Source organism: Engystomops pustulosus, chromosome 2, assembly GCF_040894005.1.
Source record: "Engystomops pustulosus chromosome 2, aEngPut4.maternal, whole genome shotgun sequence".
Taxonomy (NCBI): domain Eukaryota; kingdom Metazoa; phylum Chordata; class Amphibia; order Anura; family Leptodactylidae; genus Engystomops; species Engystomops pustulosus.
In genome coordinates, this window is record NC_092412.1 from 102462871 (window position 1) to 102597626 (window position 134756).

At 41.3% G+C, this 134756-nt stretch overlaps 4 protein-coding genes across 5 annotated transcripts; all 4 read left to right on the top strand.

Moving 5' to 3' along the window:
• The first annotated feature begins 7399 nt into the window (after positions 1–7399).
• Positions 7400–32603, top strand: PRRG1 (proline rich and Gla domain 1). The gene is made up of 4 exons (XM_072135800.1): positions 7400–7584; positions 10896–10935; positions 24046–24206; positions 31691–32603. The coding sequence occupies exons 2-4, from the start codon at positions 10926–10928 to the stop codon at positions 32198–32200; spliced, it is 681 nt and encodes a 226-aa protein (XP_071991901.1). The 5' UTR covers positions 7400–7584; positions 10896–10925; the 3' UTR covers positions 32201–32603.
• On the top strand, positions 26148–29757 carry LOC140118201 (uncharacterized). Its single transcript, XM_072135798.1, has 2 exons — positions 26148–28773; positions 28852–29757. Exons 1-2 carry the CDS (start codon positions 26278–26280, stop codon positions 29146–29148), a joined length of 2793 nt encoding a protein of 930 aa, XP_071991899.1. The 5' UTR covers positions 26148–26277; the 3' UTR covers positions 29149–29757.
• Positions 32604–42179: 9576 nt separating the features above from the next.
• LANCL3 (LanC like family member 3) lies at positions 42180–80782 on the top strand. The gene is made up of 5 exons (XM_072135801.1): positions 42180–42848; positions 62230–62353; positions 63947–64144; positions 71268–71475; positions 72762–80782. Exons 1-5 carry the CDS (start codon positions 42318–42320, stop codon positions 72919–72921), a joined length of 1221 nt encoding a protein of 406 aa, XP_071991902.1. The 5' UTR covers positions 42180–42317; the 3' UTR covers positions 72922–80782.
• Positions 80783–93483: 12701 nt separating this feature from the next.
• On the top strand, positions 93484–118957 carry XK (X-linked Kx blood group antigen, Kell and VPS13A binding protein). 2 transcript variants are annotated; one of them, XM_072135803.1, is made up of 3 exons: positions 93484–94397; positions 116322–116584; positions 117620–118957. In XM_072135803.1, exons 1-3 carry the CDS (start codon positions 94063–94065, stop codon positions 118441–118443), a joined length of 1422 nt encoding a protein of 473 aa, XP_071991904.1. In that variant the 5' UTR covers positions 93484–94062; the 3' UTR covers positions 118444–118957. The 2 variants fall into 2 exon arrangements, with proteins under 2 accessions (XP_071991904.1, XP_071991905.1); XM_072135804.1 differs by lacking the exon at positions 93484–94397 and adding an exon at positions 94496–95035.
• The last annotated feature ends 15799 nt before the right edge of the window (positions 118958–134756 follow it).

Here is a 134756-nt window from a genome sequence, read left to right on the forward strand (position 1 = left end):
TGTCCATCAGGGTTGAACACCTCCAGCACGACACCTATCGGGCGGATGCCTCGGTACCCATGGGGCTGTCACGGACATTCCGAATCCCCTCGGTAATAGTGCAACAACAGGCATTGTGGTCTCAATTATATGAAAAAAATAGAAAATGAAATGAAAACGTGAGAAGAGGGAGGGGTAGATTTCTGCCGGGTGGTGGGTGTCACTTGCAGTGAGAACCAAGATCTGTGAAAGAACAAAAAAAGCATAAATATTCCAAACTTAATCATAAAAAAACATTTCTTGTAACATTTAGGACTAACCTAACTCTGAAGTATGACGGTTATGCATGATTGGCTGGTACATCGGGCAAACTCACAATAGAGTGCTAAGATTAAATTCAATATTAAGACCAGAGGGATGGAGGGAGTTTTAGTAGGGAAATTATCGCCAAGTGTTGCTCTTATTCAACAGCCGCCACCCTGCCCCGATCACTGTGTCTACAGACATGGTGACCGGTATTACTGACGTCATAAGTAAATTCGCTGCTATTGGCTCGTCTGAATTGATGAGCCAATAGCAGTGATAATAAACTGGGGGTGTGTGGGGGGGACGTAACCCTTCTGGTCCATGGGGCAGGATGGATGGCTGTCAGGATCACGATCACTGTGTCTGACCGGTGTTGGAAAGTCACTACCCGCCGCACCGTTCTATAACAATGCGCGTTGGGAATAGGCTATACAATCTTTATTTATTTTTTAAGCAATTTAGACAAATAAGGGCTTATTTTTTGCAAGACGAGATGCACTGTAAAAAAAACCTTAATTTTAGTGGGTTTTTAGCTTATTGAAGCAATTTTATTAACTTTTTACGTGTGGAGGAAAATAAAATCATCAATTCTTGTTTTGTATTTTTAGCATTTTTTTGGGGGGGTTGTTCACTGTAGCATAACAATAATATATTATCTTTATTCTATGGATCACTACGATTACGGTGATACCTCATTTATATACCATATTTTCCGGGCCATTAGGCGCACCGGAATATAAGGCGCATCAGTCTGATGTGCCTTATATATGGAATTCCATATATAAGGCGCATCGGACTATAAGGCGCAGGGTCCGGGGGCGTGGCGGAGGTCCGGAGGCGGAGCGGAGACCTGACGGGACGAGACGCGATGCGACGCCGAGACGAGACGCGGAACGCGGGGAAGGTGAGCGGGGAAGGTGAGGGGGAGGTGGAGAATGGCATACTTACATAGGTCCCCGCTACCAGAGACAGCAGATCTCCAGCGGGAACTGCAGACCGACGCAGCAGAAGTTGTTCGTGCCGCGTGGTCTGCAGTTCGCGCTGGAGATCTGCTGTCTCCGGTAGCGGGGACCTATGTAAGTAGGGTCCGCTGCCCTCCTATAGGGCGCACCGGACTATAAGGCGCACTTTGGATTTCCAAGGAAATCCAAGGCTTTTATGTGCGCCTTATAGTCCGGAAAATACGGTAGTTTTATTTTTATTTGTCCAATTTTATTGAAGGAAAACTAGAATAGAAAAAATTGCATTTGTTTTAGTATTGCCATTTTTAAAGCGGCATAACTATAGTATTTTTTGGTTTACGAAGCTGGTTATATTTTGCGTGACAAGTTGATCTTTTTATTGGTATCATTTTGGTGCTTGTAACTTTTTCGGATCACTTTTTAGAACATTTTTTGTAAAGCAATTTGATAAAAAGTTTAAATTTTTGGCAAGTTTTTGGGGTTTTTTTTTACCACGTTCACCGAGAGGGTCCAATTATGATTAGGATTTATTGTACAGATTGTTACGGACGCAGCAATACCAAATAAGTGGGGTTTTTTCGTGATTTAGTGTTTTTTATACTTTATTACTTGTGTAAAGGGAAATGTGGTGTTTGGGGGGACTTTCACATTCTTTTATTATTTATTTTTATTGTAAAAAACCTTTATTTTTATTTTTTTTACTTTTTTTTACAGTTACTGACATCTTAGCTTGAACAAGTGATCTTCTGATCACTTGTTCAAGCTTTTTTACAAGTTACACAGTGCAATACAGATGTATTGCACTGTGTAATGTAAGATGTAATGCTGCGCATGCCCAGTGTCTTACAGCCGGGTCCTGCCAGAAGACAGGGACCCGGCTTCCGGAGGAAGATCTCGCAGCCCCGGGCACTGGCAGTCCCGGGGCTGCGATCGGAGCAGCAGACCCCCGCGGGGGGGGGGTCCGATTCACCTTAAATTAGCTTTAAATGCCTCTAACACGCCACGGTCAGCGCGAGAGAAATCTCCGATCGCGGGTGTTAGAGGCGGGTGTCAGCTATAATATATAGCCGACACCCGCAGCTTCTGGCGCCGGCTCCGTTCTTTTGTCCTATCTTTCTACAAAATACAGCACCAGCGCCTGTGTATTCTTACGGAGAGGGGTGGGGGTGAGCAGCGGTACGGCGGACATACATTGTGTGAATGTAGCCTTAATGGCAGAATTATCTATTCCTGCAACTTATCACATCCTGCATTTTCTATTCCTGCTATTATAGTAGTTACATAGGAATAAGTTGCAAGGTATAACATATAACATCTTACTTCCTTATTTCATATATTCGCAAAAAATGAATTATCTTCAAGCATAGGAAAAATAGCATACATATAGCATGCATCTACCACAGGTTATCAATAAAATGACGATAAAAATAAATGTAAGGTCTATATAAATGGTTTGATAAAATATAGTGAGTTTCAAAGAGACCCATAAATAGGTTGGCATAAGCAAGGGCCACACAAGTTCCCATCTCTGTACCAGATTGATGATGGTACAGTGTTGATCTATAATAATAATAATAATAATGATGAGAAATTCGGAGAGTAAATTTTTACATTTATAACCTTTAGCAACAGCTGCCTGGCTCTGGTCACTAAAATTAAGTTTACCATCCACCAATACCCCCAAGTCATACAACCGTGATATTTTTGCTCTCTGCAATGGTATCCAGGCCTTCATATAGTCTCAATGCTATTACAGTTAAGAATTCCTTTTTCTATGGCAATGGTAGAACCGCCTCTTATCTAGGCACAGAGGATGGCCCCTTGTCATGGACACGGGCCTAGGTATAAAAAGATCTTTGGAGTGATCCCTGTACCGACCCTTTAGGTATTTGTACATTGAAAAGAGTTCTCTCCTCAGCCGCCTTTTTAAAACCTGAATAATCTCAAATTTTGTCATCTATGGAGGAACCCAATGGATGACAGGAAGATATCCGGCACTCGGTGAATCATCAAGAAACCAGCATTGGTATTTCAAAGCAAATGGATTTTATTCTTAAAAATGTTGATGGTTAAAAAACAGTCTGTAAGCTGTATGATATGGTGTGTGTTTTTCACAGGCCTTTTTTTAATTTTTTTTTTGAGAAAAGTTGCCTACTTAAGTTTAGAGTGTTCCTTGCCCTTCTACTGACCATCTTTGTAAAACATAATATAAAATCAATGATATTGTGGTCACTGTTACTCAGGTTCCTCGCAACTCCTTAATCCTTCTAATCATTTTTCCCCCAAAACAGCTGCACCCTCCCCATTGAGGTGCAGCCCATCCCTACTGTAGAGCCTGTAGCTGACAGTAAAGTCAGGCCAGTTCTCCACAAACCCAAACCCCTTCTTACTTCTCCACTTATCTACCTCCCTAATCTCCTGCTGCCTTTCTGATGTGGCACGTGGTCCTGGTAGTATTTAAGAGAAAACTAGCTTTGAGGTCCCTCACCTAAGCTTATGCCATGAAGACCCTGAAATCAGTTTTACACACATACCTCTTACTTTGTCATTGGAGCAAATGTGGACCATGACCACTGGATCCTCACCAGCCCCACTCAGTAATCAGTCAACCCGATCTACGACATGCCGAACCCAAGCACTTGCTTTCACTGTAACAAAGATCTGTCCATTTGGCAGTATATGGTAGGATCAATCAGACAACCTAGCGTTAAAGGACCCTAGGGCAGTGATGGCGAACCTTTTAGAGACTGAGTGCCCAAACTACAACAAAGACCCGCTTATTTATCGCAAAGTGCCAACACAGAAATTTAATTTGTGAGTTATACTTCCTTGTCTGTCACAGCTTTCATTTATACCGGCACCTGAGGCACCAATATAGCAGAAAATAGTCCCAGGTACAGCTGTCACTTTAAAATAGCTCTGTGCACAGCAAGTCCTGGGCTGTCTGGGACTGCAGGAAGATACCGGGAGTCATCTCTGGTGATGGCCTGGGTGCCCACAGAAAGGACTCAGAGTGCCACCTCTGGCACCAGTGCCATAGGTTCGCCATCACTGCCCTAGGGGGTCTGAAAAATAAATTTAAAAACAAATAAATAAATAAAAATTCAAATCACCCTCCTTTCCTTAGAACTGATATTTCTATAGCTCTACGGTGCAGAGTTGCAGGGAATGTATGAAGAGGGCTCACAAAGAGTCCTCTACATACAAGGGTGGGGGTTGTTGCATATAGCAGCAAACCCCCACCGCTTGCACCGATCGCGGCTATTAACCTTTCCGTTGCCGCCGGCGGCATTTAAAAGACGGCGGCGGCTACATGGCTTCTGCAGATTCGTTACAATGAGCCAGTGGCTCATTCTAATGAATGACCTGCAAAAATGCCATATATTGCAATACAGAAGTATTGCAGTATATGGTAGGAACGATCTAACCCTTAATGTACCCTAGATGGTCAAAAAAATAGTGAAAAAAAAATAAAAAAAAAAGTTTAAAAAATAAACAAAATAATAGAATATTAAAAATTCAAATCACCCCCCTTTCCCTAGAACTAATATAAAACATAATAAATAGTAAAAATCACAAAAATATTAGGTATCGCCGCGTCCCAAAATGCCCGATCTATCAAAATATAAAAACGGTTACGGCCGGCGGTGACCTCCGAGATGGGAAATGGCGCCCAAATGTCCGAAATGCGACGTTTCCACCTTTTTACATCACATAAAAAATTGAATAAAAAGTGATCAAAATGTCGCACAGACCTCAAAATGGTAGCAATGAAAACGTCGGCTCATTTCGCAAAAAATGACACCCCCCAGCTCCGTACCCCAGTATGGAAGTAGGTATGAAAAAGTTATTAGCGTCAGAAGATGGCAAAAAATGTTTTGGTATCACAGCGATCGTACCGTACCAAAGAATAAAGCTGAGGTGTTATTTGGAGTGCACAAAGTCGTAAAAACTGAGCCCACAAGTACGTGAGGTACTTTTTAAAAAATTTTTCCTCATTTGGATTTTTTTTTTCAGCTTCGCAGTACGCGGCATGTTAAAATAAATAACATTAGGGGAAAGTAAAATTTGTTACGCACAAAATAAGCCCTCACACAAGTCTGTACATGTAAAAATGAAAAAATTTTTGAAGGTGGAGAGCGAGAAACGAGCGAAAAAACCCTGCGTCCTTAAGGGGTTAATAAACAGTAAAGATCATAAATCTGTTAGGTATTGCCGTGTCCCAAAATGGCCAATCTATCAAATTATAATAACATTATTCCCATAGTTTAACCGTAAATCGAAAATAGCGCTGAAAGTTGAAAATGACACTTTTTTGCCATTTTGAAAACATCATCTCATCTCACAAAAAAAGACCACACACAGCTCCGTACACTAGTGAGAAAAAGTTATTAGTGCAAGAAGAGGGCAAAATGAAGATTTTTTTGTACAGAAGGTTTTAATTTTTGTAAATGTATGAAAACATGATCGTACCGACCCAAAGAATAAAGCAGAGGTCTTTTGGAGGCGCACAGAGAAAGCCGTAACATCCTATCCCACAAGAATAATGTGCAAATGCATTTTTTCACCAATTTCACTGCATTTGGAATTTTTTTTCCCGCTTCCCAGTACACGGCATGAAATATTAAATACCATCACTATGAAGTGAAATTTGTTACAAAGAAAACAAGCTGTCCGACAACCGTTTCCATGGAAAAATAAAAAAGTTATAGATTTTTGAAGGTGGGGAGTGAGAAATGGAATATGCAATGTCTATTTTTATAAGTGTTCTAGGGAAAGGGGGGAATTTAAACTTTTACTTTTTTTTTCACTATTAGGTTTTTAACCCTGTTGAGTCTGAACGCTCATACAATATACTGCCATCGGCAGGCTATTAGAGATCACTATCCGTGTAAGGTCCAAGAGACTCTATGAGACTGTAGGCTTCCATTGCGGCAATTACCGGCTGCTCTGTTGGGTGACACAGTCAGGTTCAACTTGTTAATGATATATTCCTCTACAGTGGCCATCTTGGACCAAGAGAACAAAACAGAAGCCATTTTGAAAATCAAGCGGACATTTTAGTATTAGCCGGGGGTCATGCTGACCACGGTCCAGCTAATGCCTTAATTCAGCTATTTTTATGTAAATTGTTGTTTGCCTTTCCGCTTCTCTCCTTGACATTTTACTAGAGACAATTGTTGTATGCTTTCGTCTTATCATGTTTTGGTTAGCAAGGAGCTGTTGGAGCCATTCTCAGTAAATTCTGTTGCTGGGATAATATCAGGTAGGTGAACAAGGCCTATTAACCTTTTCAGAGGATGTCCTGGTAAAATTCATTATGGCCAATAGCATTGCAGTATTCTATCTCCTTGTCACGCCCACCAATACTGATTTTTCTGTCTTTGATATATGCAACTGCGGACTAATAAACTGGGAGAAGATTTCTACATACATTAAGAGACTGATCTGTCTTGGTTTTTGATCTCTCATCCTGGTACCAGGCAGCCATGAAAGGGTTAATTGAAAGCCAGCTTTACAACTGAAGTAAGGGGGGTTTAAGCCCTAGATAAAAATCTCTATCAAACTGCAGCACTTAACAGGTTGACTTTCGGGATTGGTGCCAGCTGATACCTGCGGTGTATGGAGAGAGCTCAGCCCGTGAGTGCTGTCCATGTTATGGTGGTGCTGTGAGTATATGTCGTTGTAGCATATATATGTATTTTCAAATGCAACGTGTGAGACGGGTCGTTTTAGGTATATAGGAGCACTCCCATCCAAGTTCCATTGGCGGCCCACAGGTGTTTTGTTAGTGCTGGTAACTCTATAATTAACTACACTATTATGGATAGATACAAGTAAATGCACCCCCAGTGATATAGGACTTTGGACGGTCTGACCACAGATGATTGTGAAACCACCTTAATAAAAGTGGTACACTACTTTTTCAGTGTAAAGTATGACACAATTTTGTCACACACAATTTGATATATCTCCCCCTATGCACCAGGGTTGTGGCGCTTTTCTTTAGTTGGAAACTTAAACTACAGACAACTGAGACAACAAATGAATGTACTGTATCATGTAAAATAGCACACGCGCGCAGCCGTTACTCATTCACCTCACACACACACACTGTGACCGCACTAATTCATTCAGCAGCTCCAATACAATGGTCGCGCCCACAGCCCTCCCCTTCCTACAAGCACGGTCACATGACCCTGACGTCACGCCTACTCTAAGCCGCTCCGTCCCATTCCAGCGTACGTCTCCCTGGGGGTATAGCGGCTGCTGCAGCGGAGTATAGAGCCAGGAGTGAAGTGTATCCGCTACTTCTCGGGATACCGGGCCCGCTCAGGTACTGTGAGAGGATGTCTAACAATAACGCGCGGTGTAGACAGGCACCTAGTTACGCATCTCTGTAGTATATATTTATGGTTTGGATTCATAGGATGATGAATGTGTTGTGTTTATGTAAACATGGCTTGCTTTTGGTTTGGGCGGCAGCCATATATTCGCTCGCAAAACCTCCGGACTCGGGATGTAAATATTGTATATATTTATATTTATATATTTGGGTATTTGATAGATATATATAACGCAAAGCACCATGGGAAACAAACGCAGTAATTCCCAAAGTTTTGTCCTCCATCGGCTGGGAGGATGTCCTGTGTCTGGTGGTAAACATTACTCACATATTGTGGATAATGATGACAGCACAGGGTGGATACAGGACTATTCCAGAGCTGGATTCTGGGCTGACTGTACATCCCTACTGGAGAGTGGATCTGCATACATTAAAAACCAGTTGGGTGATGAGTGTAAAATGTAAATCGCTTTAACCAGTTGTCATTAAGTGACATATTTTACATTCCGGCCGGGATGTGATTTTACTCGTGTGTCATGGTTACACGTGCACAAATATGACTGACTTTCTCCAGATTATTATACTTTACCAGTTTTCCATCCCTGTAAATTGTTCAAAATAAACCATGGGTCCTGGTCCTGAGCTGCTCTATTGTTCGTAAGATACAATGTAATCGCAGTAGAAAGTCTAAGGCTCAAGCAGTGGCATGGTAAGCGTGTCCCGTCTCCACTATGCCCATTGATTCTGGCAACAGGGGAGTGGAAAGCTGACTGCTCTTCACTTTACATATTTGAATATCTGAAATGCTGGAAAACCTCTTTTAATCAGCATATTATGCACCACAGTATGGTTTTAGAATCCGTACATCTTAAAATACCAGAGCCCTCTCCTTACACGGCAGTTGTCACCATGTGACAGTTCTGCTGTGGGTGTTGCCGTATTTCAGTGCCAAAGTCTACGACTGTAATATTGAACGCTTAAAGAAATAATCCTAAACATTTTGGGTGATGCTGCGTCCCAAAATGTCTGTTTTATCAAAATATAAAAACTATTATTCGGCATTGTAACGCTGTTAAAGGAAAAAAAAAACATTCTAATTCCCACCGTTTTTCCATTTTGCCTCCCATAAAAATTTAAATAAAAAGTGATCAAAGGGTCATTTAGTTGTCTTTTTGGCATAATGAAAACGTCATTCCATCCTGAGAAAAAATGACACCATGACCAGCTCCGTATACCAAAGTGTGAAAAAGCTTTTTTTTTCAAATGAAGACCTAAAAATATCACAAATTTGGTATCTCTGTGATTCTACTGAGCCAAAGAATAAAGGGGTATTGTCATCCAGACCGGGCAGTGAAAGCTGTAAAAATGAACCTATAAATAGTGTAGTTGCACTATTCTCTTAAAGGGAACCTGTCATCAGGAGCCCTTTTTCTGGCTCCCCATGTCCCCATATAGAATAGTGTGTACATTGCTAAAGAGTTTTTATAGTAAACCCTGTCTTTTTCCAAACAAAAAGATAAGTTGGATCAAAGTTTACCTTTCTGTATGCAGAGCTGTGTCCCTTGTCCCATGGGAGTGGCCAGTGAGGAGCGGCCCTCAGGAAACTTCTCTGACATGAATAGACTTCAAATAAAAAAATAAAAAAAAAAACTATTGCCACCTTCCCCCGTCACTTCTGTCCTCAGGAGATCATACATGTCTTCCCGGTCTCTGCATCCATCTGCACATGCGCTTCACTTCGCTTGTGTTGCTAGACAGTGAGGCGCAAAACTGTTCTAGTTGCTTATGGGAACCAATCAGAGCCCAGCTGTTAATTTTTCCACAACACCTTATAAAATGAAATTTTAGCTCTAATTGGTTTCCCTGAGCAACTACAGCAGTTTGAGGCAAAGTGTGTCCGAAACTAATTTCCCCCTCCTATGTCCCTTCCCCTTTGATAATAGCATTATTGTTTGAACTGTGTCTGGCATGTTACAGTCTGTATCTCTTGTTTAACTGACCTGGACTATTCAAATGACTCCTTGACTCCTCAACACCTTACAGGTTGTAACATCACCCATAAGTATGTGCTACACCTATGGCTGAAAATGCGTACGGTAAAGTTGTTATCACTTTTCCATTTTAGCCTACTTTCTCAAGATTTTTTATCTGGTTACTTCAGATGTGGTAGACCTATTAGTGCATCCCTTCAAAAAGTCACAAATTTAGACACCAATCCACTCCAATTCCCTCCTAAAACTATGCATGTGGTCCAAGACAAAGAAAAGCACTTCTAACAAGAAATAGAATTGGCTGCAGTGATGTGTCATTTATATTCAGATAATTCTGAAAACATCAGTTTACCAACCGGTGCAAGTAACAAAGGGACAGTCGTCTCTATGTCCCATAATAATAGATGAAGAACACCTTAGAAGAAAGTTCGGCACTCCAACGTCTTTACGTCACATACACAGAATTAAAAGCAGTACATAACAATCTAATTCCTAATTCATCAGTTCTGTGCTGGTGCATGTGTACTGCCAATGGGCTTAGATTATCTGTGTAAAGGGATTAGTTAGACTTTCATTTAGCTTCTAAACATTCTACTAATATCTCATCCATTAAGTATTTTATGAGGAATGGTTATGGATTTTCATCTGTATTCAGTTGTGAATTGAGTGTGGACTCCCTATGTGCATCTACCTGTGATTTCTGCTGCACTCATTTGATCCCTGGTACACGTTGGTCTCATTTTGTTTACAACCTACAGATCCAAAATTCAGCTTCAACTTTGGCACCTACAAGTTTTGGTTTGTTAAATCTTTCACATGATTGTACAGATAAACCATGGTTTTCCATGAACTGTAAACTCAACTGGTGAACCTGACAATACTGTAATTATAAACAAACGCATGAATCGGTGCCAAGTGTAATAAGTTACTGTGTTGGTGGGCTCAGTTGTTTGTGAAAAGTGACATAGGGGAAGGCTTCCTTCTTGCACGTGATTGGCTGTCAGATTAAAAGCATCAGAGGAATGTGAGAACAATAGTCATAGTTTAGTTATGAAGTATATGCATTTAGCTTCTAGGGAACCGGAAATGTGGCTTTCAATTTATGACCTGTGTAAGTATGAATTCTGACGACAGATATACTCATTGCCCAAAGCTTTGCGATCCAGCTAATGTTATTAAATGGAAGGAAGTGAAGTTCAATTGAGGGAAACTACCTTTTTTTTCTTTTTACCTGCTTGACTGTGTGAATGCAGAATTGGGAAGAATTTGCCATTCTAAACATTATTTGAATTTTTTTTAACTTTTCTTTAGGCTTTTCTTCTTACTGGAATCGGTAGAATCATGGCCAGTGGTAAGTAACGTGTGACTATTCTGTAATACAAAATAAATAAGTGTTAAAAAAAGTGCTGATTTTATATTTATCCTGTATGCATATTTGATATTGATTTAAATTTTCGAAGAAATTAACTTTTATTATCTCCTTGCGAAAGGTGATTTCCTGAACAAAATAACAGCAAATTTTCTTTGTATCCATTGTTTTGGATGATGACCATATATACTTGAGTATAAGCCGAGTTTTTCAGCACGAATTTTTGTGATGCAAAAGCCCCATTTGTCTTTTATCCGAGTATATAAAAATAATAAACTTATATACTTACCCTCTGGCACTCCCTACAGCATCTCTTCTCCTTGCGGTAGTGTGGGCAGAGGTACGTCTATGCCCTCTGCCCCTGCACACACGATGACATCAGCAAGTGGCTTCATCACCGTGTCCTAATGTGTGTGCAGGCAAAAGGCATAGAATTGTCTCTGCCCGCACTGCCATGAGAAGAAGAGAAGCTGCGGGGAATGCCGGAGGGCAAGTATATAAGTTTTAAAGGGAACCTGTCACCAGGGACCTAATTTTCACTAAAGACAGATTACAGAAGCATTGCAAATATGTCTTTATGCTGCCTTTAAGCATTTGCATTACAATATAATTGTATATTACAACTTACCTTCCCCTCTGACAAAATCATCTGTGTAGGCCTAGGGGTTGTACTTTGGTTTAGATGCATTTAAAAAAACATGTGACTTGTCTGTGCTGCAGACTGCTCAGTTCTTGGCCCCCACCTTTGTGCTCCTGTCCTCTCCCACTGATGTCAGCTCACCAGGCTGTGAGCTCTGTGAAGGAGCAGGAGGGAGGAGCAGTACAGGTGCACAAAGTTGGGGACTGAGAGCTGAGGAGTCTGCATCACAGACAAGTTACATGTTGTTTTTTTGAAATGCATCCAAACCAAAGCCCGACCCCTGGGACTAAACAGAGGATTCTGTCAGGAAGCAAGGTAAGTTATAACACACAATAATATTGTAATGCAAATGCTTAGAAAAGGCAGAAATACATGTTTGCATTGCAGCTGTAGTGGGCTGTTGCAACCTGTCTTTAGTGAAAATGGGGTCCTGGTGACCAGTTCTCTTTAAGGGTGCAGGACATTTAATTATTAAAGAGGCCATGCTAGGAATTTTAGTAAAGGGTAGCTGCTGCATTTCCTACCCTAGGTTTCTTCTTGAGGCGGTAAGTTTTCCCAGTTTTTTTTGTGGTAAAATTTAGGTGTTATACTTGGGTAGGCTTTTACTCGAGTATATACAGTAACCGTTTTTCTGTCTGTAAAGTAGCCTAATATGGAAATTCTATATATTGGCCCAGTGTACAAACTTCATCAACACACAACTTATCGTGTAACTTTATGTATGTTTTAAGCCTTAGACGTGTCCTATTTTTCCATCATGTAGCAACACTAAACATCTATTAGATCTAATAAAAATCTAAATTAGTGTGAAATAACACAATGCTGTGCAGGACATAGATGAAGGGACACTTGGGGCCGATTTAATGCCGAGGGTGGTATTTTTCTGTGTAATTATGTAGCAGAAGCAAGGAGCTGTGGAGACTTGTCCAAGCAGTTGCTTGTTGGATGCTCTCATAGAAGCAATTGCTAGTTTCTAGTATTGGTATGATTATATTGTCATTATAATTATCCTTGGCAACGTTAACAGTCCTTGCATAAAATTTTATAAATATGATGCACTTTATTTGTTTTTAAGCAAAATCCTAATATATTCTCCCAGGGAATTTTAACCATTTGATTTCAGCTTTAATGTAGTTTTCCTCTTGAGCTGTTAGTAATTTTTTTAGGATGTGAGTTTTCTAAGGCTGGGTTCACACCTTGTTTTTGTGTATATGTTGTAAGGACACTTCAGAAGGATTCTGACGTGTCCTTGCAACATATTGCACAGACGTATCCGACTGTATATACAGTGCCTATCTAGTGGGATACGTCACCCGGAGACTCCAGCCCCCCTGAATGCGATGGGGAGGAGTGTACATTAGCAGCAGCCGATGAACGGGGTGTTCCCCCAGTGATGTTACTGTCCTAATATGGACAATGACATCACCGGTTCCTCCCTCCTGCTGAGTAACGTATGTGTTCAGCGGGGCTGAATGCAATATGCTGCATCCACTCCACAAAGCAACAACTGTGCCTCCTTCTGCCACTTTTTGTTAATGTAAATGTCACATGCTTTCTTGACACAAATGCTTGGTGTATGCAGAGAACATGATGTGAATCCATATATATCACATAGTCACAAGTATCCAAACAATTTGTTCGGTATGGAGTAGAAGCACGATTTGAGCTAGTACAGCCATGAGTCTTCTTGGAAATAATGCATTAAGGTTTTCACACGTGGATCTGGGGATTCTCTCCCATTCTTCCTCTTCAGCTCCCCAGATTGTATGGTGAACATTGGTGGAAGCCATTTTTAAGTTTCTCCAGAGATGCTCAATTGGGTTTAAGTCAGGGCCCTGACTCAACCATTCAAGAATGGTCACAGAGTAGTTCTGAAGCGGCTGCTATATAACATATATATAGCTGTGTTCTTAAGGTCGTTTGTCTTGTTGGAAAGTGAACCAGTCTAAGGTCCAGAGCACTCTGGAAGAGGTTTTCATCCGGGATAGCTCTGTACTTGGCTGCATTCATCTTTCCTTCAATTTCAACTAGTCGCCCTGTCAGTGGTTCTGAAAAACACCACCATAGCATGATGCTGCCTCCACTATTTTTCACTATTGGGATAGTAATTGGCAGGTGATGAGCAGTGCCTGGTTTTCTCCCCACATACTGAGCCACTCAGGTCTTTGGGTTTGTATTGCGGCCGTGCGAAATGAAGATACTGGGGCTTATTTACTAATGGTCCCGCTGCCTCGTTTCTGTCAGGTTTTCTGATGTCTTCGGGGATCGCACCCCTGGTACAGGGATTTAGGAGGCGATTGGATTTTGCTGCATCGGCGCCGGCTTTCATGCCAGAAGATCCGACTGATCTGGACAGAGCACGGGATTTAACTTTGAAATTGTGTCGCACACCATGCACTTACATGCATCGGGAAGAGGAAGGTGAACTCTGGCGGACCAGGGAAGTGACACATGCAGGATATTGGGCGCACGATCTTGGTGAATCGCGGCAGAGTGCAGGATTGCCGGGAAACGCGCAGGACCGGGTAAGTAAATGTGTACCAAAGTGTCCGTGCGCCAGTGCTTTCCAAGAGCTCAATTACGTACTAGCTCTCGGGAGCAAGGAAGGGGGGAGAATTTTCTCGCATGCAAGGCATGTGCGTTGTTATGATCGTGACCGAGCGCCCTGTGTCAGGGGCCCAGGAGCGCCAAATGGGGTCATTTGCTTAATGTTATGTAACAACAACACTTTTTGATATGTTTATATGATATATTTTTATAGATTTCACTCAGTACATTTCCCCTCCATTTTGAGGGTGAGGTGCGTCTTTGTTTAGGGCCCCTTCAGTACACATTAATATCTACTGTACACGGAGTACTCCTGAAGCTGCTGAACACCGAAAAGCTGTTTTGGATTTTTTAATCTTGGTTTGCTTTCAATAAGAGGTTGATAAATTTTTGCAGTACAATTTTCCATTAGCAGAACACTATTATGCATTTATTACTTGATACTGTTGTTTACAAAAATCAATAATAGTAACAATAAGTGTTTTTATGTTGTTTTGGTTACTCTAATGCTTATACTTTTTAGCATGTAGGTTTGCAGTCATTAAGGCCCATGAACTAGGCTGTTACAGATCCATTAATAAGTGTCTATACTGTACCTCCTTGTTTAGCCTCCATAATCCATCAATTAGTGAAGTGTAATTGGATTTGCATTATAGGTTCCTACAATGTATCAATACAGTTGGTTCTTTTTGATAAAAAACACAAACCTTGCAACCCTTGAAACGAGAAATGGAGCATCAATCAAGTATAAATGCTCCCCATTCTGTGTCATGAGTGCATTCTTCCAAACGTTTTGGTGTGTGCCTTTGTTCAGCATAAACTTAGCAAACTTTGTGGTTTGTGTTTCTGCCCTATAGTTAGATTAAATATTCTGTTAATGCATAAAGCTGTGCAAGAATGTAATCTTGGGTTTCTCATAGCTGGTTCCTTGCCTGTATTGGGTGTCGCGATTGGGTTCCCACAATATCTTAATTTTAACTCTGCTGCCTACATTTCCTCAAAGTATGAACATTTATGATACATCCATGCATGTGGATGAGCATATTCCACCTTTCACAATTCAGTAAAAATCTGTAACTTATTAGGAGATGCTGCAGATTTTACATTCCACTACATGCCCGTGATCCATGAACATTTGTTTATTTCCTCTATGTGAATGGGATTTTCTGCTCATGTGTAAGAGTAAATAAATTGTTCTGGATAAGCTCTTTGTTAATATGGCATTCTTTATTCGGTTGCAACTGTTTATCCTTATTCACAGAAGTGCAGTACTGGTGTGGGCATTGGGGCCCCATTCCTGCGACTAGGGGATAACTGTCATTAGTGACAGCCTTTTTCAGATTTTATCTATTTATTAATACTTTAAATAAATTTTTCATTGACAAATGACATTCATAGGTGTTAAACCTTTTGTCGGTTTATTAAAATCACATTTGCCCACAGAGATTGAATACTTTCAGATGATGAGCCTGAGCACCGGTATGATAATTCTTTGTAGAGAATGTGATTTAGCTCTCAATCTTATTGGACGTGTAACTGATTAGCTCAGCATATTCCTGCTTGGCTTGAGATGCTTGCTTATGTATTAAATCCTCTCAAAGCTACCCATGAGATCTTGCTGCTCACAGTAATGCAATATGACAACTTAGCCACTCATATCTTCAAGCATTAAGAGATATCAAAACCTCTATAATGATACATTCTAAGAGAGCACATGCCAGTCTTTTTCATCCTTTTAGGGGTTTTTGTTTCCTTTCTCATTAACCTTGCAGAAATTTTATTGAACCTTTTTGAATCAAAGTCAATGAAGTGATTGCTTACACCTGCTATCACTTCAACAATTTTTCCAAAAAATCCTTTGATTCCTTTGACTCAGAAATCAAAGGTGCGCCTTATAGTCCAGTGCGCCTTATATATGAACCGCACTTACAGACTGAGCTGTGCACAGGTCTGCTACCTGCTGGTCATTCATCCTTATAATCAGGTGCGCCTTACAATCAGGTGCGCCTTATATATGAACCTAGACGTTTTAGCAGGCATTTATTGAAGTTGCGCCTTATAATCCGGTGCGCCTTATAGTCCCAAAAATACGGTAATGTGGTATATAAAGTGTAGGGAGTTTAACAGGGTTATACCAAAAAATTACTTATGAACTGCTGTATCTACAAGACAGTCAATTTGATCTACAGTTTAAAAGGAGTAGTGGTCATGCATATACTGTATATTTCCATTCAAACACAAATGAGGACAAAGGCAGAGCAGTAATCTGATATTTGTGTTTTAGACTTTGTTGGAATGATCCTTTTTATTGCTGGAAATTATTATACAACCAAATATAAACTGAGCCAACTTTTATCGCTAAGGTGACAAGAGTATTTTTCTCTGGAATACCTAAATATTTGTCATCGTTCCAGAAAATGGACTAGATCAGTAAATAGACTTCTAAACTGGCTCTCGGAGCTGGCACACAGACTGCTGTATCACTTTGAGCAGATGTGATTTGATAAGCCCGGGGGATCGTTCTACCAAAGAGAATGCAATTCATCAGAAGAAGGCACGTGTCAGCCATGAATGTCAGTGTTGTAGTGACCACCTCTTTTGACAACTGTTGAGTGTCAAATCCTCTTTTCAGTTCTATTTAACAAAACGTCTGAGTTTATTCAGCAATGAAAGAACCAGCAATTGCTTGTTAGCTGTGATAAAGGCAGTTTGTGGTGAAGATTGTATAGCTGACACTATTATATGGTAAATAGCAATGTGAGCAAAACATTCTTGTCCTAGAGATCCTGGAGACTAAGCATCAGCATATATTTATAACATGAGCTGAGCATATTTAATGCTCTCATTCAATACAGGCCCAGTACCTCACACCACATACATACTTTACAGCAGAGGCGCACACGGTTTTTCAGTACAAGGGCCCCATTGTCATACTGCTACCCTTCAGGGGAGCCACACTATTAACTAAAACCCTAGATGCTCCAAGAACCATAGTACAGAGTAAATGCCCCCCAGAAACTACTAATTCAGTGGTGGCGAACCTATGGCACGGGCGCCAGAGACGGCACTCCGAGCTCATTCTGTGGGCACCCGGGCCATCGCCCCAGCACACCAGACAGGACTCAAAGAATTTTCCTGTAGTTCCAAGCAAAGATGCTGTTTTCAGTGATATTTTAAATTGACTTGCTTGGCTACTTGGGACTGTAGGAAGGAGACAGGACCTAATTATCTCTGAAGGACTTCCTGCTGGCCCCATGATTCTTTGTGTACAGAGGGACACTAGAAAGAAGCTACAATGATGCAAATTTTCCCTCCTCCTTTCTACTGTGTTGGTGTCCTCAGGAGGCCAGTAAGTTTGAACGTTGTTGAAGAACAGGGAGCAATAAGATACTTCTCTAATTTTGCTTGGCACCTCGCGATAAATGAAGGGGATTTGGGTTTGCAGTTTGGGCACTCGGCCACTGAAAGGTTCGCCATCACTGCACTATTGCATAATACTGGATTTGTACAATAAATAACATAGAGCAGACTACAATACAGTGAAGTTGTAAGTCGAAACTGTATATTTTATAATTGTAAATCCAGACAAAAATTTTTTTGCCCCAGTGACAATTGGAGTTTAAACATTTTCTGCTGTAATGGGACCAAGAATTATCAATAAAGCTTCATTACAGACACCTTACACCTGATCATTGCTGTCTGGGACTATAGTAAAGCATTCAGAAAATTTCATCAGAGGTCAGAAGGGTCTGTCTTTAACTATGGGTTGTCTGTAAGTCGGGTGTCCTTAAGTACGGGACTGCCTGTACAAGCATATAATTGCTATAATACTGCCTATGTATTGGACTTGTGCAGTGTGACCTTGAATGTTGTATTTATTTTTTTGCTGCAAAATTACAGGAAAAACCTAGTACAGTCGCAGCACTTGAAGCTGCAGGCAGGGGCCGCAACCTGAGGCTCTATGGGCTGCCATGCCTACAAATGCCTTTTACACAACCTGTTTTTCCCCAGGAGAAAGCCACCGTAGAGCCCAAGAACTTCCTGAGTGCGAGCCACTACAATTTGGAGCTAAATTGCTTTTCTTGTAGCTACTCTGCCACAAAAATATTTACTGTAGGTGAAATAAAGAGTGAACATTCTATTTTTGCTAATCTTTGTTGCTAATCTTCTAAATAAATATAAAGGTGGTATTGCCATGAAATTCACCTGCCGTCATGGTAACCCACATCCAGTCCCCACAATGAAATAATGAAAAACATGTTACTTTTTTCCAGTGTAGTTTTTTTTTTGTTTTTTTTTTTAATGTAACAAATGCCTAAAGAAAGTGAGACGCAAAAAAACCTGGAAACACCAGCTGAAATCTATCAGTAATAAGAAAGCAATCCTGACAAGTATCAGCTTGTTCAACTGATGGTCTATTAAAAAAAGAAGTCTCATTACCAAAGTGCCACACAAAAAACTTTGCATGGTGGGTAAAGCCAGTGAGTTCTTTCAAGACCTTCTCAATTTTGGGACCATTGTGTACGGACATCGTTTTGGACCATGTCCTATCCATTGTTTTAAATTGTAGAAAATGGGAGACTCCTAGCACTCAGACTCGCATAGCAACATTATCAAAAAGACATTATTAGTTGGTACTCCAGTGTAATGATGTTACTCCATATTATCTGCTGCTGGAGATCCTTTTCCTTACCTTGTTGGGGGATGTATGTACAGCCGACATATATACGTTGCATGTACCGGACGTGGCAATGGGGGCAGGTAGCCGTATGGAGCGCTTTATACCCGGGGAAAAGATTGTACATATGCCTTGTTTCTCTACTAGGAGGGGCGGTGGTGAGAAGCGCTCGCCCCCTCCTCCTTTTTTAAGCGTCAACATGTGCCCGCCTTGCTACAGTACGGCAGGCAAACATTCGTGTGAATTTATAAAATATCAGCTTTATCAAAATATAAAAAACTTATCCCATGTTATGAACACTCTATTGGAAGTGATCCAAATGAACACTTTTTGGTAACTTTTGATCAAAAGGTCGTACAGATGTCCACATGTTTTCTTGATCTCTGTTTGTTTGTCATTTTATAGGAAGCTACATTATTTACTTCCTTTTGATTTAAACAGTTTCCTGGTCATGTGATTTCACACATCTCTGATTACTCTCTGTGATGTAATGAATCGTGTATTGGTGTGATATCACATGATCATGGACCAGTTTTTTTCCACAGGAAGTAAACAAGAAAACTTCCTGTTGAATGTCAGCAGGCCGACATCTAAAAATGGTGAGACATTGATGCATAAAGTATATTGGAGAAGTGTGTAACTTTTCCTTTACACAAATAATGTCAATTATTTGCTGAGTGGACAACCCCTGTCAAGTTCACCTGCAAAGGTTATAGTGTATTTTAGTTTTATCCTATAATTTCACCCACATATCCTGTTTAGTGGGTGGTGTTTTTAAAGCTGCATGTTTATTTGAGGATATACATGTAGATTTTTCTGAATGTCTTGAAACATTTCCTGATTTTAGCAGAGGGGTAATGTGATGCTTTTTAGAATAGCTTGTTTAGAGAAATTTGAGTGCATTCCTTTTAGAAATATAACTCCTGTTAGTTGCAAAACAGTTATATATAGACCAAAGCAAATCTGATGTTTGTTAAATGACAAATGGTTAAGCAGGGTGAAGTGTTTCCTATTCCAAATGTATTCAAAATATTTTGTCTAATGATAGACTGTTTGTCATATATAGACTAAAGTGTGTAGTGCTAAAGTTCCCATGTTATTTGCACTTTGTATTAGAGGTCTAAGGGTGGGTGGGTTTACATGTTTAGGTTTTGTTTGCCTCTTAAAAAAAAAAAAAAAAAAAAAAAAGGTGTGGACCATAGAGTGGGACAAATATTATATGCAGACAGAGCGTCAATCTAAACAACTGTCTACAATTCCTGACACCATATTTATTAAGGATTTTAGACATGCCACTTAGGGGCGTGGCCTTGGAAAAGGGGAGCATGACTTTGCGAGGAAAAGTCTGTATGACAAAGAAAAAATAAATTACAAATGCGACAACCTATTGGTGCAATTTCCTAGAGTCAACTAGGTCAACTAATAGATGGTGCAAAGTATGACTAGACAGTTTAAATTATGCCAGATTTATCATCCAGCATCAGACACTGTGATGAATCTTACCTCTACACTGCTTTAATGGTTGGATTTAAAAATATGAAGTTTTTTAGATAGATTTATCCATTGCAGCCAGACCACGGCTTCAATAGCATTCTATGGCTACTGGTCAAACTGCGGTGAACACACGCCGCATGTCCTATATTTTGGTAGATTTTTGGCACGGCCACTTGTCTGCCTATGGAGGGAGGAGGGGGTAAAGAGCAATTAACCCTCCCAGCACCTCCTCCTGGCCCTGTGCTTACCTGGGACCCAGTCTGAGCGAGCATCGGCCTTCTGAATCCACGCTTATTCCAAGTATAAAACTTGTGATGACTGCTTGTACTAAATATAACCGTCACATTTAAAGGCTGAACTTGTTCCCCCTGGTTTCTAGTGGTTCTAGCATTGCTATGCTATTACTACTGAGTAAATTCTGCATCCCTTCCATAAATGAGGGCGTTTTTTCCACTGGTAATTAAGAAATTTAAATTCCTTATTTCTCCAGAAAATTGCAGTTTTTCATGCGGAGTAAACAATTTTCATCAAGGTAAATGTTTACCTGGCTTTAATTTAGTTAATCTTAAACTTCATATTATTATATCTGCATTGTCTTCCTCTTGTGCCTCCGTATCTTGCCAAGAAACATCCATGTTGTTATTTTTAGCTGTAGAGTTTCCTCCGGTTTGTTCATTGTGCCGCTGGTGATAAACCTCACTGCAGTGGAATCTACAATCTAATACACTGGGAATAGAAGCCTTTGTCCTTAGGAATTAGAGTTGCCTCTGTGACGTGAACTTTTCATATGCTATGTTTGTATCATGCTCATATATATAAAATATATATATATATATATATATATATATATATATATATATATATATATATATATATATATATATATATATATATATATATATATATATATATATATATATTCTCTTTAAAGGGGTTTCTCATGAAGGAAAGTTCACAAATTTTAATCCCCTTGTAATGTTTGTACAATAAAGATAATATTTGGCCCCTTACTTTACAATTTTACTGAAATTTATGGCTGTTTTAGCTCCTATAACTCTTTGATGGTCAGTGTAATATTCCAGTGTGTGTGGGCAGGGGCTCTCTAAGTAGACACTTTATGATCCCTCTGTGCTATTAGATGCTGTGTGCTGACAATGTGTCTAGATTATCATGGTACAGAAAAATAACAAAAGAAGCACAGTGTAACAGTTGTAGAATCTAGTGACAGTGATATCGACCAATGTAGCCAAAGGAAGGCCTCTTACTGATAAACTACAAAATACCAAATAAATAAAAACAAGAGGAAAGGACAAGGCTTCAATGCAACAACATAAAAGGGAAAATCTTTATTTAGTAAATAACAATGGGAATGCATAAAATAGACTGAGAAGCATCTCAGAAAAGATACAAAAAAGCACGCCAGGTAATATGTCCTAAAATACATAAAGAAATGTAAAATGTACAATATAAGGGACCCAAACATGTAATGAACGACAATGGGTGTAAAGTAATAATGAGGTAGAGCCCTTATATAGCTAGCAGGTATACTGTAATAATAACAGAGGTCACAGACGCCAAATGATAAACATGGATAAACACATACAAATAGTGCAAAATGAGTGGAAGCTAGTGTGACCAAGAGGAGGACATGATATTACCTAGCGTGCACCCCGACGCGCGCTTCAATCGCAGCAGGTCTTTGTCAAGTGCTGCTCACCCCCGCCAATTTCCATAGGGATGTATGGCGCACAAGGGCCCATCTTTTCCTAGGGCAGTGATGGCGAACCTTTTAGAGACCGAGTGCCCAAACTGCAACCCAAAACCTAATTACTTATCGCAAAGTGCCAGTACGGCAATTTAACCAGAAAACTGACGGTTTAGTTTAGAATCAATTTACACAGGACTGTCTGAGCTCGGATTCCAGCAGTCCTATACACACTGAAACGCCACTTTTACACCATTTTACATCACATAAAAGAGTAATAAAAAGTTATCAAAAGGTTACGCAGTCCTCAAAATGGTAGCAATGAAAACAACGGCTCATTAAGCAAAAAACCACCCCTCCCCAGCTCCGTGCACTAAAGTTATCAGCGTCAGAAGATGGCGAAACTATTTTCTTTTTTGTACACTGTTTTAATTATTGAAAAAGCATTAAAACACAATAAAACCTACACATCACTGTGAGTTTACCGAACCAAAGAATAAAGGAGACAAATGATTTGGAGCGCACAGCGAAAGTATTAATATCCAGCTTCCCAGTACACGAATGGAATAATAAATGAGAAGTAAAATATGTTACGCAAAAAATAAGCCCTCACACAGGTATAAATATATAAATGCGCATATAAATATATAATATAATATGCATATACATAAATACATACATAGAAATACATGTTACTTACTCTTTGGTTGTCCAAGGTGGCGGCCTTGCTGGCGGGCAGAAGTTCAGGTGTCTGTTGTTCCGGGGGGGTCAGTAGGGTAGATGGGCAGAGGGTGGGCGGCCAGAGTTAGGGCCAGGGGGGGGGGGGTAATGCAACATCTGGAGTTCGGGGCAATGGGGTTATGAGGCATGAGTTCCAGGGGAGGGGGTGATGCAGGGCAGTGACCGGAATTGAGGGGGGGGGGTAGTGAGAGCGGCCGGAGTTCGGGCAGGCAAATTGCAGTAGTGGGCGGAGTTTGGGTGGGGGGGTAGGGTTGCGATAGCGGGCTGGGTTTCGGGCGCGGGGGCTTGTGGTAGCGGCGCAGTGAGTTTCGGGCCGGTTGCTTAGGGGAGGGGAGGGGCGGGAGCGGGCAGGAAATCAGCCTCCTGCTGATCTATGCCCCGTGGATGCGCTGAGATAAAAAAAAAAAAACTCACCTCAGACTCGGCGTTCCTCCGGCTGATCACTGCAGCGCACACTGAGTAAGGTGCCCAGCGCTGGCAGCGTAATGACATCATTTCGCTGCCAGCGCTGGGACGCTTACCGTCTTGTGCGCTGCTGTGATTGGAATGACAGAGCAGGAAGTGTCAGCACCCTGCTCTGTCATGGCTGCTAGCAGTATCGGAGCGCAGCTCCGATACTGCTAGCAGCCATGACAACCAGGTGTGGACAGTGGTTGTCCGCACCTGGCAGTGGTTAGGAGGATGGGGCGCGTGCCAGCAGTGAGGGCTCTGCGTGCCCTCTTTGGCACGCGTGCCATAGGTTCGCCATCGCTGTCCTAGGGTATGGAGCGGTACGGCGTTAGGGCGTATATATATACGTCCCCCACGCGGCAGTGTGAATGTAGCCCTATCTTGTACGTAACCCTGTACTCTGTTCACTGTACTGTTTTAGAAATCTAATTAGAAACATTATTTTGTAGCCTAGTGCAATTAGGAACACTGCTTAAAAAAAAAAACACCTTTCTACAAAATCTTATTTTTTAAATGTGGCCACATTGTGAAAGCCATAACCTTTTTTCACCAGTCAAAAGAGCATTATTAGAGCTTTTCTTTACAGGATAAAATTAATATTTTAATTGGTATCATTTTGAGTTTTGCCTTTTTATTAAATTTATATTTTTTTTATTGTTCTCCAATTTTATTTCCAAATATTGCACCCAGAATATTCTGGTATCAAAGGAAGATCTGGGAATCTGATATAATACCAAAATCTGAACTACTACTAGAAAGTGTGTATTTTTTTTGTGGGGAAGGGGTTAGATTATACTACATAGTTCATATAAATTAACAATCTTTATTTTTTTAAAGTGTTTCTGTCTGAAAATCAAGCAAACTCCATATTAAAGCGATTCCCAAGAGCAAACAGTTTCTTGGAGGAAATAAAGCAAGGGAACATTGAAAGGGAATGCAGAGAGGAGCTATGCAGCTATGAAGAGGCCAGAGAAGCATTTGAAAATGATGAGCGCACGGTAAGATATATATATATTTATATTATATTATATGATGCACCCCAGATTTAGATCAGAAAAATATATTTGACATTTTCCCTGGTGGTCACACAAACACTTCTACATTTGCATTCCCTGGGCCCACTGTTTTGTTTTTCAAGATTTTCCCGTATATATGCACGGTTTTTATTTTGTTTTGTTAGGTGCTTTTAGAAAAGGAAATATTTCCACTTCGTCCCCCATGACGGCCCACCTGGAGGATGCCCCTTGACCTCTGTAGGGACAGGAAGAAGAGAGGTTAAATTCCCCTCCCCGCATCCTCCCGCCAGTGTTCTTCCTGTCCCTACCGAGGCAGGTCATAGAGAGGTGCCCTCTCTCCTCCAGGTGGGGGGGGGGGGGATGAAGATTTACTCACGGGTGATGCCGTCCACGGCGAAATCCCGGCGGCCCCGGCTCTCGGTCGATCCAGGGTCCTCCTTGTAGCCGTCCAGGGGTCCGTTGACTGGCCGCCGCGCCGCAATTCTGATTACACGCGCGCGCGGCCGAAGAAAACTACATTTCCCAGCAGCCCGTAGTCTAGTGACGACTTCCGGCCGCGACCGGAAGTGACGGGGGGAAAACCGCGCAGCATCACTGGGAGCCGTGGGACGCGGACCAGCAGCCGCTTCTAAGGGGGATGGGCTCCCCATTAAGGTATTTAAAGCAGGTAGATCACTATGATCTGAGGTCTAGTTGATCAAGTGACTACGGCTCCAGTATCTGCATCTAAATCTTCCGCTGTCTACTATGACTGACGAAGTTAACCCAATCTTCCTGCACCCTCCAGTATCCGTAAGTGGGGCTAATTGCAGGGGATATTGCCACTGTGTATGCAATGTTTGTGGGTTATTAGTCTCCTATATTTGCCTTTTAGGAAAAAGACCTGGGGTCTAAGGGGAAAGGCAAGGAGGAGAAGGGGGATAAGGCTAACAGGCCTGAAAGACCCGAGAAATCGGATAAAACCAGGACCAGGAAATGTAACATGTGTAACCACTCTATGCCAGATTCATATAAGAAACCAATCTGTAAAGTGTGTATTGATAACTTCATGCGAGAGGAGAAATCATCCTTCCTAGACGAGCTCAAAGGGTTCATAGAAGAGAAGGTGGTCTCATCTATTGCCGCTGCTACATCTAGGGCTCCCCCGTGTAAAAAGCCCAGATTGGAACTGGGGTCGTCACCACTATTTGGTGGGTTAAAAGCAAAGCGCCAGAGGGTGTTTCCCTTAAATGACACCCTCAAAGAGTTAGTGTATGAAGAATGGAAGGAACCTGAGAAGAGGATCCTTATATCAAAAAACTTTAGGAAGAGATTGGTTTTTGAGCCTGAAGACTCTAAACTATGGGATTCCTGTCCCAAAGTGGACGTGCAGGTTACTAAAATAGTAAGGAAGACAGACCTGCCGTTTGAGGACGCAGCGCAGCTTAGAGACCCCATGGACAGGAAATCTGACTCTCTGCTGAAAAAAGCCTGGGAAACATCCATGTGGGGTCTGAAATCAAATTTAACGGCCACCTCAGTCGCGAGAAATCTCCTGTATTGGCTGAACGAGCTCGAATGCCATATTAAAGAAGGAACTCCCAGAACTACAATTTTAGAGAATTTCCCTCTATTGAAATCAGCAACGTCCTTCTTAGCAGACGCGGCAGCCGAAGGTGTACGGTTCTCTTCAAAAGAAGGAGCCCTGACAAATGCTTCAAGAAGGGCGCTGTGGCTGAAGCAGTGGAATGGGGATATCCGCTCAAAAACAAAGCTATGTGGTCTTCCCTTTTCAGGCGAATTTGTCTTTGGCCCTGAACTTGATACCATCTTGGAAAGGGCATCAGATAAGAGAAAGGGTTTCCCGGAGAATAAGCCAATACCCAGGAAGCAGCCCTTTCGGGACTTTAAAGGCCAAAGAGAGGAATACAAAGATAAGGGGAAAAGGGGTCGCTGGAGCTACCCGAAAGGAGGAAAAGGTAAAGGGTTTCTCTTTTCAACATCATCCGATCCCAACAGAAACAAGAAACAGTGACGCCATAGTAGGAGGAAGATTATTGAAGTTCAGAGAGGAATGGTTAAAAATCACCTCAAATCCTTGGGTTCTAGACATCCTTCTTCAAGGATACAAGATAGACTTCAAGAAGCTTCCTCCTACAAGTTACCTACCACCCTCTCCCCATACATCAGAAATGTCCCACTATCTAATCTGGCAAGAAATATCATCTTTATTGTCTTCTGGAGTTATTACCCAGGTTCCTCAGGAACAAGAAAAGCAAGGATTTTATTCTTCTCTTTTTCTTGTAAAGAAGCCGAACGGATCGAACAGGCTGATAATCAACCTGAAACGACTCAACGACTTCATCGTCTACAACAAGTTCAGGATGGAGTCGGTAAGGTCTGCCACCCACATTATCCACAAAAATGCTGTAATGTGCACTATAGACCTAAAGGACGCATATTATCACATCCCCATTCACCAGTCTTCACAAAAGTTCCTAAGGTTCTCTGTTTTTTCTCCGGGGGGTTCCACGTTACATTTCCAATTTCGTGCACTCCCCTTTGGCATATCTTCAGCCCCCAGAACCTTCACCAAGGTGATGATAGAGGTGGTGGCGTTCCTAAGACAGCAGGACATACTGATTATCCCATATCTAGACGACCTACTGGTTATTGGACAAAACAAACAGAACCTAATTTCCTCAAGGGACATCACAATAGGAACTTTAGAAAGACTAGGCTGGATCATAAATTACCCAAAATCAGATTTATCACCAGCCACAGTAAAGAAATTCCTGGGAGTGAATTTAAATTCTTGCTTACAGATGTCATTCCTTCCACAGGAAAAGAGGGCTCATATCAAGGAGGAGTTAAGAAGGTTCCGGAGAAGGTCCCTTATCTCCATCAGGGGCGCTATGAAGGTCCTAGGACTATTAACAGCATGCATCTCCTCAGTGGCCTGGTGCCAAGCCCATACTCGAGTTCTCCAGAAATGGGTCCTAAGGTCCTGGAACAGGAGTTCGGAGGGACTGGACAAAAAGGTATCAATCCCCGCGTCAGTCAAGGAAGATCTCAAGTGGTGGCTGATGGACACAAATCTACACAGGGGAATCTTCTGGAGGAACAGTCCGTATATCACCATACAGACAGATGCCAGCAAGAGCGGTTGGGGAGCAGTGCTTCCTCAAAAGTTGACGCAGGGCTCCTGGACAGAGGAGATCTCCAGAAGGTCGTCCAACTATCGAGAACTAAGGGCGGTTTGGGAAGTACTCAGCTCAAACACTGCTCAACTAGCAGGACACCACCTGTTGATACTGTCCGACAACACCACGACAGTATCATACCTGAAGAGGCAAGGGGGGACCAGATCCCCATTACTGATGTCCTTAACACGGCAAATATTTTTGTGGGCAGAGGACCATGTCCTATCAATCTCAGCTACCCATCTAAAGGGAACAGAGAACACCACGGCGGATTTCCTCAGCCGAAGGAAAATACTTCCCAACGAGTGGTGCATAAAAGAGGAGATATTCCAGTATCTATCCTCCCTTTGGGGAGAACCTCAAATAGATTTGTTTGCGACAAAAAGAAACTCCAAGTGTCGACACTTTTTTTCCTTGGAAAAAGGGGAGACAAGAGATCGTCTGGATGCATTCTCCCACTCTTGGAACACCACTCTCGCCTACGCCTTCCCCCCTATTCCCCTGATCGCCAGAGTGTTGGAAAAAATTTATCTAGAGAAGACGCAGACCATATTTGTGTGCCCAAATTGGCCCAAAAAGAGCTGGTACCCGATTCTGAAGCGGATGTCCACTCAGGATCCAGTCATACTACCAGTGTCAGAAGATCTCCTGGTACAGGGTCCAATATCCCATCCAGATCCAGGAAGACTCCAGTTATCAGCATGGATCCTGAATCGGACTATATGAAGTCCCAAGGACTATCCTCTGCTGTTATAAACACCCTGAAGGCAAGTAGGAAACCTGTCACTTTTGCAATTTATCACAAGATTTGGAAAAAATTTTGTTCTTTCTGTGCAGATAATCCACCATGTCAATCTAACCCCAATATCTTGCAGGTTCTTGACTTCCTTCAAAAGGGTTTGGAGTTGGGACTTTCCACAAGTACTCTAAAGGTCCAGGTATCAGCCCTAAGTGCTTTCTTCGATCAACCCCTCATCGAGCACAGGTGGGTGAAAAGATTCATTCTAGCAGCCTCTAGATTAAAACCCCAGGTCCTTAAAAGGACTTCTTCATGGGATCTTTCTCTGGTCTTAAATGCTTTAATTAAGGAGCCTTTTGAACCAATTTCTTCTGCTAGTGTAAAAAATCTGACACTAAAGACAGTTTTCCTGGTAGCAATCACCTCAGCAAGGAGACTAGGTGAACTCCAGGCAATTTCTATTAAGGAACCCTATATGAGGGTTCTTGATGATAGAATTATTCTCACACTGGACCCAAATTTCATCCCAAAGGTGGTCTCGGAGTTCCATAGAGGTCAAGAGATCATATTACCTTCCTTCTGCAAGAATCCGTCCTCAGAGAGAGAACGCGAATGGCACACTCTAGATGTAAGACGTTCTGTCGTTAAATACTTGGAAATAACTGAATCCTGGCGAGTTGATTCTAACCTATTTCTCCAATTCCAGGGGAAAAATAAGGGGAGGAAGGCGTCCAAGGCAACCATCGCTAGATGGCTAAGGATGGCGATATCTTCTTGTTACGACATCCAAGAGATTCCAATACCATCAGGAATAAGGGCACATTCCACAAGAGCCGTATCCACCTCCTGGGCAGAGAAAAGAGGGGCCTCCTTAGAACAGATCTGCAAAGCAGCAACTTGGACTTCCTCTTCTACCTTCTCTAAACACTATAGACTTGACTTGCCCTCCTCGAAGGATCTGTCCTTCGGGAGAAAAGTGCTTCAAGCAGTGATCCCTCCCTAAAAGACTACTCATATTGTAAGTCTCCAGGTGGGCCGTCATGGGGGACGAAGTGGAAAGAATGAATTAGTTACTCACCGGTAATTCCATTTCCATTAGTCCACCATGACGGCCTATAGTTTCCCTCCCTTGCTTGTTATAGGTTATGTGGTATTCACAATGATGAAAACTGTATGTGATGAAAACATATAAATAAATCATTGTTGCATCTTCCTCAGTGTGGTTATTTTGAAGTCACTGGCGGGAGGATGCGGGGAGGGGAATTTAACCTCTCTTCTTCCTGTCCCTACAGAGGTCAAGGGGCATCCTCCAGGTGGGCCGTCATGGTGGACTAATGGAAATGGAATTACCGGTGAGTAACTAATTCATTCTTTCTACTGAGGCTTGTAGTATACACACCGGTGAATTGCTTGGTCAGTCAGCTTTTCACCAGAGCGCCACCTTGTGGTCATTACATAACTTACACATTTAAATTAGAGATCAGTTAATTACTTTTTATCATGGATTTATGTGTTTTTTGAAGTTTGAACAGTCACATATTCAAAGCTTGAGATGGTTATGGCTGTTTTCTTTTTAGATTTTGTGACCTAGTTCAGAAGCAGTCAGTATTCCGTTAATTGGCCTTAAAGGAAACCTACCACTTGTAGTGGCAGGTTTCCGATGGCAATATCGGGCACTAGCTCAGGGTGAGCTGGTGCCGGAGCTTATTTTAGTTAGTGTTTTAAACCGCGGTATCGCGGTTTAAAACACTTTTTAAACATTGTAGCCGGCGCAGGCAGGTACGCGCTCAGCGCTTACCGTGCACGCGGCTACATAGGAAGTGAATGAGAGCCGCGTGCACGGTAAGCACCGAGCGCGTACCTGCCTGCGCCGGCTACAATGTTTAAAAAGTGTTTTAAACCGCGATACCGCGGTTTAAAACACTAACTAAAATAAGCTCCGGCACCAGCTCACCCTGAGCTGGTGCCCGATATTGCCATCGGAAACCTGCCACTACAAGTGGTAGGTTTCCTTTAAAGAAAATTGGAATGTATTTGATATTTTCCAGAACATTTAATTTCTGTTAGATTTATAGACAATGTAAGTCTTTTTTTTTTTTTTTTTTATTTCCCTAATGAGTTTCTTTACATTAAAGCGTAACTGTAAAGTTATGATTATCAAATTCTCATAGGTGATTCTTGCTTTAAAAACAAATGGAACAATGCTGCTCGCCCTTTTCGTTCTAAAGTTATGCCATTGAAAGTTGAAAGTGTTTGACAAAAATCTTTCTCACTAGTGATGAATGGGGCAACGACTAACCTCTTCCTGTACTTGGCCTGAAGTTGAGTACAATTGACTTTGCCCACAGATCCCATGATGCCTTATGTTCTCTCTCAAAGTAATTCTGCATTAAATGCATTTAGATTCCCACAACAATGCACGGTGTACATACAGGATGTATATGGTGATTAGCCTGGAAGCTAGAGGAGCATGGAACATGTAATAAGTGGAAGTAATTAAAACAGTTACATGAAGTGTGTAGTCTGTGCGATGTGAGTACTCCAGGTTAATAGCTTCCCTGCATAAAGCTTTTAGTGCTGAGTACAAAGTGGGGGGAATGGCAGCAGCATGAGGTTAAGAAAAAGATGGAGAAACTGATGGGGAACAGGGAGATCTTGTACCTAACTATTGTGTGCAGGAGACCTATGTATCCACAGTCCTGAATACACTCGGCTCTGCTACATAGTGAGAGGGAGCTCGATCATGTGACCACCACCTCTGAGCAGAGCAGCGCCCCCTCCCCTCTTGCAAGACCATTGATTTGTTCGTAGGATGGATTCACAGGGCTTGGCAGCACAGGCAGAGGAATGAGCTACTTCAGCATTGAGATAATGTAGAGAGTATAGCAAAGAAACAGTTGGATATAGGCAAACGACAAAGTTGTACATTCCAAGAGCTATTGCTTTGTGGAAAAACAAAAACTTTACAGTTGTTCTTTAAGCCACAGTTCTAAATTTCTGTAGATCAAATCTAGATTATATGCATAGTATCAAGGTCACTCTTGGGCCTCATGCATACAACTGTATTGGGTGCTTTATGGCAATGCTTTATGGGTGTATCTCGGCCCCCATAGCGGTCTATGGCACATGGTGCAGTGAGCACACGGTGTCTCACCACACCATAAAGGAGCTGGGAGGCCGTTGTGCAAAATATAGGACTTGTCCAATGCGTTATGGTGGCCACCGGGCTTCTTATGGAGAGGAGAGGGGTTGGGACCGCTGTGCTTACCCAGGTTATTGCCCTGGCAAGCACATGACCGTCTGCATAACGCCAAAATTGTACTACTATGATATCTACAAATTGATGTTCGTTTCTGAAATAATCTTTTAGCCAGCTTTTCTAAAACAGTACAGGATGCAACGCATGGCCCAAATGTAGTAAATTTAGGCAATAAAATTCTGGTGGCGCTATTTATTTTCTGTTGATGATAAAGTCCAGGTTGTTTAGTGTTGAGAAATATTTTATATAGTATGTGACTGTTAAACATATCCTTTTTTTTTTCTAGAAAGAGTTTTGGAAAGAATACACCAGAGGACAGGAGGACTCATCCACAGACAGCAGCTGGTATCCATTTTACCTGGCCTTCCCCTTGATCACCGTATTTTTTGTGGTCCTTTTGATTCTGCTATTGGTGTGGAGGTGTGTTTTCAAGAAGAAGGCACGTCGCCGGACAGCTTATGCATCCAGAGGAGCCGGAGAAAACGCTACAGAGGAAGGAACAGAGCATGGCATGGGCAGCCAGCAGCATACTAATGTACTCTGTACCGTAGAGGATGCATTTAATAGGGCTGGGCATTCTAGTGGATTGGTAGATTATGATGTACGTTCAGATACATTGTCAGCTGGATTTTCAAACTCTGACCCTCCCCCGTCCTATGAAGAAGCAACTGGCGAGAGGGTGGTTAGAGTGAGTGAGCCCTTACAGAATCCTACAGAGCCTCCTCCACAATACGAAGAAATAGCCACTTGTGCCTCAGTAGTCACAATACCTTGTGAGGTCACAAATGTCAAGTGACATTGAAGTTTATTCACACACATACCTTTTTATATATATTTTTTTTAATTGCCGATGAAGAAATTCACAGTATTATTTGCTTTTGTACAGAATTTGAATTTTGTGACTAATTATTTTTTAGTGGACTTTAAAAAGGGGCAAAAAGCACTTTCGATACTTTGGAAACTCTACTGCGGAATTCTAAGGAAATGTTTATTTAACAGAAAGCTCTTTTGGACTGTTCTCTGTATACATTTACCTAAGATTACCATAGTCTAATAGGATGCTCTCGTGTAGTTTTTTTTTTTTTTTTTTGCAATAATTCTGTCCCTTTCAGGGTGATACCAGTATTGCAATTTAACCACTACTAACCTCTTGGTGCATTTTTATTATTTTGGAATAAAGTGTGACGTTTATTTTTACATTTGTGCCTATCTTTTGTGTATTATTTAAAAGTGCAATATATTTTAAAGAAATGCCTCAGGTCACACTCTTGCCTACAAATTAAAAGGTGTCTTTATATTGTATTTGTTGAATAATATTTAGACTACTATTATATTTTATGCATATTGTGAATTGAATGAAAGTTCATTTTCATATAAATAGGGAAGAACTTTTTATTTTACATTTTTTCTTTGTTAAAAAAAAAATATTCTAAAAGGATTGACCCTTACAATAAAAACAATCTTCTACAAATGCCACAAAGTTGTGTTTTTCTATAAGTTGTGTAAAGCCTTCTTTTATGAATTTGACTTTGATAGCTGAAAAGTTTATCAAGATAAAGATAAAGCATACGGCTATATACAAACATAGTCACCTGTAACCAGCACAGTTTTATATATTTATTTGCGTTATATAATATCATTATCTTACCTTAAGGCTGAATGTGCAGGAATGTGAGAGGTCCGTGGAAAAGGACCATAGTACTGGTCAGATTCCACGGACTAAGCTCAGTGAAGTGGACCGGAGTCCTTGCATCATACAGAAATATGATGCAAGGTGTCCCTGTCTGCTGGCCAAACAGCAATACTGACATTGCTTCAACCTTGGGAACAACCCACTGTCTTTTAAAAGTGGTGCAGGGGTTTAGTCTTCAGTTTTGTCAGATACCACGCTGTACCCCCTGCATGGCAGAGCTGCTGAGTATTGGGAGACTTGGATCCACTCTGCCAATGACTACACATAAGAAAACCCTCAGTTACTGTGAAATAATGAAAAACAAATGTAGAGTTTTTTTTTTTTTTTTAAGGAATTTGTATTTCTTTCTGCAAAGTCTGCAAGTTTAACATAGATTCCATTAGTATTTGGTACAAATGCCCTTAAACTGTATGACTTGGGTCAAACATTTTGCATACCTTTTCAGACGCTTCCCACAACAGAACTGGTGTAGCTGAGCTATGTTTGTAGACCACCTTGCTTGCAACTGCCTTTTCAGCTTTGCACATAAATTTTTTTTAACTGAGATCAGAGCCGCTAATGGCCACTCCAAAACATTGACTTTCTTATCCGTAAGCCACATTGTACCAAGTTTAGCAGTTTGACACTGGGCACAAGTGAGACTTCCAAATGGACAATCTTTAATAACTTCCTAGCTGTTATCTTCAGACGTTGCTTCAGTATTGCCATAAAGTATTCTTTTCTCATGATGCAATTTTTGTGAAGTTCTTGCAGCAAAACAACCCCATAACATAATGCTGACAACCCAGTGTTTCACAGTTGTGATTGTGTTCTCAGCCTTGCGAGATTCTACCAAATGTAACAGTTGTCATTATGGCCAAACTGTTCAATTTTAGTTTCATCAGACGACATGAAATCTCACATGTTTCTTTTGGAGTAAAGTCTTCTTGGCACAGTGACCTTTCAGTCCATGTTGATTAAGTACTCATTTCGCTATGGATAATGACACACACACACTTTTGCCTTTGTTCTTGGGATGATATATGCACATTTTGGACCAAAGCACGTTCATCTTTGGGACACAGAACCTGTAGCCTTCCTCAATGGTATGATGGCTGGAAATTCCCATCTTGTTTGTACTTATAATTATGTACATTTTTGAATATGGAGAAAGTAATTAAAGCGCATTAAATTTCTTTCTCTAGTATTATTCAGTTATTTGGCAAATATAAATAATTTTGGTAATCCGCTTTGAGCTAATACCAGGAAAGATTTAATCTTATTTCATGTCAGATAGTGAAAGAAACATGCATATGTGTCTCTTTATATAGTGTATGTAAACTTCTGGTTTCAATTTTACATGTATAGAAAATGGTAATTAAAACTCAAAAGCCCTGTATACAACCTTTATTCACAACTTATCCCTATATTCAAGTGCCAGTTTTCAACTCTGTATTGGAAAAAGTCACAAGACATGGTGATATCGCAATAAAACATGGTGACTGAGGCAGGAGAACTTTTTGCCAACATCACCCAGCCTATCAGATCAGTCCCGCCCTGGCGATTGCTGAGATTGGCAAATTGCAGCATTTTTACTAAAAAACTCTTTCCAACGACACCATTTTACTTTGGTATCGCTGGAGAGAGTGTCTGAGCGTTACTTTGTGACAAACGCTACACCTTCACTACACTACTACTCCCATCTTCCCTTCTTTTCCCTGTGTGATCAAACTTGTAAACCAATTTTCTGTCTATCCCGTCTGAACCCAAACACACTTTTCAGTGCACTGTATTAGTGTTATTTTACGCTGGAAGCCCTTTTAAGTAATGTTTGAAGCCTGAAATGTGGCAAAAGGTAGATAAGTTCAAGTACGGTGCTGAACGTGTGTGGCACTGTATCGTTCCATGCGCCCATTGCCAGCCTACGGGGGATGTATGTATGGGAACAAGCTTGAAGGCATATATTTGTCCCCCCTACAGTCATGTGAATGCAGCCTTACTAATAGAGTTACCGGGGGATATTTATCATACGCTGGTGCTTATATGATAACCCCGCCGCTGCGATTGCGCAGCCTGATACATCAAGAGGCTTCAGCAAAGGTGTCCTGCACAAGGCCTGGCGTAGAAATGTGAAAATTTGCTGGCTGCAGTAATGCCCCACGCCGGCCAGCCCTGCCCTCTTCAATCTCCACTGAGGCCACGCAGAGGCCCTGATAAATATCCCTCACTGGCTTTGTACTTTTTATATTAGTTTAAGTCTGAAAAGTAAATTGGAAAAACTCATTCAATAAAAATTTTATTTGTTGGCTTGCATGGTGCATTCTTACTTGAGTCCTCATGGTAATTTGTAAAATGATTATATATCTTGATTATATATGTAAGAAGTGACATTTGTGAGTCTGAACCTCTTCATGATGATTTTACATCAAGTATCCAGCATAATCCTTTAATCTAAACCTTATAACCTCCCTGCATTTTGTACAGCAGGAAATGGCAGCAAAATACACTTGTTTTACATGGCTGTTGGGAATTAAAGTGATGTTCAGATATTTATAAATCTTGTTTCAGAAAATTATTATCAGATTTGCGAGGCTTTAGTGTAAATCCAGATTTCTAAGTAAAAATCAAGGGTTATATGGAATTACAACCATGTTAGATGCTTTATTCTGATGTGCCAAATGAAAACAGAAAAGTAAAGGGTGAGATTTTTGTTTGCAACTTTTAAAGCTACATTTATGCAAAATTTTTAGGCAAATGTTTCTGTTATAACATCTTTGCCACTTCACTAAATAGCAAATTGGCAAAGACATGGTGTACATAGAGAGCCAGTATCCCCCTACCAGATTTATCATAATTCATACAATTTTTCTGAAGAATAAATCTTAAGGATGTGCATTTCGTATATACGGCCCCATGCATTCCAATGTGCAATAAGGCTAACTACACTAAGAGAAAGACCGTGTAGATAGGGAACTGGAAATAATTATGGTACATGGAGGAGGGAGGGGGGTCGGGGTAAAATCGGTGAATAAGAACCAGAGGAATAGGGATAGGAAAAATCATATAAAGTGTATATACACAAATGCCAGAAGCCTCACAAACAAAATGGAGGAACTGAAACTCTTATGTTGGAGGGCAAATATTATATAGTGAGTATCAGTGAAACATGGCCGGACAATAGCAATGACTGGGCTGTTAATATGGATTGTTACAGTCTCTTTAGAAATGATCGTCAAAATAAAAAAGGGGGGAGGGTTGTTTTTATGTGAAATCTTGCCTCAAGCCCATCCAAAAAGTTGAAATTGGTGAGAAAATGTGGAGTCCCTAAGAAATTACTACTTTGTAATAAGGCTCCAAATAGGTGCGGCCTCAAAACAGGATGAAATACTCATCATGGGGGACCTACCCCAATATGGACTAGAGGAAAGGAACTTGCAGGTCCTTCAAAGGCAGCAGGTTTTGACAATAACAATAGACACTTACCTATTGCGACTTGTCCTGGAGACAACAAGAGGGGTGATCACTCCTGGACCTTATCTTAACCAACAGACCTGACAGTTTCTTGATTTTGTATTATACTTGACTAAGATGATTAAAGGGAACCTACCACCACAAATCTACCTATGAAGGTAGATCGGGTGGTAGGTGGATCAATGGGACGTGAGGATAGCCCTTTTAAGGGCTAATACTCACGTCCCCGCACTTTTTTAGTAACTTTTATCAAACTTTTATGCTAAGTTTATTATGCGGCTACTGGGGCGTGGAGTAGCCGCATATGAGGTTACACGAGGCGGCTACTCCACGCCCCGGTAGCCTCTTTTCTCCTCCTACTCACCATCTTCGGTGCGCATGCGCAGAACAGCAGGCCCGTGCCTGTGCAGCCCCGGCTTCGGAGCAGTGACCGCACAGGCGCGGGCCTGCTCAGATGCGGCTACTCCACGCCCCAGTAGCCGCATAATAAAATTAGCATAAAAGTTACTAAAAAAGTGCGGGGACGTGAGGATTAGCTCTTAAAAGGGCTATCCTCACGTCCCATTGATCCACCTACCAGCCGATCTACCTTTATAGGTAGATTTGTGGTGGTAGGTTCCCTTTAATAGAGGGGCAACAAACACTCTAAAATTATATAGGGCAAATTTTCAGCAGCTAAGGGAAGACCTTAATGGCTTAAGCTGGGAAATGTTCTCAAAAACAAAAGCACCCAAAAAATGGACCCTTTCAAAAAATTCTAAATAGGTCCTGTGAAAGATACAAAATGGGAAAAAGCATCGGAGAAACAAGAAGAAAAAACACTAGTTAACAAGTACTGTAAGTCAAGTAATAAATGAGAAGGATTAAGTGTTTAAATTGCTAAAACACGAAGGTAGCAATGAGACATCACAGGATTATAGAGAGAAAAATAAATTATGTAAAAAACAGATAAAGGCAACTAAAATAGAGACTGCAAGAAAGTAAAATAAATCACTAATTATTCTTCAAGTATATAAATGGCAAGAAACTCAAAACTCTCAACTGTCTTTAACCAGGAAAATCCCATGGTGGAAGACATAAGGGCTAATTTACATTTTTTTTTTTTGAATGTCAATAGTTTAACCCAGGAAGAGGTATGGCACCACCTCAAAACCACTAAAATAGACCATGAAAATCACTGGGCCCAGATGGTATAACACCCCCGGATACTACATCAATTATGTACTGTAATAGACAGACCATTTTTTAAAATATTTAAAGATTCAGGTTCTGTTCCAAAGAACTGGCACATAGCAAATGTGGTGCCAGGCCGTAGACATGCAGGCATGCGTTCCATGCCATGGAGAGGAGGAATGGGTGACCCCTCCCCTCTCCATTGAAATGCATTGGGTACTGGCCGTAACACAGGGAAAGACATGTCATTTTCCCGTGTAAGGAGCGGTATCACTCCGTGCGGCCATCTATTGGGGAGCTTGCGGCTGTACATACATCCCCCATATGGCAGTGTGAATGTAGCCTAAGGGTAAAGTTACTACATACGTATTCAAATGCATCACAACAGCTGAGAAGAGATTTGCCTAATTACATTGCTGTCAACATTTCGTTTACAAAACGCATGCAATAAAATTTAATTGATGCATGTGTTTTGTTAACACAATGTTGACAGCAATGTAATTAGGCAAATGTTGTGCACTTGTTTAATACATACTTGCGTTCACACAATGTGTAGTGTTTTTTGATTTGTTTTTGACTCATTCCAAAGGCTTCAACCTTGATCACATGTTGAAGTAACATTGCGTTTCCATTGCATTTGCTAAAACACAATGTTACTTCAACATGTGAAGCCTTTGGATGCATCAAAAATGCATAAAAGGCATGAATGCGCCCTAAAGGGGTTTTCCCAAGAATTCAAATTAGACCCTATCCCTTGCATATGGCCTAACTTGAATTTGTGGAAAAACCCATTTAAGCATAGAAAACAGGAGATGTAACTTTTCCCTTGTATTAAGAGACGTCTCTTAACACTATATATACGCCTGGGAGTTATACATTTATTAGTGAAAATTTCGTACTCCTCCTGGGTTAAAAATACTCCTCAAAAATTGTGAGAGGAGTATTATTACCCTTCTGGAAAAATGTTAGTGCGACCTCTGCATGAAATATTGTGTACAGTTTTGGACACCAGTGTTTGAAAAATACATAGTAGAACTGGAAGCAGAGGAGAGCAACTAAGATTATTAGGGGAATGGGTGGGACTTGAATAAAATGATAAGTTAGAAAATATGGGGTTATTCAGCTTAGAAAAAAAGACGACTGAGGGGAGACCTCATTAAAATGTACAAATACCTGAACGGACAGTACAAGGATCTCTCCAAAGATCTTTTTATACCTAGGCCTGTGACCAGGACAAGGGGGCATCCTCTACGTCTAGAGGAGAGGCGATTCTAGTAGCAACATAGACAAAGGTTCTTTACTGTAAGAGCAGTGAGAGTATGGAACTCTCTGCCGTAGGAGGTTGTTGTGGCGGACTCTATGTACATGTTCAAGAGAGGCCTGGATGCCTTACTGGGGAACAAAAATAACATTGGGTTTGGGGGAAAAAAAAATTGTCTAATCTTATAAGTTGGACTTAATGGACCTGAGTCTATTTCCAACCTTATATAGTATGATACTATACTATAATTGCTAAACTTCATTTAGATCCAGAATCTGGGCTTTTAGATCAGCAATTTTCATACATCCCACACAGTAGTATGCACCCTCAAACAGTTGCTCAAGGAAACATACATGGCACAGGATGTACACCATGTAGCAGTGGTACTTATGAAGTCCATTGTACTAATGGGGAATACAAGAAAAGATAAGGAATAAAAGCAGAATTCACAGAAATAGTGTGCCACAAAAAAACCCCAGCAGTAACCTAAAGTACCTCAATCTTAAAGAAGACCTGCACCATAATTTTACCACCCTGACTAACAATGCCTGCTGATAAAAGGTTAAAAGTACTCCCAATGTCACCTAAAACTAGCCGCCAGTGAGGCACTGTACCTTAATAACAGTCATTTTTCTGATTTGAAAATTAGCTTTCCTGACTTGTGTCTTGTGGTTTTGACTCCTCTCTCTCCTGGACTGAACCAGTGAACCATGCCCCATTATTTTGACTGACAGGTTTGCCTTGTGCTCCATTCATGCCATGTGACCAGAGTGACATCATCTTGGATCCGTTAGCCTCCTAACATTAGCAAACTGTACCTGTATTGTACTGTAATGTATATGTCTGATGGCATGATATCACAGCAGCTTCTGTGGAGGATGGAAAGGAGTTGAAATCCATGGAGGCGATATCATGTTATCAGATACATACATGGGGTACAATTTGCAAATGTAAAGGGCCTTTGATGACATCACCCCTGGTCACATGACATGAACTGAATAGTAAGGAGGCATCAGGCATGAGGAGGAGGACAATGGAGGAGCTGGCCAAGCAAGACACGTCCCCTCTGATTTCAGATAATATAAGACAAAAGTAAATAATGGGAATATGAAGGAAACAATTTTTAGCTAAAAGAAGGGTGTTTGTTAGTTAATAGGGCTCTATAGAAACCTATCATTAGCTGTATTTGTGATAATGTGGCGACAGGTTCTCTTTAAGTCCCTTTATCCTAAATTACACTTTAAATACTGCACACACTTAGGATGAATACACTCTCGCAAAAGCTCCCACACTCGCTTTTCTGTTTGCTTTTCAAAGGTTAGGTGCCAAATAAGCTGCTCCTTTCACTGTAACCAAGATCTGGCTGCAAAACCACCAGACAAGCTGACCACAGAAGTATATGAAGGCTGCTAATTAGATTAGCCACACCCCACTGTTAATTAGTCAGCACCTGTGCTATCCTGTCTAGATTAAAACACTATGGGGGGGGATTTAGCATAGGTCTCTTAGAGCAGAACTGTACTCGTTGCCCGTGGCAACCAATCAGAGCTCAGCTTTCAATTTCCCACAGTGAGGACAGTGTGACTTATGGGGGTGAGGACAGTGTGGCTATGGGAGGGCAGTGTGGCTACTGGGGAGGGTGGACAGTGTGACTACTCATGGGAGGCAATGTGGCGTCGGAATGTGAGTTTACTGAAAAGGGGCCCACTAAGGCTCTGTCGCCCAGGGGCCTACTTAAACCTGGAGGCTGCTCTGCAGGTAATGTAAATTAAACTTATACACTCACCGGCCACTTTATTAGGTACACCATGCTAGTAACGGGTTGGACCCCCTTTTGCCTTCAGAACTGCCTCAATTCTTCATGGCATAGATTCAACAAGGTGCTGGAAGCATTCCTCAGAGATTTTGGTCCATATTGACATGATGGCATCACACAGTTGCCGCAGATTTGTCGGCTGCACATCCATGATGCAAATCTCCCATTCCACCACATCCCAAAGATGCTCTATTGGATTGAGATCTGGTGACTGTGGAGGCCATTTGAGTACAGTGACCTCATTGTCATGTTCAAGAAACCAGTCTGAGATGATTCCAGCTTTATGACATGGCGCATTATCCTGCTGAAAGTAGCCATTAGATGTTGGGTACATTGTGGTCATAAAGGGATGGACATGGTCACCAACAATACTCAGGTAGGCTGTGGCGTTGCAACGATGCTCAATTGGTACCAAGGGGCCCAAAGAGTGCCTAGAAAATATTCCCCACACCATGACACCACCACCACCAGCCTGAACCGTTGATACAAGGCAGGATGGATCCATGCTTTCATGTTGTTGACGCCAAATTCTGACCCTACCATCCGAATGTCGCAGCAGAAATCGAGACTCATCAGACCAGGCAATGTTTTTCCAATCTTCTACTGTCCAATTTCGATGAGCTTGTGCAAATTGTAGCCTCAGTTTCCTGTTCTTAGCTGAAAGGAGTGGCACCCGGTGTGGTCTTCTGCTGCTGTAGCCCATCTACCTTCTGCCTACCTTGGTTGTAACGGGTGGCGATTTGAGTCACTGTTGCCTTTCTATTAGCTCGAACCAGTCTGCCCATTCTACTCTGACCTCTGGCATCAACAAGGCATTTCCGCCCACAGAACTGCCGCTCACTGGATGTTTTTTTCTTTTTCGGACCATTCTCTGTAAACCCTAGAGATGGTTGTGCGCGAAAATCCCAGTAGATCAGCAGTTTCTGAAATACTCAGACCAGTCCTTCTGGCACCAACAACCATGCCACGTTCAAAGGCACTCAAATCCCCTTTCTTCCCCATACTGATGCTCGGTTTGAACTGCAGGAGATTGTCTTGACCATGTCTACATGCCTAAATGCACTGAGTTGCCGCCATGTGATTGGCTGATTAGAAATTAAGTGTTAACGAGCAGTTGGACAGGTGTACCTAATAAAGTGGCCGGTGAGTGTATAAGGGGGGGGGGGCGTTTCAATGGCCAGTTTGCCCCTGTATGTTGCACACTCCTGGCCTTAATTCTTATATCAGGAATGGAACTGATATTTAAAGGAATTTTAGAAATTGTTTAATCACAGACACCGGAGCCCTGCATGAGGGTAATGTTAGTTTGGTGGGGCAAAATCTGGTGACAGGTTCCATGTTCCCAATCCGCCCCTCGCTGTGACCCCCGCAGGAAAGATGACTGACATTGTGTGTGAATCGTGGTGGTCTCCCCCTCCTGCGCTCCTCCCCGCTCCTGACACAGGTTCTCCTAGCTGTCACTGGCCTGTGTGTGCACATTGCTGCAGCCTCCTGCCTGGCACATCAGTACCCACACAGCAATGGAGAACAAGCGCTGCTTCACCAACCGCTTCTCCGACTACAAAGGCAGCCTGCTGTCCGGCCAGAGCAGTGATCTGGGGGCTCCGCTCATCCTCAAGACGGTGGAGCGCGTCCTGGAGAAGCTGCCGGCACAGGGAGGGCAGGAAGGCGGGCTCTACGGGGGGCTAGCCGGGGTGGCATACATGCTCTACCACGTCTCCCAGTGCCCCTTATTCAGCGCCCACAGAGACAAGTACCTGCGCCGGGCAGGCTCCATCATAGAGTCTTGCGTGCTGTACTATGACCGGGAGCAGGACCGGGAGACCCGCGCCTCCTTCCTGCTGGGTGGCGCGGGGGTGTACGCGGTGGCCGCTATGATCTACAAGGCGCTGGGACGGGCGGACTTCACTCAGGTGCTGGACAGGTTCCGGGCGCTGAGCGACATCTGCGTCCCGCTCGGCTTCCTGGAGTGCGGCTCGGACGAGCTGTTTGTGGGCAGGAGCGGGTACCTGTGCGCGGCGCTGGTCATGAAGCAGAGGCTGGGTGTAGAGGTAAGTGCCCGCCTGTACATACTGCCCCCCTGGTATACATGAAGAGTGGCAGCAGCCTTAGCTTACTGCCATGGTGCATGTGAAGGTCACAGAGCCTGCCAGCACATGGTGATGACCTACTGCCAGGGTTAAGTTGTGCCCTCACCCCATCTTACTCCTTACAAGAAGGATACACTGAGGGTGTAATTTAGGAGGAAAAATGGGGTGGACTTCTTCTCTAGCAGAGAAAAGGTACAGACATGTAGAAATGCAAAGTACTTGGTCCATCTATCTAATGGACATTCCACAATGTCCTAAAATAGTGATCTGGCTGTGGTGGGTCACCCTTGCACACAGTGATTGAAATCTATCATTGTATCACACAATGGAAGGTCACTCAATGACTGAATGACTTATCACAGGTATAAAATGTATCTAGAAACGTACTCCTGAAAATTGTGCTGCTTTGATGACAACTTTTCCTTGCAGTTGAATTGGCTACCCAGGTATCTTCAGTTCCTTAGTGCACGTCTCCATACCACACCTCTAAAATTTATAGTTACAGCATATGATCAAGTACAAGCCGACCTGAATATAAGCCGAGGCCCCTGCCCATGTATATATTCAGCCCCCTGCCCCAGTAGTTAGCCAGCCCCCTACCCCAGTAGATAGCCATCTCCCTGTCCCTATAGTCAGCCAGCATTCCCCAATATAATCAGCCCTCTTCCCTTGTAGTTTGCCACTGCAGTTAGCCAGCCCATTTGCCCCTCTAGTTAGCCAGCCCTCTTAACCCTGTAGTTACCCAGCCCCCTGCCCCTATAGTAAGCCAGCATTCCCCCAATATAATCAGCCCCCTGTCCCTGTAGTCAGCTACCCCCGGTTTGCCCAATTCCTATAAAAAACAAAGTCAAAACTCACCTTTCCGGCGACCCTGCAGGTCTTCTCTTCTTTGGTCCGGCAGCGGCAGGTCCATGTGACGATTCGGCACACAAGCTGGTGACCAATCAAAAGCAGACCTGCGGGGAGTGCCGGAAAGGTGAGTTTTGACTTTTGACTTTTTTTTTTCTTTATTACAAGTTGAGTTTGAGTTTTTCACCACATTTTTTGTAAATATGGTATTATTAATTTATTTACAGTATAATATCCCCTGCATAGCAGCTATGTCCCACACTGTGCTCCTTAATGAGATATATTCCTCACAAAACAATTTGCTATTCTGTGCCCCCACATATATTTAGTATATCCCTAACAACAAAACAGATCACAAGGTGCCCCCTGCATATATCAGCTATACCCCTATCAACATACTGTATGCTAGACTCCTGCATTTATAAAATATGCACTGCGACCCCTACATAACTTATAATTGATATTAAATTATAAAGAAACCCCTTGTGCGACTTTTGATGAAGTTTTCAATGCTAGCATTTTTATGGCCATACGACCTTCTGATCACTTTTTATTGAATATTAAATATTTTTCAAAATGGCAAAAAAGTGCCAGTTTCAAATTCAGGCGCTATTTTTCGTTACAGGGTTAAACTCAGTGAAAAACCGTTATTATATTTTGATGGATCGGGGCTTTTACGGATGGGGTTATAACTAATGTGTTTATGATTTAGAATTTTAGATTTTTTTAATTCAAATTTTTTTAAACTTTTCTTTTAATTTTTACTTTTACTATTTTTCAGACTCCCTAGGTTACTTTAACCCTAGGTTGTCTGATTGATCCTACCATATAGTGCCATACTACGGTATGACAGTATGTGGGGATTTTCATTCTCATACATTACAATGTGCAGTTGGCACATAGTAATGAATGGGTTAAATCCAGACAGCCTCGAGAAGACCCGAGGCTGTCATGGAAACTGATCGACGCTCCCCGATTACATCACAGGGAATAACGATCTCCAACAAGCCTATGCGCCGCCATCTTTTTGAAGCCGCCGGCAGCTTTGCCGGAAGCGATGTTTTATAATACAGGAAGTAAACATTGAAGGTTTCTGAACGACAGCAAGCAGAGATCTATAGAACATTGAAAAATTGATACAAAAAGTATTTTTGGAAAGTTGTATAACTTTTCCATACTCAAACAATATCAATTATTAGCTCAAAGTAAAATCTCCTTTAATACGGGGAATAGCTACATGTAGTCCTGCAGTCATCAAACAAAATTAGTAAACATTTGGTTCGATGAGGGCATTATGCTAATAACAAACAGTTAGGGTCATGCCCATCATGCCTCACAAAGGATGATATGTCTAAGGCAGTAAAAGCTTATAACTTGCCTTTTCAGCAACAGTAAGCTAATATGGAGCAGCATAGGAAGGTCAACATGCTGCACATGCTTGGGTCAGTATAGCGTGATAAATTTACCTTAAAGAGGACCTGTCACCCCATTTATCGGCACTAGGAGCTGCTTACTAAAGTAAGTGCTTGATCAAACGCCACAGTGTTAGAGTGATAGCGTTAGCGGAAACCGGAAAAAACATGTATTCATGAGGGGGCCCTGCTCGCTCCATAGGCCGGCATTGACTGCCACGCGCTAGGCGGCAGTCACCGCCCCTAGTCACACCCCAACCCCGCCCCCTCATGAATACGTCAGACAGCTTTGCGAGCTGTCCGACAATTACACTATACCCTGCCGCAGTGTTAGATAGCGCTACCGGAGGTTTCCGGTAACGCTATCACTCTAACATTGCGGCGTTTGTTCAAGCACTAGGAGCTGCTTACTTTAGTAAGCAGCTCCTAGTGCCGATAAATGGGGTGACAGGTCCTCTTTAAAGCTTTCCTTTAAGGCTAACAGGTGAAAGATTTAATAAAAAAGATTCATGTAGTTGAAAGCATGCTTGCTGATAGAAAGGTACCACAATACACAGTATATTGCAGTTTGCCTTGTATGGGGATACATAACCGCATGCAGAAATTTCTTCAGTGTCAGAAGTGTTTATAATGGACTTGTGAGAATCAGAACTGCACCATGGAGCAATAGAAAAGGTGGCTTATCTTCAACCACATATTTTAAATTGGAACGTGTCGATGCCTGAATGGGGGTGCCCTGCTTACCTGGGAAAGAGATATAAAGGGGCAAACAGACAGAGGTTATGTGAGGCTTTGGACTATGTACTACAGGAAGTCCAACCTAAGGAAACCCAACTTACAGACGACCCCTAATCGGACCTCTACCCTTTTGTGATCTCTGGTCAAGCTCTTTTGGATGCTGGTAATTTACTGAAGTTTGGCCCCAGGTTACAATGGTTATACGGGGTGTGAATGGTGTCTCCAATTAAGCTTTATTGCTAATTCTTTTTTTCTTCAATTTGTCACAGAGATTTAAAAATCTTTGTCTGGAGTTACACTTACAAGTGTTCCAACTTAAATACAAATTCAACTTAGGTGCAAATCTACATTTCCTATCCTACATGTGACCCAGGGACTGCCTTTACTGGAAAAATCTTGGCTAATGCTACTTACACATGTTCCACCTACCCAAATGTTGTTACAGATCTTCTGTTACCTACTCTATTAAACCCCAGAGTAAGGTCTTCGAACCAGAATTGACAGTCTAGATAGATATTGAGTGGTTAATAGCTAATCGGTGTGGATGCAGGTTGTATGCATATATAACAGATTCTTGCACAGAAATCTTATTTTGATCATTGATTTATTAGTTGTGCTATGTCTTTTACCCCCAACCCCATATTTATTCATGTAACATTTTACTTACTTCTAAGTATTATGAATAATAATTCCTGTTGCAGAAAAATAAATCCCGGTGACATTCAGTTATGCAGAGCATGGCTATTTTTTATAAACAATGTGTTTTTGTGGCAAGTACAGGCACATTTTATTAATCTACATTTCCTCAGAATGTCAGAAGAATATTAAGAATAAAATGCCTTTTTATATATCTTGAAGTAGACAGCCTATTAAAAAATACACATAAATACATTACACTTTCCTGTTCTGTAAATAATGGAAAATTTAAAAAAAAAAGTAAAAAAATTTGATCTGCCTAATACACATACAGAATTATTTAAAAAATAAAAAACACATCATATGGTGTACTTCATAGATACTAAGTGATATTCAAATTATACCAAGCTAAAGAAGGTAAGTGTCCTTATCCATTTTTAAATAAACATGATTATTATTAAAGGGAATCTGTCAAAATATTTTTCACAAATACAGCTAGTGAAGGTACCCATAGAGCCCTGTTAACTAATTGCCAGCCTTCTTTTAGCTAAAATTTGTTTCCCTCACATCCCCAGAAAATCAACTTTATGTTATCAAAACTGATATCAGGGGGGACGTGCCCCGCTCGGCCCGCACCTCCTATCGATATTCCATCTTCATCATTCAGCACTTCATGTCATATGACCAGGGAGATTTCATCTGAGGTCCTTGACCCTGTAACATTAACTACTCCATTTATGTATCACATGATATCACTGCATACTCCATTGACTTCTACGCCTCTCTATGCTTCCATGGATGCATGATTTCATGTGATCAGATACATACATGATGTACATTTAGCTAATGTTAATGGGTGGAGGAATGCTGGTGAGCAGGCTCCCCTGATAGACTGTACCAACCCTGCAGGGCCACAGCCCCCTCCACCCTCCAGACTAGAACAACCCCTCAGTGGCTGAGACCAGCCACATGATGGGGCAGACACACCATGCTCTACCCCCAAGGGCCACCAAGCAGCTACAACCAGGGGATTTTACACCAAGGGTCCCGGTTGTCCCCCTACCGCATCCACCAGATGAACTTATAGGCACTGAGCCGCACAGCACCGTGCATATGACATACATAAAGCCACTGGCACGTGAACTGTTCTGGTATATTCACCTTCAAAATCTGCCCACTAAGGTGGACATTAAGTCTTTAATTGCTGAAGTCAAAGAAGCTTTTAAATCCGAAATTTTGCAAGTGAGAAATGGCGCAGAAAATTGACACTCTGGAAGTGGAGCAGGCGGATTCAAGATGTTAGATTTCATAAACATAGCATGCCCTATACTTCCATCCTCTATTCTTCAGGATATAGTTAGACACCCGGAGGAACTAGACAACTGGGGCAGACGTAACAACATCCGGGTGAGTGGTCTGTCCGCAGTAGAGGGCAAAGAGGATGTGCGACCCACGCTTCAAACCTTATTTTCAACAATACTGGAGGAGCCAGGAACAAAAGTTAATCTCGACAGAGCCCATGGAGACCTAAATGCTCCATGATAAATCCACGGGACATTATCTGCTGTGCATCTAACTTTGTACTTTTATCGGCTGTGAGGTGCAGCTATATCAAGACTTATCTTGGATCACCCTACAAAAGAGGAGGATTATGTGACTGATACTGAATGTGTTCCGTGATAACAACATTTCTTAAACATGGAACTTTTCTTTTGCTCTGTCTGGTAGAAAAGATAGAACACTCCATGCAACATCTGGGGTTTGACAGTCCCAAGGGTGTAAAACTGGGATTTACTCTTCCCACCACTGTTACAGCCACAGAACAGGAGTCACAGCAGAAGAGGTGAAGACCTCGAACCAGAGATTCTTCCTGGGACACATATGATTAAGACACTTCTTACTTCAATCCATATCCTTTAAAGCATGGTCCCCAACCTTATTTTGCCCAGGGACCGGCTATAAAAATAAATTTTCTCCAGGAACGGGTGGGTGGGGTGATGCAGTCTGGTGCCATAGTTTTATAGCCAAAAATGTATGTTTGCGTGCCCCACCATCACTCCCTGTGTGCCTAGTTTATATTGTCCCATTTCCTGAAAAAGTCCCCCCCCCCCGACATACATTGTCCCCTTTCCCGCAGCATGCCCCTATCCCATGTCTCGTTTCCTTTAGCTGCCCCCACCCTCTACTTCTAATGCCCCCTTTCCCAGTGGAACTCTGTCAAAAATCAAAACAATACTCACCTTCCTCGTTCCCCTGCAGCATTCTTCTCTTCCTTCACTTCTCTTCCGCATTAGTGCATGGTGAGGACACCTGTCAGCTAACAAGACTAGCTTTACATACTAATGCAAAACTGTCCCTAGCCCTCTTCCATTAAGACCACTGTCAACATCACGGTGGCACTTATCAGTCCGATCACCAGCCATATCCTTCAGTGGTCCGTTGTATTCATGAGGAAGCCGTCCAGGAGGCAGTGACTGCAGCATCAAGCCTGCACGCGATCGGAGCTCCAAGTGCTACAGTGTAGCAGCGCTAAACTTTGGGAGAGAAAAGAACTGGACCGCACATCCACACACTACCCAATGTTTTATTCTAGGCTACATTTACAAAACAAACTTGAGGTTCTTAGTTACATTTTGATCAAATTGCATAAGCGCACTTCACGGTGACCTCGTTGTAGTGGGTCCCTACGCTATTGTGTGCGGCATCACATGGCATCCACCGCCGCTGCCACACAGCACCAGCAGGGACCAAGACCCAGTTGCCCTCCAGCACCCATACTGTCAGGCATAGACTCCATTGCTATGCGGGTACCCACCAGTTCCGCACCACAGAAGCAGCAGACGCCATGCAACATCTCACCATGTGAACAGGACTAAAATGCTCACCATGTGTGAACAGGACTTGAATACTCACTGTTCCATGCAGTCTCAGAAGTTTTCTGAGAAGAAGTAGGCAGCCACTATATGCAGTCTCCTGCTAATTTAAAAACACCTGGGTCTAATGGGGAAGATTGATGGTACCAGGCAAAAAACAAAATAAATGTTCCTCCTCAATCCATGGCTAGGAGAGCCACTAAAATAAGCCTACACATTCTCAAAGCTGCAAGATGCTTGATGTCGTAATTTTTACGGGAGATCCAAAGTATGGAATCCCTGACTACCTCCCTAAATAAATGAATCCCACTGTTTGATAAAACCTGGGAACTGTGGGATTGCTTTTGGATGGAAAAGACCTGAGGGAACGTGAATATGCATAAAGACAACCCTAGTGTTTCCTTCATTGTGGGGTACGTTGTCCATGTAGGTATGTGTGGTTTCCATCGTCTTTATCTTTGTTCTCTTTTATCCTCCTTGGTTTATTTATGCAGAATACTGACTATATGGAATTCAATATCCGGTTTACTGCATTTTGTTTGGACAATTGGCAAGGCTGCTGAACTATAGTTGCTACATATATATGTGTCATTTGTAATTGATTTTCTGTACTCTTCGATTTAATGCCTTAGTCATGTTTGAAAAACTTTAATAAAAATAACAAACAGCTGTCAAAGTTAAATACACCCAGAGTTGTAACAGCCAGAGGGCAGTCCTTGTGCTTAATTTACATAAAATTAAGAATGCATTTTTTGCCTTATGTACAGGAGCAGTGCTCCTTATAAACACGTTACAGAGCAGCATGAATGATTGATACCAATCAAAACGACTGTAGATTTCATTTATTCTCAATACCAGTTCTACTGATTTCCTTACTTTTTACATGATGATAGAGCATATAGACAACAAAGACCCACACCATCAATTCCCTATTGTCCAGCAATACCTTTGTTTTATTTGTATAATTACCAAATGTTTTCAAGTGAAACACAGTGGGGGACATTTACTAAAAGCAGTGCAAACTTCACTAAATGCTGTTTGCCTGTGTAGCGCCCCTGAACTGCTCCGACAGAGTGCACCAACTTTGTTTTGGTGTATCTTCAACATGGGGCATGCGCCCAACTTATGTCAGACTTTGCATGTTAAATCTGGTGCACGGTCCGACTGAGCAACGGAAAACCTCCCTAATATGTATTGCCTATAGTGCAGTGCTCCACAAAAGGGTCGCATGCAACACATTTGTGCTGCAGACACTTTTTAAATACCTGTGCAAGCAGTTTGCACCTAAAATAATGCAAAATCTTAAAGAAACTGAAACAAGGGCCTTTGTAAATGAACCCCAGTGTTTTCAATAACTGCTTCCCCTTTTGAAATTAGTGACCTATTGTAAATCAGAAGCTTTTAATGTTTTGTAGACTCCTTTAAGATAAGCATTTAATCACAAAGATAACCTTGTATCAACAAGAATGATCAATGTTTCACTTAAAAAGCTTTTAGGTAATTACATTTGGCCATGACAACATGGAAAGAAGATCTCTAGGAAACATATACAGGCTTGAACTGAAAATTACTCTTGTTTTATATGCACCCACCCCTAGTATTTATTGATTCTCCTTATAGTTTTGGAACCTATCAACCCCCACCTCCCGGTCCTTCATTGAAAGCCCATATGATGATGGCACATGCAGAGCTATCATAGTATCATAGTACATAAGGCTGGAAAAGTCCATCAAGTCCAACCTTTAAGAATTAAATAAATATTTTATCCCCATAACCCAGGCATCCAGGCCTCTCTTGAACATGTACATAGAGTCCGCCATAACAACCTCCTGCGGCAGAGAGTTCCATAGTCTCACTGCTCTTACAGTAAAGAACCTTTGTCTGTGTTGATGGTAAAATCGCCTCTCCTCCAGACGCAGAGCATGCCCCCTTGTCCTGGTCACAGGTCTAGGTATAAAAAGATCTTTGGAGAGATCCTTGTACTGTCCGTTCAGGTATTTGTACATTGTAATGAGGTCTCCCCTCAGTCGTCTCGTCTTTTTGCTAAACTGAATAATCCCAAATTTTGTAATCTGTCAGTGTATTCTAGTTCCCCCATTCCCCTAATAATCCTGGTTGCTCTCCTCTGCACCCGTTCAAGCTCTACTATATACTTTTTATACACTGGTGCCCAAAACTGTACACAATATTCCATGTGTGGTCTGACCAGGGATTTGTATAAGGGCAAAACTATGTCTTTATCATGAGAATCTATTCCTCTCTTGATACATCCCATAATTTTATTTGCTTTAGCAGCAGCCACCTGGCTCTGGTCACTAAAATTAAGTTTTCCATCCTCCAAAACCCCCAAGTCCTTTTCAGCTCCAGTTTTACCAAGTAATTGACTGTTTAGAACATAATTATACTGTTTGTTTCCATGGCCCAAGTGCATAACTTTCCATTTATCTACATTAAACCTCATTAACCATTTCTCTGCCCACTCCTCAAGCTTCCACAAATCCCTCTGTAATGCTAAAATATCTACCTCAGTATTTATTACTTTACACAGCTTAGTATCATCTGCAAATATTGAAACTTGACTGTGTAAACCTACTACAAGGTCATTAATAAAATTATTAAAAAGAAGTGGCCCCAATACTGACCCCTGTGGCACTTCACTGGTAACGTCAACCCAATCTGAGAATGTGCCATTAATGACGACCCTCTGTTTTCTATCACTAAGCCAATTACTTACCCAAATACACAGATTTTCCCCTATTCCCAGCCGTCTCCTATACCAACTTTTTATGTGGCACGGTGTCAAATGCCTTTGAAAAGTCCAGATATACAACATCCACAGCGTCCCCCAGATCCAGTCTTGAACTTACTTCCTCGTAGAAACCAATCAGATTAGTCTGACAGGACCAATCTCTCATAAACCCATGCTGATGCTGGGTTATAAGGTTGTGCACAGTGAGATACTCCAGGATAGCATCTCTAACAAACCCCTCAAATATTTTCCCCACCACAGAAGTTAGACTCACGGGTCTGTAGTTTCCTGGATTGCTTTTTGATCCTTTTTTGTATATTGGTACCACATTTGCTATGCAACAGTCCTGTGGAACATAACCAGTCCTCAGTGAATCTTCAAATATTAAAAATAATGGTCTGTCTATCACGGTACATAGTTCATGCAGAACCCAGGGGTGTATGCCATCTGGCCCCGGTGATTTATCTATTTTAGTGGTTGCGAGGCGGCGCCGTACCTCTTCCTGGGTTAAACTGTTGACATTCCAAAAAGAATTTACATTATTCCTCATTGTTTGTGTAGCTGCTGCCTTATCTCTGTCTCTAAAAGACATCTTCTAAAGCAATATGACTGCCAATGGAATTTTAACAGGTGTCCTTTAATATGCTACCAATTACTGAAAAGCAAGGCTTCTCTAAGGCCGCGTTTGCACGTTCTGCTAGGCGTCCATTCTTAACGCAACACTAGCGCATAGGTGGCATTCCTCGGCTTGAACGCACATGCATTTCCAGGGAAATGCATGCAATCGGCGTATCATGTGCGTTCGGGCCGAGGACAGCCCCCTGTGCACTAGCATCGAGTTATGAACGTGTGCTCTCTTTTGTAGATGTACTAGATGAAGCGCAATAAACCACTTACAGGTTTACAGCCAAAAGGCAGTGCCACCCTCTTATGTAGTTTGTTTGCTACACCCAGGTCCACAATATGAATAGACAGGTTTGATCACTGTAGGGGCCCATTGCTCAGGAAAAAAAACTGTAGGGGAACTAGCCAGCTTAGATAAGCACAGAGCAGATTTCAGGATATCTGAAAAAGTAACTGTTACCTCTATTGATAGCAGATTTTAGAATGGTTAAAACTAGTCCTGCTACTGTAATATTTGTGATGTCACTTGCTGTTATACCACTTTCCTTCTAGCATGATGCTGCATACTACTTTATAGAGATCTCTCTTAAAGGGGTATTCCCATTTCAGCAAATAAATGTTATTGTTTGTATAATGAAAAGTTATACGATTTTTCTATATACTTTCTGTATCAATTCCTCACAGTTTTCTACATCTCTGCTTGCTGCCCTTCTATAGAAAGCTTCATTGTTTATTTCTAGTGGACAGAAATCTGACCATGGTCACACAGGTGCACGGCTGGTTATATCACACAGTTCTGATTATTAGCTGTGACATAACGAGCTTGTGCACCTGTGTGACCATGATCAGATTTCTGTTCACTGAAAGTAATCATAGAAGCTTTATATAGAAAGACAGCAAGCAGAGATCTAGAGAACTGTAAGGAATTGATACAGAAACTATATTGGAAAATTGTATAACTTTTCATTCTACAAACAATGACATTAATTTGCCGAAATGGGAATACCCCTTTAACTGTGTATTACTGTTACCAGTTATTTTTATTAGGGCTCAGTGGTAAATCAACAGGTCATGTGTTCCCCACTAACCACAGCCTTTATCCTAGAGTATTAAAATTTGATAGTTACATGGCAGAAATAGTAAATTATTTATAACACATGTGTACTGAGGTGTAAAGTGAACAAGGAACAGTATTCTGCCATCTCCTGGAGCAACCTGCTATTGTTGAAATACAACAGAAAATATTGGAAAAATCGGGTTTGCAATAAACGTGTATCTCCGACTGGCTCAGATTTGATGTTCAATCTTTATTCCTCTTTAATTCTATAGACATAAAAATAGGGCTTAAATATGTATGTAATTGTATGTAATACACAGCTTTGGGTCATCCAAAGAATGGGAGCACTGGATCAATATAATTTGGCTTTGCTGTGTCTTGTATCTTAAGCCAAAGTTCCGCAACCTTATTCAGACGGTCATTGTGCGGACGGATATCTGACCACAAGTTTGTGGTCAGATAAACGTTACTATAGACACTTAGGCCGGCGCCACACGTGGCGCTTTTGTCTGCGCTTGCAAACGCAGACAAAGTCGCGCCCATCGGGGCGGGCCTCGGCCCGATCGCATCGGCGTTTCTATGGAAACGCCTGCGATCGGGAACGAGCCGCCGGTGTTTCGTGTTAATTTAACGCGAAACACCAGCGTCTCGTTCCCGATCGCAGGCGTTTCCATAGAAACGCCGATGCGATCGGGCCGAGGCCCGCCCCGGTGGGCGCGACTTTGTCTGCGTTTGCGTTTGCAAACGCAGACAAAAGCGCCACGTGTGGCGCCGGCCTAATGACATCTACGACCAGGCCGTTGGCGTAAAAAGATGGAGCAGGCTATATCTTCGGTCGTAAAAAAAAGTTGTGCAGTGCTGTTTCCTATGGAAAGCATATGTGTAGTGTGGATGTAGTCTAAGGCCGCCGGAAGCGTGGCATTTTTGACCTGTTTTTAAGCAGTCCGTTAAAATATGCATGCGGTTTTTGAAAATGCATCCGTTTTTTGACCAGTTTAACAATTATCTTAATTAAAACGGGTTTAAAAAAACGCATGCGGACTGCTTAAAATATGTGTGTTAGTCACACACAGATAGGTTACCAGATCACTTGCAAGAAAAGCTAGCCTGTAATATCCATGCCAGTGTATTTTTCTGTCTGCAGAGTGCGGCTAAGGGGTGATTCAGACGGGCATGTATCTTTCATGTCCAGCAAAAATGCAAACGTTTGATACCCCTGTGCTCACCGTCTGCATTTCTAATGTATTTTCTGCTCTGCCCTGTTGGTTGTCTAGCAACATTTAAGAAAAAACAAACTGCATAGGGATGTCATCCATGTGCAGTCTGTTTTTTTGGTCAATCCGTTGTACATCAGTGAATAAATGGCCGGACATGTGTACAGACACATAGAAATCAATGGGGGTCATTTACTAAGGGCCCGATTCGCGTTTTCCCATCGTGTTACCCGAATATTTCCGATTTGCGCCGATTTCCCCTGAATTTCCCTGGGATTTTGGCGCACCCGATCGGATTGTGGCGCATCGGCGCTGGCATGCATGCGACGGAAATGTGGCCGAACGAAAACCCGACGGATTCGGAAAAACCGCCGCATTTTTTTTACAAAAAAGTGTGTCGCGAAAATTGCACTTACCTTCACTCAGCCCGGCTCGGTGTATTCCAGTGCGTTCCGATGCTCTTCAGCGCAGCAGCGCCACCTGGTGGACAGCGGAGGAACTACCTTAATGAATCCCGGCCGGACCCGAATCCACCGCAGAGAACGCGCCTCTGGATCGCGAATGGGCCGGGTAAGTAAATCTGCCCCATTGTGTCTGTATGCTATGTAAAAAACAACAGTCTGAATAAGCCTTTAGGATGCATTAACTTTCCACTATGTACTTTGCTTGATATTGCTGTGTGAACTGTGACTAATGTTGCTGGCTCTTTTAAGCAAATTGCACCACACCTGGTCCCTCTGCAGCTCAGCTCTGGCCCAGCAAAAGTTGACTAGCTGTGATGGACAGACTTCTGCTCCTCTCATCTGGGACAGAGCTCTTTGGACACAAGCTTTGGTCATTCACATCAAGTCATCTGCTTGTTGTATTTCAAACTAAGCTTTCTGCTTTCTGTTCACTCGCTATACTTCTGATATTTCTTGTTTCTGATCTTGGCTTTCATATTCTTTAACTATCTGTTAGGGTTGGGTAACACAGAAGACAGGGGATAGTGTGCCCTGAGCTTGTCCCAACCTCTGTCCCTTCCTATAGCCCCCCCCCCCACGCTAACCCGTGGGGCGACTACTTGAAGACTCGAAATACACTGGATAAGTGTGGGAAGGGAAACACAAACAGACTGACAAACATAAAACACAAAAGAATGGTAAACTAGCCAGAGTAACAACGAGAGGGTACGTCAAGAGCAAAATCAGTAAGCAAAGAGTCAATGTCAAAAACTAGCCGAGGTCACAACGATACAGATACAGATACAGAGCAATACAACCTAATGCAGCAAGCGAGTGATGAAGGGATTTCAAACACTGGCACAGGTGACTAGTGAAGCTGCAATTTATGCAGCCAGAACTCCACCTCCAGAACCTGATAGGAGCTGGACAGCTTTTGGGAATTAACCCCTCATGGTGCAGAACAACCAGGCATCATGCAGAGGTACCACAAGTCCCAGCAGTTCCGAACACAACTCCTAGACAGCGCAAGATCTTAGCAGCCGCTGCCCGGGACGAGAGGTGGAGTTTGCGCGGATACGCGCCGGGGGTCGGAGAGCGCTGCTGGCACCAGCAGAGGAACCAGAAGTCCCTAGCGACCCTGACAGTACCCCCCGACGGGGGGCCTTCGGACCCCTAGATCTTAAAGATGGCTTCTGAGGATAGGCCTGATGAAATAACCTGAGTAACCGCGGAGCATGAACATCCCTAGCCGGAACCCAAGACCTATCCTCAGGACCAAAACCTTTCCAATGGACCAGGTACTGCAGGGAGTTACCTACCCATCTGGAATTCACAACTTTTTCCACCTCAAATTCCAGATTCCCCTCCACAATAGATGGAGAAGGAGGGTCAGAAAGAGGCAAAACAGGCTCAACATAGCGCTTCAGAAGACTCTTATGGAAGGTGTTATGAACCCGCCACCCTGCTGGAAGAGTAATCTTGAAGGAAACCGGGTCAACAATTTCAGTAACAACAAATGGACCTACAAACCTGGGCGCAAACTTCAGGAGGGGACCTTCAATTTAAGGTTTTTTTGTTGATAACCACACTTTATTCCCCACCACAAACGTATCGGAGCTAGTGCGCCTTCTTTCAGTCTGTTGGACCATAGAATTTTGTGCCCTCTGAATATTCTCCTGAACTTGAGACCAGAGCATGCGCAACTTGGATGTAATAGCTTCCGCCCGAGGAATATTAGAGACAGGCACAGAAGAAAAGGAGAAACGAGGATGAAAACCATAATTGCAGAGAAGAACTACAGTGATTATTAATAGCAAATTCTGCCAACGGAAGGAATTTCACCCACTGGTCCTGACTGTCTGAGACAAAGAGTCGCAGATATTGAATCATCTCCCGACGAACGACAAATTTACTTCTAGTCTAGAACAAAATGCTCGCCAATATCTGGAAACAAATTGTACGCCCCTATCTGACACAATATCATCTGGTATACCATGGAGGCGTACAATATTCTGTATAAACAATTCAGCCAGTTCTTCAGCTGAAGGTAACTTTTATAATGAAACAAAGTGTCCCATCTACCGGTGGTCCACTACCACCCAAATCACTGTATAGCCTTGAGCTGCTGGCAGATCAGTGACAAAATCCATAGACACTTTAGACCATGGCCTGGTGGGAACTGGAAGCGGAAGAAGAGGCCCCTCAGGACGTCTCCTGGGAGTCTTTCCTCGCGCACAGACCTGACAGGCTTGGACAAATGCGTGCACATCATTAGTCATGTGAGGCCACCAGTAACTTCTTTTTAAGAGATCCAAGGTACTCCGCATTCCCGGATGACCTGCCAATACCGAGCAATGCCAACACTCTCAAACGACAAGAAAGAGGAACAAATAATTTGCCTTCCGGAAGGTCTTTAGGTGCAGATCTTTGTCCTGCTAAAATTTGAGAGGAGAGGTGGGAGGAGACAGCTGTTAGCACAACACCTGGAGACAAAATATTACTGTCAATAGCCTCTGGAAGCTCAGGAGTCCCGAAGCTACGGGACAAGGCATCAGCCTTCACATTTTTTGACTAAGGTCGGTAGGTGACCACAAAATTAAAGCGAGAGAAAAACAAGGCCCACCTAGCCTGACGTGAGTTCAAACACTTAGCAGTATCCAAATATGCTAAGTTCTTATGATCTGTGAGCACAGTTATCGGATGAAGAGCTTCCTCCAAAAAGTGTCGCCAGACTTCAAATGCCCACTTAATGGCAAGGAGCTCTCGATTACCAATATCATAATTCCTCTCACAAGAAGAAAACTTTCTAGAGAAATATGCACAGGGCCTAAGTCTGGTGAGAGTGGAGGACCCCTGAGACAACACTGTACCTACTCCAACCTCGGAGGCATCTACCTCCACAACAAACGGTAGAGAGAGGTCAGGTTGAACCAAAACTAGGGCTGACGAGAATGCCGCTTTTAGAGTTTCAAACGCAGAGCAAGCGGCAGGGGACCAATTGTACGGATCAGCACCCTTTACGGGTTAGATCTGCGAGGGGTTTGGCGATCACGGAAAAGTTCTTAATAAAGTTCCGATAATAGTTATCGAAACCTAAAAAACATTGTAGGGCCTTAAGATTGGTAGGCCGAACCCAGTCCGTGAGCGCCGGAACCTTACTCGGATCCATCTGTACATCAGAGGGAGTAACAACATAACCTAAGAAGGAAACCTTCTGGACACAAAAAAAAACACTTTTCCAGCTTAGCTAAGAGGTGGTTTTTGCGCAACCTGGTAAGTACTTGGCGGAGATGTTGCTGGTGAGAAATCATATCAGGAGAGAAAATCGAAATATCGTCTAGATACACCACCATAAACACACCGATGTAATCATGAAAGATGTAGTTCATAAACCCTTGGAACACCGCTGGGGCATTACTCAAACCAAAGGGCATAACCAGGTATTCAAAGTGTCCCAAAGGTGTATTAAATGCGGTCTTCCACTCATCCCCTTCCCGGATCCGAATCAGGTTATAAACCCCTCTGAGATCTAATTTAGAGAAAACTTGGGCCCCAGAAACCTGATTTAAGAAATCCGGGATCAAGGGGAGAGGACCTGAGTTTTTTACCGTTATCTTATTTAATTCTCGATAATCAATACACAGCCGTAAACCACCATCTTTCTTCTCAACAAAAAAGAACCCGGCCCCAGTGGGCGACTTAGAGGGACGGATATGTCCGATTGCCAAAATCTCATCAATATAACTCTTCAGTGACTCCCGTTCTGGTACCGACAGGTTATATATACGACCCTTTGGCAATCTAGCATCAGGAAGAAGGTCAATTTTACAATCAAACTCCCTGTGAGGAGGAAGGACTTGGGACAAGGGTTTTGAAAACACATCTGAGTAGTCAGAGAGAAAACCTGGAAGACTCTTCCGCCACTACTGTACATAATGAAACTCTGGTCAGGTGATTCTTACAGTGAGGACCCCAATGAACCAGCTCCAGAGTTTCCCAACTAATTACCGGATTATGGATCCGGAGCCAGGGTAGACCAAGAATGACATTTTCAGACAAATTTTCCATAACTAGGAAAGAACACCATTCTTCATGCATAGCTCCTACCATAAGCTTTATCTGCGGGGTTCGGAATTTAATCAACCCTGCCTGTAGAGGGGTCAAATCCGCACCTGACATCTGGATAGGAGTGGACAATGGAATCAATGACATACAAAACTGAGAGACAAAATTATAATCAATTAAATTAGTTGCAGCGCCTGAATCCAAGAAGGCGCGACTAGTACAGGAAACAGATTGAAACTTAACCGTACAAGGTAAATACATTCTAGACACAACTGGGAGTACCTGAGCTCCTAAGCAGTCCCTTCGATTACTGCTTAGGAGCGGAAGTTTTTCCTGCTGCTGCCTCTTGGAACAGGTGTATATCTGATGATCAGGACTTCCACAGCAGAAACAAAGATGGCGTCTTATTCGATGTTGCTTCCGCTGTGCAGGAGAGATGCTATCCAGCTCCATGGATTCCAATTCTTGACGGCCTGGAGACAGACTGGCCGCTGGCTGACAGTCAGGGGACACCCGAGGTGATCGCCTGGATCTTAGGCGACGATCAACTCAGACGACCAGAGTCATAGCTTCATCTAATGTCTGTGGCTCGGCATAAGCTAAGACTAAGTCCTGTACTCGGTCTGACAGTCCGGACATAAATTGGTCTTTTAGGGCACAGTCATTCCATTGCGAGTCAGTCACATACTGTCTGAATTGGGCACAATAATCTTCCGCCGTCAATTTTCCCTGACACAGAGATCTAAGGTGGGAAACTGCCAGTGCTCGGCGGTCAGGTTCGTCATAAATCTGGCCTAATGCAGAAAACAAAGCATCAAGAGAAGAGCGGGATGGAGAGTCAGGTGGGAGAGAAAAGGCCCAATTTTGCGGATCACTGCGCAAAAGAGAAATGACCACGCCCACCCTTTGTGTCTCGGTGCCCGATGAGTGAGGGCGTAAAGAAAAATAAAGTTTACATCCCTCCCTAAATGAAAAAAATTTCTTACAGTCACCAAAAAACAAGTCAGGGAGAGGAACCTTAGGTTCTGGTGCAGGTGGTGGTGGAGCCTGCGTTGTTGTCTGCCCCGAAACCTGCATTTGAAGACGAGTTAAGGTCTGGACCTGAGCGACCACAGCTGACAAAGGCTCCATGGAAGGAGTGAATGTAGCAGGTCACATACAGGATGCAGACCAATGTGTGGGCCAGTGTTTCTGTTAGGGTTGGGTAACACAGAAGACAGGGGATAGTGTGCCCTGAGCTTGTCCCAACCTCTGTCCCTTACTATAGCCCCCCCACGCTAACCCGTGGGGCGACTACTTGAAGACTCGAAATACACTGGATAAGTGTGGGAAGGGAAACAGACTGAGAAACATAAAACACAAAAGAATGGTAAACTAGCCGGAGTAACAACAAGAGGGTACGGCAAGAGCAAAATCAGTAAGCAAAGAGTCAATGACAAAAACTTGCCGAGGTCACAACGATACAGATACAGAGCAATACAACCTAATGCAGCAATCGAGTGATGAAGGGATTTCAAACACTGGCACAGGTGACTAGTGAAGCTGTAATTTATGCAGCCAGAACTCCACCTCCAGAACCTGATAGGAGCTGGACAGCTTCTGGGAATTAACCCCTCATGGTGCAGAACAACCAGGCATCATGCAACGATACAGATACAGAGCAATACAACCTAATGCAGCAAGCGAGTGATGAAGGGATTTCAAACACTGGCACAGGTGACTAGTGAAGCTGTAATTTATGCAGCCAGAACTCCACCTCCAGAACCTGATAGGAGCTGGACAGCTTCTGGGAATTAACCCCTCATGGTGCAGAACAACCAGGCATCATGCAGAGGTACCACAAGTCCCAGCAGTTCTGAACACAACTCCTAGACAGCGCAAGATCTTAGCAGCCGCTGCCCGGGACGAGAGGAAGCGTTTGCACGGATACGCGCCGGGGGTCGGAGAACGCTGCTGGAGAACCAGCAGAAGAACCAGAAGTCCCAGCATTCTCCCTAGCGACCCTGACACTATCCCTTTTGACTCCAATTTTGTGCCATATTTGCTGTCTTTGTTGAGACCCGGACCTCTGACTTTGCTTTTGTGTTGTTTATGTCCTCACTTTGACGTAGGGAGAGACTGTCTACAAGTTGTCCTGTATCACTTAGGATACGCAGAGGAAAACATCCAGATTACAGTTTGAGGGCTTAGTTCACGGCTCACAGTGCCGTCTGTCCTTCCTGAGTCAAGAGTCCCCATTAGTCCAGAGGCCCCATTACAGGGCTTATAACTGGCTAATGAGATTTATTGAGGGGCAAACAGTTCAAAGTGTTAACCCTTGTCTGCCACTGCAAAGAGTAGATGTCAAAGATTTACTATGTTTATCTATATACTGATTATCATGGTTGACTAAAAGAACTATATCAAGTTATTAAAAATGTATAAAAGGTATTATTTTTAGCTATGTTTTCTATGCTCTTTTCATATAACCATAAAATTTAGGTTATGAATTTAGGTTATGAATTTATGTTCATGAATTTAGGTTATTCAGCAGAAAACAATGCTTGCTTTTTTTTTTTGTTTTTATTATTTCTTTTTGTACACCTTTCACATTTGTTTACCAGAGATATTCTTTCATTTCATCATTCTTTTTATTTTTTTGTGGTTTATTCTAGTATCACACAATGTTTGCTCTCTCCGTAGGTGTTAACCCCCGCACAGATCAGGTCAATCTGCCAGGCAATCCTGGAATCTGGGAAGCAGTATTCAAGGAAGAAGAGTAAACCATTTCCACTCATGTACGCATACTATGGGACAGAATACCTTGGTAAACTCATACATTTATAGATTAAATTATTTCACCCCAAATTGCATTGTTTGTGACCTATACATCAATAATGTAAGCAAGCATCTCATTTTCATGTTTTCATAAGCCTACCGTTAGTAATATATCTGTCAAGGTAGATCTGATGGTAGGTTCCTATTAACATGCTAAACCCTAGTCCTTCTTTACCTTATCCTATAATGCCTTCTAAGATAAGCTAAACATTATATACTGTGAAAGAGTGAGAGGTATTGTTTGGGAGAACCGCTATCTGTCATACAGATGAAGGTTATATGGTGAAACCATTGGATTTGTTTGCAGTAACCCAAGGGTTAATGAAGACATGTGGTGAGCAGGAGTTGTCTGCTAGTCTATGTTGGCCTAGTTAGCATAGACACTTTTGTAAAGTCTGTACTGGGACTGCTTATTATGGACGCCTACTCCATCCGGGCTTCGGTCTTGGGATGTGCAGATCACAGGTGTAGTTAGAGCCTTTTTTAGACTGCAGGCCAGAAGCAGTAGGAGAGGCACTACATGGAGAGCTGAAGGCTGGACTGTGTTCATACACCTAAGGTAACTGAGTTCCTCCAGATATTCTGCTGGTCAAGAGCAGGTGCCTGGCAGCCAGGTACAGGTTCTGTTATTGTATTTGGCAGTGCCCAGCCGGACAGGGTTTATTTTGTGTGTGCCTAAGCCAATGCCAAATTTGTGTTTTGACATTGAAGTGTGAATAAAACACTTGATTTGAACTTTAAACCTGCGTATGGCCCTGCTTCTTACACTACTACCTTGCTTCCAGAGCAATTCCTCACAATGCCTAATATGTACATTTTCCAGAGAGGCTTCTGGAGTCTGGAGTAACCTCTCTGGGTAGTGGGGACAAAGCCTCTGCGATTCCTCCTACCTGCACGTTCCTCATGCTGCTACCGCTGTTCCCCGCTCCATTGGAGCTCTGCACATCCACAGTAGCTCTCATTTCAGTGCCAACAGGAGCACACAGGATTTTTACATTTATGCATATAATTAGCTCCTTAGTTCCTTAACTGAGTTGCCATATTTAATATTTTTGAATCATTTGTTGGTATTGGTTATCTTTCTCTGTTTTAAGGACTTGTGTAAAAATCTGATATAGTTTTAAGTCAAATGTATGCAGGAAAATAGAGAATTCTGATGTATTCACAGTTTTCAAATACCATTTAGACTTAATTTCAAGTGCCAATTGGTGCATACAAGATTAATACAACTTCTTCCCAGAGATATTGGGATCCCAAAACTGACTGGTTAATTTTTTCCTATTTTCAGTAACTTTACCAAAATATTTTTAATTGATTTGTGTTTACACGTTTTTGCTTTTGGGCCTGTTGTAGTGGTAGAACAATGTCCACATTTTTTTGCATATGGAAATCATGCTACATTCATGCACATTGCTTGATAAATGACACATATTAATATTTGATGCAGTTTAGTACAGGGCATACAGAATAGCTTTTTCATGTTGCAGACAATAGAAAAACTAGACAGTGCCAGAGACATACAATGAAGGACATTCCGGCCATTTTTATACGTTACCCATCAGGTAATTTCTTGTTACTGCAGGGGCGGCACATGGACTTTCATCTATTCTGCAAATGCTACTGTGCTACCAGGATTACCTTAAGCCAGCCGACCGGGACCTTGTTTGGCAAAGTGTTGATTTTCTTGTGAACCAGGAACAAAACTGCAATTGGCCACCAGAGCTTGGAGAAGTAATAGAGCGTGAAAATGAACTTGTGCACTGGTGTCATGGAGCTCCAGGTTGGTCATCCTGGCGAATAGCCAAAATATTGTTTGTTCCTCTCTGCATAAATACATTTTAAAAAGTTAATGTTCAAGCACAGTATATATAACCTGTCTATGTATATTTCCATTATAAGGTACACGGAAATCTGTGGTTTGTTAGTGTAAGATGACCATATAGCCTCTTGATCTGTCTCCTTCTAAATCACTTCATTCAAATGTATATTTGGATAGTCCTGTCCCCAGAAGCATGGAAGCAAGAATCCATGTAGAGAGTTCTGACATCATGGCAGTTTATCTTAAATTGTTTAGTGATCTATGATAAACTGCCATTCAGTATCTCAGTGTCTGAAACTTAATCATGGAAACCCTCTTTCAAAACACTGTAATGACTGGAAAGGAGAAAAGGCAGATTCCAAAAATGTACTTTGTAATGATCATGCCCACAGGGTATTTCCTTGAAGTCAGCTAACCAGAGACCCAGAGGAGTATAGTACTGTATATACTAGAAATTGTAAGCTATAACTGCATCCTCGCCTTTGCCCATATAGATTAGCAACATTAAAATGTGTATAATATTGTTATCTATGAAAGTGGCTACTACCTCTCTAGTTAATATGTCATAAAAATAATATTTTTGTACTGTTTGCTTCAACGTTTAACAAAATTAAACGAGAAGCAACCAGTAATGATTGAGTTAATCTAATTATATGTCCTACCAGCATATATTTCCTATTAAGCCCTCTCAAAGCTTAAACATTAAAGCAATTAGTTCTGTCGCTCTGCTCTGTTTCCCAATAAACCAATGTTTCTTGCTTGTGAGACAAAATCTACAAGATGACATAATGTAGCCAAGTATTGTTTCATGCTACATTACTACCTTAGTTTTACTTAATAATAATAGAGCTGATACCAGAAGTCACACTACCTACCAGGAGTACTCTCTGGGTGAGTTTGCAGCCGATGTTTCATAGTGGACCACCTACTGCAGAATCATCAGCTTATAAGCCTGTATGTATGTTTAGCCTGCCAAAATAAGAGCTGTATACAAATGACCTGTCAACACTTTTTTCCCCATTAAACTACCAGCTACCTGTTCTTTCTAGAATTCCCTCTTTAATGTGAAATCTCACCTGCAAAGAATTTCCCCCAAAGTCAGACAAATCTGACTCTTCTTACCTCATTTAAATATTAAAGTTTAGTGGTTACAGGGGATAGTGTCACTTTAGAGCAGGGGTTGGGAACACAGTAAATATATAGCCACAGCACATACCCCCCGGTAGATCGGTAGCCATAGCACATGCCCCCCAGTAGATAGGTAGCCACAGCACATGGCCCCCAGGAAATAGGTAGCCACAGCACTAGCCCCCCACTAGATAGGTATCCCCAGTACATGGCCCCCAGTAAATAGGAAGCGACAGCACATGACCCCCCAGTAGATAGATAGCCCCACATGACCCCCCAGTAGATAGATAGCCCCAGTAGTGCCCCCAGTAGATAGGTAGCCACATCAGATGCCCCCCAGTAGATAGCTAGCCCCAGCACATGCCCCCCAGTATATATGAAGCCACAGCACATGCACCCAAATAGACAGGTAGCCATAGAACATGCCCCCAGTATCTTGGTAACCACAGCACATACCACATATCACCAAGAGATAGGTAGCACCATCATATCCCTGCTAGTAAATAGGTAGCCACTGCACATGCTCCCCCCATTAGATAGGTAGTCATAACAAATTCCCCAGTAGATAGTTATCCCCAGCACATGCCCCCAGTAGAAAGGTAGCCCAGACACATGCCCTCAGTAGATAGGTAGCCACAGCACATGACATCCCATTAGATATGTAGCCACAGCACATGACCCCTAGTAGATAGATAGCCACAGCACATGCCCCCCAGTAGATAGGTAGCCACAGCACATGGCCCCCGGTAAATAGGTAGCCACAGCACATGCCCCCACTAGATAGGTAGCCCCAGTACATGGCCCCCAGTAAATAGGAAGCGACAGCACATGACCCCCCAGTAGATAGATAGCCCCAGTAGTGCCCCCAGTAGATTGGTAGAAACATCAGATGCCCCCCAGTAGATAGGTAGCCCCAGCACATGCCCCCCTGTATATATGAAGCCACAGCACATGCACCCAAATAGACAGGTAGCCATAGAACATGCCCCCAGTATATTGGTAACCACAGCACATACCACCCAAGAGATAGGTAGCACCATCACATCCCTGCTAGTAAATAGGTAGCCAAAGCACATGCCCCCCCCCCCCCCCAGAAGATAGGTAGTCATAACAAATTCCCCCAGTCGATAGTTATCCCCGGCACATGCCCCCAGTAGAAAGGTAGCACAGACACATGCCCTCAGTAGATAGGTAGCCACAGCACATGACGTCCCATTAGATATGTAGCAGCAGCACATGACCCCCAGTATATTAGGTAGCCACAGCACATGTTTCCCCAGTATATAGGTAGTCACAGCAAAAAAAAATGGAATACTCACCTACCTGCTCTCCCCTCATCACTTCTGTTTTCATATCTATGACCCAGGCGCTGCTTGCATGGTTGCTTAAGCAATAGTGCCTGGGTCTTAGAGAGCTGTGGATGCTGCTCTACTCTATGACACAGACGTTGTCACCTAAGCAATGGCGGGGCAATGGAACCTGTGTCACACAAATGACGCAGGCAGCGGTAACATTCCTGTCTGCATCCAGTGGTCAGCACTGTGTGTATCTTAGATGTACACACTGGCGATCACTATTAATCAATGATTTGTCTGAGAGCCAGATGCAGCCATCAAAAGAGCTACATCTGGCTCCCGAGCCATAGGTTACCTACCCCTGCTTTAGAGGCTACTATGACATCAGGTTTTATGATTTACAGAACCAGAGATACAGACAGTCAAATAAATATACAAGCTGCAGATAAAGATCTAGTTCCTGTCTGCTTTTTTTTTGTCAGCATCTGTTTATTGAGTTTTCATAGAAATACAGTAAAAATATAGTAAAAATACAATACAATAAATTTACATAGTATTTACTTTTCTATGCATGGTTGCAGTATATTGTACATAGTATATATAATTGCAACAAGTACAAATATGCATGGTTATACTTAGAATACTTAAATAGAACAACCCCCTCTCCTATCTCCCAGGTGACCTATGCAGCCATCTACTCCTCTCATTGCCTGTTTATTATCTGTCTCTGCAGTTTTATGAGTCTCGGCTCCCTAGTGAGGACCCATATCAACCTGCATGCATGATCTGAAAAATGACAATATGACTAGAGATGAGCGAGCACTAAAACTTTTCCTGATTCTCGAATGCTCGTCTCGAATAACGAGCCCCATTGAAGTCAATGGGAGACTCAAGCATTTTTCAAAGGGACCATGGTTCGGGAATAAAATGTGTTATTTAATTGAAAAAGAATGTCTTCTCATAAGTTAGCAGATGTATGCAAACATCTGCAATCCATTCTTCACTGTTCACGCGTATATTATCTCCCGACAAGTTAGCAGATGTGAAGAACAGTGAAGAATAGAATAAAAACAGTGAACACAGTGAACACAGGATCATTTAAGTGAAAAACACAGTGAAGAATAGATTGCAGATGTTCGGCACATCTGCTTACTTGTCGGGAGATACGCTGTCCTGGGATCCGCTCCTCTTCTTCCACTGAAGTCTCCCCGATGTCTCCGTGCTGCTGTGCCCCCGATGTCTCCGTGCTGCTGTGCCCCCGATGTCTCCGTGCTACTGTGCCCCCGATGTCTCTGTACTGCTGTGCCCCCTCGAACGAGCATCAAGCTCGGACGAGTATACTCGCTCATCTCTAAATCTCTAGGTACTTTAGAACTAAATGTATGCTTTTGAAGTGGCACCACTACTGCATTTGACTCATCTCATGTAAAAATGTGCTAAGAAGTCATGTTTGCCAACTTTGGGGGAGATTATGTATAGGGAAAGGGTTGAGATTTCACATATAAATGGTTCCCAGTAAGGGGATTTCATCATCTGAGGGGACAAGTAGATTAATAGGGTAAAATCTTCTAACAGGTTCCCTTCAATAAAAAAAAATACAGTTTTTAGTTTAGGAACACTGTAAACCCAACCTGAGTCCTGACCATATGACCATTATGAAAAATCTGACTTGGCAACATTGTAACAATGGGAAAAGAAGCCATCATGGGAATCAAGGAAAGCCTTTACTGAAAAGGGAAGTGAATGCAGCCCTTAGTAGATCCATTTCCATTTCCCAAACTGTATTATCTAGTTTCAAAAGAAAGAACACTGCATCCTCATCCTTTAACCCCTTAATGACCGCCCTATCGGGAATCTACGTCGGTCATTAAGGGTACTTCTTCTGATGCGACGCCTTTCTACGGCGCCGCATCAGAAGAAGATTTCGGGACATCGGGTAATTATAGTGCCGGTGTCGGGCTGTGATATCACAGCCCAGACCCGGCACTAACACCCGGGATCGGAAAAACTCCGGTCCCGGGTGTTTAACCCCTTACACGCCGCGGTCAAGCATGACCGCGGCGTGCAAGTGTGTCCCCCGTGGATCGGACCCCCCCGGTGTGCTTACCGGGGGATCCGATCCCTCCTGTCGCTGCCCCGGGTCCCGACGAGTGACCCGGGGCTGTCGGCTCCTCTTCTCGCCGGGTTCTGCCTTCCTGGCAGGACCCGGCTGTAAGTAACTGAGCATGCGCGGCATGCTCAGTTACTTACACTATACACTGCAATACAAGTGTATTGCAGTGTAGAGGCTTGAATAAGCGATCATCCGATCACTTATTCAAGCCTCTACACTGCAATACACTTGTATTGCAGTGTATAGTGTAAGTAGCTATAGTGTAAGTAAATAAGCATGATCGCTTATTCAAGCCAAAAGGTTGAAAATAAGTGAAAGTAAAAAAAAAAAAAGATTAAATTATTTTATAATAATAATTAAATAAATAAATAAAATAAAGTCCCATAATCTCCCCAGTTACACATATAATGCAAATACAGTATATAAAACACAAAAACACACAAAAAATGTACATATTTGGTATCACCGCGTCCGTATTAATCTGTACAATAAATCTAAATCAATATTGAACCCGCTCGGGGAACGATGAAAAAAATAACCACGAAAAACTTCCCGTAATATACAATTTTTCATCAAACACTATCACAAAAAATGTTCTAAAAAATGATCAAAAAAAGCTACATTCCCTAATATGATACTACTGAAAAGAACAACTCTTTTCGCAAAAAATAAGCCCTCAACCAGATCTGACAACAGAAAAATACAGAAGTTATGGCCCTAAAAAGTTGTCAATAGTAAAAACAATGCGATATTCTCCAATATTGGTTTTGCTCAGGAAAATTGAGCAAAGATAAGAAAAACTATATAAATGAGGTATCACCGCAATCGTAGTGAACCAGAGAATAAAGATAAAATATTATTTTTACATTACGGTGAACGGGGGGAAAAAATGCTAAAAATCCAAAATAAAAATTGATGATTTTGTTTGTGTCCCCCTTGAAATAGTTAATAAAATCTCATGAATAAGCTATAGACCCCCTAAATGAATTATCTATACATTGTATCTCATCCCGTACATAATAAGCCCTCATATGTTTGCATTACCAAAAAAAAATAAAAATGTATAGGTTGTACAATGTGACAATACAAATCTGCTGTGAATGGCGCCTCCATTCATTCTATACTCGGCCGTGCGCCCGTACAGAAGTTTACCACCACATATGGGGTATCAGTACACTCGGGAGGAATTGGGCATCAAACGTTGCAGTGCGTTTCATCATTTAATTTATTCTGAAAATGTCAGTTTGGCCTAAATGAATGTATGTTCCAAAAAAATTCCATAGTTTCTAAATCGCAGGTCCATATTGTTTTAACCCATGTGAAACACTTAAAGGGTTAATGGACTTAATAGAAGTTGTTTTACATACTTTGAGGGGTGAAGTTTCTATAGTGGGGTAATTTATGGGGCTTTACTATTACTTAGGCCTCACAAAGTCACTTGGAAGCTGAGTTTTCCCTCAAAATGTGAGTTTTGGCAATTTTCATGAAAATGAGAAAAATCGCACCTAAAGTTCTGCACCTCATAACATCCTAGAAAAGTGAGAGGATGCATAAAATATCATCCCAACATAAAGCAGACATTCCGTAAATGTAATTTATCAAGCTTTTTGGGTAGTTTTACTTCCTGTCTGGGAACCAGAACATTTTAAACTAGGAAAATGAAGAATTTTTACAAACTTTTGCCAAATTTTCACTTTTTTTCAGAACAAATCGCAAAACGTATCACTTAAATTTTATAACTAACATGAAGTACAATGTATCACGAGAAAACATTCTCAAAATCACCAGGATATGTTAAAGCGTTCCGAAGTTATAACCAATTATCGTGAGACATGTCAGATTTGAAAAATTGAGTCTGGTCATTGAGCTGAAAACTAGTGTCGGTGATAAGGGGTTAAGGTGTCTTACCCAGTCTGGATTAGCTAGTGGTTACTGGGATCTTGGTAGAAAATTGATGCACTTGCATTGGTGACAGGGGTGCAGATGGGTATTTATTTATTTTTTCATACTATTATGTTCATATGTTGTCCAAGTTCTCTTATGGCAGAGTTTTGCTATAGACAGCACTGGGAGTTCCTTGATCTGAAGAAGGAGGCATCCATATCTAAATGTGTCAACATAATAGTAATAAAAAGTTGAAAAAGACTGTCACTAATCCAGCTGTGCTAATTTTCTAGCAAGATCTGGAAATTCACTAGCTTTGACCGTGGTTCCTGAGAGATCATTGTTTTTTTACTCCCTTTTCACAACTGAGCTCCCACTTTGCTTGGCTGAAAATAATGGCTGTTGCTTACCAGCTCTACTCTGGACAGAACCACAGAGATACTGTGTTATAATCCATAAAATGTATATAGCACACTTACTTCCTGTGTAATGTAAAGAACTTAAATATTTGCCAACAACTTGAAGAGCTATTTCCCACACTGCACAGTTTTTGATGTCACCGTGCGGTCTTACTCCATATGATCTATAATGCTAATTACAAATTAGATTGTTGCTTGAAAAGTTCTGCTCAGTTTTATAATGCTATACATTTTTACATATATAGGTATTGCATATCTTTTTGCAAAAGCATACTTGCTTTCTAAGAAGCCATGTTACCTGGACACTTGTATTCGCTGTGGAGAATTAACATGGCAGAAGGGCTTGCTAAAGAAAGGACCTGGTATTTGCCATGGGGTTGCTGGCAGTGCCTATGTGTTTCTATTATTGTACAGACTTACAGGCAACTCCAAGTATATCTACAGAGCCCAGAGGTTAGTTGTACTGCATTATCTTTCTGTCACTTTAATTAATCGTTTGGATTGTGATTAATTTGATTATTATACTGAAGTTGTGGATGGCCATTTTAATAATCTATTAATGATTCACAATTCATGACCATCATTTTAATGGAGGAGGAAAGAAGGAGGCAAATGACACCATGTCTCCATCTATGAGTAGGTGTCCCTGGATTATCCAGGGACACTTACTTAATTCAGATGGTAGATTTCCTTTAAAGTTCACACTTTGATGTTTGAACTCAAAGTCCTAGATAGAAGGGGCAATGGTGAATAGGAACGTTCTCATTCTTGCCTTAACATAAAGATTGTTTCCTTCTCTACCGCCTCATGGCCTCATCCTCTTCAGTGGACTTGTCTCTCCTATCTTGGAACCATTCTGCTGCTCTTTTCCTAAGCTTTGATGCTAGCTCTGTCACAGAGTGGCACTAACATTAATTTCATGATTTCTGAACAAAATGTAAATTATGCTTAGCTGAAGAGTAGAATTTATCCCTCAGTCCAAAGTCTTTTATGAGCAGGGGCGTAACTAGGAGAGGCTGGACACCATGGCAGACTTCTGCATGGAGCTTCCCTTCCCCTTAAAGAAATTTTATACATATTTGTACATACACATGTTTATACAATCACAGACATTTTACACTTTTACCCATATACATACATGTATACAGTCATACATAAACATTTCTGTACTTATCAATATATTTACATACAGCATATATACATGATATACACACTCATACGTTATATACACATTATATACACATACAGTATATAAACATCAAATGCACACACAAAGTATATACACAAATAAGGGTAGATTTATCATCTTGCACTGTGCAAGAATTTGCTATTATCTCACTGCTTTACAATGAAAAACTGGTTTAGAAGCATTGATAAATCTCCGTCATACAGTATGTAAACATCAAATTCACACAGATAAATTATATACACATTAAATATACATCATATACTTGCACAATGTGCAGCATAATATGCATTAAGCATTGCACATCTTCCATTCTTTAGTGTATCAGATTGGGTGGTCGGGCCCCCCACCACTGTAGTTACGCTGCTGGTTTTGAGTTTGCTTTATTTTGAAAACATTGTTGAACAGAGGATTTTAGCATTATTTTTCAGTCTACCACCCATTCCTCTTATCCAGTCTGATATTCTATACTCAAATACCATAGGATATACCATTGTCAAAAATTGTACTCACCTATTTGTAATAATTCTGTACACATATGTTTTTTCCCTAGATTTGCAGAGTTCCTGTCTTCAGATGAGTTCAGAATTGGATCATGCAGTATTGAAAGTTTATACAGTCTTTATGAAGGTTTGTCGGGGACAGTCTGCTTTCTTATTGATTTACTACAACCAAACCAAGCTGAGTTTCCACTTTTCAATGTCTTTGTGTAAGATCTTGCAGAAGTCTTATTTACATCTCTGAGAGTCTGAAAATTATGGAACAGCGCCTTTGTAAGTAAAATGTGCAAAAACTATTGACCCAAAACAACCATGATAGCCCTTTTTCACAAATAGTGAACAAGTATAGGTAACATATAAAGAAAGTGATCACAGAGAACAATCCTGCAATTTAAGTTAACACATAAAAGTAATGGACACCACAATAAATACAAATTGTTTGTTAGGATTACAGGCACATAGACAGACCAAAGAAATGCAAGTCCATAAAAGTAATTTGGGAAAAAATCTTTTCATTTGTCAGCGTGATTGCACTGCAGTGTGCTCATAGACTCTAGGCCACAAATAGATATGTAGGTATAAAGATGGACTTTAGCGATGTGTGTGTATATAGTAATGTATTAAGATATCAAGTAACTAAATAAGTACCATATATATTTGAGTATAAGCCTAGTTTTTCAGCACAAAAAAATGTGCTGAAAACCCAAACTCGGCTTATACTTGAGTAAAAAAATATATCAAAACTCACCTTTCCAGCTTCCCCCACTGCAGGCTATATACTGCAACAGGAGGCTGGCTACGTACTGGAGGATATGGGCTGGCAGACTATATACTATGGGGCAGGGTCCGGCAGGCTATATAATGGGGAGGCTGTGACCAATGCATTTCCCACCCTCGGCTTATACTCGAGTCAATAGGTTTTCCCTAGTTTTTGTGGTAAAATTAGGGGCCTCAGCTTATACATGGGTCAGCTTATACTCGAGTATATATGGTAGTTACATCAGATCTTTTAATCAACAGGTCCTATTGTTATCCACCTGCTGTATCTGTGGGGATTTCTCATTGTAACTTATTATTGTTGTTTTTTAATGTGTTAATACATTAATAAGATAATGTCATTAATTTTACTTCTATACATTGTGTAACAATTGCAGCTGAATAAATGTAACTTGTTAGTATCAACAGTAGCTGCATTCTGATAAAGAATTACTTTGATTGGCACACATGCAGTATATTGACTGCTTGTATATAGGATCATGGTGGATAGTCTGTTGACATGCCATGATGATATATTCAAATTAAACAAGAACACATATTTAATGATCATCCATAGTCATTTTTTGTATTTCTCTTTTTTAAAACCAATAAATTAAGTTTATTTGTTAGGAAAACAGACTTTATTGGAGCCTGTAAAGTAGCAAATGAAGCCTCCGTACTAAAAATGGTGTACAAGCTTCATGTGTTCCCACAGCAAGTTTTATTCTTCGAACTTTTTCTTAATATATGGTAAATTGTTTCAATTTTATTTTAGTAACCAAATTGTAAAAGCTATCCAGATTGGAATAATTTGGGGCAGAGAGTTACCATATCGTGTAGTACAATCATTAAAATAAAAGTGTACCTCATATCTACTATTGCTACTGGTTAAAATGTTTACAGTCTTTTATAATAAATGGGGAAATCAGCTTTGTTACAGGCAAAGATAATCCATATTACTAGTGAATTAAATTACTTGATGGACAGCCCGGGATGTAGGTGAAAAATATTTAGTATCATAACTGTAATTTACATGTTATTTATAAATATTAGCATGTGTTTTAAGTTCAGTGATTTTTAAGAGAAAAAAAGTTGCCTTACCTGATTTCCACATACAGGCGGTTCCCTACTTAAGAACAACAAACTTACAGACGACCCCTAGTTACAAACGGGCCAATGGTAATTGTTAATTTACTGTACTTTAGTCCCAGGCTACAATAAACAGCTATAACCTTATTAAATGTGTCTGCAATTAAGATTTATGGTTAATCCTGGTTCTTATGACAATCCAACATTTTTAAAATCCAATATTTACAGAGACCAAAAAAAAATTTGGTTGGGGGTTACAATAATAAAATATACAGTTCTGACTTACATACAAATTCAACTTAAGAACAAACCTACAGACCCTATCTTGTACGTTACCCGGGGACTGTTTGTATTAGCCAGGTGTATAAATATAGAAGAATCTTTATAGATTTCAAATATTGCTATTACTTCCTTCTACCTCTCCTTTTTGAGATTCAGGTCTTTTTACACCACTGTCGAAATAGCTTTTACACAAATGCACACAATATTTGTATGTAATTGCTTGCTTGCATTAACAAAAAGGTCAATTGCTGAATGCTTTTACCACATAGAGGCCTGAAACACCCAGTTGCCTCCAGTCTCTACCAGCAGCAAGACATGGGACTCAAAAAAATCTACCATCATAGTTAGCCATGATATATCAGGGACACTTACTCATGGATCCAAGCACTGTGGTAATCTTTTAATATTTGCTAACCATGGCCTTCTTCCTTTTAAAGGCAGTTCCCAGAGCCCCTCAGTGCTGCAACTTCAAAAGCTGTAACAGTGTTCAAGGGGCACTTCCCCCTCCTACTATGTGCTGAAACTTTCTGTGCTGCATTGAGCTTACTTCAGGGAGGGAGAGCTGAGCAGGAGCAGAGAGATGGGGGGTGGTGAGACAGTGTAATAGCCTGTGAATCTGCAGCACAGAGGGACCTGAGAACTGCCCCATTAGCCTTTCAGGCTCATTAGCATAATGATAAAAGTTCATTTTAGATGGAAGAAAGCCAGGATTAACACATATAAGAAGATTAGTGAAAGTGATAGTGAAAGTGCCTATGAGTAAGTGCCTCTGGTGTATCATGTTCGATTTTGATGGTAGATTTCCTTTAAGGCATACCACCAATATGATTTTTTGCCTCCAAGCTCTCAAGCTTAGATTCAGCCATTTCCTATACTAGAAGGGATGATTTTGCCCTTGCTATTTCAGTGTATTTCAGTATTGCTTTAGACTTTATTAAGTCAATTATTTTGTGGCATAATAAACTATTAGTATATACTGTATGCTGGTATGTTTCCCTATGAACCTCGATCTGTTTTCAGAGAGGAAGTATATTATGCAAGTTAGTAACTACATATCTGTGATTGGGATTTTTACAAAGCATATATTTTGATGTACACATCTTTGACTACAATGATCTATTTGTGCTAAAACGGCATATACTGTAAATGGAAACCAAGACAACTTCTATGTGTCTATATATAATGCTCTCTAAAAATAAATAAAACTTTTGATAACAAAAGTAGTTTTTACATGTTAGAGAGATGGTGCTATTACAGCTCGTTGCCATTGTAAAGATTAGGCTGATAATATGTGTTCTGAAGTGACAGGGAGCTAAAATTATCAGTTCTGTTTTAAAAAAAAAAAGGCTAACACAGAACTCAATGCTAACAGTACCACCAGTGTTCTCATGGCCAGCAGGCAGTAGATTGCTTCTGTGATCTGCATACTGAGGTAAAATAACAGATCCTATGCCAGGTTCCTCCAACCCCAAGAATACATACATAAAAACACCCCAAAACATTGCCCCCCTCAAATCCAGTCCTGGTGCATTTACTAAAGTGTGTATCAGGTTAATGGAGCAGGTTATACTGCAATTCATAGAATACATCCGGGTGCCCAATAATTTATACTAGGCCTCTTTGTATATTTCCAATGCATCACCCGCCAGTGGGGAAAAATTAGGACTGCATAAGGATGTGTGCAGTCATGATAAAAATCCCCCACAATTAATTTTCTGGCATCACCCGCCAGTAGGACTGCATTAGGATGTGTGCAGTCATGAAAAATTCCCCCACAATTAATTTTCTGGCATCACCCGCCAGTAGGACTGTATTAGGATGTGTGCAGTCATGATAAATTCCCCCACAATTAATTTTCTGTAGGGCCTTTTGCTGCACACAATGGGGCACATTTACTTACAAAGTCACTAGAATTCACTAAAAGTGCATTGTCCGTCTATGATGCTGCGTGCAGTGATTCACTAAGATTGTGCGCCAGAAATCATATATGTGTCGACTCCCCGCACAGGACTGACAAGAGTTTACCATCTTTTTTGTGGTGCACCTTTAACATAAAGCATGCGACACAATTTTCAAGTTAAATACAGTGCGGTATCTGACAGCACGCCCCCTAATTTGTGTTGCATGGAAGCCAGCACAGCTGCACCACAAAAGGGACACGTGCGACACAATAGCAGACACTTCTTCAATATCTGTGCAAGCTGTTTTAGCCATGAATAACGTGCACAACCCTTAGTAAATGTTCCCCAATCTCAGTAATGTTAGCTCAAGACCGCTAATCAAAGTGAATTTTTTTTTCATTTTCATTAGTGGGAATTAAAGCAATGGTTACACATTGATCATTGATGGCCAGCGACTATATTATAAACTCGAAACCTCACACTGACAATAAATAAATATGAAGGCAGCTTTGTGAAGAAAGTTTTAGATGCAGCCATAATCTGCAATTTTTTTTGCATTTTGTAAATAAAGTAATTTTTCTTGGGTGAAATAAATTCTGTACTGGGCCCTTTCCTCATGCACATGGGTATATACCACTTTCAAGTCACTGTGAATTTGTGTCTCCAGAAACAGTATTTAATTTACTGCAAACTATAGAGACACTTTATGATAACGCTCAAACGTAGTTTTTATTTAATCTTTAATTATTAAAATGAGCTCACTAGGATAAAGACACACACACAAACACAACACTTAATGGGTAGGGCTAGTGTAGACGTATTTGTCACTAAGGTGCATTGTTCACTGCTCCCTTAATTCTCACATAAGCCTCAGGGCAAATCAATAAGTAAGGGTATGTGCTAGTATTTCATTATTCATTACATCTAGCCATTCTCATCCCCATTCAGATCCCTGGCTTGTAGCTTCACTACACCTAGACCCTAAATCCCTAATACTTCATAACCCTATTTGTATTTCACTCAGACATGAGTTCTGCAAGGGTTAAAGTGGGTCTACAGATTTAGTTTCAAACAAACTTATCAGCACTTGGCCGCATGGTGCAAGCATGACTATAGCCATGGCCCGCCCCCAGCCCACCCATATTTATAGTGCTCAATGCACTTCTGGGTAATGCCCACAAATCCATATCCACCCAATCCGCACTGAACATTAGTCGATCATATGACCACAGCCTCCGCATCATCACCAAGCGCTGCTTCCGCCAGGGTATCACATGACATTGTCACATGATCAGGAGGGCAGGGGCGAGGGGCGGAGGCAATGGTCCCAGTGAGACAGCAATCAAAGCCACACCCACTAGCAGGCGGACTTAACTTTTGGGTTTCCAATGGAGGTAAAGCATTAACCCATCACTAGAGGAACAGTGACGCTTCCGCCACCTTTACTACAGATTTTGACAACCAGAACATATGTCGGTAGACAACCAATAAGATTCACAAAAAATGTGCACTCATATCCAACCCCAGAATCCACATTACTCCGCATTTTGTCACATCGTGGCTAGTGCAGCTGCACCACAAAATGGTCACGTGCAACACATTTGTAGCGCAGACACTTCTTAAATGCCTGTGCAAGCAGTTTCCACTAGAAAGAACGTGCAAACTCTGACAGAAAATTTTTTTTTAGTAGAGAAAACCCTGTAATGTGTCATTACACTGAGCACTCTATGGACCATGTTTGCCCCTGTTCACATACCTGCACAGAACCCAAAGGTGACCATATACAGGCGGTCCCCCACTTAAGGACACCCTACTTACAGACGACCTCTAGTTAAAGACGGACCCCTCTGCCCACTCTAACCTCTGGTGAAGCTCCCTTAATACTTCACTATAGTCCCAGAAAGCAATGATCAGCTGTAAGGTGTCTGTAATGAAGCTTTATTGATAATCATTGGTCCCAGTACAGGAAAAAAATTTTTTAACTCCAATTGTCTTTTGTCTGTAACTATTATATTTATATAATATACAGTTTTGACCTCCATACAAATTCAACTTAAGAACAAACCTATGGGACCTATCCTGTATGTAACCTGGGGACTGCCTGTAACTTGAAAACTTCCTGATCCCTAATTGAGATGCATGCATGAGTCATACATGTGGCTTTTTTTAGAACAATTGAATTATGCCTCCCTTGCCCTGGCATCTTCCATCAAGAAGAGTTAGTGCAAAACCAAAAACATTACAAGGGCAACAAGCCTTAGTTGGAGGATGCAGATGCTGTGGTGACCCTAAACCACAGGTCCGTATGGATTGATTTAGGGTCCCAAATCGACCTGACAGGTTCTCTTTTAAGATAACTGTGTTTATGGAAGGACTGAATTTATATACAGTATGAGCTTCCAATAATGGACATTACTGAAAGTTACGTCCAGCATTATTAATACACCTTGAGTATTGTGTTTACTCTGGACAGCAACACTTACTACTATTTAGTGCTGTGTGTGCAGGGTCTGATTCATTAGAAATTAAAGTGAACCTGAGCTCTGGCTTCATTTGTGTATTCACACTTTAATACACACACATTTCTATTATATCCAAACTTTCAAACACAAACCGCTCTGCTACATACCATTCCTGGTATGTAATTGGATGACCTAAAGCATGTTATCAGTCACATGTTAGTGACATCACGGCAGGGCCCTGGATCTGCCTGGAGCTTTTACTGATCAGGAATGTGTATGTGCTAATAACCCCTCTCCCCACCCTCCTCTCCTCCGTTACAACCAACCCACACAAAGACAGTCAGAGAGGTAAGGTACTGCTTGCTTCCAGCCTGTTAGCTGACAAACGGCTGCAGATTGCTAATGAGCATAAATTAGAAAATTGCTTATTTTGGCTTAGTGCAGAGTTAGGCAAAAGTTTTTATGTATGCTTTATATTGACATAGTTTTTTATGTCTTCTCATTTTTGTAGAATGTTATGACGTTTAGAAAATTAGGTGCATCTGATCCACATAGGAAGCCCCTTAAATGCCACAGTGTATGGGGTTAACACCCACGATTGGAGGAATCTACAGTCGTGGGTGTTACAGGCGGGTGTCCATTGTAATATACAATGACACACAGCTTCTGCCTCCACATGGGAGCCAATGCCAGAAGCGGGACGTAATAGTAAAGCACAGGTCGGGAAGTTAACTTGGCATGTGCCGTACAATTACGTCCTACTTCCGGAAGGTAGTTAAAGGAAATCTACCAGCTGGTTAGTGATGTCCCTGTAACCAAGGGTGTCAACTACATCAATGTATCATTCTGAGATCAGGAAGAACTTGACTTCAGGGCTAAATCCTTCCACTTTTTGACTTTATATAAACAATATACATCTCAATTCGAAATTGATTTCCTGGATGATGACACCACACTGGGCCATGAAAGATCTAGAAAGTTTCTAACTGCTTGACAACATATCTGAAATGGTTGATTTAAATCTTCCACCACATCATAGCCTTGGTGGCCACCACATTTTTTACTTGGTTTCTTTCAGCTCTGATGTGCCATACATTCATCCAACCAAGTCATCCTATCACTAAGCTCAACAATGTTCAGAGTATCAGTGCTAAAAAGGCTGGATATATTACTGTTGGGTATATTATGCTCATTATAATCATTTTTATCCTGCATAAAAGCCAGTTTAATTGTCTTTATTTCTGTAAGGTTCTGTTTTTTTGTTTTACAATTGTTTAAACATTTTGTAATGTAATGTGGTATAACATTTGGTTTCCAAAATGGATTGGTAAAATGTGAAGGTATATTAGAAATTGTTGTGCTTGTTGTAATAGTGCAAAAGTAGATTGGGATCGCCTTAGTATATTGTGTATTTGTTAACTACTTACAGTATGTTTAATTAAATTTGAAGTAATCTATTGCTAAGACTTTTGTACATTAATTTCCTATACGTCATTTTATTTTTGTATATTTGATGGTTTTTGAGTTTTCTCTACCTTATTTATGTTACTCATAAAATGTTTTACTCTGTGGATAAAACTATGAGACACATGGAAAAATGTAATTTGTACAAATAAATATTTGGTACAATGGTTTTGTTTTGCGTTATTCATTCTTGGTGATTAAAAAAAGAAATAAGGAAATAGATTTGATTATTTGGTATGTTTTAGATTGATTAACTTGTGGACTGAATAACACCTTAAAACAAGACAATACTGTACAATATAATAAAACCCAAAACTCAATGCAAATTGAATGCATTTTGGGCTGAAAAACCCTTTTCAGGTACAATAATTAATGAATAAGACACACTTAGGTCACTAGTATTGACATCTACAGACCTCAGGTTCATGTGCAGAATTTTCAAAAACCTTTTTTTGTAATAACAGGGTCCTATGAAGCTAAAAGAATAGCAGAAAATGACAGAGGGGGCACACAGTAGCACTTAAACACTGATTATAATGGAAGCCTATCAAAACACTTCTGCCCACATCTACTAAGGCGCCAGTTTCCGGTGGACTTTGCACATTTTTTTGAGTGCAAACTGCTTCCACAGGTATTTAATAAGTGTCCACGCCACATTTGTGTCATGGCTGCACTATTCTTCATGCAACACAAATTTCTCCACTGAAATGTGTTGCATGCCAATATGTTAAAGGTGTAAGAGCAGTGCAGAGAGCACCAGATTCATGAAGATTACCTGAAACATCACTGGCTACAGACTGCAACTATTAATTACTTTATGATAGTATGTACAAGATTTATTTATATAAAGGGCCACCATCACAAAAATCCCAATTCTTAGTTTGCTATTAAAATGCATCAGTCATATTTGAACAAATAACCCAGTGTCAAGTTGCTTTGTCTGCTTTAATATTTCATCAATAAATGTGGTTCTTCCTCATAGCCTATGAAAAGCTGGATGCAGCTTAGGAGAAATGACTGAAGTGTTCTGCATTGATAAATTAGGTTGCTATTGAACCAAAGCTTTGTCTCAAAAGCCACTTGACTAATGTGATCATTGAGAAGGCAGAAATTACATAGCATTAGCATTATTGTCCATAACATTTAAATGTAAGTGAACCCTTTGACATTGATTTGGTATTGTTCACTAATAAAATGTTGCCTATTATAAATTTTACTGATAAAATTAACTAAACATCTAATGTGAACTAGAAAAAGTAAGTTGCCTCTACTAAAAGCTTTTTGTAACTACAAATATGATTTTTACAACATTTAGGAGAAACTTTTGATCATTATGTCTAGCAAATGTGTTTCAGTTCATCAAAATTTCTGGTATTCTTGAATGCACAGCTCTTAATACATTTGGAAGCAGCTCAGTTCGATTAAGGTCCACACTGTTTATCCTTATGTCTGTCAGACTTCAAGGGTAAGGGACCCACTGGACCACTGCGGATGATGACGTAAGCCGACACCTGGGACCGCCATCTAAACGGTACCCTGTTTCCACCAGACCCCACCGCAAAGCAGGTTGGCTGTGGCGTGGTACCAACAGGTCATTCCACAGGTGCAACTTTGTCCTCGGTGGCAGCCAAGGGGAGGTACAGAGACGTTGAGCAGAATCATACTTGGGGACAGGCAGGAGGTCAGGATGGGCAGCACGGGATCAGAGTCAGGGATGTAGCAATAGGTCAAAGCAGGCAGCAGAGGAGAGTAGTCAGAAACGGAACCGGAGTCACAACAGAAAATCACAATAACAGTGCAGGGCATGAGACAAAGCTTTCTCTAAGGCACAAGCCACAAAGATCCGGCAGAGTGTGCAGGGAGAGGCAGGTCTATGTTGAATTCTGGGAAATGGCCAACGTCAATTAACGGTGCACTGGGCCTTTAAATTTTCTGAAGTCGTCGCGCATGCACCCTAGGAGATGGAGATGTGTGCACACGGCCCAAGGACCAAGATCAGGAGCGGGGACAGGTAAGATGCGTCGGCGCCGCGCCAGTGTGTGTCGAGGGGCATGGTTGAGCTCTCGACCAAAGATATAGGCCGCAGGAGCACCCGTGACAATGTCGATGTTTAGTTTCATCCAACATCTCTCCAGCTTGAGGACATAGACTGCTATCTACCTGTAACTAAAAGGGTTCACTTTCTTTTTTTTTATTGCAACTGTGGATATAGACAACTGTGGAAATAAAAAATCCAATCCATGATATGCTGAACACAGCCATATTCCATTACACTACATCAAAGCATTAGTTTTATAATGGTCACATCATCCTGTAAACTCTTACTTTTGTAAAATGATAATGTCCGGGTGGTAAATAGCGTGCGATACAACTATTTCCAGCATAAGATGTGAGGAATATGGAAACAGAACACAAAGATAGACTATATAGACAAAGGTATTTGCTCCTCATCAGTTAAAGGAAACCTGTCGGCAGAAATTAACCAAATAAACCACTATAAAATCAATTTTGAAGAGAAGCGTAAATTGGTCACAGAGGCAGAGTGTACAGTACTGAAGTCAAGCTTTCCCCGACCTCTGAATATACCCTCTGTTATGATTGACATCATGGACCAAAAACTAATGTTTTTGTATACTGGGATATCAATAACACTGAATGGTGCATTCTGAGGTGGTGAACTCTCCTCCTCCGTGATTTTATACAACAAATTTACATCTCACTTCAAAGTTGATTTGCTGGATGGTGCACCCATGCAGATCAATAGAAGGAACATGATCTGGAAGCTGTTAATCTGCTTAACAACATACTGAAAGTGGTTTATTAGTTCAATTTTTGCTGGCAGGTTCCCTTTAATTATTGAAGTCAGATGTGTTATTCAAGAGTCATTTCAGTTTACACTATTCTCATTGTAAAGTTCTATTATTCCACATCATGCATTACAAAATCCATCTCCTTTTTATTTTTCCATTTACAAAGCTGTATGAGGCCTGTTTCTCTGCACAAAAAATTTACTTTCTAGAGGCTCAATTTAATATTTTGTGCTGTGTACTGGAAAGCTGGAAATAAATTTGAAATACTGTGAAATTGACAAATAAATGCAGTTGTGCCTAACTGGATTTGATTTTACAGCTTTCAATTTGGGGACCAATCAACATATCCCTGTTGTTCTTTGGATTGGTACAATCATGAATCTATCAAATGTATATAGTTTTGTTAAATCTTACAACCCTTAAAAAAAATAATAAATTTGCTTCACCATATTGGGTTTTTTGCAGCCAGATCTTGTGCAGTGAGCTCTGCAGATTTTTGTGGCCGATAACTTTAAAAAAAAGCATTAGCAAAGCGGGTGTATGAGCTTGGCAGCGAGTGTGCACTGATCCCAAGTGTGTGCATAAGTGTGACTTAGGTTTAAGGGACTTAAGTTTGAGGGGCTTTAGCAGGTAACTTCTGTGTTTTGTGTTACTTTGACTGTAAATTCTTTCTGTGCATATTTATATTGTAATCCCCATTAGAATTATGGACTCCATAAGTGGCATTGCTACACGGTGTACATCCTGTGCCATGTATGCTTTCCTTGAACAGCCGTTCGAGGGGGAATACTGCTGTGTGGGGTGTGTGAAAATTGCTCATCTGGAAGCCCAGATTCTGGATCTAAATGAGCAAGTTTCAAGGCTGCGGGCAATTGACAATATGGAACGAAGTTTGCTGCTCCTGGAGCACAAACTCTCTGGGGAAGATGGTTGTGGGGAGGGAAGTATGGAGGTGCAGAATGAGGGGGCAGCTAGTTGGGTAACATGTAGAAGGCGGGGTAGAGGGAAGAGTTGTAGAGAGTCTAGTCCTGATCTGGTGCACCCCAATAAGTTTGCCAGGCTGGTGGATGAGGGGGATATCAGCTCTGGGGTAGCAATGCTGCAGAAAGACGTGGCCGCTAGCAACCAGGGGAATGTCTGCTCCAGTAAGAAGGGTAATGGGAGCACAGGCAAGGTCAGACAGGTGCTGGTAGTGGGAGATTCCATTATTAGGGGAACACACAGGGCAATCTGTCACAAAGACCGTGCATACCGAACAGTGTGTTGTTTGCCGGGTGCTCGGGTTCGGCATGTTGCGGATCGGGTTGACGGATTACTGGGAGGGGCTGGTGAGGAACCAGCGGTCATGGTCCACATTGGCACTAATGACAAAGTAACAGGTAGGTGGAAGGTCCTTAAAAATGATTTCAGAGATTTAGGCCATAAGCTCAGGGCAAGGACCTCAAAGGTAATTTTCTCCGAAATACTGCCTGTACCACGTGCCACACCAGAAAGGCAGCGGGAGATCAAGGAGGTAAATAAGTGGCTCAAAAGTTGGTGTAGGAAGGAGGGGTTTGGGTTCATGGAGAACTGGGATGACTTTTCTGTGGGCTACAGGCTCTACAGTAGGGATGGGCTGCACCTCAATGGGGAGGGGGCCGCTGTTTTAGGGGAAAAAATGGCTAGAAGGTTGGAGGAGTGTTTAAACTAGAGACCTGGGGGGAGGGCAATTACACTTGTGCAGGGCAAATAGACGGTGTACATAGAGAGCTGGGAAGAGCCATAGTCCATGGGGGAGGAAGGGGGGCTGGAATGAGATTGGGGAATAAGGACAAAAGGAATACGGACAGGGAAAACCTTATAAAGTGTATGTACACAAATGCCAGAAGCCTCACAAACAAAATGGAGGAACTGGAACTCTTGATGTTGGAACGGAAATATGATATAGTGGGTATCAGCGAGACATGGCTGGACAGTAGCTATGACTGGGCTGTTACTATAGATGGTTATAGTCTTTTTAGAAAGGATCGTATAAATAAAAAAGGGGGAGGGGTTTGTTTATATGTGAATTCTTGCCTCAAGCCCGTCCTGCGAGATGACATCAGTAACGCAAATGTGGAGTCCCTATGGGTGGAGATAAGAGGAGGGAAAAATAAAAATAAAATATTACTAGGGGTTTGTTATAAGGCTCCAAATATAATGGAGGCAGCAGAGGAAATGCTGATAAGTGAAATGGATGCGGCTTCAAAGCATGGTGAAGTACTTATCATGGGGGACTTCAATTACCCAGATATTGACTGGGGGGCAGAAACCTGCAGGTCCTTCAAAGGCAGCAGGTTCTTGTCAACAACAAAAGACAATTACCTGTCGCAACTAGTCCTGGAGCCAACAAGAGGGGGGGCACTGCTGGACCTTATCCTTACCAACAGACCTGATAGGATATCAAAACTACAGGTTGGGGGGAACCTGGGGAATAGTGATCATAATATCATTGATTTTGTATTACGCTTTACTAAGAGCGTTAGTGAAGGGGCAACCAACACTCTAAACTTCAGGAGGGCAAATTTTCAGCAACTAAGGGAAGACCTTAAAGGCATAGACTGGGATAATGCTCTCAAGGACAAAAGCCCCCCCCAAAAATGGGACTTTTTCTCATATATTCTGAAAAAGTCCTGTGAGAAACACATACCTTATGGGAAAAAGCATAAAAGGAACAAGAAAAACCCTATGTGGCTAACTAGTCTTGTAAGGAAAGCAATAAGCGAGAAAGATAAAGCGTTTAAGGTGCTAAAACGTGAAGGTAGCGATGAGGCATTACTGGATTATAGAGAGAAAAATAAATCCTGTAAAAAGCAGATAAAGGCCGCAAAAATAGAGACTGAGAGAAATATTGCCAGGGAGAGCAAAAATAATCCCAAATTATTTTTCAAGTATATAAATGATAAGAAACTAAAAACAGAGAGTGTGGGTCCCCTTAGAAATAACACGGGGGTCATGGTGGAAGGAGACGAGGAAAGGGCCAATCTACTGAATGTCACCTTCTCAACTGTCTTTACCCAGGAAAATCCCCTGGTGGAAGACACAATGAGGAATAATGTTAATTCTTTTTATAATGTCAACAGTTTAACCCAGGAAGAGGTACGGCGCCGCCTCGCAACCACTAAGATAGATAAATCACCGGGGCCAGATGGCATACACCCCCGGGTTCTGCATGAATTATGTACGGTGATAGACAGACCGTTATTTTTAATATTTGAAGATTCACTGAGGACTGGTTATGTTCCACAGGAATGGCGCATAGCAAATGTGGTACCAATATACAAAAAAGGATCAAATAGCGATCCTGGAAACTACAGACCCGTAAGTCTAACTGCTGTGGTGGGGAAAATATTTGAGGGGTTTATTAGAGATGCTATCCTGGAGTATCTCACTGTGCACAACCTTATAACCCAGCGTCAGCATGGGTTTATGAGAGATCGGTCCTGTCAGACTAATCTGATTGGTTTCTACGAGGAGGTAAGTTCAAGACTGGATCTGGGGGACGCTGTGGATGTTGTATATCTGGACTTCTCAAAGGCATTTGACACCGTGCCACATAAAAGGTTGGTATATAAAATGAGACTGCTGGGAATAGGAGAAAATCTGTGTATCTGGGTAAGTAATTGGCTTAGTGATAGAAAACAGAGGGTGGTCATTAATGGCACATTCTCAGATTGGGTTGATGTTACCAGTGGAGTGCCACAGGGGTCAGTATTGGGGCCACTTCTTTTTAATATTTTTATTAATGACCTTGTAGTGGGTTTACACAGTCAAGTTTCAATATTTGCAGATGATACTAAGCTGTGTAAAGTAATAAATACTGAGGTCGATAGTTTAGCATTACAGAGGGATTTGTGGAAGCTTGAGGGATGGGCAGAGAAATGGTTGATGAGGTTTAATGTAGATAAATGTAAAGTTATGCACTTGGGCCATGGAAACAAAAAGTATAATTATGTTCTAAACGGTCAATTACTTAGTAAAACTGAAGCTGAAAAGGACTTGGGCGTATTGGTGGATGGTAAACTTATTTTTAGTGACCAGAGCCAGGCGGCTGCTGCTAAAGCAAATAAAATAATGGGATGTATCAAGAGAGGAATAGATTCTCATGATAAAGACATAGTTTTGCCCTTATACAAATCCCTGGTCAGACCACACATGGAATATTGTGTACAGTTTTGGGCACCAGTGTATAAAAAGGATATAGTAGAGCTGGAACGGGTGCAGAGGAGAGCAACCAGGATTATTAGGGGAATGGGGGGATTAGAATACACTGACAGATTACAAAATTTGGGATTATTCAGTTTAGAAAAAAGACGACTGAGGGGAGACCTCATTACAATGTACAAATACCTGAACGGACAGTACAAGGATCTCTCCAAAGATCTTTTTATACCTAGGCCTGTGACCAGGACAAGGGGGCATCCTCTACGCCTAGAGGAGAGGCGATTTTACCATCACCATAGACAAAGGTTCTTTACTGTAAGAGCAGTGAGACTGTGGAACTCTCTGCCGCAGGAGGTTGTTATGGCCGACTCTATGTACATGTTCAAGAGAGGCCTGGATGACTTTCTGGAGAGAAAAAATATCACGGGTTATGGGGATAAAACATTTATTTAATTCTTGAAGGTTGGACTTGATGGACTTGCGTCTCCTTCCAGCCTTATATACTATGATACTATGATATTTTGGCACCAGAAACTTAAAATTTGGTGTACAAAGCTGTAAGGGGTATTTTTGTTTTTTATATTAAATTACATCTTTGACCTCTTAGCGCTCTCCGCTATACATGTACAGCACAGAGATGCTAACACTGTATGAAGAGGGCTCACAGGGTGAGCTGTAGTCATACAGAAGTGGGGTTTTCTACATATTGCAGCTAACACCCTTGATTGGCGCTAGCGCTGATTGCGGGTATTAACTCTTTGATGTCACCGCCATTTTTGTTGAAATCATCACACCCTGTGACGTCATCAGGGTGCGGTGATCAGTTATCATGACAGTCTTGGGTCTTTATAAGAGTATGTAAAAACGCCATATGCTGCAATACCTATTGCAGTATATGGTCGACACTATCAGACCATCTAGAGTTAAAGTACTCTAGAGGGTCTAAAAATAGGAAAAAAAGGTTAAAAAAATTATAAAAATAAATAAAAACATAAAAATTCATATCACCCCCCTTTCTTCAAACTAAATAAATGGTAAATATCACAAACATGTTAGGTATCGCGGCGTCCCAAAATCCCCGATATATGTCAAAATATAAATTGTAGAAAGAACGGGAAACGCGCACACTCACCGTTTAAAAAGTCTTCTTTATTTCATCATCCGTAAAAAATCACATGGCACAGACCGGTCAGGATAGAGGTGGGAGCAGGGGGCTTGGACAAGGCAACAGCCGTTTCGCACTGTTCAGCGCTTTCTCTAGCCTCTATGGAGTGGTGTACACACCTGGTATTTAATTTAGCAGGTGGGACGTCACTTCCTTGTTACCTGGCAACCAAGACGCTCCTAAGCGGGAGCGGAAGTAAATTGTGTTCTTAGAAAGCACAATATAAAACAACATGAATAGGTACGTTAAAAGAGGAACAAGATGTGTGAATACAGATATGAAGTACAGAATTTTTAAAAAAGAAAAACAGACTAGTCATAATTACATTCTGGCTGAGGAGTATGTAAAGAGGTGCACTCAAAAGAGTATGCATTGATGGGGCGATAGCATAGTATTGTTTATAGCTGGCATACTTGAGGTGCATTCAGAATTGGTTTGACAAAACTACAAAAATACTCCCATCTCGTTTTTGTCATTGAGCCCTAAAGGACCCATTGCGTTTGTCCTCTTAATCCAGCGTGCCTCTTTTCTAAGGAGGTCCCTGTGACGGTCTCCGCCGTTGGGAGGTACCGGTACGTGTTCGATGCCTCCGAATCGGAGTACTTGCATATTGCCCCCATGTATTTTATTTACGTGCTCGATGAGCCTTGGTGCACCTTTTTTACTTTTGATTGAATAGCAGTGTTCGCTAAATCTAATGTTTTAGATCCTGACCGGTCTGTGCCATGTGATTTTTTTACGGATGATGAAATAAAGAAGACTTTTTAAACGGTGAGTGGCTGCATTTCCCGTTCTTTCTACTATTTATTGCACTTGTCTTGTGCTAAAACGCAGAGCACCACCTATATGCTTCTATGTATAACTAATGTCATCTCTGAACGTTATGTAAAAGGCATTTAATATCTAAACGAAGGCTTCCCGATAGTGCCCCTTTGCTTCTGTTCTCTATGGATTGATATGTCAAAATATAAAAACGGTTATTCCCGGTGGTGAACCTCATTGCAGAAAATGGCGCCTAAATGTCCGGAATACCACTTTCACACCATTTTACATCACAGAAAAAAGGTAATAGAAAGTGATTAAAAGGTTGCACAGTCCTCAAAATAGTAGCAATGAAAACGTCATCTCATCCCACAAAAAATGACATCTTACACAGCTCCGTACATTGAAGTATGAAAAAAATTATTATTAACATACACATTGTTTTCAATGCTGCAAAATGAAAGGGATTAAAAGAAATCTACTATCAAGCATCATAAACCAGGGGAAATTACTCATAGATCCAGACACTGTGACTGTGGTAATCTTCGTATACGTATTATCCATGGCCTTCTCCCTATTAAAGTTATGCTAATTACCCAGATAGGCTTTGGGAGGACCTCCGTGCTGCAGTTTCACAGGCTGTTACACTGTGCAGGATCACTTCCCCCTCCCACTGTGTGCTGCACCTTCCTTTGCTGCCTCAAGCAATGGGAGGAGAGAAGTGCCGAGGGAGCAGAGGGGAAGGGTCTTTCTTACACTGTGAAGTGAAATAGCCTGTGAAGCCAGAGCATGGAAGGCTCTGGTAACTTCTCCCCAAACACCTTCTGGCTCATTAACATAATTGTAAAAATTGATTTTAGAAGGAAGGAGGTAATGGATAACAAATATAAGAGGATTTCCACCGTCACAGTGCCTTGATCAATGAGTAAGTGTCCCTGGTTAATCCATGCTTGATTTTGATGGTAGATTTCCTTCAAGACAGAGATACAATCAATCTCTTTACAAAGCCTAGAGCAGAGGCAGATGGAATCACCATCACCAACTTTTTCTACTTCAGTACTGGCCACATATTTTATACCAGAGCGCTGCCAATAAAGAAAATGTTTATGTGGGTTCTGGATAAGAGGAGGCTCTATATATCATTTAACAAATTAGGTGGGCTGTATGTATTTAAACAAATCAAGGGTTGTTGTACATAAAGAAATTAGGGTGGCTGTATATAATGCAATAAGATGGGGGAAGCTGTTGGGATATATAAAAATTATTTTTAAGGGGTTATACATACATTTATTAGGGAGTGCTATATGTTATCATCAATAAGAGTTTTGCTGTATGTATATATATTCATTAGGATGGCTGTATATAAATTAGTTCATTAGCAAATACTGAATATAAATTATTGACTAATAATGGGGTCTTATTACACCACTGCTTGAGGTTTATTATATAAGCAATCAGACCCTCCTGAATCACCATAGGAGCCTAAAAAATAGTAAAACCAAACTGTCATTCACTTGCCAATAATTCCTACTGGGAGTGATGATACCTATTGCCAAACCCACAGGCCCATGTCTCTATTGAATGTGCACCACACTATGTAATTGTATTGACTCGGCACAGAGTTTTTTTTTGTCAATTTGATCTAATTTTAATTATTTTTCTGCTTCCAAGTACATTATATGAATTATTAAATTGAAATTTACCACAAATAAGCTATCATATGGCTCTGTAAACAGAAATAGAAGTTGTAGTTTTTGTGGTGAATAGAGCAAACAACAGAAAACTCAGAAATGGAAAGGGCCTGGTCCTAAAGGGCTTACACTACACTTTCTGGTGCCCAGTTTGTTGCCCATTATTTTTTCATGTTGAGTTTATTTTTTTTGAGGGGAGATAAATGCAAGATTTCTTATCAGAAGCCTTTGATGTGATTAGGAAAACCTAAAACATATTCTGTGTATAAAGAATGGATGGGCACAGTGTGGTATCACTTTATGTACATATGTGTGAGGGACAGCCTGGGATATCAGTGCACTGTGTGGTATCACTTTATGTACATATGTGTGAGGGACAGCTTGGGATATCAGTGCACTGTGTGGTATCACTTTATGTACATATGTGTGAGGAACAGCCTGGGATAGCTGTATACTGTGTGTTATCACTTTATGTACATATGTGTGAGGAACAGCCTGGGATAGCTGTATACTGTGTGTTATCACTTTATGTACATATGTGTGAGGAACAGCCTGGGATAGCTGTATACTGTGTGGTATCACTTTATGTACATATGCAACACCCTCGCCGATGCAAGGCAGAGGAGTGGTTGCGAATACGTCCCACCATGTAGCTTGCAGCCTGTGTAGGGTCTAGTCAGCCCCACAGCATGTCACTACATCACACTACATAGTCCTTATAGGACACAGGGGAACATTGCAGTGGTAGACCCTGCCTGGTAAGGCAGGAGTGAAGTGTTTTGTCTGATGTCATATGTGTCAGCCAATCACAGGTGTTATACTTTGTCTCTGTGAGCTGAGATGTAATTGGAGGAGCAGCCACCACCTGACCAGGGGAGTTACAAGACCCTGTCAGGAAACTTCTAGAAGAACACAGTCTCTCCCTGGAGGGAGAAGAGACCAGTTCTAGCCAGACCTAGGAGTCTGCAGAAGCAGACTGGAGTAACTCCAGTCTAAACTCTATACAGCTAGCATACCAGACCAGAGCAGGAAGAGCCTAGCCCCTGCCTGAAGAGTGGAGCTAATAGCTAAGAGTTAGTGAGGAAAGGGGTATCATCCTACCTTCAAGGGTGATATCTGAAGCATCCCAGGACAAGCTGAAGCATCCTACTAGGACACAGCTACCTCCCAGCCTGCCCTCTGCATCCAGGCTGGCGCTCTACATCCTGTGGCTTCCTCCAACTGCATCTCAGCACTCCACCATTCTGTTAAAGGCACGTTGCTGCGGTTCCTGTCGGTTCCAATAAAGAACTGTAAGTTGTTTTTGTTCAACCTCTGCCTCCGTCTGGTCCCTTCTACTACAGCTGCCATCATCACAGGCACCCTGTCCACTACACAGAGACTCATACTCTAGACACCAAAGGGTTGCCCCAGGGAGATCCGCTATAGCAGCCTCTCCCTCATCATTTCTTGCCAACACCACCCTGCTGGAGACCTGGCTGTAGGACAGCCCTCCGGTTCCCCATACCAAGCACCGTGACACTAGCGTGCCTAGGCCGCAACCGCCAGCCACTCAGGTACTGCGGGCCCCGGCTGACTCCAGGCCCCGAGAAAAGGCTAGGCCCCGGTGGGGGATGTTGCACATATGTGTGAGGGACAGCCTGGGATATCAGTGCACTGTGTGGTATCACTTTATGTACATATGTGTGAGGGACAGCCTGGGATATCAGTGGACTGTGTGGTATCACTTTATGTACATATGTGTGAGGGACAGCCTGGGATATCAGTGCATTGTGTGGTATCACTTTATGTACATATGTGTGAGGGACAGCCTGGGATATCAGTGGACTGTGTGGTATCACTTTATGTACACATGTGTGAGGGACAGCCTGGGATATCAGTGGACTGTGTGGTATCACTTTATGTACATATGTGTGAGGGACAGCCTGGGATATCAGTGCATTGTGTGGTATCACTTTATGTACATATGTGTGAGGAACAGCCTGGGATATCAGTGCACTGTGTGGTATCACTTTATGTACATATGTGTGAGGGACAGCCTGGGATATCAGTGCACTGTGTGGTATCACTTTATGTACATATGTGTGAGGGACAGCTTGGGATATCAGTGGACTGTGTGGTATCACTTTATGTACATATGTGTGAGGGACAGCCTGGGATATCAGTGCATTGTGTGGTATCACTTTATGTACATATGTGTGAGGAACAGCCTGGGATATCAGTGCACTGTGTGGTATCACTTTATGTACATATGTGTGAGGGACAGCCTGGGATATCAGTGCACTGTGTGGTATCACTTTATGTACATATGTGTGAGGGACAGCCTGGGATATCAGTGCACTGTGTGGTATCACTTTATGTACATATGTGTGAGGGACAGCCTGGGATATCAGTGGACTGTGTGGTATCACTTTATGTACATATGTGTGAGGGACAGCCTGGGATATCAGTGCACTGTGTGGTATCACTTTATCTACATATGTGTGAGGGACAGCTTGGGATATCAGTGCACTGTGTGGTATCACTTTATGTACATATGTGTGAAGAACAGCTTGGGATAGCTGTATACTGTGTGGTATCACTTTATGTACATATGTGTGAGGAACAGCTTGGGATAGCTGTATACTGTGTGGTATCACTTTATGTACATATGTGTGAGGAACAGCCTGGGATATCTGTATACTGTCACAATGCCCAGTCTTCATACATAGCAGCATGTGAGAGGACGGCCTCATCCACCTCACTGCTACTCCCCAGCTGTACCAGCAGCAGCAGCATCACTGCAGTGTGATGATGGGGCCAGACATGCAGGCTGCTGGGGGAGGGCACGGCCGGGTGTGTCAGCCTCTGTGCTCTTTACCCGCAGCCCAGTCAGTCAGCATGAAATTCCCGGGCTCGGTGCTGCTGTCTGTAGTCCTGTTTGTGTCAGAGACGGTGACCGCTTTGTATGTAAGCAGCACATACAGCTCCGCCGGAGACAGGACCTGGCACTCCCTCACCCTCCTCTTCTGCCTCCTGCCCTGTGTGCTGGTACAGCTCAGCCTCATCTTTATCCACAGGGACCTGAGCAAGGACAGACCCCTGGTGCTGCTGCTGCACCTTCTGCAGCTCGGACCCTTGGTCAGGTGAGGATGGGTGCACATGGAGCTCATGGATGTAAGAAAGCAGGGGTGCTGTGAATGGTGCACATCAGGTATGAGAGGGATGCCTAACCTATGTCACCAGCAGGATGCCACTGTCTACATGCTCTGTGTATTTTCCTGCTACTGTGTGCTTTTAAGTGCAGATTTACTAAACAAATTTACATGAAAAAACCCATTTACTGAAAAAGGTTTGTGCTGTTTGGGGTCTTTAGGGCTGAGCCAATGTTTATTGTCATTTTATTACTTTATTCTCATTGTCATAACTAGTTTATTATCCTGTATATGCAGCTGTATGACGGCTATCAATAGGAGAAGTTGCAGTTGTTTGGGGCTGTAATGGGGTTTCACAGTAGGCTGTGAGAGTCAGATCAAGGCTATAATAGACCTGCACTGGAGGAGCAGAGATGAGTTTAGTTCTATGTAAGGGAGCATGTATCTTCTCATTGAAGGGCAGAAGGAGTAAGGGGAGGGGAGACAGTGTAACAGTTGTTAAAGCCAGATTAAAGAGAAGCTAGGCCACAGGGTCATTAGCATAATTCTACACGTTGATTTGAAAAGGAAGGAGGCCATAGATAACAAATATAAGAAGATTACCACAGTCATATGGCCTGGATCTATGAGTAAGTGTCTTGACTTTGCTTGATTATGCTTGACATCCACTGTAGGTTAATACACTGCATATTATATACTAGGTACTGTAGGTTCATACACAGTACACATATGCTCTATGTTAGTACAATCTCACTACCTGCACTGTAGGTTCATACACTGTATACATATACTATAGGTAAGTAAACTCACTACATACTCGTACACTGTTAGGCTACATTCACACTGCTGTTGCACACGTCGGCACCGGGGAGAGGAAGAAGGGTGAGTGCTGCTCATCCCTGCCCCTCTCCATAGAGGAACAAGGGGCACAGCGCCGTATTCTGAGAAAAGGTAGGACATGTCCTATCTGTTCACAGCCACGGAACGGTACGATGCTGCACCGTACTGCTCCATACGGCACCTCGCCTCCATTACCGACCTATGAGGGACTTATATCCAACGTATATACGTCCCCCAACGGCCATGTGAATGAGGCCTTAGTCAGTACACATACACTATAGGTAAGTACAATCTTACTACATACATTGTAGGTTCATACACTATATAACATACACTGTAGGTAAAACCAACTAGGGGACATGATGTTATATTCATTTTATTACATAAATGAAAGATGTAGGAACCTTAATAAGGCCTCTGATTAACATTGGTATCAAAGATTCCCAATAGACTTACTCAAGGAAGACCCTCTTTGTTAGTCTTTTTTGATGGTGCCTTGGTGTCCAAACAGACATCCATCCTAAAAATGGTCTAAGCCAATCCATTATGGATGCTGTAACTACAATACACAAGAACTAATCTTATCCATTCTGTCTGATTTATTGATGGCAGAATTATGCAATATGTTAGTAAATCTATTAGAAATATCACACCTTTCTACATTTGTGCTGCATGTCAGGGTGGGTAATGTGAGGTCACAATCCACTTGTGAAACATATCATAAATTATTCAGGTTATTGTTAGCTTTAATTCCACTCAAGCAATGAAAGACATTTCTGCTGGATGGTTACTGTTCATCTATCCAGCTCTGTAGACACATTAGATAGAATGAAGATAAAGTGTGAGATAGAAGAAAGAGGCCAGCAGTTCAGAAATACCACCTAAAAAGCCCTTGGTAGCTATCACCACCCAGGTCGTGACCTACATCTTTACATATAACAATATAACTTTTGTGAGTAATATTGTCTGCATAAATAGTAAATTGTACTATTAAGGTTACTGGAATAGCCTCTTCATTGCTGTTAAACTAATAAGCACAAGAAAAAATTTAAAAAAGGGACCACAGTTAATGGGGCTCATTAACTAAGGGTCGCGGATCACACTTTCGTTGGAATTTTTCGGGGATTGCACGGCTTTGACAGGTATTTTTGTTGTAGTGCCGGCCGACAGATTTGTCCGACAGATTCGGACTCAGTACGGGATTTAACTTTCAAATAGTGTGGCAAGACAATGCACTTACAATACACTCTAAAAAGAGGGGAACAGCAATGGTAATAACTCAGCACTACCTTAACCCCAACATTGAATCAAAACTAGCAATGAATGTGCTCAAGTGATATACAGGTGTTTAACTGTATGAAAATTGGAGGTATAAAAGGGGAAATTGCACCAAGCACCAATCCATGCTAATGGTTAGATACTATACATACATGTTATTTATTAACTAATGGTTAAAATACAAATTACATCAAATAATACATCAAATTAAAATACAATATTGTACAATTTAATCGTATGCATACCAGTGTGTAACACTTTGTAATATCTCAGGCTGGGCTAAAAAAAAGGGGCACAAATGGCACCACAGGGCCCAAGTTCACATCTGTGCCCTTAATAAAAAAAATTAGAATATAAATGAAGCTATAATTATGTACCTTGGGGTTTATGCAAGTAAAAAGCTCATATAAGCCAATAAGTTGTAAACAGCTCATATATGCCGATAAGTTATACGCCTTTTAACTCCTCAGATTTTTCATTGGAGTTCAGAGTAATGAAATAGTTGGTTCTTGTAATATGTCCCAATAATGTTCGCTGGGAATGAAATTTATATATTTTGCTTAAAAATGTTGTGAAAAGTGTTGTAAACAGTACTGTTCACTAAAAGTCGTGTCTGTCGTGACCAGTGTCACACTCACGGTTTTCCCGAAAGACTAAAGAGTCCTCCTGAGGGCGCGTTCACATGTTGCGTTTTGACCTGCGTTTTCAACGCATATACAACAGCTGAGGAGGTGATTTGCCTAATTACATCACTGTTAATATTTCCGTTTACAAAACGCATCGTAAATGCGATGTTAACACATGCGTTAACAACGCATTAACGCATGAGTTTTATTAACGCATGCGTTAACATTGTGTTTACAAACATAAACGGTAATGTAATTAGGCAAATCACCTCTCATCAGCTGTTGTATATGCGTTTCAAACGCAATGAAAAGGCAACCAAAACGCAACGTGTGAACGCGCCCTTAGACTCAGATATCGCATTGGACAGGCTCGGCAGTGCTGTGAGGATGGGCAGTGTCTCGGCGTCCCCAGAGTGGATGTGCACATGCGTCAATATGCTGTGCTCCGTCTGATTACTCCAGCTGATGATCGTCTCTAACTGTACGCTTCCCAGGTTAAAGGGATGGGTTTTCTTTGGAGGACGTATAGTTGCTCCTGTTATTTTGGCTGCTCCTGTTATTTTAGCTGCAATGGTTAAATTGAGCACTAACTCCACGGTATCTTTGTTTGTCGCTAGACGCGTTTCTGGTAATATTGTCTGCATAAATAGTAAATTGTACTATTAAGGTTACTGGAATAGCCTCTTCATTGCTGTTAAACTAATAAGCACAAGAAAAAATTTAAAAAAGGGACCACAGTTAATGGGGCTCATTAACTAAGGGTCGCGGATCACACTTTCGTTGGAATTTTTTGGGGATTGCACGGCTTTGACAGGTATTTAACAGGTGTCTGTGCTGGGATTGTGTCGCACGCAATCGATTTTTGTTGTAGCGCCAGTCGACAGATTCGTTCGACAGATTCAGACTCAGTACGGGATTTAACTTTCAAATAGTGTCGCAAGACAAAGCACTTACAATGCACTCTAAAAAGAAGGATAACTCCTTTGGACCTGAGCGGAGAAGCGACACATTCAGGATATCGGGCGCACGATCTTAGTGAATCGCAGCATGGTGCATTCTCATCCAACAATGCACTTTCAGTGAACTCCAGCGGCCACGTAAGTAAATGAGCTCCAATATGTCACTCTATTGCAGGGTTGCAGAACCTTTTTTGTTTTGAGATCTGCATTGCAATACTATACGTACTATACAAGGGGCCAAACCTGTAGCCAGCACTTAATATAAAGCAATATTCTTCTGTCAAGAAATAACTTAAACAGACCCTAGTCCCGACCATAGAAATTAACCCCTTACCACCGAAACCACTTTTCACCTTCCTGACAAGCCTTTATTTTTTTTACATTTGACATGTGACACATCACTCCGATGTCCGGGGATGACTGTGTGCCCGACAAGCATTTCGGCTCGTACTGAGCCTTCGTCTGGGGGAAGTACGAGCCGAAATGCGCGTCGGGGACGCAATCATCCCCGGACTTCGGAGTTTATTACCTGTGTAATTAACCTGGTAAGGACTGTTATTTCATTACATGTGCCTCTATACAACTTCCAGATGGCACGAGCTTTTGCTGTGCAAACATTTACCATTAGTTCATTATAGCTTGTGGGTTTTGACTTTAATTTCCTTACCAGTCCTCATCTATATAATTTACTACACATCTCCTTTGTATGTCCGGGCATGACTGCTTTTGTCTGTGCACCATCATTGTAACTCTGCATCAATTTAATGTCTTTTAAAATCATGTATATGTGTTGTAATATGTATTAATGTTAATAAAGATTGTAATACATTTCATCTTATTTGGATGTTATAGTCTTGCCTTATCTCTACTTTTTATGAGGAGTACAATAGGTTATATATCTTACGGTTTTGTGGGGCAGTGGACTTGGTGTTATAACCTACACAGGGATATATGGTATTTCTGGGAGCAGGCTGTATCCTCCCATTTTCCCTGTTTTTTTCTGTTCCTATTTTTTGGAGTAGTAGTAGTAATAGTAGTTATATTCCTGTACATAGGGGGCAGTATTATATTAATTATATGATTGTACATAGGGGGCAGTAATATAGTAGTTATATTCTGGTACAGAGGGCAGTTTTATAGTAATTATATTCTTGTACGTAGAGGGCAGTATTATAGTATTATATTCTTGTACATAAAATTCAGTATTATAATATATTGTACTAAGGGGCAGCATTATAGTAGTTACATTCATATTTATCGGAGAAGGAACTGAAGTTTATTTTTGTATATATAAGTCAGTATTAAGTTGTGCTCTTTTAAAAAAGAAGCTTTATTCCTGTATAAGGGAGGCAGTATGAGTCTCTTTCTCTGCGCTGTACATGTTGATTTAGACCATCTACAAATAGTTTGTGTGGAGTTGTGTGGGGAAGGGTGGCTGTATACAGGGGGTGCAGGCTGGTTGTATACGGGGGCAGGCTGGCTGTATATGGGGGGGGGGGACAGGCTGGCCATTTACTGGGGGGTTAGGCTGGTTGTATACGTGGGGGGGAGGCTGGCTGTATACAGGGGGGCAGGCTGGCTATATACCGGGGGGTAGGCAGTCTGGCTATATACCGGGGGGGCTTGCTGGCTATATACAGGGAGGCTGGCTGTATACTGGGTGGGCTGGCTGGGTATTTACATGAGGCCAGATGGCTGTATACTAGGGGCACTGGCTTGCTGTATACTGAGGAGCTGGCTATATACTGGGGAGGGGCTTCGCTGGCTATATAATGTGGGGACTGGCTGGCTATACACAGAGGACTGACTGGCTATATACTGGGGGTCTGGCTGTCTATACACACGGGGTACGCTGGCTGTATACGGGGCAGCTGGCTGGCTATATACAGGGGTGCTGGCTGGCTATATACATGGGGACTGACTGGCTATATACTGGGGGGACTGGTTGGCTATATACTAAGGGGGAACCTGGCTGGCTATATACTGGGGGGACTGGTTGGCTATATACTGAGGGGGAACCTGGCTGGCTATGTTATATGGCATGGTAAATAACCGATTGTACTCCATAGAAAAAGGAGAGATAAGGCAAGACTATAACATCCAAATAATTATATTATGAAATATATTATTAACATTGATACATATTACAACACATATACATGATTTTAAAATGATTTTTTTTTGTATATATAAGTCAGTACTAAGTTCTGTTCTTTTTTTTTTTTTTTAAAAAAGCTTTATTCCTGTATAAGGGAGGCAGTATGTGCCTCTTTCTCTGTGCTGTACATGTTGATTTAGACCATCTATAAATAGTTCGTGTGGAGTTTAGTAACTCCACCCACATCACATGGTCACACCTACTTGTATTGCCCCGCCCACAAAATGGGGCCACTTTTACAGTTTTTTTCAGGGCCACCTTAACCCCTCATCACCGACACTAGTTTTCAGCTCAATGAACAGACTCGATTTTTCGAATCTGACATGTGTCACGATAATTGGTTATAACTTAGGAACACTTTAACACACCCAGGTGATTTTGAGACTGTTAGTTGTAAAATTTAAGTGATAAGTTTTGCGTTTCGTTCTGAAAAAAAAGTGAAAATTTGGTAAAAGTTTGTAAAAATTCTTCATTTTCCAAGAATGAAATGTTCTGCTTACCAGATAGGAAGTAAAACTACCCAAAAAGCTTGATAATTAATATTTACGGAATGAGATGATATTTTATGCGTCCTCTCATTTTTCTAGGATGTTATGAGGTGCAGAACTTTAGGTGCCATTTTTCTCATTTTCATAAAAATTGCCAAAACTCACATTTTGATGGATAACTCAGCTTCCAAGTGACTTTGAAAGGCCTAAATAATAGTAAAACCCCATAAATTACCACACAATAAAAAGTTAACCCCTCAATGTATGTAAAACAACTTCTATTAAGTCTATTAACCCTTTAAGTGTTTCACATGGGTTAAAATAATATGGACCTGCGATTTAGAAACTCTTGAATTTTTTTGGGGAAAATACATTCATTTAGGCCAGAACTGACAGTTTCATAATGATTAAACGCTCTGCAACATTTGATGCCCAATTTCTTCTGAGTGTACTGATACCCCATATGTACTGATATATCTCATAGTTTATTCATGAGATTTTATTAACTAGGGGGGACACAAACAAAATCATCAACTTTTATTTTGGACTTTTACCCCTTTTTTTTCGCCCCACTCACCGTAACGTAAAAATAATATTTTATCTTTAGTCTCTGGTTCACTACGATTGCAGTGATACCTCATTTATATAGTTTTTCTTATCTTTGCTCAATTTTACTGAGCAAAACCAATATTGGAGAAAATCGCATTGTTTTTACTATTGACAACTTTTCAGGGCCATAACTTCTTTTCAGGGCTTATTTTTTGCGAAAAGAGTTGTTCTTTTCATTTGTATAATATAAGGGAACATTTTCTGTAATGGTGTTGTATATTACAGGAAGACTTTCGTGCTTTTTTTTTTACGTCGTACACCAAGCGGGTTTAATATTGATTTAGATTTTTTGTACAGATTAATACGGACACGGTGGTACCAAATATGTAAAATTTTTTTGTGTTTTATATACTTTATTTGCATTATATGTGTAACTGGGGGATTATGGGTCTTTCATTTTATTTATTTAATTAATTTAAAATGATTTAAGCACACCGGGGGGTCCGGTCCACGGGGGACACACTTGCATGCCACAGAGTTTTTACGATCCCGGGTGTTAGTGCTGGGTCTGGGCTGTGACATCACAGCCCGAGATCGGCACCAGACTGACCCGATGTCCCTAAATCTTCTTCTGATGCGCCTCCGTTTCAAGGCGTTGTGTCAAAAGAAGTACCCTTAATGACCGCCGTAGATTCCCGATAGGGCGGTCATTAACCCCTTCCCGACATTTGACGTAATAGTACTGCATGGCGGGATGTGCGTTCCCGCAAAATGCAGTACTATTATGTCAAGCTTCTGGCCCCGGCTCCTGAACGGAGCCGGGGCCAGAAGCTGCGGGTGTCGGCTATATATTATAGCTGACACCCGCCTCTAACACCCGCGATCGGAGATTTCTCCGATCGCGGGTGTTAAGACCCAAACACGCCGCGGTCGCGCTGACCGCGGCGTGTTGTGGGCGTTTCGCAAGAATCAAACACCCCCCCGCGACGCTTACCGGGGGGTCCGTGTTTCCGATCGCAGCCCCGGGACTGCCGGTGCCCGGGGCTGCGCGATCCTCCTCCGTGAGCCGGGTCCTCAGCATGCTCAGTGTGTTACATTACACAGTGTAATACATCTGTATTACACTGTGTAAGGTGAAGAATAGCTTGAACAAGTGATCAGTAGATCCCTTGTTCAAGCTAACCTGTAAAAGTGAAAAAACACAGTTAAAAACATTTAATAAAAGCATTTTTTAATAAAAAGAATTAATTAAATAAAGTTAAAGTCCCCTAAACACAAACATTCCCTATATTCATGCAATAAAGTGAAAAAAACACAAAATCGCCAAAAACGCCACATATTTGGTATTGTCACGTCCGTAACAATCCGTACAATAACTCAGAAACATTACTGCGCCCGCTCGGTGAACTCCGTAAAAAAAAACCCGAAAAATCTCTTCACAAAAATGTTCTAAAAAGTGATCAAAAAAAGTTATGTGCGCCAAAATGGTATCAATTGAAAGGACAACTCAACACGTAAAAAATAAGCCCTAAACCAGCTCTGTCAACAAAAAAATATTAAAGTTATGTCCCCGAAAAGATGCTGATGCAAAAACAAATGAGATTTCCTCTATATTCCTTTTTTTCCAGTAAAATTGTAAAAATAAATGAAAAACTATATAAATGAGGTATCACCGTAATCGTAGTGACCTATAGAATAAAGATAACCCCAAAAACGAACCCCAAAAAAAACAAAAAGAAAGGAAACCAAAATTAACAATTTTCTTTTTACCCATACATTCAAGAGTTAATAAAATCTCATCAATAAGCTAATGACCCACTAAAATGAAGTATTTGTAAAGTGCATCTCATGTCGCAAAAAATAAGCCCTTATATGTCCAAATTGCCAAAAAAATAAAGATTGTATAGCCAATAAAAAGTGACAATGGATAATCTTCTCTGAATTGCGCAGCTTCTCTTTGATGCCCTGGCGTGTGCCCATACAGCAGGTTACCACCACATATGGGGTATTGTTATATGCGGGAGGGATTAGATATCACATTTTGTGCAGCGTTTTGGTATTTTATCCACTGAGAATTTGTACATTGTTTGAAAAACACATTAATTTAGCCAAAAAAAAATGTACTTTCAAAATTGTATCCGATTTTGTTTTAACCCCTGTAAAACAATTAAAGGGTTAATAAACTTTATAAAAGTTGTTTTATGTACGTTGAGGGGAGTAGTTTCTATAATGGGGTAATTTATGGGGTTTTACTTTTATTTAGGTCTCTCAAAGTGACTTGAAACCTGAGCAGGTCCCTCAATAGCAGGATTTTGCGGTTTTTATGAAAATGTGAAAAATCGCACCTAATGTTCAAAGGCCCATAACATCCTACAAAAATAAGAGTTTGCATAAAAAACCATGTCCACATAAAGTAGTCATTCGGTGAATGTTAGTTATTAGTTTTTTTTGCTGTTATGACTATGTGTGAAAAAAGTAGAACATTTTGAAGTTTGAAAATCGAGAATTTTTCCAAATTTTCACCAAATATCTGATTTTCTCATAAATAAATGCAAAACATACCACCAAAATTTGTCAACTAACATGAAGTACAAAGTGTCACGAGAAAACAATTATAAAATCACTTGGACATGTTAAAGCGTTTCAAAGTTATAACCATTTATAGTCACACAGGGCAGATTTGAAAAAATGGGCCGTGTCAGGAAGGTGAAAAGTGGCTTCAGCGTTAAGGGGTTAAGGGGTTAAATTCCCAGTCCACCCTTTGCTGCATCATTCAGAGCAGATTTGTATTGTTACTTTTTAAAGGCTACATAATCTTCATTTTTTTGGCAATTTGGACATATTAGGGCTTATTTTCTGCAAGATTAGATGCACTTTACAAACACTTCATTTTAGTGGGTCTTTAGCTTATTGATATGTATAGAGGAAAAGAAAATCATCATTTTTACATTTTTTTTATGCTGTTCACTGTACCATAAAATTAATATCATTCTATGGATCACTATGGACTACAGTAATACCTCATTATATATATATATATATATATATATATATATATATATATATATATATATATATATATATTTACATTATTAATGTAGAGAAACTTATATAGAGAAAATCTTAATTGTTTCAGTATTGTCATCTTTTCAGAGACATAATTCAATTGTTCAAGCGTTCAATTGTTCTTTTCAGTGGTACCATTTTGGCGCACATAACTTCTTTTGATAACTTTTTGGAACATTTTTGTGAAGGGATTTTATTAAAAAAATTTACATTTTTTGGCAAGTTTTTCAGGGTTTTTTTTTACGGTGTTCATCGAGCTGGTCAATACTGTTATTGTACAGATTGTTACGGGCATGGTCAGAGGTCGCTTTAAAGGGGTATTCTCGTCTGGGCATTCACATTCAGTTTCACTAATCTTCCATATATAACCATTTCTTCAATTGGATGTTATTAAAAAAAAAGTCCTGTGTGAAGATAATTTCTCATAAATGTAGCCATGTTGTCCCTTAGAAACGAGATAGCTTTCTCAGATACGACCACATCACATTTTGGCAACAGTGGCCAGATATGCACTATAGAGTCCTGCCTGACCACCTGGATTCAGCGATCATTAACACAGGACGGCTGTAGGACATGCAGTAACTCCTCGGACATCTTATATACAAAAACCTTTTGTTTCTTTGTGCAATCCCTCCACCACAGGTGGCCGTATCCGAGGAAGCTATCTCATTTCTTAGGGACAAAATGGCTACATTTATGAGAAATTATCTTCAAACAGTAACATTTTTTTTAATAACATCTAATTGAAGAAATGTTTATATATGGAAGATTTATCAAACTGAATGTGAATGCCCAGACGAGAATACCCCTTTAATGCCTCACCATTACGCTTGGCAATTATCCCCTGTTACGTGCAGGCTGAGCAGCCTGTTGTGCTTCTAAAGAGGGAAATATCAGTAGCAGGATTGCAGTGCTGTGTGTAGTGACTGTGCGATGGGTGTGCTGTGTATGTAGTGAGCATGCAATGAATGTGCTGTGTATAGTGATTGTGCCATAATGTGTGGTGAGTGTGCTGTGTGCAGTGAGTGTGCTGTGTGTAGTTAGTCTGTGGTAAGTGTGCTGTGTGTAGTGAGTGTGTGGTGAGTATGCTGTGTATAGTGAGTTTGCGGTGAGTATGCTGTGTGTGGCTAGTATGCTGAGTGTAGTGAGTGTGCTTTGTGTAGTTAGTGTGTGTGCTGTGTGTAGTGAGTGTGCTGTGTGTAGTGAGTGTGCGGTGATTATGCTGTGTGTAGTGAGTGTGCGGTGATTATGCTGTGTGTGGTGAGTGTGTGGTGAGTATGCTGTGTGTAGTGAGTGTGCTGTGTGTAGTTAGTGTTTGGTGAGTGTGCTGTGTGTAGTGAGTGTGCTGTGTGTAGTGAGTGTGTGGTGAGTATGCTGTGTATAGTGAGTTTGTGGTGAGTATGCTGTGTGTGGCTAGTATGCTGAGTGTAGTGAGTGTGCTTTTTGTAGTTAGTGTGTGTGCTGTGTGTAGTGAGTGTGCTGTGTGTAGTGAGTGTGCGGTGATTATGCTGTGTGTAGTGAGTGTGCGGTGATTATGCTGTGTGTAGTGAGTGTGTGGTGAGTAGGCTGTGTGTAGTGAGTGTGTGGTGAGTATGCTGTGTGTAGTGAGTGTGCTGTGTGTAGTTAGAGAGAGAAGAAAGGCAAACAAGGAGAGACTGGGTCGCGCTCATAGAGTAGTAATTTTGAGTTAGTTAAACATAGCTGGTGATGTTACACATAATCAAAAGGACTGAGGCTCACCAGATATAGTTGTGCTAAATTAGGCACAACACTAGTTATCGCTCAGTTGTGATGGTAGGGGTGCTGCCCTAAGACAGTGGTCATCGAGACGCGGTTGCCAGGACGGTCAGGATGGAGGTAAAACGTGGTGGGTTGGATGCTGTCTAATGTGGCGCACACTCAGGTTCAGACGGATACGTCAAGTAAGGTAAAGTATTTATTGATAATCTCGGGACACTAACGCGTTTCGGAGTACCAGGGACTCCTTTCTCAAGTGAAATGAGACTGAAAATAGAGTATCCATATATACAAATTGACAATTAACATAGAGACAAGATAAAAGGACATAGATTTCATATAAAATTCATAAGAGTATATAAAAAAATATATATAAAAAAGAAATGATTATACACTTGTGTGGCAGTATAATAGAAACCATGAGAAAGCGGTGGAAGAAAGAGATGGATGGATGTAAAGGGGAGGGTCTATATATTCATATATAGGAGGTAGGGGATCGGTAAGATTAAATGGGAGATCTAAGTAGATGTGGAGATAATTGGTATTGTATTGTAAGTTACCTTAACCCCTTAAGGACGCAGCCATTTTACAGCTTAAGGCTCAGCCCGATTTTTTGGATTCTGACTTGCTTCGCTTTATATAGTTATAACTTTTGAACACTGTTACTTATCAAAACGATTCTGAGATTGTTTTTTCCCCACATGTTGTACTTCATTTTAGTGGTAAATTTTGGCAGATAAGTTTTGCGTTTATTTACAAAAAAAAGAAAATATGATAATTTTTTTGAAAAATTTGCCATTTTCGAAATTCTAAATCATTGCGTTTTCAGGCAGATAGATTTACCAGCTAAATAAGTTGCTGAATAACATTTCCCATTTGTCTACTTTACATTTTCATAATTTCTGAAATATCTGGATAATTTATTTTGACGTCACGCGGCTTACAAATAGAATATCGCTTTTCCGGATTTTCAGAATTGACTATTTTGGGGATAAATACAGTTTTGAATGAAATTTTACATATTTAGCATCAAAACCCCCTATATAATCTACCCATTTTCAAATCTGCACCCCTCAAGCTATCAGAAACAGCTTTTACGAAGATTGTTAACCCCTTGAGATCTTCATAGTAATTGAATCAAAATGGAGGTGAAATTTAGAATGGTCATATTGTTCCCTTATACGTTCATTTAGCACTAAAATTTACACATTTCCAAAATATAAAAAGAGAAAACCCACCATACAATTTGTTCTGCAATTTCTCCTGAGTACAAAGACCCCCCACAAGTAGCTGTGACTTGTTTTATGGGCGCACAGCGAGGTGCAGAAGGGAAGGAGGGCGCTGCAGCTGCCAGGATTTTAGTTTCCTCATTGGCCCCTTTTGAAGGCTATAAAATTTTCGCTTTTTCGTTATTGGGGCCATGTGATGGCATTTTTTTTGCGGGATGAGATGCTCTTTCCATTGTTACCATTTTGGGGTTGGTATCACCTATTGTTGAAAATTTAGGAACTTTTTTTGAGGGCAGGAGTAGAAAAGCATCAATTCTGTACTGGATTTTTGACTTTTTTTTTTATTGGTGTTCACCGTATAGACTAATAGTCATGTTATCTTTATTCTATGGGTTGATACGATTACGGGGATACCAGACATGAATATATTTTCTTACGTTTTACTAAATTTGTCAAACAAAACCCTAATGTGGGGAAAAATCTATAATTTTTGTATTGCCATCTTCCAAGTGGCATAACTTTGTTACGTTTTTGGCTACGGAGCTGGCTTGTTTTTTGCGGGACATGTTGTACTTTGCACCAGTATCATGTCTGAGTACATATGGTTTTTTGGTCGCATTTTATATCATTTTTTGTGGGATTGAAAAGGTAAAAATCATAATTTTTGGAGGGTTTATAACAGTTTTTTTTTACGGCGTTTATCGTGGGGGTTCAATAATGATTTACTTTTATTCTACGGGTTGTTACGGACGCGGTGATACTATATATGTGGGGTTTGTGTTATGATTTAGACTTTTTTTTTTGAGTTATATGTCTCTTTATATGTTTTGGGGGTTTGGGGCATTTTTTGTGATTTATGACTATTTTTTTATTGAATAACTTTTTTTTTTTTACTTTTTCACTTTTATACCATGGGACATGAAGAAGCAATCTTCTGATTGCTTCTTCATGATAATATTCTGCAATACTGATGTATTGCAGAGTATTATCAGTGTCAGCCTATACACTTGCATAGGCTGGCACTTTGCCAGTAAGATGACGTCACAGACGCCATCTTACTGGCAATTCTTGCTAGTAACTCTGGGGTCCAGATTGGACCCCAGAGTTACTATAGCAACGATCGGCGCCCCCCGAAAACGGTTCGGGGGGGGCGATCGTGGGGGAAAGACCCCCCAGATACTTGTTAGATGCCGCGGTCGCGCTGACCGCGGCATCTAACGGGTTAAGCACCCGCGATCGGAGACAACTCCGATCGCGGGTGTTACACTGGGGTGCCGGCTATTAGTTACAGCCGGCACCCCGTGTTTCCCGATGCCGGTTCGGCTCTGATCCAGAGCCGAGCCGGCATAAGCGCCGTGGCGGATATATCCGCCACTGAGCGCTAAGTCACTGCGCTCCGTGGCGGATATATCCGCCGCGGAGCGTGAAGGGGTTAAAGATAAACGGTGATCAATTCTGTTGAGGTAAAACATGGGTAAATGAATGAATAAAAAATGAGTAAAACAAAAGTTGTCAGGAAAAAAAATATTTAAAATGAGTAAGTAGTTATCACAGCAGGATAGGGGAGCTAATTAGCTAAGACTGAATAAATAAATAAGTAAGTGGCAAAAGATTTGTGTGAAGGCAGAGCCATCGCTTACCTGTACCACGGGGGAAGCGTAGTTGTATCCCTGTGGCTAACAGGAGACTCAGGGACGCCAGGGTTAAAAGATGAATGGGAGGGGAGGAGCTCGCGCCAAGGGAGATGTAGGCGCGTGCGCTCATTGGTTAGAAACCAACAATATGTCCGCCGGGATTAGCGGTGACGTATTTGGTTCGGGGCATGCGCAGAACGCGCGACACAACGTAGCCGGCGTGTAGAGTAGTGCACGAAGTATCTTAGTCGGGGTATGTCGCGGGAGGCGGACATTGCTAAACTAAGAGTAAAATTGATTGGAAATGAGTTTGTTATAGATAATGACGATAATAGGGAAGGGTTTAAAATGATAGTGTTCTGAGGTAGTGGATGAGATTTATAATGTAAAAAAGTAGTAAGACAGTGGGATAATTTAACCCATATTCAATATAAAGAGTATAGGAGAAATAAGGATGCCATGATATACAGATATTAAAACAAATGCCGCATATGTTACATATGGCATATGACAGAGATATAAACATCAGTCTTAGGGAGTCGGTGTTAATCAATAAAAAGAGTATACGAGAAAAAGAGTATACGAGAAAAAAGGATGTCATGATATACAAATATTAAACAAATGTATACATATGTTACATATTGCATGTGACAGAATATGACAAAGATGTAAACATCAGTATTAGAGAGTTGGTGTTACTCATTATAGGTGTTAGAGAGTATACATGATATTTATGATAGATTTGTTGATGGTGTGTATTTAGAAATGATTTTCCAAGGATTCATTAAGGCCGAATGGAGTGAGGCAGTTGATTTTGAAGATCCAGAATGTCTCTCTTTGGCATAATTTTTTAAAGCGGTCGTGCCCATCAGGGATTTGTTCAATGGGTGTTATTGTATAGGAGGTGAAATTTTTCTGGTGATGTGTGAGACCATGTCTTGAGACGCTATGTTTGACGTAGCCATTAGCGGTGTTGCTCCTATGGCTGTTCATACGGGATTTTAGTTGTTGTACAGTGCGGCCAACGTATTGGAGGCCGCATGGGCACTCCAGGAGGTATATGACGTACATCGAAGAGCAATTCATGAAACTCTTGATGTTAAAGATCTCGTCAGTGGTGTTGCTTTTAAACGTTCTAGCTTTATTGATGATATTTAAGCAGCATTTACATCCAGCTTGGCCACATTTAAAGCTGCCAGTGAGTTCAGGGAGGACGGAACTTCTTTGGTTGGTCTTGGACGTAGTGTTGCGTAACTTTGTGGGGGCCAGATGATTTTTGAGTGTTTTGGCTCGTCTGTATATTACGCTAGGTTTTTTTGCTAGGCTTTTGGATAAGTATGGATCGTTTAGTAGCACCGACCAGTGTTTCTCCAGTATGTTTGTGATAGATTTATGTTCACTGTTGTAGGTGGTAATGAAGTTGATCTTGAAATCGTTTTTTTGGGGATCTGTTGGTGGTATCTTTTTGGGAGGAAGGAGGCATTCGGATTGTGTGAGTTTTTTAGAACGTTCTAGTGCCGAGTTAATAACTCCACTGGGAAATCCTTTGTCGTAAAATCTGTTAGAGAGGATTTTACTTTGTTCTATGAAGGTTTCGGTTTCTGAACAGTTTTTTCGTATACGACGGAATTGACTGTAAGGGATATTCTTTTTCCATTTAACATGGTGATTGCTTTTATAGTGCAGAAAGCTATTGGTGTCGACTTTTTTAAAATACGTTTTTGTCTGGATTTTGTTTTCAATTGATTGTAAGTGTAGGTCAAGGAATTCAATCTCATGGTTGGAGTAATTTGGGGTGAATGTTAAACCCCAATCGTTGTTGTTGATGAAGCTGACAAAGGATAGGATGCTCTCCATTGGGCCATCCCAGATCAGGAGGAGATCATCAATGTACCTTCGGTACAAGACAATATGTCCTTCCCATTTGGGGTTGTTTTGGATGAAGTTGTTCTCAAACTCACCCATATAAAGGTTTGCGATACTGGGGGCAAACCTAGTCCCCATAGCTGTTCCGCGGGTCTGTCTATAGATCTTATTTTGAAAAGTGAAGACATTATGTGTGAGTATGAATTTTATAGCGTCGAGGATAAAGAGTTTTTGTTTATTCGGCATGGTTGGATCGCGGCTGAGACACAGGTCCACTGTTTCGATACCTTTATCATGGGGAATGTTTGAGTAAAGCGCCGAGACATCAAGTGTGTAGTTAGTGTTTGGTGAGTGTGCTGTGTGTAGTGAGTGTGCTGTGTGTAGTGAGTGTGTGGTGAGTATGCTGTGTATAGTGAGTTTGCGGTGAGTATGCTGTGTGTGGCTAGTATGCTGAGTGAAGTGAGTGTGCTTTGTGTAGTTAGTGTGTGTGCTGTGTGTAGTGAGTGTGCTGTGTGTAGTTAGTCTGTGGTGAGTGTGCTGTGTGTAGTGAGTGTGCGGTGATTATGCTGTGTGTAGTGAGTGTGCGGTGATTATGCTGTGTGTAGTGAGTGTGTGGTGAGTATGCTGTGTGTAGTGAGTGTGCTGTGTGTAGTTAGTGTTTGGTGAGTGTGCTGTGTGTAGCGAGTGTGCTGTGTGTAGTTAGTGTACTGTGTGTAGTGAGTTTGCGGTGTTTAGTTAGTGTGTGGTGAGGGTGCTGTGTGTAGTTAATGAGTGTCACCCATCACAGCATCCCCCAAACAAAGCACTCATACTAAGCGCTATGCCTGCAGCATATACTATGTAATAGTACATCAGGGGTCGGCAAGTCTCTGCCACCTGTGACATACTATTACGTCAAATGTCAGAAAAGGGTTAATACAGACCATGAACCAGACCCTAAATTAGAGGAAAATAAATATTTTTATACTGGTACTTTTCATGTGATCGATAGTAGGGATATGGACAGTAGGAGCAGAGTGCAGAGATCCACTATAAGATCTGGGCATTGTACGGCCCAAGGGCCACATCCAGCCCTCTACCTATCTCGGACCGACCCGCATGAGATGGTTTGAAAAATTTGAGCTTCCCATCATTAAATAATAATGAAGTTAGGTCCTCCTTATTTTCATTGAATCATTGTAATGTTTTATATACAGTTTTTTTTTTAAATTTACGTTATATACTGAATACAGTATATAGGTATTGGGTATAACTGAGTTAAATATATTAGTCTGGCCCTCTAAAACCATTCCAAGTGGCCCCATCAGAAAATGTATTCCCCGCCCCTGCTCTATATGGATAGCAGGTGGCTTTGCAGCTATTTTTCAAGATGTGATATAGGCCTTTACTACCATCTCCCCCTCCTTACATAGCCTGTTTCATATGTCCTACTCTTTCTCACACAGCCTGAGCACCATATATTAAAAATGTAAAAAAAATGTACATTTTTCCTCAAAAAGGCTATGATGATGGAAAATGTAATTAGTCATGGTCATTAGTCATAGGCTAAAGAAATAGTAGGGCTGATTTATCAAGGTGTCATAATAAGGCAGACAGTCCTAAACTGCTCTCTAGTCCTAGTTTGCCTAATGACCCAGCCACACATCCATCAGGGCAACATATATTCGGTCACATAGACAGCTATGACACTCGGGCTCAGAACGGTGAGCTCACTGTTCCTAGCCGTGGCCACCACAAAGATAGATCAAGTTCTATCTTCGGCCGGAAGAACAGCCGAGCAGCTCTATTTTTTTGTAGAGAAGAGGGGTAAGCAGCACTCACCTCCCGTATGCATATGTTCATGTGAATGTAGCCTTAGTTGGCTTAATTTAAAAAAAAGCTGTAGCAAAATTCGGGAACATTAACATATTTAATTTTTGGCGCACTGACTTTTTTCTTTGTTTATAAAACCCTTGATAAATGTTGCAGACAGTTTTGTGGTGCAAATCCCAGAAGAGTCTTGTCATAAACAGATTGATAGATGTGCTCTATAATGCCATGGGCACTCAGCAGAAGCTGTAATTGACTCTACTGATACATAGACATCTGGCAATGACACACAATAATGATGTGCAGATACCTTTTTATTTAGAGCAACAACTCTCACAAACAAATATCTGTGATATTTCTGAAAACAAAATGTCTATAAATATATTAGAGAGTTGTATAAACTACAGAATATTAATAGGTCAACCATTAAAATACAGGTACAGCATTCCATTTGGATCTGGTCAGCCCTTCACCTATAACAGGAGTAGTTTGCTGGCAGATTTGCTGGTCCATAAAGTTCAAAAGTAAAAGTTCCCTGCAGTCCTGTATATTATTAATAAGAGACTCCTACATTACTAAAGATACATTTATTCCCAAACTAGAATACTGTTTGCTGTCCAACAGTGAGTGAAATTACTGCTCATTTAAGACATATTCCTTGCTGGCTACTTATATACTGGAGTTGCAGTGTGCTGGCTACCTATATATTGTGGGGGGCTATGTGCTGCATACAAACATATCGGGGGGGGGCAGTGTGCTGGATACCTATATACTGGAGTTGCAGTGTGCTGGCTACCTATATATTGTGGGGGGCTATGTGCTGCATACAAACATATCGGGGGGGGGGCAGTGTGCTGGATACCTATATACTGGAGGGGCAGTGTTCTGGCTACCTATATACTGGGGGTAGTGTGCTGGCTACCTATATACTGGGAGGACATTGTGCTGGATACCTATATACTGGAGAGGCAGTGTGCTGGCTACCTATATACTGGGGGGGGGGGAGTGTGTTGTGGGAGCTATGTGCAGGATACATACATATTGGGGGGCAGTGTGCTGGATAACTATATACTAGGGGTCAGTGGGCTTTATGCCTATTTACTGGGGGGCAGTGTGTTGGATAAAATATACTGGAGACAGTGTGCTGGAAATATATATATATATATATATATATATATATATATATATATATTGGGGGGAGTATGCTGGATACCTATATACTGTGGGGGGCAGTGTGCTGAATACTTATATATTGGGGGGCAGTGTACTGGATACATATTTATTGGGGGGGCAGTGTGCTGGATACATGTATACTGGGGGCAGTGTGCTGAATACATATATACTGGGGGCAGTGTGCTGGATACAAATAATCTGGGGTCAGTGTGCGGGGCAACCATATATACTGGGGCAGTGTGCTGGGCCATCCTATATACTGGGGGAGGCCCTGAGCATTTTTTTTAATGAGGGTAGCTTGTGATCAATAGATTTCTCATTCTAGGCTTATACTTGAGTTAATAATTTTTCCCAGTTTTTTTGTGGAAAAATTAGACCACAGTATCTAACAGAGTGGTCATAAGAAATATCTAATAAATGGAGCATAGTATTTAATATAGGGGGCAAAATATATAGTTAATAGCGGGGACGCAGTGTATATATCTAATAGAAGAGGCACATTTGTGCTTCATTCAGCGACACATAATAGTAATTAAATATTATGTCTCCTTTGAGGGGGAGTCATGTTTCATACTATTTACAGTATGAACCAAAATGAGAGAATTTTTATCATGTTTTTAACCGGGCGTTTTGAATATTTATTGTATGGATTCGTTGAAGCTAGTTTTCTCCCTGTGGTTACCAGTACAGTGCTCTTGGGGGTGATGCCTTGGGGTACATTCACATGACGTATAAACATACGCCCGGAACTAGAGAGGAGTAAAGGATAAGTGCTGCTGACCCCTTCCCTCTCCAAAGACAAGTGAGCATGTCCTATATTTCGCTGGTCACAGTGCAGTGAGACTATTATATATACAGGCAGTCCCCGGGTTAAGATAGGGTCCGGAGGTTCGTTCTTAACCCCTTACCGACATGTGACGTAATAGTACGTCACATGTCGGGTCCCGGTACATGGAGAGGGCATATTGCAGCAAAGGCTTACCGGTAACACCCGCGATTGGTGCCGGCACCGATCGCGGGTGTTTTAGCGCTGATCACCGTCGGCAAAGGTGACGTCATCGTCATCGGGGAGCGGCGATCTGTCGCCATGGTAGCTTCGGGTCTCACGAAGACCCGAAGCTACTTCGGGTTAACCCATTCATTACCATGTGCTGTCAGCACATGGTAATGTATGAGTAGTAAAATCCCCATATACTGCCATACTGTAGTATGGCAGTATATGATAGGATCGTACAGACAACCTAGGGTTAAAGTACCCTAGGGAGTCTGAAAAATAGTAAAAATAAAAATTTAAAAAAATTATAATAAAAAAATTATAATAAAAAAACCTAAAAATTCAAATCACCCCCCTTTCCCTATAATTGATATAAATATAAATAAACAGTAAAAATCATAAACACATTAGGTATTGCCGCATCCGAAAATGCCCGATCTATCAAAATATTTTATATTTTCACTGCGTTTAACCCCGTAACGGAAAATCACGCCCAAAGTCGAAAATGGCACTTTTTTGCCATTTAAAATTTTTTTTTAAATTCTATAAAAAGTGATCAAAAGGTCGCACAGTCCTAAAAATGATAACATTGTAAACGTCATCAAAATCCGCAAAAAATGACACCACACACAGCTCCATACACCAAAGTATGAAAAAGTTATTAGCCCCAGAATATGGCAAAATCCCCCAAAAACATTTTGTACAGGAGGTTTTAATTTTTTTAAATGTATGAAAACATTATAAAACCTATACAAATTTGGTATCCCCGTAATCGTACCGACCCAAAGAATAAAGTAGACATGTCATTTGGGGTGCAAATCCGTAAAATTCAAGCCCACAAGAATACGGCACAAATGCGTTTCTTTTACCAATATCACTGCATTTGGAATTTTTTTCCCGCTTCCCGGTACATCACAGAGCTCTGTACATGGAAAAATAAAAAAGTTACAGATTTTGGAATGTGGGGAGTGAAAAATGAAAAAGCTAATTCGAAAAAGGGCCGCGGCGGGAATGGGTTAAGTTGAATTTGTATGTAAGTCGAAACTGTATATTTTATAATTGTAGATCCAGACAAAAAAAAAATTGGCCCCAGTGACAATTGGAGTTTAAACATTTTTTGCTGTAATGGGACCAAGGATTATCAATAAAGCTTCATTACAGACACCTTACAGCTAATCATTGCAGTCTGAGACTAAAGTAAAGCATTCAGAGAGGTCACCAGAGGTCAGAGGGGTCTGTCTGTAACTATGGGATGTCTGTAAGTCGGGTGTCCTTAAGTAGGGAACCGCCTGTATAGATATTGAATTATAAATATATATCTAATATAGAGGGACACAGTTTATATATCGAATTAAAGGAGGATGGTATTTATTAGAGGCGGCACAGTATATAACAAAACACGGGACACAGTATGAAGTAAAGGGGGAGGGGCTGCATGCATTAATTCATTAATTCTCATACAAGTTTTTCATTTAACTAATTTAATATAATTTTTTGGTTATTGTCTAGGTGTATTGAGGTCTTCTATATCTACTTCAGAGCTGGTAAAGTAGAGGAACCATATGTCAGTATCACCAGAAAGAGGCAGTTACCCAAAGGAGGATTTACAGAAGAAGTTGAAAAGGAAGTGGGTCAAGCTGAAAGAAAACTCTATACACACAGGTCTGCTTTCAGCCGATCCTCTGTCATCCAAGCTTTCCTCGGATCAGCACCTCAACTAACACTTCAGTTATACATATCTGTATTAAAGCAAAATGTTTCAGTATCTGTGCGTAAGTAGCAGCAATGTTTATTATAATTATTTTGTTAGTAAGAAATCATCTGGTATATAATGTAGACACTTGACGTTTGAAAAGCCTAAAATCTTGACCTCAGGGGTCTTTCACTATATATTGTGGGGTTAGGGGGTAACTTAGCATCAATGGTAGAAGCTTCTGGGCCTCACAGACGTCTTTTGTGGTGCCAAGTGCCAAGCAATGACATAAGAGCTAGTACCAATACAAAGGAAACGGCTCTATCAGCTTTAAAACTATTACAAGAACAAAAATAACAAACGCTTTGCCCCTACATAGGCCACTACCTCACTTCTTGAACCCTAGCTACCTTCTAGGTTCAAGAAACACTGCTGAGGTCCCTCCTCAGCACTCTCAGTGAGCCCAATCAAGCAATGTCCTTTCTGGATTCCATTCCTCTTGGGACATTCCACCTTTCTGTCTCCAACTGGTTCAAAGTCCACCTGCTGACTGCAGGACATACAGCACTTCACATAAACGCTCTGCACACTGGCACTTCAATATAATGGCTCTTCTATTATCACCACTAATGCATAAATGACAAACGTTTCATCAAGCATAATCACCCATGTGAAGTTTTCTCAATAGTCCAGTGTGAACTACGGGAATACAGGCTGAGACCACCATGCGCTACTCCCCCTTGGGATCCTTCTTCAGACATGTTCTGCTCAATGGAGTAGCAGATGGAGGTCTCAGCCCGTATCCCCAGAGTTCACACTGGACTATTGAGAAAACTTCACATGGGTGTTTATGCTTGATAAAAAGTTTGTCATTTTATGAGTACTGGGGATCAAGGGATATAATAAAGGGGGAAGAACAAAATATGTAAGGTGACTAATACTTTATGCACCAAATACAGTATGCATCTTAATTATCAGATATATAAAATTTTATTTGGAATGCTTTGTGCAGCGCTGAGTAATCTGTGTGCGCTATATAAATAAAGAATTATTATTATTATTATTATAAAATCTCCTTCTTACTGTAATGTTAATAACAATATTATAATTGCAGGCGTCTTCATGTGCATTTCCCTACTATCTATTGTGTATGGAGCATTGCGTTGCAACATCTTGGCCATAAAGATCAAGTATGATGACTATGATATAAGTATTCGACCATCTGCCTATCTATGCATATTCCTGTGGAGGAGCTTTGAGATTGCCACAAGAGTCATCGTACTAGTGCTTTTCAGCTCTGTGCTTCAAATATGGACCCTGCCCGTGGTGCTATCAAATTTCGTTGTGTTTTTCTTTTATCCATGGATTCTTTTTTGGCAGAGTAAGTCTCCTTTTCCTGAAAACATAGAAAAAGCATTGTCAAGAGTTGGTACTTCTATAGTACTCTGCTTTCTTACCTTTCTTTATGCTGGCATCAACATATTTTGCTGGTCTGCTGTTCAACTCAAGCTGAATGATCCAGATTTAATTAACAAATCCCAAAACTGGTACCGCATGGCAGTGTACTATATGGTAAGATTTATAGAAAATGCTGCTCTCTTGTTGCTGTGGTACATATACAAAACAGATGTTTACATGTATGTATGTGCCCCATTGCTTGTTTTGCAGCTGCTTATAGCATATTGTATGGCAGTGCTGTTCATGCTTGTATTTTACCAGTTTTGCCATCCTTGCAAAAAACTTTTCTCCTCAAGCATTTCACAAGGACTCCTATACTGCTTCAAATTCTTGTGTTACCTCTGCATACCATCAAAAGCCCCAAACAAAGGGGATAAATTTGGGGCCAAGTTGTCAAATAGTTCTGATATCAGTGAACATATGAAGGCTGTGGATTCTCAGAATGGAAATACACAGGTGGATGGATCTACCAGTGCATAAAAAAAGAACTTAACCACATACATTTCTAACAATGTCACTTTACTGCCATAGGACTATTGTATATGATATGCCAGCTTCCAAGCATGTAAAGTACCTTTGTGGAATTTAGCTTATATAAAAGACATTATTTGGCTTTACAGATAATGAATAAAACATATGGCTCAAATATGCAAAGCTAATAATAATAAAATGATTTAAAATTACAGATAATGCTTTATAAGTATTTACAGATAATTTGGTAACTGTTACCTTCACCTGGAACACAATACTGTCATGTACAATCCAGTCATATTTTTCTTTAGAAATATTTTTTATAAATGTATCGCCAATTTCAATATTACTTTGAATTCCTAATATTCTACGACAATTTAAAAATTTTTAACAATCCACTAAGATGCATACTCTAGGATGATATGTTATAAACTGCCTAGTTTTTGCAATGTAATGTTATTTCAATGATCTTGCAACAAAATTTTTCCTACAATACACAATAAATATTTTCAATAACTGTTAATTATTATTGTTATCAATTTTTCTGTAATGCACACAAGTTAAGGCATGACATAATACAGCGTTGTGAGATGCACTGCATTTACAACTTGTAACAAAAAAAAGAAATGAAGGAACATTGCCTACCCACAGTATATCAAAATGAAAGGAAGGAATAAAAATGTTTAAAAAATTGTAATAATGGGAGAAGAGGGAATATAGACTAGAGGGGTGGATGAGACTTGTTTTTAGCAAGGTCATACACATTATTCAAATCTCAAGACATCATAGAAGAATATGTCACCCATGTCACACTTAGCACCTAAAGCTTCTTAATTATTCGCCATACACACACCTAATCGTTGAATATAACCCTATTCAGTTTGGATTTCACAAGTCCTGAAGGCACAACAGCTGTTCTGTACCAGTGTCTTTCTTCGTCTGTACTGCAAGTCTGAGGAGATGCTGATTTTCTCTTTGTCTCACTTGTTTTCTGTAGTGTGAACACGGGTTTACTTGATGTGATGCTTTGATTCATTCAGTGCCACACCTTTTTTATCCTGCAACCTAGCTTGTTCCAAAAGTGGTCAACCCTTGGTGATTGACAACTCCACATTCCTCGTGGCTTCAGAATTTAATGTGATGCAAAATACAGAAAATTACTACTAAAGTTGATAACCTATAGGGCTCATAGATGATGTTATGCATGAAACAGAAAATTCACAGCATTTTTTACACACAGCAGGTACCTGTACCTCAATCACTACAGGTACATCAGATCAAGGGGACCTTTTCCTGCAGGTCTTCTAATGTGGTCTACCTAATTATGTGTCAAAAGTGTCCAACCACAGGCCTTTATGTTGTGGAAATATGCCAGAGACTCCATCAACTTATGAACTCGCACACGTCTGATATTAAAAATAATAGGAAAGATCTCCCAGAGGCTGCACATTTCTCCAGAGAGGACCATACTATGGAAGATTTGCAGATTACTATTTTAATGGGGCGTTTTAAGACACAGAGGGAAAAGAAAGCATGGGAGTATAAATTAATGAGGAGATTCAACACCTTGCAAAGTGGTCTTAACATTCATGCCAACTTCATGACCTCCTACCTCTGACCTGGAGGCCACAAGCAGATAAGATCCAGGGCTCTTGTGTCTCGCCTCACAGGTTTTTAATGTTTTTATGGCCATCTTGTCGTAAATAAGATGTCCCTGTATTTATCAAACTGTTGTTATAGTTTTTTTTTTAATATCCTTTGATGATAACTGTTTAGTGTGTATAAAATGCTGTGAATTTTCTGTTTCATGCATAACATCATGTCTGACGAAGAGAACTAGTATTCTTGAAAGCTCACCATCAAATATACTCAGTTAGCCTTAAAAGGTATTGCCTGATTTCTTCACTCTTCTTCTGCTCTCCATGGCTAACACGGTACAAATCTACACTATAGGGCTCATAAACACACACTTGCAGGTCTATAACCATCTCATTCTAGGATCCTAAAACTTCATCCCTGTGTTACAGTATTACCACCTGATGGTGGCACTGACCTGAACCTCCTTCCTGAAGCTTTTTAAAACACATATCTGCCAGCGATAACAGACTGCTGCATCAACTCTTCTGCTATGTGGTGCAGTCCCCAGTCTCTTAGTCTCATGGAGCCTTACCTCTGCTTGCTTCACTATCAAAAGCCTGGCCTTTGCACCCTCTCCATGGCCCACACACCCAGTCCTTGACTCCTGCTTATCTCCCTGACCTGTGCCTTGCTGTTAATTAGAGCAGCTCTGAAGTTAGGCCAGAGTGGTGGGGGATGAGCTGCAGACTGAGGCAGATCAAAAGGTGGCTTCCTGATGGTTTTCCTGTACATGTCCTAGGATCCCTGCCTAATGTCCAGCCATTGCAGGTAAGTATATGTGTAATTTTTAAATGTATGTGTCTACCCTGTGCAGGACCACCACTAGAAATTTAAGGCCTCCCCCTACTTCTCCTGTGTACATTAGTTTCTAAAATTTCCTATACTACTACACCACATCGCTTACTTTAATATAAGAGATCAGAGGCCTTGTGCATTAACCCCTTAAGGACGCAGGGTTTTTCGGCCGATTTCTCGCTCTCCAACTTCAAAAATCCATAACTTTTTCATTTTTCCGTGTAGAGACCTGTGTGAGGGCTTATTTTGTGCGTAACAAATTTTACTTTCCCGTGATGTTATTTATTTTAACATGCCGTGTACTGCGTAGCTGAAAAAAAATTCCAAATGTGGAAAAATTGAAAAAAAACGTCACGTGCGTCACGTTCTTGTGGGCTCAGTTTTTACGACTTTCACTCTTCGCTCCAAATAACACGCCTACTTTATTCTCTGGTTCGGTGCGATCGCGGTGATACCAAATTTATATAGGTTTTATTGTGTTTTAATACATTTTCAAAAATTAAACGAATGTGTACAAAAAAGAAAAAAATTTTTTGGCCATCTTCTGACGCTAATAACTTTTTCATACTTTGGCGCACAGAGATGTGTGAGGGGTCATTTTTTGCGAAATGAGGCGACGTTTTCATTGCTACCATTTTGAGGTCTGTGCGATATTTTGATCATTTTTTATTTCATTTTTTATGTTATGTAAAAAGGTGTAAAAGTCGCATTTCGGACATTTGGGCGCCATTTCCCGTCTCGGAGGTCACCGCCGGCCGTAAACGTTTTTATATTTTGATAGATCGGGCATTTTGGGACGCGGCGATACCTAATATGTTTGTGATTTTTACTGTTTATTATGTTTTATATCCGTTCTAGGGAAAGGGGGGTGATTTGAACTTTTAATATTTTATTAATTTTTTTTATTTTTTAAACTTTTTTTTTTATTTTTTTTTTCACTATCTTTTAGACCATCTAGGGTACATTAACCCTAGATGGTCAGATCGCTGCTACCATATACTGCAATACTTCTGTATTGCAATATATGGCATTTTTGCAGCACATTCATTACAATGAGCCACTGGCTCATTGTAACGAATCTGCAGCTGCCAGATAGCCTCGTGTCAAAAGAAGACACGAGGCTACCATGGCAACCGATCGCCGCCCCCCGATGACGTTCGGGGGCGTGGCGATCGAAAAAAAGATGGCGGCGCCCGCGCGCCGCCGTCTTTTAAATGCCGCCGGCGACTTTGCCGGCGGCAACGGGGGGGTTAATAGCCGCGATCGGTGCTAGCACCGACCGCGGTTATTAGCGGTGGGGGTTTTATGCATTTTGCAAAAACCCCCACCTTTGTATGAAGAGGACTCAGCCCGTGAGCCCTCTTCATACACTCCTTATACCTCTGCGCCGTAGAGCTACGGCGCAGAGCGTTAAGGAGTTAAAGACTTTGTGACACTATTGGTCTAGAGCAGGGGTGCACAACCTTTTTCAGTCCACGGGCTGCATTGTCATACAGCTATCCTTCAGGGGGCTGCACTAGTAACCAGAACCCTGGATGATACTACATTTGTACGATAACTAATAGACCCCAGAGCAGACTACAATACAGTGCACAAACCAGACATTAATAACGATTATGGAAATTGTCCAAAGCAGATAATAAAAAATGGAGACATCCACAGAACATGCATTAATACTGGAGATCCCATAGCAGATGTATAATAAAGGAAACCCCTGGGCAGATGTTTGTAACAATAGAGACCCCCTGAGCAGCATATATTACTGGAGACCCCATCCCCCCAGAGCAGAATATGATGCAGGAGATCCCTTCCCCGCAAAGCTGTCCTATCAAACTGGAGACCTCAAAATAAAGCAGTTAGGGACACAGGAAGGAGGAATACATTTTGGGACAGAGGGGGTCCTTCCTGTGTTTTCTGGTCCCTGTCCTGTGGATTTCCAAAACTGACTGCTCTCTACACCTGCTGTCAATAGTGCAGCATCAGTACAGCTCCAATGGAAACATGTTCCCTGAAAAGCCTGTGCAGCAGGTAATTGTGAATAACTGACTGCATGCAGGGGCTCTGATAATCCCCAATATTGTGATCTGCAGCTAGTCAGTTATTAATTCGAACACACTTTCCGTTTCTTGATCCAGTGACAGGACACCAGGCTTGCTAAGAACAATGCTTCATGCTTTATTGAGGGACTGTTAATCCAACAAATTCTTTACAGTGACAGCTTAAAAGATTAAAGCAACGTGTTTCAAGCACACAATACATCCTTCATCATGCTACCTAAACAATGTGTGCACTACACAGTTATATCTGTTAAAACAGAGCTGCTCTGATCATGGCACCTGTGCTTAGGAGCCAAAACCTGTACGGGAGTGGTACGGTGCAGCACATGTCCTATCTTTTCTCTTGTTACGGCGCCTTGCGCCATATGTCCCTATGGTGAGGGGCGGGGGTGAGCTGTGCTCACCTCCTCCTCCTCTCCCTGCGCTGGCGTGTGCCCGCCGTGCTACGGCAGTGTGCTTGTAGCCTTAAATGCAGTCTTCCAACTTTTGTGGGAGTACAGGTTGAATCCAATAAAAAGAGGGATCACCTGTCTGCAGATGAGACAAGGTGGGGTGGATATGAAATCTTAATTTTGGACTCAAATAATGGTCTCCTGTGGGTAAATAGTGTCAGGGAATGGATATTGTCAGTCTTGGGTGGTGGCAGTCTTAAGAGGGGTCAACGGACTCCTGGCTACCTCCCCCAGTATGGAGGTATGGTATTATTATGGTATTAGGTGTTTGAAAAAGTGGAGAATAGATAAGCCCTTGCTGCAGTTTAAGACAAGGAAAGACATTTGTACCAGTGTGTATGTGACATTTTTTTCTTTACTACCAGCTCTGAAGGACTCCTCAAGGTTTTCCATGAAATTGCCTGGGAAGCTCTTGTGCCCTTAAGGATGTCAGCAGGAAGAGACCATAGCTCACTTTATTAGTGAGTGCCAAGGAGGAAGACAAATATGGCAGGAGGTGTCCTGCAGACACGGTTGTGACACAATTTTCATCGCGTGCGACACAATCCGCTTATAAATACCTGCCATGGGACCCTTAGTAAATAAGCCCTATTATGTCAGAGCTGAGATGGTTCTGACCCATAGAGGTTGGGAAAAAGTGTGAGAGTTATGGAGGAAGGGGTTCATTTACCAAAACTGGTACAAACTTCACTATGTCCAACTTATTTTAGTGCAACTTTAACATGTGCCGTTAACATGTGACACACTTCTGTCAGAATTTGCATGATAATTGTACCACACGGTCCGACTGTGCAACAGGATGCCCATTTCAGTGACAAAATTTGTGTCCTGTGAAGAATTGGGTCGTGTCCGACACATATGTGGCGCAGGCACTTCTTAAAAAAATTTGCACTGAAAAGAACGTATAAAGGCTGCCAGAAAACTGGTGCAAGCACCTTATTAAATGTGGGCCATTTCTCTAGTAAGTGTGTAAAGAAGTCAAAGAAAGGAGGTGGAGGAAGTGTCATGATTTGGGAAATGTTTTCTGCGGCAGTATTTGGACCTCATACAACTACATGGCAGGGTGAATGCAAATGTTTATCAGAACCTTCTTCAACAACACAAGCTTCCTTCGTTGCGTTCATCCCTCAATCAGCCAGAAATTTTCATGCAGGACAATGTCCCTGTCTTACATCAAAACGGGTAAAGCTGTTCTCTAAAACAGAAAACTTTGAAACAATGAAATGAACAGCCCAGAGTTCTGATCCAACCCCAATAGAAAACCTCTGGAAAAATACAAAGTTATGGCCAAGAAACCCACAACAGTCACAGAATTGTGGAAGAGACTGGAATAAGAGTGTACCAAAATCATGCCAGAGCAGTATGAGAGACCAGTGGTATCCTGTGGCCACATATGTGCTGAAGTAATTCAAAGAAAAGGTCTGTACACTTCCTAATTAATGACTGTCGTAACATTCTGAACATTTTAGTTATAATCTTTCTCTGTACTCCATTGTTGCCACCACACTTTGTAATACACCCTTTATTGTGACCCGAAATTTTATAATAAACCAAGCCCAGTACTGTGCATTACACTCCTCTATTGTGGCCCTGAAACTTAATACTACCCCCTCATATTGCCACCCTCCTAATAATGTTTCCTAAATGTTGCCTGGAAAGTAAAGCCTGTGCCCCCCACACTTATAGGAGTATTCCTATGAATAGTATTAACATGTTTTACAAAAAAGGTCATGAATAAATGACGGGTGGGAGACCCACCTCTGGGAACCTCAGCTACCGCTTTATACGGAATATGAGGAGGACAACAGCAAGTAGAAGATAGGGCCCCTGCTGAGCAGGTACATGTGAAAGTAGCAGCAATGGACTAGGATATTTATAATGTATGTGGGATTCAAGAGACTATTGGATCAGGGTCTCAGGGAGGATAAAGTTAGAGGAAAATGCAACATCCCCCACCGGGGTCTAGCCTTTTCTTGTGGGCCTGGAGGCAGCCGTGGCCCAGAATACCAGAGTGGCTGGCTAGTACGGCCTAGGGCACGCTGCTGTCACTTTGCTTGGTATGGGGACCGGAGGGCTGACCTACAACCTGGCAGGTCCCCAGCAGGTGGAGAGAGGCTGATGTACAGCCATAACCAGGGATCAGACGGAGGCAACATTGTGCAATTCAACCTACAGTTCTTTATAGAACTCCAAACAGCAGGCAACAGCCCAAACATGATTTACATCGGATTATGGTACTGGAGCTTTTATGGAGAGTGGTCCGCAGGAATGGTGCACCAGCCTGATAGTAGATGCAGGCTGGGATGGTTGAGGTGGAGCTATGTCCATATTGTGGAAGCTGCAGCTCTGGGGTTAGAGTCTCCTGACTCAGTTCCTGGGATTAGTGTCTGTGGCAGCACTGAAGGTGTGCTGCATACAATCTCTCTCTCACTGAGACCATGTGGTAAGACCACGTGCTCCCACTGCACAGGGGTTTTATACTCCCCCTGGTCCGGTGGTAGCACGTCTCCAATCACACTCCAGCTAACAATACAGCCCCATCATTGGGTAATTACTTATACCAATTTAACTGTTGTGTTTCAAGGCAGAATCTACAGCTACACTAAATTCTCCTAGCATTATTTTCTGGGTGAGTTGCGCTATTGTGATGTTCTACAAGGTGTTTATAATAAGGTTCTATAGCAGCTGAGGTGTGTATTATCAGCTTCTGCAGCAGCTCAGTTGTTTATTATGAGGTACAATAGTAGCTGAGATGTGTATAATGAGATTTTGGAGCAGCTGAGGTGTTTATTTTAATGATAATTTATTGTGCCCAAGGGGAAAAGAATTTGTCACATTCGGGAAAAACAAATCACGCACTAAAAATTATACATACCGTGAAATACATCTTAAAAGAAACATTACAAAACTTACTTAAACAACCAGCGTCGGACTAGCCCCGGCAACCAAGGGGGCAGCCTGGCATCCGGCGCCAGACATCCTGTTCTTTGGCGCCTGCTAGGCCCCGGCGTCAAAGGCCTGCTAGGCCCCGACGCCTGCCAGGCCCTGGCGTCTGGAGCCCGCGGTGCCCCCGCACCTGACCTCTTGTGCTCCGGCGCCTGCTAGGGCCCGGTGTCCGGCGCCTGCTGGGCCCCGACGTCAAAGGCCTGCTAGGCCCCGGCGCCTGGCGCCCGTGCCTGAATTCGGGCCCCAGCACCTGACATCGTGTGCTCCCACGGCTGCTTGGCCCCGGCATCCGGCGCCTGCTAGGCCCCCGCACCTGACATCCCGTGCTCTGGCGCCTGCTAGGCCTTGAATGCACGCATCAGACACCGGGGCCTGGCAGGCTTCAGACGCCGGGGCCTGGCAGGCTTCAGACGCCGGGGCCTAGCAGGCACTCAGTCTTGGAGCGTCTTGGTGAGTGTAAGGCCCTGGGGTGAAGGGGTTTAGCCGTAGCTGATGTGGGTATAATGAGGTTGTGCAGCAGCTGAGGGGTATATCATGAGGTTCATTAGTAGATGAAAAATGTATTTGATGTTCTTCAGCAGCAAAGGTGTGTATTATGAGGTTCTGCAACCACTGAGGTGAGTATTATGAGGTTCAGTAGTAGCTGAGTTGTGTATTACAATGTTCTGCAACAACTCTGTTCATTTTAAATTTCGGCAGCAACTGAGATATGGATGAGAAGGTTCTGCAGCAGCTGCAGAGTATGTCACCTGTCATCAGGGAGGTAATTTTAACAGACAGGTTCCAATAACCTATGGAATGTTGATTTGACAATGCCTGTATATATTATGAGATGCAGTTGTAGCTGAGGTGAGTATTATGAGGTTCAGTAGTAGCTCAAGTGTGTATTATGTGGTTGAATAGTAGCTAAAGAATGTGTTATAAGGTTCAATAGTAGCGGTGGTGTTTATTATGAGGTTCAGTAGTGGCTGAGGTCTGTTTTAAAATGCTCTGCAGCAGCTGAGGTGTGTATTATGAGGTTCAATAGTAGCTAAGGAATGTGTTATAAGGTTCAATAGTAGCGGTGGTGTGTATTATGAGGTTCAGTAGTGGCTGAGGTCTGTATTAAAATGCTCTGCAGCAGCTGAGGTGTGTATTATGAGGTTCAGTAGTAGCAGGGGTGCACTATAATCTATGCAGTAGTTTGTGTATGTATTCTGAAATTCAAAAGTAGCTGAGGTATGTATTATTAGGTTCAGTAGTATCTGAGGTGTGTTTTATGAGGTTCAGTAGTAGCGGAGGTGTGTATTTTGATATTCTGCAGCAGAAAAGATGTGTATTAATAGGGTCTACCGCAGCTGAGGTGTGTATTATGAGGTTCAGTAGTAGCGGAGGTGTGTATTTTGATGTTCTGCAGCAGAAAAGATGTGTATTAATAGGGTCTACCGCAGCTGAGGTGTGTATTATGAGGTTCAGTAGTAGGTGAGGTGTGCATTTTGATGTTCTGCAGCAGAAAAGGTGTGTATTAATAGGGTCTGCAGCAGCTGAGGAGTGTATTATGAGGCTCAGTAGTTGCTGAGGTGTGTATTGTAATGTTTAATAGTAGCGGCGGTGTTTATTAAAAGGTTCGCTTGGACCTAACGTGTGTATTACTAGGTCCAGTAGTCACTGTGGTAGTGTATTTTGATGTTATGCAGCAAAGGTGTGTATGGCAATGTTCTGCAGCAGCTGCATTGTGTATTGTATCAGGGTCTGCAGCAGTATGAGGCTCAGTAGTAGCTGAGCTGTGTATTACAATGTAGTGCATATTATGAGGTTCAATAGTGGCTCAGTTGTGTATTATGAGTTATAGTAGTAGTTAAGGTGTGTATTAAAAGTTATAGTCGTAGTTGTGTATCACAAGGTTCAGTAGTAGCTGCGGTGGGTATCATGATGTTCTGCTGCAGCTGAGGTGTGTATTTTAATGTTCTTCTGTAGATGAGGTTTGGTAGTAGCTGAGATCTGTATTATGAAGATCTGTAGTAGTTACTGACACCTCTGGCATATAAGAAAAAATCACTGTACATAAATTTATGGAGATGTTGTATACAACATATTTAGGGGGCTCTAGTAAATATCATAATAAAATTTTAAGGAGTCACAGAGTATGTTTCATATGCAGGAGACACAGGGTTATCACTAATGAGTTGTCTAGATTATTTAAAAGTGTGGAACATAGTACAATATTTATTTTTTAGGGTCTGACTTTAGCTATGTTTATCTCCACATTAAGGTTATTTAGCCATGAACAAAACATGTGATGTCCACTATAAAGTAATCCACTTGCTTAGCTTTGACAGTGTTAACTTTTTTTATTCAGTGTCTATCACTTATAAAACAAAATAAATGTTCACACTAGAAAATAATCAGCAGCATATTATGAATGAAAAAAGAAATTCCAGTAAAAGTTATTTGAGTAGCAATTCTCAGAATGTGATTGCTAATTCCCAACAAAAACACAAGATGGGGCTAAAATACAGGAATTCTAAATGAAATATTTTGTGGTATGCATAGGACGTGAACATTTTATGTAGCCTGCTCCTGATCAACATTCTTTATTTAAACTATACAATAGAACTAACATTTTTTTATTAGATTGATTGGAAATTTTGGGATGTAGTGATACCTAACATGTTTATGACCTTACTTGTTTATTTTTATATGTGTTCTTTTTTCATATTGTTTAAAATGTTACATGTTACATTTTACATTTTTTTTACCATTATTTCAGCCCCCCTAAGGGTACTTGAATCCTAGGTGTCTGATCACATATATAGTATACTGTAGTACAACTGTATTGCAGTATATTGTGAATATACTGTTTATATATCACAAAATGTCAGATGACAGCTATGGAAGCCTCTAACTGGCTTCCAGTTGTCATAGCAACAGATTGCCCCCTTTATTGATGTCATAGGAGCCACAATCGGGCATCCAAGATGGCGGCGCCTGTATGCTGCATTGTCAACCTAACAGGTTTACGGACGTGATCAGTGTCAAAACCAACCACGGATGGAAAAGGCTTGGTCCATTCTGTAAAATAGAATGTTTTAGTCAGAACCATTTTAACCAATCACTCATAGCCTATAGTTTATGAGGATCCATGAAAAAACAGATGGCAGACTGAAGCAAATCAGTTGCGAAAAATGGATGTCAACATTTTTGGCTGCTGAGTGGTATATGCAGGGAAAAAAAGCACTGCTGCACTACTATTATAGTTAATTGTACCAGTGTCTTAAATCTGTTAAGACAGATTTCATTGTAGTTACAAAGAGATTAGTACTGGAGTTGTCAGTTCTGGTCACAGCAAGTACTAAAGCAACGTGTCACAGCAGCAACGTTTTGATTGCTAAATTCTATCAGTAATATAGAATGCCTCAATATAAAACATATGTTTTATGAGGTCAATCTCTCATGTACACAAGTGATATGTGCCGCACTGAACACAGATTCTGATGTTGATGGCTAGGAAAACATTTTAGTGAACAATATATTCAGATGCAAATGCATACAGAACGCTATAGGAAATCTTTTAAATGTTTTTCAATAGCTTTCTATAATAAGGAGCTTGCTTGGTCTTGTTAACATGTGGTCATTTTTTGCACCCTACATAGTAACACCCACAGCTGACCAAACTGACTATTGCATGGTTTAGGAATCGTGTTGAAGTAACATAGTGTCCACCTCCAGAGGAAGTTTGGGAAATAATTACAACAGCAAGTAATTTGGAAATTAAACTTTACTTCACCCACTAAAGGCTGGTTTGTGGTTTTGTGTTTTGCAACATGAGTTAATCATGGTTTTGAATATGTCTTTTATACTGCAGACAGACATCTAAAGACTTCTACATTTACTCCAGATATATCATTGTTAAGTAGCAAATGAAATAGCTCACACACTGTGAAAACCAAAAAGATGTTTAGTTGCTATACATTTTTGTCATTTTTCTTAGGTTACACAAAGCATAGGAGAAGTAATATTAACCTTAATCTTATGGTTTACTCAAAATTTCTTTAGAGAGTACTGGTAAGTAAGAATGTAGCATAAGTAGTTATTTGTGCATTGTTACAATTTCTTTATAACTTTAAGTGTCAGGAACCACGGGTAGTTGACCCACTGGACCACAGCGGGCGATGACGTTAGCCAAAACCTGGGAGCGGGGTCTAAGTGGTACTCGGTTTTCACCAGAGCCCGCAGCAAAGCAGGTTGAACTTGTTGCGGCGTGGTACCACCAGGTTGTTCCACAGACGTGACTTTGTCCGCGGTGGCGGCCAAGGTGTAGTACAGAATGGTAAGGCAAACTCATTGTCGGGGACAGGCAGGAGGTCGAGACAGGCAGCACAGGATCAGAGTCGGGATGTAGCGGTAGGTCAGGACAGGCAGCATGGGATCAGAGTCAGGAACAGAATCGAGGTCAACAGCAAGAAATCAGGATAATCGCAAAGGGCATGGAACAAAGCTTTCGCATAGAAGCACAAGGATCCGGCTGGGTCACAGGAAGAGGCTGGCCATTTATAGGTTGTCAGATGGCCAGGGCCAATTAGCAGTGCGCTGGCCCTTTAAATTTCAGGCGCCTAGGAGGCGGGGATGCGAGTGCTGAAGCGAGGAGCAACATTTTGGTTAAGCAGTACCAAACCTAGCAGAACCTATCCCAAGCAATGTGTTTGATGAACTGGCCACATATAGTGAGGTAGCCAAAATATAAACATATACATGATTAACACCTTAAGGACACTGTCTAAAATGGCCTTTAAGACACAGACTTGTTTTTAATTTTTTCCCTGTTCAAATTCCAAAAGACATAACTTTTACATTTTTTTTAATCTGACATGGGCATATGAGTGCTTGTTTTTTGCGGTAAGATTTGTATTTTCTAGTGGGTTTATGTTTATGGTAAAAATAGCATGATGATTTAAATTTATTAACTTTACTGCAGCAGAACAGAATAAAACAGCTGTCTTGCCACTTGTTGTTTAATTAAAACTTTTATGCAGTTCACTGTAGAGTAATCAAAAAGCCAGAAAAAGCAGTGTATCACTGACATAATGGGTTCAGAAAAACATAACAAATTTTATTTGTATCAAACACTGAACACAAACACATATCTAAAATCAATTAAAATTGTACCGAAGTACATAAAATTCTCTACCATGTTGTGCACTGTAGTTGGTGCAGAAACAAGACACCTCCTGAATGGGCAAAATATACCCAAGCCACCCCTAAGTATTGAAAAAACAGGTATAAAGTGCAAATGCATATATCAAGCTGCCATAAAGGTAAATGGATGCCTACAATGCAATCATAGTATACATTCAATACAGGTAATGGAGGCAAACCCTAGTGCAAAATACAGATAACCTGGCAATAAGCCAGTAAAATAGCAGCATACAAACGGGGTGGTAAAGTGGTCAGGAGGTGGAGGGCTCCCCACGCGTTACGTCTCCAACTGGAGACTTCCTCAGGGGTAAAAGATGCCCCCTGTGTTGCTGGGCTCCCCTTATATACCCCCTACGTTTCACTCACCCTCAGCTGTAGAAACATGTGTTCAACATTGTGTCCCTGAAAACCGGAAGTAGCATGTCACATGATCGCGGAAACCGGAAGTAGCATGTCACCTGATCGCGGAAACCGGAAGTAGCATGTCACATGATCGCGATAGGTCACATGATCAAGGTAAATATGGTTACTAGGTGACCGAATGATACCATACAGTGTTAGATTGGTCGCTTGACGATAGTAGCGCAAGAAGGCGCTATTGCGTAGGATACCATGAGAATAGTATTATTGGAAGTGTGAAAAAGATTTTTTACAATGATTGCCTTTAGTATGTAAAAATGTGCAAAAAAAGGGAGCACCCCCTGTGGACGGCGTGTTTATGAGAAAGGATACTGACATTTAAAAGTAGTGAGAGTAACAACCAAACGTTATTATGCGGCACTAAATAGTTTACATGAGACGAACGACGAAGCATCGGCCATCAAGCAGAATATGTGGTCAATATACATTATTATTATGAATAATAGATATATGGAATCAAAAGATGTAAATACCGATGAGTCTATCTAGACACAATGAAAAAAGTATTTTGAGAAAATAAATGGTGTATATTATAACCATTTATTGTGAACAAATAATAGTAGTATGTGCGATAATAGAGCAAGTGATTACAAGTGATAGAATCTGTAGATGAAAGAAAAAATATTTGTCAGCAGGTAAATATCATTGTCTAAGGGCAGTAGACAAAAACAGCCCTTGAAAAAGCAATAGATTCCTAAAAAATATAAGTAGAAAAGCTCAGAACGACGAAAACACCAAAGTGCCAACATGTTAAGAGGTAAGTAATCACACGTAGGTGAGTATAAGATATTATCATGGTATATAATGCAAATTGTCCAAGCGTATGGATTCAAAAATGATCACATATTCTTGCACTACTTGAGAGGTACAGTATATTGTTGTTAATACATGACGCTTATCAAAGTATAGTATCCATCGGAGATGGTTTGCAAAATATTGGTCTATTGAAGATATACATAGAGACCAAAGAATAATGGATGAAAAATATAAGGTTGAAAATAGAGGATGAATGGATACCAACAGGGTAAAGAAGGGGGTATGTAGGGGAGCCACAGCAAACCACGATATAGTTATCACACGAATGAACAAACCTGTGTTCATTGGGTATGAACATAAATTTTAAAACAATTGTAGTAGGTTAAGTATGGTAAAAAGTCCTGAAGGGTATAGGTCATAGGTCCATGATGAAGAAGGGATGGATGAAAGTAACAACAGTCCATGTGAGTCAGAGACCCCTTTGTCATCCTCCTGTTGTGTCCTCACTGTAGAGTATAATAAATTCAATAAAATTATTCTGTAGGTTAGTATGAGACCAAACATGTACATGTTTTCTTATGTTTCACTACTTTAGCAAATAAAACACTTTTTTAAAGTAAACCACATTTGCCTATGTGTCGGCATAACGCGAGCTATAATGTTTTTATTCTTCAATCAAAAGAGGATTATTCTATTATGTATATTTGGAGGCCAAAAATAAAAAAAATTGTGGGTTAGAAGAAACTTTGTAACCATGAGTAAAAACTCCTTTAATTCATTTGTATATCTACTGAATTTTTCTAAGTGCAATGACAAAAAATGTATGGCTAGATGTTGAGGTATGGAACAATATAGAGCCAGCTAATCGCAGGTGGCCGAACTGTAGGACTCATAACATGTCATTTTGCTTACAATACTTAACACATGTTAGTGTCCTTCAAATATCTAGGGGAGACACTCACCAGGAGCTGTAGATAATGATCAAACCAGTTCCCCAGTCTCTCCCCAAGGCTCCCAATACCTGCAACAATAGGTCTGCAGGGGGGAGGAAAAATCCCCTTTTGAACCTTAGGGAGGGAGTGGAAAACTGCTGTGACTGGATTTTTAATATATAAATATTCTTCTGTTTTTTCATCAAGTACTCACACCCCTTCCTGTAGAATTATTTCTAGACCCCTCTCAAAATCCTGGGTGGGATCGGTTCCCAGTTTACAATAAGTAGTAGTATCCTCCAGCTTTTTCTCATTAATGATTTTATATTACATTGTATCCATGAGGACTATTGATCCCCCCCTTGTCTGCCATACTGACTATCAAATCCTTGTTCTCTTTAAGGGCTCTGATTGCTTGTTTTTCTCTCATAGTCAGTTTTTTGTAATATTGTTTGCTTTGACATTCAAACTTTCATTTGGTCAGTTTTTTCTCCACCAATTCCTGGAATTTATCCATCACTGCACTCCTGGATGTTAAAGGGTAAAAGGTAGGATTTTTCGGGGAGAAAGGTCTGTCCTCAGACAGGTCCAGGTCGTCCCGTGGATGTGCTGGAGTTATCCCTTGTTTGTGGAGTATTTAGAGTGCCCTCTGGATTTTTTAGGACTGTATTATCAAGGAAGTAATGCGATGTTCATCATAGTGTATGGTGAACTTTAGTTCTGGCCACTTGGTTAAGGAAATTGTGAAACTCTAGGAGTGCCCCCCCATATGCATACTATGTAATCTATATATCTTTTCCATCTGATTGCATTTTGTTGAAATCAGTTGTTATAGTATACAAATTGGTCTTCAATTTGGGACATATAACAGTTTGCATAATGGGGCAGCCACATTTGACCCCCTGGCTGTGCCAGTAGAAGGTTTCATGGAAGAGAAAAAAACTACCATGTAAAACAAATGTAAGCAAGTCAATACATAGTTTTGCTACCAATGGATGATGTTGTGATCTTGATAACATACTTGACACTGGCCCAATCCCCTTATGATGTTGGATGCTTGTATAGAGTCTGGTAACGTCCCATGTAACAAGATAACTACTAGTGGGGACACTTTCAAATTCTCGAATCAGGAATATAAAGTTATTGGTATC

Excerpts from the sequence above, each read along its gene's own strand:
- XK (XM_072135803.1), top strand. The coding sequence starts at position 94,063 with ATGATGGGGCCAGACATGCAGGCTGCTGGGGGAGGGCACGGCCGGGTG. Across the intron at positions 94,398-116,321 it reads CAGCTCGGACCCTTGGTCAG|GTGTATTGAGGTCTTCTATA; the intron begins GTGAGGATGGGT and ends GTTATTGTCTAG. Across the intron at positions 116,585-117,619 it reads AAATGTTTCAGTATCTGTGC|GCGTCTTCATGTGCATTTCC; the intron begins GTAAGTAGCAGC and ends TTATAATTGCAG.
- PRRG1 (XM_072135800.1), top strand. Across the intron at positions 24,207-31,690 it reads TTGAAAATGATGAGCGCACG|AAAGAGTTTTGGAAAGAATA; the intron begins GTAAGATATATA and ends TTTTTTTTCTAG.
- LANCL3 (XM_072135801.1), top strand. The coding sequence starts at position 42,318 with ATGGAGAACAAGCGCTGCTTCACCAACCGCTTCTCCGACTACAAAGGC. Across the intron at positions 62,354-63,946 it reads CTATGGGACAGAATACCTTG|GGGCGGCACATGGACTTTCA; the intron begins GTAAACTCATAC and ends TTGTTACTGCAG. Across the intron at positions 71,476-72,761 it reads TATATCTACAGAGCCCAGAG|ATTTGCAGAGTTCCTGTCTT; the intron begins GTTAGTTGTACT and ends TTTTTTCCCTAG.
- LOC140118201 (XM_072135798.1), top strand. The coding sequence starts at position 26,278 with ATGGTTAAAAATCACCTCAAATCCTTGGGTTCTAGACATCCTTCTTCA. Across the intron at positions 28,774-28,851 it reads GCGAATGGCACACTCTAGAT|GGGAAAAATAAGGGGAGGAA; the intron begins GTAAGACGTTCT and ends CTCCAATTCCAG.